Source organism: Haliotis rufescens, unplaced genomic scaffold (assembly GCF_023055435.1).
Source record: "Haliotis rufescens isolate VD_foot unplaced genomic scaffold, xgHalRufe1.0.p SCAF_14, whole genome shotgun sequence".
Taxonomy (NCBI): domain Eukaryota; kingdom Metazoa; phylum Mollusca; class Gastropoda; order Lepetellida; family Haliotidae; genus Haliotis; species Haliotis rufescens.
The window spans coordinates 14,252,010-14,396,188 of NW_025963824.1; the positions used below are offsets into that span (position 1 = coordinate 14,252,010).

A 144,179-nucleotide genomic window follows, 5' to 3' on the forward strand; every position below is an offset into this window, starting at 1 on the left:
GCCGTGATATAACTGGACTGCTGTTAAAAGCGGCGTTAAAATTCCGTCAAAGTGTTTTGTTCACTGCAGTGAAATATCAAGTGTTATGTTCACTGCAATGCAAATATCAATTTTCCCAACTTCAGAAAGCTCCGTCTTTCACACTGAAGTATATAATAAACAGTTTTATCATATACTTCAGTGTGAAAGGCTGCCCGCGATACGCTACATTTTATACATGGGGGAAAATATAGATCATTTAAGAAACGTCATAAAAGAAAACATTAAAAATTCGGCATAAGTCCGGACTAGAACAAGCACACACACACACACACACACACACACACACACACACACATGAACGTTGCTGTATAAGTGCAATAATGAAACGGATAATTAACAGATTGACTAAAAATTATTAAGACTGTCAAAAACACCACAATAGATTAATTATGCTAGGATTAGGACCCACACAATATACAAATGTACTTTTAATCCTAACATTTTCAGTCATTTGGTGATGATATTAAACATAAAAAATGTTTGGAATTCGTTATCATAATAATACAGATGGACATATTTTTCAGTCAATTTGAAAAACAACTGAATGTTTTGGCGTTTCATAAATTTTGCACATTTTGACTGTAAAAATATTGCAAGTCAAATTTTTGTAAAGGAAAATCGCACAATTACCAAGCAAGTGACTTATTAATACTTCCTCACAATCACCGATGCTACCCACAAAGATACTACATTTCCTTGTTATTTCCAAAAACTGTATTTTCATTTTGTTGATCAATGTGACCATACGCCCTTATACTATCAATTGCTAGACAATTGCTAAAAGCGGCGTAAAACCAAAGTCACTCACTCACTCATTTAAAGTGACACATGCGCTTACGAATTGCGCAGCACAGGTCGCGAACTAGTCGAGAATTATGTTTTTTCGTCCGGGGACTCACGGGAGAGCATTTTTTATATCCTCGCCACCTTACTCGCTTTTACCTGTTCGAGTATTTTGTTACTGTAACAGTGAACAAAGTGATTAGATAAGATCAATGTCTGTGTTGCAGTTTATTTATCTAAACGAAAATAACTAGGTTTGCTGGCAACAAATCCTGGTTCGGAAAAATATATTCTAGTTTTTGGTTGCATCTATCACTGTTGGAATTTAACGTGTAAGACGAAAAACATAATGTGAACAAAAATAAATACAGTTTCAAGTTTAATATAGTATTATTTACAAATCGGTTGAAACAGTTTTGTTTTGTTTATCGAATAATTGAAAATACTTTCCCGTAGTAGTAATTTCATCTTTTGGATCAATAAACCGGAAGTTGACAATTCAACATGGCTGCCCCATCTGTCGCACCGACTGCTCGTCCATGGAATCCCGACTACAAACATACAGACAGGGAGAGGTAAGCGTAATTTTTTTAGGTATAGACTTAGTATGCCCATGAATCCATGTCCAAAGTTTGGTTAATATATTTGGACCAAATAAACTGTAAATTCAACATGTTTCCAGAACTTGTGGCCATATGGTAGATGGGAAGGCAGATGTTTCATTCCACATTGTGTATTCTTACGCTCATTTGGTCGGTGTTGACAGGGGTTATACTATTTTACGCAAAACCTAAAAGACTCTCACTTCTAAATGAGGTTTACCCGGAGCAGCTTATGTTGCTCAATTGGCACAGACTGAAGGCAGTGGGTCTGGCTTCACAGTCACAGATCTCGCTTGCTTCTTCGACCCTTAGGGTAAGGCTAGGTTAACCACATCTCTTTCCTTAGCCCTTGGATCAACTTTCTGATCAAGCGTCCTTTAACGATCATTAGGATTGCGTAGCCCTTTCTGTTCTGACACCTCTTCTCAATAGGGTTGGGCACCACTTCCCAATCAAACACCCCTTTTCTACCCTAAGGTTAGTTGTCGGGAAAGATATGGGGAGCACCTTTAGAATACAGTACCACAATTTCTTGTGAGAACGATCTCTGTGTGTCACATGTCCTAAAGGCCAGTTGTTGTGAGAATCCGTCGGACGCGAACTCACAACCTTTGGATTTTGGATTGTTAGTCTGACAGCTAACTGACTGAGCTACCTCCACACTGTAAAACTAAGTGCAAATTTACCTAGTCATGCCTACACCCTTACAGAACTGAACGAAAATGGTGGAATAGGTGGCGGACACTTACGAAGATTACAGATAGGCATGGTGTCTCGCGATTGAGTCTTCTGACACTTACAAGTGATCCCGATGCCTTAAAGTAGTATTATCTTGATTGAAAATATAGTACTTGTTGTTACCCTGTCTGGTCGGCTCAGAGTCAGTAACCGGAATGGGGCATGGTATCTCGGTAGGCCAGCACAATTAAAACGGCATCAGTCCAGACTAGTACAAGCAGCCTAACACACACACATGAATGCATATACAATCATTATATATATGCAATAATCGTGAACGCCACGTTAAACTCCATTTCATATCACCTCCAATCAATTTGGCTTGGAGTCACAGGTTAACCGAAGTTACTGTCTTTCGCTCAGTATTATCCCATAAAGGCTGGCTAAAACGATCAATAATCAAAAGGATTGTCAATTGGAAGCAATAGATATCGATATGAAATTGTTGTCATCGATGATAACTCACATCAACTATTGTGATGAAAAAGTTTAGATTTACGGAAAGGGGCTTGTTATTGTCAATCATGTCCGTTGTCGAATATGAAAAGCAATTGTTATATTTCACATGTCCACAAAGTAATCCCGGCATAAACGTGTCACTGCTCACCAGTAGTGTGATTTATGTTAAATTCTTTCGTGATTTACTTGCACATTTGCTTAAAGTTACTTCTCCAATATTTATCAATAATTGATCAATATTTTGTTAGCGATTATCGATCTCTATGATCTATAAGATAACCAGCCCTAATACCCATCCTGAAACACTGTTAAATTAAACTCCCTCTTTGCAGGTGGATATGTGTGTACCCAGCCTACATCAACAGCCGGAAGTCTCTCAAGGAGGGACGCAGAATACCCAAGGATCAGGTTTGTGAGACACACCTTGTTTTTCTTTGGATCCCCAAGAAAGCCATCTTCTCAAGGCAAGGACCGCCTCCGTGGTCTTGTGGTAGAGCGTCCGCCCGGAGAGCGGAAGGTCCAGGGTTCGTCCCCGGGCCGCGTCATACAAAAAGACGTTAAAAGATTGTACTTGTTGTAACCCTGTCTGGCGCTCGGCATTAAGGGGCTAAAACAAGGACTGGTCGGCTCGGAGTCAGTATACTGTGTCTGAGTGGGGTATTCATGTTAAACTGCGGCATGGTATCTCAGTGAGCTAGCACTATAAATTGGCATCAGTCCGGACTAGTACAAGCAGCCACACATACACGTGCATGCACGTCGCTATATAAGTGCAATAATGTTGGCCGCGACGTTAAACCCAATTTCACCTCACCTCAAGGCAAGGGAGTTAACTGACTGTAAAAATCCAGCTTCCACACTTGCCGAACTAGACTGGAATTTCTGGGCTTTATCTTAGGGCCACCAGTGGCTATTTTGAGTTATGTCCTTCTATGTCCCTCCTTTCTTCATGAAGAGCATTAAATCCGTGAGCACCTTAATTGAAAACATGAAACGATTTGGAATACAGTAAACTGCGGTTGTAACGAACTCAAAGGGACTACTAATTTTAGTTTGTTATAACCGTAGTTCATTATAAGTACATATACAGCATGACTTCAGCAAGTAGTCGGGACCAAAAAGAATATTCGTCAGTTCGTTATAAGCGTGTTCGCTATAACCGCAGTTTACTGTATATATGTTGATGCTAAATTGACAGCACACATGCTTTGTAAATCCTGCGGTTGACTGAAATCTGTATGACAGTTTACGAACCGGATGTTGATTTCGTTACACGATTTTGATTGGGCTATGCATAGACTGTTTAGTCCGGCCAAAATATAACGCCATAATTCCACCCAAGTTCAGCAAGGAGGGAAACTGGACTTTATGTCAGTTAACTCCCTTGTCTTTGGAAGATGAAGAAAGCATCATTTATTAGGGTTTCAAATTCAGTGAACTAGAGTACTGATGGCATTGTCAAAATCCTATTGAATCATTAAAATTAATTCCCAGTTCTTAAACAATGCTAGTTGGCAGAGTTACATACTTAGAAAAAATATTTTTAGGTCACCTTGGCATTGCGAAATGCGCTTGTGTTCATCGGTTGTCATCCGTCTGTAAGCGCTGCACCCGTGAAGATCCGGGGTAGAATCGGTCTTCAGCAACCCATGCTTGTCGTAAAAGGAGACTAACAGGATCGGGTGGACAGGCTCGCTGACTTGGTTGATGCATGTCATCGATCCCATATTGCGTGGATCCATGTCATAATACCAATCACTGGATTGTCTGGTCCAGACTTGATTATTTACAGACTGCTGTCATATAGCTGAAATATTGCTGAGTGCGGCGTTAAATAACGAACCAACCAACCAACTGTAAGCACTGAACTTTAAGAAAACACTTTTTCTACTAAATGTAATTATTTATTTCCCATGGTATACATTTGATATGATTGTATGTTATTTCCTTGCAGGCTGTAGACAACCCTAGTTATGCTGAGATCCGGGATGTGTGCGCAGCAGCCGGTTTGACACTTGGTGTAGAGGTTTGTGCTGTTACTGTGCAGTGCACACATTTTTCAAATAAGTGACCAAGTTGAGTTTATGCCATTTTGAACAGGTATCCTGAAGTGATGCAATCCTAGCTGTTTGCCACTATAATGCTAATATTTCAAGATACATTATCAGGGCAAATCTGGGTTTCAAACCCATGATCATAGGATTCTGGTAAGTCAAAGGGAGGCAACTCTTCACAACAACTGTGATGCCCATGCTCCCATCCTTCAATCTGATGTAAAGGCGTGACCAAAGAAGCTTAGTCTGTACCAACACTAGAATCAAGGGCGGCGGGATATCATGGTGTATAATGTATTGAAAGATATTCTAAAGGTGGTTGAATCTCACCTGGATTATGTTTTTTGTTCGTCAGCACAAAACCTATGCTCGTGGTTTCTCGTAAGTGTTAAATGTCAAGGGCATGCATCACTTTGGGCTTTCCTCCCACATTAAGCTGACACACATTAATATATATATATATAAGAAGACAAATTCAAACTGGATTCTTCAGAAGGTCACGATCAGGAAGTGAGTTTGGTTCAATTCGGCGTTGAACAGTATTCAGAAGGTCACGATCAGGAAGTGAGTTTGGTTCAATTTGGCGTTAAACAGTATATATACTGTATATATACCAAGTCGGCCATCTGATGCATGTCATTGTATCCCAATTTCACAGATCATTGCTTAAGATGTCAATCCTCTAGTCCAGCCTGATTATTGACAGACAGCCATCATAGAGCTGGAATATTGCTGATTGTGTCATTACGAAACAGACAAAACTAACATTACCTCATACTGACATTGTTATTGAGTTTTAGTGTTAAGTTTCCCAGAGAAATGTCCACTGATTTTTGAACGAGTGTGTTATTGAGTCATTTGAATGCTTCAGAATAAAGTTTATCCCCGGGAGTTGGATCACAGAGATCAGAAGTTCCGAGGTCGAATCCGTGTCCAACTGAGGAACGAGGAGGGACAGCCAATGTCCGAACAATTTCCTTCTCGTAAGTCATCACAATCTGGTCATTTGTTGAACTGTGCCTTAGTAACAGGGGGTCACGGGTGGCCCAGTCGTCTAAGGCGCCGCGATTCGCTGTGCAGAGTTGCGTCCCCTAGGCACGCCAGAAACCTATGATTGTGGGTTCGAATCCCGGTTCGCCCCAATTATGTTTCTAGGTTCGTCAGCACCATACCTGTGCTCGTGTGTTTCACCGAAGTTGTAAACGTCTGAGACCTGCATCACTTCGGGCTTTGCTCCCACATTGAGCTGACACGCCGTGATATAACTGGAATAACGTTAAAAGCGGTGTAAAACCCAACTCGCTCACTCACTCTTATTAACAGATAGAAGCTAGAATTTGAATGGTTTCTACAGATGATCGAGACAACAATTTTTATAAATATTTATGGAATTGCATCCGATGTAGAAATATTTTAAAATGTACTACCGGCTACTCAACATTTCATAGAGGTATTCTGAATATCCAGGTGGGGATAAATCTGAGATGTTGTTTGGAGTTGTTGTCATACGAATAGGATGTCATTTGGACATGGAACTGACACATGTTAAGCTTCAGTTCAAATGTTTTTATATGTTGTTGTCCAGTGACTTTGTAAAAATGTGAATTAGCACAGTATCCCTGTCTGAAGTTGAGTGGTATTGTTTATACCAAGACTCATTTTGTTGTTGTTTTGTGAGAGAAGTCAAACTTGTATGCAACACATTTTAACTTCGACCCATTCAGTGTTAACACAAACACTTGCTGTTTAAACTATGCAATACCTACAGTGATATTGCAGAAATCGTCTAAAATTTTGCACATGCGTATCTAGGGGGCATGGGTGGCCCAGTCGTCTAAGGCGCCGCGATTCGCTGTGCAGAGTTGCGTCCCTTAGGCACGCCAGAAACCTATGATTGTGGGTTTGAATCCCGGTTTGCCCCAATTATGTTTCTAGGTTTGTCAGCACCATACCCATGCTCGTGGGTTTCACCGAAGTGGTAAACGTCTGAAACCTTCATCACTTCGGGCTTTCCTCCCACATTAAGCTGACACGCCGTGATATAACTGGAATACTGTTAAAAGCGGCGTTAAACCCAAATCACTCACTCACTCACTCACTCACTCACTCACTCACTCACTCACATGCATATCTTACGCTTACCTTTGCTTCAGCTTATTATTATGATAAACATGGATCACCTTATATCCCAGTGATAACTTTTATGCATGGATATTATTGATGGAATTATGAACTTCAGACAAAAAAGTAATCAATAAACATCTTTTGTGTCTAGTTTAGTCAAAATTCAGCTACCATTTGTCAGTATTAAGGGGGTCTCAAGCCACACACGTTCCCATGGTGGGTACATATATTATACAACTCTTTGCCAGGCAGGGATTTATCTAGGTCTGTGCAGCGAACTCTCTGACACATTTAGGGTCTTAGCAATAAGGGTCCAGACTGGCAACACGTGGCACGCTACACTTGATTTCCAAGAATTCTCAGTCTTACAGATGTCATATCAGTTGAAGATCCAGGGTAGAAGATGTCTTCAGCAACCCATGCTTGCACTAAAAAGCGACTATGCTTGTCGTAAGAGGCAGAAACAGGATCGGGTGGTCAGGCTCGCTGACTTGGTTGATGCATGTCATCGTATCCCAATTGTGTGGATCGATGCTCATGGTGTCAATCACTGGATTGTCTGGTCCAGACTCGATTATTTACAGACCACCATGATATTGTTGGAATATTGCTGAGTGCGTCGTTAAAGAACAAACAAACAAAAAGCATATGATACGACAGGGGACACCATGCAGGGAATTGAGCCCGGGTCTTCAGAGTGACGAGTGAATGCTTTAAACATTAGGCTGTGTATATTCTGAAAAAAATCTGATTTTTTTAATGTTTTTATTTTTTTTACTGCAACATTTGCGCGATCTATAACTTTAAAACTACTTTGTGGATTCTTTTCCTATTGGGGGTAGAGTTTCTATGCCAATAGGAGAGGTGCAGTGCACAGTTTAATTTTGATGAACAGATTTTCAGAGAAATATTCTTATTTCATGTTTTGAACGTAGAAATAAGTCAGGGGTATTAGTGAGCTCTGCTCACTTTTTGTCTTGTCATTATTAAAAAAAAATGTGTTTCTATATATTTTATTTCATTTCAAATGGTTCTAATTTGGTATGTGTAATAGCTTTGGCTTAAGAGCAAAATAACGCTTGTGCTCACTATGGACAGACTCCATCTCTGGTTGATCATGGGCGGGGGGCACGGGTGGCCCAGTCATCTAAGGCCCAGCGATTCGCTGTGCAGAGTCGCGTCCCTAGGACACGCCAGAAACCTATGATTGTGGGTTCGAATCCCGGTTCGCCCCGATTATGTTTCTAGGTTTGTCAGCACCATACCGTGCTCGTGGGTTTCACCGAAGTGGTAAACGTCTGAGACCTGCATCACTTCGGGCTTTCCTCCCACATTAAGCTTACATGCCGCGGTATAACTGAAATACTGTTAAAAGCGGCGTTAAACCCAACTCACTCACTCACTCACTTGATCGGGGGCACAAGTGACTCTGACAGGTCACACCAATCCAGTTGCTGCAGTTTGATGTGCAGGGTTGCGTCCCATAGAAATCCTTGGGTTTGAATCCAAGATTTACTCTTATTATGTTGCTAGGTTGTAGGACCTTCATGTGGTTTTTGGGTGGTGGGGTGGCACTGGTACCTGAATTGTCTAAGGCGCCACAATTTGCTTTGCACAGTTGCATCCCTTGGGCGTTCGAATCCTGGTTCGCCCTAATTATGTTTGAATGTTTGTCAGACTATACCCGTGCTCGTGGGTTTCACCAAAGTGGTAAATGTCTAAGACCTGCATCACTTAGGGCTGATGTAAATGGAATACTGTAATAATAATGGCGTTAAACCCAACTCATTCACTATGGGTTTTTCTCCCAGACAGTCTTTGAAATATACAATATTGCCAGGCTGCCATCACAACCCACAGACTTCAGAAGTTCAGGGTTAGAACTAAACACAAAAGCTTCTCTAGTCCGGGTAAAGATAAAATGCCCTTGTAACGTTATAACAATGGGAAAATTTGTACTTGCCCGCAGGAATTGTTACTAGCCCCTGGCTAGCAGGCTAGTGTTAAGTTCTAATCCTGTAAACTCTTCAGGCGTCATTTTAGAAGCTGCAGCTTATTGTGACAAATAAACCTACACATAAATTTTCTATGACCCATACAAATTTGGAAGAGTTGGCCCAACATGAGACCTGTCACAGGCCTATGGGCCGACTTATTTCAGACACTGCTCTCCCACATCAAGCCACCATACTGTTCAAAGTGACATTTAGCCCAAATCACAACTCATTCTCTTTACTCTGTTCTGGGGGCATGGGTGGCCCAGTCACCTAAGGCGCCGCGATTCGCTGTGCAGAGTCGCGTCCCTAGGACACGCCAGAAACCTATGATTGTGGGTTCGAATCCCGGTTCGCCCCGATTATGTTTCTAGGTTTGTCAGCACCATACCCGTGCTCGTTGGTTTCACCGAAGTGGTAAACGTCTGAGACCTGCATCACTTCGGGCTTTCCTCCCACATTAAGCTGACACGCCGCGATATAACTGGAATATTGTTAAAAGCGGCGTTAAACCCAACTCACTCACTCACTCATTCACTTTACTCTGTTTCAGGGAACTCACTCCTGCTGTACCTCGGACAGACCATTCCCAAGTTGAAAGCTCGTACACAGTCACAGTCTCAGTCAGGGGGCCATCAACAACAGTCTTCAAAACAGCAGAAGAAGAAAGGTCGCAAGGGAAAATAAAATATACTCCCTGGATTGTCTGTATGATGCTATTGTGTCACATTATAATATAACTCAATTCTTTAATGTCAAACATGTCAAAAAAGGATTACTACAAATATTTGTATGACAAACGTGTTGTGACAATATCATTCAATCTGTTTGGAAGGATACATGGCCTGTTAACTTTTTCCTAATGTAGTTCTTGTCACTATTTATTTTGAATAATACATTTGTGACTCATAATTGTAAATATGTTTGAGAGAGTATATACAAGTCTAACTGTCAAGATGGAGTACGTTGATGATGGTAATTTAGAACAGTAAAAGTTGTGTCTTAGACTAAAAAAAATAATAGTCTTGGTTCTCAGGCACCGCCCGCATCATCATAAAGTTCGCTGCACGTTTAATTTTTATTTCCATTTAAAATAATACCGTATTCGACGTAATAAGCGCCCCGCTCTAATAAGCGCCCACGGCGATATTTGCTAATATATTGGCTAGTGAACAATCTAAATTAGCACCCCTTCCGATTGATCAATGTACACAAGACTTATTTATTCGTGTATAATATGCACCCGTGTCTTATATGTACCCTTAATTATGGGCATTTAAGTCCTGGAAAAATATATCAGGCAGTCAGCATAAACCACGAAATCTGCAATCTTTTAACACCAAAATAATATTCTGATAAGAGCCCCCTATTTCTAATTTTGAGAGCGCCCTGGGCGCTTATTACGTCGAATACGGTAATTAAAAAATCCTTAAATATTCCCACAACTGTTTATTGGGTTACACACCTTTTTATTTCGTTACATATTAGTTTGTAACGCCCCCCCCCCCCCCCCCACAAAAAACGCCGCCTGTCCTCACTATATTTTCAAAAGCCAATACCTGAGAACCAATTATTTTATTTTTCTTAGTCTTAAGGATTGTGTATGGCAGCGTTCATTCATCGAATGTGTATAATGTTGGTCATGGTTGCTTGTTTCAGTTTAAAATATCCGAAGCCTTGTTGTTGCAGAGTATGACATCCGTGACCTGTTATCTTGGGATAAGGGGTGGGAAGCAGAATAGGCGTAGTGGTGGGTTAGGGCTAGGTCAGCGATCTAAGGTGCTGCAACTCGTACAGAGTTGGCTCCCTTTGCTGGCAAGCAATTTCTGATCATGAGTTTGTTTAGCCTCATCAATCAGCATCTGTGCCATGATAAGGCTTGATACTCTTCAAAGCGGTTTTGGGGCGGTCGGGTAGCCTAGTCGTTAAAGCGTTCACTCGTCACGCCGAAGACCCGGGTTCGATTCCAGACATGGGTACAATGTGTGAAGCCCATTTCTGGTGTCCCCCGGCATGATATTGCTGGAATATTGCTAAAAGCCGCGTAAAACCATACTCACTCACTCACTCAAAGCGGTTTTGGACCCGTGAAGATTCCGGGGTAGAATAGGTCTTCAGCAAACCATGCTTGATGAAAAGGTGACTATGCTTGTCGTAAAAGGCAACTAACGGGATCGGGTGGTCAGGCTCGCTGACTTGGTTGATGCATGTCATCGATCCCAATTGCGTGGATCAATACTCATGATATCAATCACTGGATTGTCTGGTCCAGACTCGATTATTTACAGACCGCCGTCTATATAATTGCTGAGTGCGGTGTTAAACAACAAACAAACAAACAAACAAAAACAAAGCCGTTTTGAACCCAACTCTCTCTTGTGTTTGGGTTAAAACAAGCACTGACCGTGTCATCTCAAAGTATACTTTATCTGAGTGGGGTATTCATGTTAAAACTTGTTTCTCGGGGCTAGCACTATAGAACTGGCATTAGTCAGACAATACAAGTACCACGCACATGCATGTACATCGCAATATAAGTGCAATAATCTTGGACGCGATGTCAGACCCCATTTCACGTCACCACTTCTGTGTGGTCGGGTAGAATAAACTTGTTTGTACTGAATGGATGTGTTGTTTGGCTAACATGGTTACCAAAACAGCTCAGAGCTTGGATTGGGCACAAAACATATATCATCATCTCAGAGTGGAAAGTTGGCAACATTAAGGCTAAAAAAATAATAATATTGGTTCTCAGGCACCGCCTGCATCATCATTAAGTCGTTATGATTTCCATTTTCCCCAAAAAATCTTTAAATATTCCGCATCTCAAGCACGACCCCAGTATTGAAATGCTACTATACTTAAGAACAACATGATTTCGCCGAAATTATTGTAACCCAAATTTGGTTACATACTAGCTTGAACAACAACGAAAAAACAACCACCCGCCGCTCTATATTTTTAAAAGCCATTGCCTGAGAACCAATTCTATTATTTTTTTAAGCCAAATACTGATTGCTTACATGTTCTGATAATCTTGAAATAAATTGTTTCTGTAAAGACAAAACATGTGTTTTTGTGTTATGTTGACAAACAACGTGAGACACACACACCATCTCCTTAACCAGGGCTAGTTTAGTTAGGACGAGGCAAATGCTGTAGGATGCTGTCCGGATTATCTGGTAACAGTTTTGTATCACTTACCATTCATTTTATCATATCCTTCAATTTTCATCAATTTTACCACAAAACCACCATTTCACAAATAGTCGACCCTGATGTTTCGAACTCAGATGTGTTGAATTCCCAGTTGCGGTAAATTCACAGTCTGGTCATAGAGAACTCTCACTATTCAAGACAACAGTGTTCGACATAAATATTTTGAGACAGTTTGCACCCCTTGTTTCACCCCTCGGCATAAAGGGGCTAAAACAAGGACTGGTCGGCTCGGAGTCAGTATACTGTGTCTGAGTGGGGTATTCGTGTTAAACTGCGGCATGGTATCTCAGTGAACTAGCACTATAAATCGGCATTAGTCCGGACTAGTACAAGCAGCCACACACAAACACACATGTGCATGCACGTCGCTATATAAGTGCAATAATCTTGGATGCGACGTTAAACCCAATTTCACCTCACCTCACCTTGAAATAGTCCTCTTTCACCAGTAACAGCTGCTGCTGTTGGGAAGAATAGTGGATGAGGTGTTCGCTAATCACACTGAAGGCTTGGGTTTGATCCCCCTACAATGGGTGAAGCTCGTTTCCGGTGTCATCTTCTGCTTTGTTGGTGAAATGTTGCAAAAACCGGCATACCCCATCTCACTGGGGCTGCTTCTCAGTATAATGTTTTCCTTGTGTTCCCCTTGAGAATTCAGTGCGGTGTATCTCACCTTGTGAAGTGGGACCAAAAGGGAATTAAGTGAGTTGGGTTTTAACGCCACTTTTAACAGTATTCCAGTTATATCGCAGCTTGTTAAAGTGAAAGTTACCAGCCATTGGCAGGGGGGCAGGAAGTTATTCTGGACACTGAGTGCACTACACTGGTAAAGAATCTGATCACAAAATATTTAAGGCATTAATTCTGCTGAAACTTCTTCAATGAGTTATGTTTGGTCCATTTTGCAACACATATAACAATATTTTCAGTATGATCATTTCCTATTGTAAGTTGTGAGTTGGTCTTACGCTGCTTTTTGCCGTATTCCATTTATATCACGGTGTGTCAGTTTAATGTGGGAGGAAAGCCCGAAGTGATGCAAGTCTCAGATGTTTACCACTTTGGTGAAACCCACATGGGTATGGTGCTAACAAACCTAGAAACATAATCGTGGTGAACTGGGATTCGAACCCACAATCAGATGTTTCTGGCGTGCCCAAGGGAGGCAACTCTGCACAGTGAATCACGGCGCTTTAGACAACTGCGCCACCCGACCATGGAGGCAGCAGTAAACCATAAAGAATAGTGCCTCCTTCATTCCAAGGTCCTATCAAAACAAACTTAACATCCTTGAGGTGAGGTGAGGTGAAATGGGGTTTAACGTCGCGTCCAAGATTATTGCACTTATATAGCGACGTGCATGCTCGTGTGTGTGTGTGGGGCTGCTTGTACTAGTCGGGACTGATGCTGATTTATAGTGCTAGCTCACTGAGATACCATGCCGCAGTTTAACATGAATATCCCACTCAGACACAGCATACTGACTCCGAGCCGACCAGTCCTTATTTTAGCCCCTTAATGCCGAGCGCCAGACAGGGTAACAACAAGTACCATCTTTTAACATCTTTTGGTATGATGCGGCCGGGGATCGAACCCCGGACCTTCCGCTCTCCGGGCGGACGCTCTACCACTGGACCACGGAGGCGGTTAGTCAGACGAGAGAGTGTCAGGGGTGTAGACACGTGGATACATTTTTCTAAACATCCTTGAACAAAACAACACTTACGACTAACTGTGAGAATAGTATGTTATTTATTTGTGAAAAAGTGTATATCACTTGCCCACACAGATGATTTCAATGTAACATGACTTCATTCATAAACACACTGACCCCACAACCCATACTGAAATATACATCGGTCCTCGCAGATCATCCTCAACAATCCAGGGTCTTATATCTCCAGTGTGGTCATATGTACCCTGGGTCCATTTACAAGCCTAGTTTTGAGATGGAATCAAAAGATACAACTCTCAAACAAAACACACTCATGTGCGAGAGAAATACTCATCAGATGAAAATTAGCCAGGCTTGTTGATGAAACAGACCAAGGGTATTTATGATAATAATTAGAGAATAACCAACAAGCTACGAGGAATTATGGATTATTTGCCCGGAGTGAATGAATGGTGTTAATCCCAAGCCTTTGGCGAGGGACTTCGGTATTCATTCACGAGGAACAGGAAATCTGTAATTCAGTGTCAAGTGGGTTATTCTATATTTTCCATTTGACATTTTAAGAGAAAAAATTAAGATAAAACATATGAAATGTCACACCAACAGAGAACTTCACAGAAGGCAGCCTAATGTTCAGAAGACATAAATGATGAATTTATGACATCACGAACAATGGATGATGTCATTGATTTTTCTTAACAACGAAGCACATACTCTGATGTCACATTGCTTCAAAAGCCCAATCAGCATTGAGAATTGCTAAGCTGCACATGTGTAAATATTAGAAGGTTATTACAGACAATCATTCTAGCCTTATGGCAATACAATGTAGATATTACACCCTAGATCAGTGAAAATGCCTGCATGTATGACAGCTGTCCCTTAAACACTCACAGGCCTTGGAAGGTAACCATGGTAACAGACAACAATGAGGTCACATGGTAGAAACTGAACAAATATTACAAAATAAATCCTACACTAAACAGCTGAGGTATTACACTTCTTAGAACAAACTGACATGCTGAACTAAATAGAATTATGACTGAAAGTTACACGAGATAAATATTCATCAATTTGTATTTATTATGCCTCTGAATCTTAACAGTGAAAGCTTTAAAAGTTTGTCCCTGAAACGCTGTGTTCCACATAATAAAGAAGTGGACATCTATAAATTCTCTCTCTTATGTGTACCACTTCTAAACGCCATTCAAGGACTTGATTTTCATACATGTACGTCTCTATTCTAATGATTTTCTAATAGAACAAGATAAACGGTTGTTTACTCTTTACATCATGTTGATTTACTTGTTACAAACAGATAGTTTATCATACAGCCTTACGTTACATTTTGCTAGGTTTACAGTTCCGACAAACTTAGAAATTAAAAATTCAGAAAAATAACAAAAAAGTTTTTTATAATATCAGTAGATATCGTATATCATAATTATTTACGTAACTATCGCTTTGCCAATAAACATAATCCAAGGGAATATTAGTAAAACAGAATGTTTCCAACAATAAATCATCATTTTTTTATTACCCTACCGATCAAAATCAAACTTCACCATGTTTAAGATGAATAGAAATAACCCGTAAAATGCAATTTGTATATTTTGGGGGAGCTACTGAATAAAAGATGTCTAGTCTAAATGTTTCTACAAGAGTACCAGTATACTCCCACTCATCTTCCCAAGGCAAGAGAGTTAACTGACTTTAAAAGTCCAGTTTCCACCCTTGCTGAACTAGGCTGGAATTCCTGGGCTCGATCGTAGCGCCACCAGTGGCTATTATGAGTTATGTCCTTTCTATGCCTCTCCTATTGACCAATCAGATTCCACATCTCGTATCACTTGCATTTGCTTCAAACAAAACGGTGGCGCCCAGTCAAGACGATCTGATTGATAATCAAGATCTATCTTGTGATAAAACGAGTCTTACATCGCGAAGTGCATCAAATCACATGAGCACCTTGATTAAAAGCATGAAAAGATTTAGAAAATATCTGTTGACAACGAGTTAGCGGTGCACATGCTTTGCAAATCTTGCACCCAAATGAAATCTGCATGACACTTTACGAACCGGATTTCGATTTCGGTGCGCGATTTTGATTGGACTATGCATAGACTCGTTAGTCCAGCCAAAATGTAACTCCATAATACCAGCCTAGTTCGGCAAGGGTGGAAACTGGACTTTTATAGTCAGTTAACTCGCTTGCCTCGGGAAGATGCATCCCACTGTCAATAAAAAGCTTTAAAACTCAGTGTTTCATTCTTACACATGTTTGTAATGAAACATAATTCTGCTTTATTATCTTGATCTAATGTTAAATGTTTGTTTCGAAACTGGACATCAATTGTTAATAATTACTTAATTACATGCATAAACGTGTATGTTTATGGACAGATCACCATGACAACAGTACTGATGGTGATGAAATCATTACAGCTGGTAGCTATAGAAACTGGTTGTTATGCTAACTGTAGCCCTAACTTAACTCTTATAGATACATCTTCAGTTTGGAATGTGGAGAAGACTCGTAAGCAGTTTGTTAAATCAAAAAGTTTTCCAATTTTTAAGCTGAAAAGGAAAACCCAAAGTTTGGGAATCTGGGATTTTTTTATTTTCAGACATACAATTTTGGGGGTCACCCTCAACACAATTAATTTCTGACTCATGAGCAGCTAACCCTTAAAGCAAACAGTTCTATATTTTTTTATGATTTATATTACCACATCTCTTGAAGAAAACAATCATTTTACTCAGATATGCAACAGTTGCCTCCCTTTGCCTGATCCCATTCCTTATGAGTGAGTGAGTGAGTGAGTGAGTTGGGTTTAACGCCGCTTTTAGCAATATTCCAGCAATATCACGGCGGGGGACACCAGAAATGGGCTTCACACATTGTACCCATGTCGGGAATCGAACCCGGGTCTTCGGCGTGACAAGCGAACGCTTTAACCACTAGGCTACCCGACCGCCCCTCATTCCTTATGAGGTGAATTAATGATCGAAATAGTGTTGACTTAAATGATGTTTTGATTGAGTATGGTTTTACGCCGCTGTAAGCAATATCCCAGCAATATCACGGTGGGGGACACCAGAAATGGGCTTCACACATTGTACCCATGTCAGGAATCGAACCCAGGTCTTTGTCATGATGAGCGAACGCTTTAACCACTAGGCTACCCGACCGCCCCGTTGACTTAAAAGAAACATATAGAAAGTTAAAACGGTCACAAAGTTGTATATAAATACTTTTTATTTATATTTTGATTGAGAACTCTTACAAAACATAAAACTAGAACAATATTTGTATTTTAAATCCTGGCTTGTTTGGGGTTATGAGAGGGTGTCATGGACATCTTGTTAGAGACATATTTTCAGTTATTTTGTTGTTTCAGGACTTGACATGAACAAGTAATTCTTTAGAATATTTAGACAAAATAATTTTTTCAAGCATTTTCTTGGATTTTAAAACAAAAACAAAAAATAAAATGTATAGATGAAACACTTTTTGCAGTTCAAAGAAAGAAATGTTCAGACAAAATATTTTTTTCAAGTATTTTCTAGGATTCTAAAACAAAAACATAAAATTCAAATATAAATATGAAACAATTTTTGCAGTTCAAAAAAAAAGATGTCTCTTGATCCTATCTGCCATTGCCAGATTACTTATTACATGTAGGTCATATTTTCACGAATACAGATCATTTCTCCGTACAATAGTTAGTGTATAGTCTTGGATTTAAATTGTTTGATTTCATATAGGTTTGTTGGAGAAAAAAATAATATATAAAAAAAAAAGACAACTCAGATATATTTTGTTCTCCAAAATCTTATCTGAATATGCATGTGCTATCATTTTAATCAGGTATGTGATATTCAGGCTAAAGTCGAAACTCCGTCTTCTTGATTATGATGTTTCAATGTTTGATTACGATGTTCAATGTTTGATTATATTTTGATGTTGAACATATGTCTTCAAATTTTCTATTTATAGCTCTACAGGTGATCATATTTCTTTTGCTCAAATATAGGTTTCGTTTAAGTAGATTTGATAACATTTTCTGAATATATTTTTATTGGGTAACAATAGTCATAATATTAAGTCAATAATGAATAAATGAGCAGAGAGGTTTGAGACAATATGCAATACTGAGATAAGGGAGCTAATCATGGGAAGACTGAAAATCTAGAATTACCTCCCCTGACAGTGTCACAGACAAGCTCCTCACAGCGATAGTCTGTTCGGAGAGCTCTCTATACTATCCCTGTAGCAATAGTCATAACATTTATGCCTTCTTCAGCAATGAAGACAAATCGTTTCAGTCTTGCAAACTTAAGACTAATGAATAAATTAAACGATGAGTTTGATAGAAAACATTGAAATGTTATATCTTTTTAGTCGAAAAATGTTTTGTTAAAATTAACCACAACATGCGACATCATGTGACACATGATAATTTTAGGTAGCCAGGAGACAGCTGATCACAAGTGAGAACGAAATAACCAAACCACAATATATTAAGCTGATTTTAATCAATTATTTTAGCCAGTTATTTGTTGGCTTCCCTTGTTACGTTTCCTCCTTTGTCATCTTATTACCTTTGTTGTTCTTACAGGTATATATGTTCTCAGCCTCATAGCATTTATTCACCTGATGAAGGAGTAAGTATATACTCCAAAACGTTGTGTTCCTTATAATAAAGAAGTTGACATCCATATATTCTCTTCCTTATGTGCATCACTTCTATATGCCTTTCAAAGACTTGATTTCCATACATGTACATTCTAATGATATTGTAAAGGACAAGATAAACAGTTGTTTACGTTCTACATCATGTTGATTTACTTGTTACAAATAGATTGTTTATGATACTGCCTAAAATTATTTTTTCCTGGGTTAACAGTTCCACCAACCTTAAAATTAGAAAATCAGAAAAATAACTTCAAAAGACAAGTTTTTTCTAATACCAGTAATATTGTATACCGTAAATATAGACGTAACTATCGCTTTGCCAATAAACATGACAGGGAATACCGTATTCGTCGTAGTAAGCGCCCAGGGCGCTCTCAAAATTAGAAATAGGGGGCTCTTATTAGAATATTATTTTGGTGGTAAAAACAGATTTGAAAGATAAATTTCATGGTTTATGCTGACAGCCTGAAATGTTTATATACGACATATATAGTTTTCCAGAATTTAATTGCCCATAATTAAGGGTGCATATATCACACGAGTGCGTATAATACGCAAATAAATAAGACTTGTGTACATTGATCAATCCGAAGGGGTGCTAATTGGGATTGTTCACTAGGCAATATATTAGCAAATATCACCGTGGGCGCTTATTAGAGCGGGGCGCTAATTACGTCGAATGCGGTATTAGTAAAAGAGAATGTTTCCAACAATAAATCATCATTTTTTTATTACCCTACCGATCCAAGTCCTGATCATAGTTAATTAATGAAACAGAGGCTTAAGACCTCTTGCACATACCAGCAGAAAAGAGGGTTTCACAGTTACATTTTATACAAGCTTATTATTCTCATTACCGGTATACATGTATGGTGTTATGTGCTAGATGACCTACTGACACAATATGCATTGCACATTGTATCTTATGTTCCTTATGCACCTTATGTTCGGCAACTTGTTACAGCCCTCATGTACATCACGACTACATTCAATGACTAGAAACTACACAGACGGAAATATGCATTTAAATTACACCATTGTGATACATTAAATGTATATAGTGAGAGAGTAAGTTTGATTTTACGCCGCTTTTAGCAATATTCCAGCAATATCACGGCGGGGGACACCAGAAATGGGCTTCACACATTGTACCCATGTCGGGAATCGAACCCGGGTCTTCGGCGTGACGAGCGAACGCTTTAACCACTAGGCTACCCAACCGCCCCTTAAATGTTAATAAGATTACATATCATTTTTAGACCATGCAGTCATTTTCTGGAAAGTCACGCTTTGGACTGATAATCCATACTGCAATAATCTCATCTGTGTGAAGATCCGAAATTGAAAACAAGATGGCATTAATCCATATATACATGTTGTATGTTGTACAATGTATTTTGGTAGCTACTCAAATGTTACAATAGCTTGAAGAAATAAGCTTACTGTTTGAATATTAATAAAATACTGAAAATTTCCTTTTAAAAAAATTGTTAAAGGTGATTAAATACAAGGAAATTATTGAATGTCTCTCACAGAAACAACTTGAAGCCTCAAACATGTCACATTACCCAAAAAGTCGTGGAAATTCACATTCTAAGAAGGAAAAAACAAAATAGGTTACAGTATTAGCATAGATATTACATGTTGACTGTGTCAATATTAATAGAATAATCTCATAACACTCCAATTTGGACCACTGAGTGAGTTTATTACAACTGAGGTTTTGTTTGTTTGTTGAGTAACGCAGCACACAAAAATACTCCAGCTATATGATGGCAGTCTGTAAGTAATCAAGTCTGGACCAGACAATCCAGTGATTGACATATGAGCATCTATCAACGCTATTGGGATACGATGACATGCATCAACCAAGTCAATGAGTCGGATCACTTGATACATGAAGTCACCACTTACAACCTATAGCGGCGAATACCTACAACTACCAGAAATAACAAGCCTAAATTGAGGCAATTCTGGGATAATTAGCATCTAAAATTAATAAATTATAAGCATGACTGACTGCTTGCTCTTCAATAAAATAAATAAACTTTTGCATGTATTTTATCATCACAAATAAGTGATTATTAATTATTCTTGATAATGTCAGTTGCGATGTCAATACTCAGGCTGAATTAGGTAATGTTTTTAGGACAAAATTCCCAATAGATTTCACTTGATGTAGTGGCAAAACTTGGTGATGATTCTGCCAAAATCTGCATCAGTACCATTTCTGCATTACTTGAGTTCGTCGTCTTTTCAGTAACTTAGTTTCCAGATTTGATTTTTATGTGGTTGAAATTAAAAAAAACTGAAACTAGACTAGGCAGTAATGGGCTGTGAAAGTGGTTTTGTATACTGAGAATAAATAACTAAGGTCAGAAAACTAAAACTATATGGTCTTAGCTGTAAACACACCAATGAAGCAAAACATTTTCACCAAAGTAACATAACTTTCATGACTAAGCCAGATTTTCACTCAAGTATTATTATTAACCATTCAAATCCATTCAAGCTCTTACCATGTTTATATAGTGAAATATTCCAACATGAAACAGCACATATAATCATGATAGCTCAACAGGTATTCATATTTCTTTTGCTCATATATAGGTTTCATTTAAGTAGATTTGATAACATTTTCTGAATATATTTTTATTGGGTAACAATAGTCATAACATTAAGCCAATACTGAATCAATGAACAGAGAGATTTGAGACAATATGCAATGCTGAGATAAGGGAGCTAATCATGGGAAGACTGAAAATCTAGAATTACCTCCCCTGACAGTGTCACAGACAAGCTCCTCACAGCGATAGTCCGTTCGCAGAGCTCTCTATACTATGGCTGCCATCAGTCAAAACTCCCCACAGTGATAGATAACCACAACCATGCTTGGAGCTGAACTCACAACCGAATGACCGTTATGTTTACAAACAAGTGAAGACTGTCGTGACGCGGAATACACTTACCGCTGCTAAATTACTTTCTTTGTCAATTTGAATTTCTATTTCATTAAAACTATCATGTTATTGATATAGTGAGAATGTAAGGGAGAAGTTGGTTGATATTCCGTTAGTCTGCAATCTCGAACCAATCTGATTATTATAACAACAAAGTAAATTCATCTGGAAAACATGGTCAGTCGTAAACCTTTTCAAATTGAAATATGATGGCATTCCTAAAGACACAAACAAAAGTATAAACATTACTACATTTGGGGTTAGAGGGCAAATTTCAAGATTCTTGTAATGGCCGCGCCCACACTGGTGGCAGCGATGTTACCGAGCGTGTAACGTAGGTGTCACGCGCTGGAAGGAGCTTGTGTCACAGCACTGGAAACTTTATTGTGATATCTATATAGCAAAACTAACATTCACAAGCCATCAAATAAACCATTTTCATGCAACATCATTCATTGGTAGACAAAACTGAAATGAGGCATGTTTACTGAGATCCACTGGTCAAATGAAAATGTCCTGACTTCCAAGTTCACAATGCCAAGTGAGTAACAGGTTACACAACCGATACTGGGTCTTTGTGAAACACCTCTTCACAACCATATAGCTGAACTTGGGGAATTTCTAATTGGTATCTGTTGATTATATCTCCTACATTCACCAATCATATCGAGAAAATAATTAATATAATAATTAATAAATAAATAAAACATATTGTTTGTAGTAATCTGTGTTTTCTGGTTAAAAGTTCACCAGTTTCTTTGTATTTTATTGATAAATCCTGCATCCAATAGAATTCTTGAACATCAATCATTTCCTTTTTTCAGAAATAGAAATATATATGAAACGTGCTGCGAACTTTATGATGATGCGGGCGGTGCCTGAGAACCAAGACTATTATTTTTTTAGCCTAATGATAAAAGTGGTCAATCACATCTAAATGACACTAGCCTTTTCTGAATTTAACTGGTCTTGGACAAGCCAACTTTGTTAATTGTGAGCCCTGGTTTGGAATCATTTCAGCAGAAATACACTTGGGAATATTCATAGAAATATTCTAATGGTTTTCAATTCCAAGAAATTACACGAATCAGCAAATTCCAGGGATTAACAGAATTCCGTATACTGGAAGGTTACCATCCCTGCATTTCATCTTCCACAGAAGGCTCCCTGCCAGTGGCTGTGAATGATGATTTATTAAAGTCAACACAGAATGGTCCCTTATTGTTCAAATAACACAAGAAATGAGGCTGAATAGAGAATCTCACCCGAGCATCTTTTAATGCCAAATATATCAACGTAAGTCCATACAAGTTTACTACTCTGAGGCTTGCAGGAGTTTTAAATATTTATCGACAAGTTTTCTATTTATCATGAAAATCATTCTTCCAACTTTTCAGTTTGTAATTAGTAGTAAGCAGTGTTTTGTGTGTAAAAAGTACAGCCTTTTTTTTGAGGCACAGAGAGAGAGAAGTACCGGTAACCGATGATGTCAAAATGGCCTGCAAAGCATTGTGAGGAAGTTCCATTGCAGCAATATCTCATAGGTGATAACTAGCTTCATCTCACCCAAGCGATATCACCTGTCAGTTTAGGATGATAAACCTATTTTTCTGTATGAACCTATTTCAAGATAGTATTTTAATACCCTGTCCTACAATACTGTCGTCTCAAATATAGTCTGCACTGGACAACTTTGACAATTGCTTTTATTATGTACACCAATGATTGGTGAAAGAGCTGTATGAAGTATCATATCAAATGACCTATGAATATAATTTTAGACAAAATACATTAACCTTCATCCTCTTGATAAAAACATACCTATTCATAAATACCATGTCCTTCCACAAATGTGGATTAAAATTAGATTCAAGAGGGCAGTCATCTTTTTCCCTGTTGAGTCTGTTAATATACTGTATTCAACATAATAAGCAGGGTGCTCTCAAAACTAGAAATAGGGGCTCTTTTTAGAATATTATTTTGGTGAAAAAAAAAAGTGTTGAAAGATAAATTTTGTGGTTTATGCTGACAGCCTGAAGTGTTTATTATACGATAGATATATTTTTCCAGAATTTAATTGCCATTATTAAGGATGCATATAACACACGAGTGCATATTATACACGAATAAATAAGTCTTGTGTACATTGATCAATCGGAAAGGGTGCTAACTGGGATTGTTCACTAGCCAATATAATAGCGCTTATTAGAGCAGGCGCTTATTACGTCAAATACGGTAACCTTCATCCCCTTAATAAAAACTTCCCTTTTCATAAATACCTTGTCCTTTCACAAATATAGATTAAAATAAATCTCAGGGCAGTCATTTTTTTCCCTGTTGAGTCTGTTAATATATTTCAATTTCATTAAAATAAAAAATAATCGTGTCATGTGATAAGCCCATTTTCGGGGCCTGTAATGTTAGGGTACAAAAAAGAGAATCAATGTCTAAAACTGTCACCATTGTTTTTTTGGTTCTAATAGTTGTAAAACTGGTCATGAATTTCTTCACCCTACCAACTGTACTATATAGTGACCATTTAAAAAAAACTACCATACTGCAACTTTTATTTTATTTGAACCACTGACCCTAATGATTGCACTAACCACGTCCATTTAAAACTAAAATCCTTTACAAACTGTAAGAAACATTTCACTTAGAGAACTCTAAGGAATGAAGCCTCACAAATAAAGAGTATATTTAACACAATCATTATGACAGCTAATTTTATACAACATTTAAATACACAGGGATGCAAGATTTAAGGGCATCCTCGATTATTGGGAGAACGGTATCTCCATTCTGTTATGGTAAAATTATCCAATCAAATTGCACTTTTCTTTCATAACTGAAACGAGAAGCATGAATCTCCTTGTTGCAACTCTCAAATATAGCTTTCCCAGCTAAATGCTTTCTAATTTTATTAAATATACTGAACATAAAAAGTTGGGGGTCATAACTATTTTTAGGGATATTTTTATGAAATTGTGTGCCCAGTGTTCACTACAAAAAAAATATACCCCCTCCCAAATCATGATTCTAACTTTTTTTGCTCAGTATGCCTGCATATCAAGACTTCGCCTGTTTGAGGGGGCAGTTGTTGATCTGTGCTGAATTTGCATAACAAGCATTTTGATTGGTTGTTGATTTCAATTCTATGAGTAATTCTTAATGAGACTGAGGTGGTGCATCACTTGTATGGCGGCAAATGTGTCCTGAGTATTTCATAATAAAATGGAGATGTTATTCACTGGACAAACGAGGATGTGACAGAAACATTGCCCTGAAAGTATTCCCTTTGACAAACTGTGACAAATAGTTGAAAATTTTGTCATACATTGCTCATGATGTCAGTCAATGGCTTGACTCTAGTATTGTCTACTTACGTTACTGGAAAAACATGTTTCACACATTTTATAAAAAAAGATAATTGACAGAATTTATAATAACAAACATTCCAGCTAGCACTCAGACGTCTGGCGATCAAGTGAATGACTGGTGTAAGCGGAATGTTTGAAATTAATCACACATTTCTAGAGGTCCTTGTCATAGGCCAATTGCTTAAAATAAAAGGGGGACACTTAATTCGATACTATAGGAACACACCTCCCTGACACTAACAGGAAGGACTCACAGCATTCATTCCCAAACAGTAACATTGTTTGCCGTCTTGGATTATGCGAGTGCATTCAGTGTGTAAAATATTTTTAAAACCCAACAAGTCAGTCAGGCAGGTGACCCACAAGAGTTACCTGCCCATCTTCAAAGTTACCTGCACACATTCAGACATTGTTAATATTGAAATATCGCATAAAAATAAGAGACAATTCGTGTCCTGATTCAATTCAGTTGAAATAATGCATACAGTTACTTGAGAATCTACAAGGAGTAAGCAAAAATAAAACTGAATACGTAATATTATAAAAGCAGTCTTATAATTTTCTGGTGGAGGAAAATTTCATGCAGCCCAACAGAAAAGTTACCAGCCATGGGCAGGGGGGCAGGAAGTTATTTCAGACACTAAGTGCACTACACTGGTAAAAAATCTGATCACAAAATATTTATGGCATTAATTCTGCTAAAACTTCTTCAATGAGTTATGTTTGGTCCATTTTGCAGCACATATAACAATATTTTCAATATGACACTTTCCTATGTTGCAAGTTGTGAGTGAGTTGGTCTAATGCTGCTTTTAACAGTATTCCAGTTATACCACGGTGTGTCAACTTAATGTGGGAGGAAAGCCCGAAGTGATGCAGGTCTCGGACGTTTACCACTTTGGTGAAATCCATGAGCACGGGTATGGTGCTGACAAACCTAGAAACATATTTGGGTGAAGTGGGATTCGAACCATGATCATAGTATCTAGTCACACTTAAAGGTCGCAACTCTGCACAGTGAATTGTAAAGATGACGACAGGGCCACTAATTCACATAAAAAGGAAAGAACAAAATGGAAAATATAATCACATAAAGGTGTGAAGACAGGCTCCAAAAATTTGCAGTTGGGTGTCTGACTAATTTTACTGCAATCATCAAATCAGATCTCTTACTCAGAAAGGATACCATTGAGGACTGAGGTCTGAAGACATCTTCACAGGAGGTCGCATTACGTGAATATTCTAATCAGCCAATTCGCTTCGACGATAAATTCTCGGTAGGAGTGAGCGAAGAATTCAAACAAGCATGTCTGATTTCTGCGACTTGAAAACAAACGAAAACGTTAAGTTTCAAAAGTAGGAAGTACATTATATATATTTCATGACCCTGTTGTTCTGAGCATCGTGTCATCTACACACGAAAGGGAGTATTATCAAAGGAGTTGTGGCAGTTTTTGTACAAAATCAAAATTTTTGAATTGATGCAGTAATAAAAATAAAGCATTTAGAAAGCTAACAGTACCCAGGCAACCTTCATTTGGATTGGGGGGTCAAAGTTCAGGCAAGGATCCCCTGACAGAGGTGTCGTCAAATTTCAACACAGAGAAGTATCATATCGGTGTAACAGATCTGATTTCGAGGAAATTGATTCCACTGGAGCAAGTGATTATTGTGCAGCCCTGCCCTAACAAATAACAATCTGGAGACCCTGTTAAATAACATAACAAGTGTCATCATATTACAATGTTTGCCAATGATTGATAATATCTACTGTTACTTAAAGAAAGTATTTCTGTATGAAGCTTAATTAACAAACAAGAACAGGCCAAGTGGAAAAAAATAAGCATTGAACATCAACTGTAACAAGAACAAACTGACATGAAATGAACGTTGCTTTGGTCACATATGGTCAGGTACACTGCATGCTGACATGTGAAATGTACATGACATAGACGCATTCACTCTGATGAAGAAACACAAGCCATTCCTTGATTACCTCTCAATCAAAATCAGGGGCACCTGCAAGAAGCGACCTTAGCACTACGTAACTTCCACACTTTGACAAAAACTTATGATAGTAGTAGCGCTAAGATAGCTTTGAGCAAATGCAGATCTTTTACTCTTATAGTAGGGTCCTCAGATCTTCATGGAGTGAGGTATCGTATCAGAGCAAAACATTTCATTTGAATCATATAGACTGACTTGTCAATCATCCAGTTGCTTGTCCTTGGACAAATTCTGTGTACAGTGAAAACCAGTTACTCCTACACATTTCTGAAATAATTTAACAAGTTCATCCTTTTGTATTTACATAGACGCATCTTCTTGTTGACTGGACCGAAACTGTCTCTTGGTATCATCTTCAGTAGATCTTTGTAGGATAGAGAAACACTTTGAGTCCAAATGAAATCATTGAATTACACATTTTCTAATTAATGAAACCAGGTATGGAGACAATCCGTTTGTGTATGCAGTTTGTGCTAAAACGTCGTACTTTCCTAGCCCGAACTTGTCTCCTCACATCATATTCTGTAGGCTTTTGTGTTAATATATGGACTATTATTAGCTGAGTGTACTTGACCAAATAAAATGTTACTAGACTCGAGCCAGTGGCTTAAGTAGCAGACTGGAGATGTTCTTAATAATTGACGACGTAATTCCTAATCAGTATAGGAAACAAAGCATGAGAGATAAGGGCTCCTTGTCATAACCCTATTGTTAAAAGTTAAAGGATGGAATTAAATTTAAAGGATGGAATTAAAGTTAAAGGATGGAATTTAAGTGTTCTAACAAGTACAACACTTTGATCCATGTTCCCCCTCAGTAAATGACTTTCTACCAAGAGCTGGTTTTCCCCCTTCCTGAGATTGACATTAATAATACCCTCATCAGTTTCTGAATCCCTGGATTATCACCGGAATGGTACTGTCTATCAAGTATGTCAATTTTCCATCTGTTTGTCCAGTTTAGTTTTGTTGAAGTACATTTTTTATGATAAACATTTTCCTAAAACATATATGATTTCTAAGAATGCCTTTAGGCACCAGAAACTTATTAACCTGCCATTACAGTCTTAGCGACGCCATTGGAACTGCAATACAAGGAATTACAAAGCCTGAAGACTCTCCCTTCATTGTCTCACAGACTATGAGGACAAATGGGTTTCACAGTACATTACTAATGATGACTTTCCCAAGAACCAATTCCATTCCATCTAAAATTAACAATGATATGTACAATTCAAATTCTCACAAACAGATTTGATTTTGAGGAGTGAAATCAACACTTATGTTCATTTCATATATCTGAATAATCAATGTCACTACAATCTGTGATGAAATGGATGAAATGCTGTCAATCAAGGCATGAACCCTGCTGAAACTTGTCTGTTTCTGTGCTCCTTCGTATCATCGTTGATGCCAATGAAATTGACGATGCAGGTGAAATTGACAATGACAGTATACACATGTATTTCAGGCATCTATTTCGTGACGGTTCATTTCTTCTTCTGTTTTTTCGACATTTCCTTTTCTTTTCTTTGTTGTTTCATTTTCTTCTTTTCTTCTTTGGCTCTTTCTTTCTGCCTCAGACTTGAGACCAGCTTGTATGTGAAGAAAACTGGAACCAAAATAGAATCAACATGTGAGCAGGATGCAGGACTGTAAGTGTCCATGGCAAGAAAACTGGAATAACTTCATCTCCTTATTATTGGGATTTTTGTTAAAGTTATTTTCTTGAGGTGAGGTGAAATTGGGTTTAACGTCACATGCAAGATTATTGCACTTATATAGCAGTGTCCATGCAAGTGTGTGTGTGTGTGGCTGCTTGTACTAGTCCAGACTAATGCCGATTTATAGTGCTAGCTCACCGAGATACCATGCCGCAGTTTAACATGAATACCCCACTCAGACACAGTATACTGACTCCGAGCCGACCAGTCCTTGTTTTACCCCCTTATGCCAAGCGCCAGACAGGGTAACAACAAGTACCATCTTTTATCGTCTTTTGGTATGACGGGGCCGGGGATGGAACACCGGACCTTCCGCTCTAAGGCCGGACGCTCTACCACTAGACCACGGAGGCGGTCTATTTTCTTGAATTAGGAGGTATTTTATGTTTGTTTGTGTGTTTGTGACAGAGTAATCACTGCCCATAGTAATAAAAATATGTTTGTTTGTGTTAGTTGCTTAATGCCGCACTCAGCAACTATTCAAGCTATATTCCACAGTCTGTAAATAATCAAGTCTGGACCAGACAATCCAGTGATTGACATAATGAGCGTTTATCCACACAATTAGGATACAATGACATTCATCAACCCAAGTCGATCCCCAGCCGCGTCATACCAAAAGACGTCAAGGACTGGTCGGCTCGGAGTCAGTATACTGTGTCTGAGTGGGGTATTCATGTTAAACTGCGGCATGGTATCTCAGTGTGCTAGCACTATAAATCGGCATCAGTCCGGTCTAGTACAAGCAGCCACACGTGCATGCAAGTGGCTATATAAGTGCAATAATCTTGGACGCGACGTTAAACCCAATTTCACCTCACATCATCAACCCAAGATCAAGCCTCTTATGACATGCTTAGTCGCCTCTTACCCAAGCATGGGTTGCTGAAGACCTATTCTAACCCGGGTCTTCATTGGTCCCCAAAATGATGTATGAGTTAAGATGTTTACCACTGGAGATTTTGTTACCCGCGAGAACGGGTTTGGTGCTGACTAAGCTAGAGAAACAACCTGGACAAAATTGGGGGAGTAGTGCACTTTACCGGGCGCACTTTTTCAGATCCAATTAGCGCTGTGGGGGCTCGAACGCGCTTCGCCGGCTCACCGGCTCTGCTAATTAAATGCGTTAATTAGCCGACGCTCTACCACTGGACCACAGGCGCTATCTCATGTAATCAGTGCTCGTTTAACAGGTCATTAGAATCACCATTGACATGCATGCGTAATTCAGTAAACAATGAATTGCGCATGCGTGTGACGTCACTGCCCGCTCTCCTGTTCATCTTTTCTTGAAACCACACCCGCAATTGTTTATGTCAACATGACCGACCAATGGGATTAACTGGATTAACGCTTGAAAAGGTAAGAATTTATGGCTAACCCTTGCCCAAAGCCAGCTGACCCTAATGACCGAAAAGGGGTTTTGGATCGTAAAGACGTGTAAGTTTCCCTAAGACCGAAAACGGGTGTTGGATCGTAAAGACGTGTAAGTTTCCCTAAGACCGAAAAACGGGTGTTTGATCGTAAAGACGTGTAAGTTTCCCTAAGACCGAAAAACGGGTGTTTGATCGTAAAGACGTGTAAGTTTCCCTAAGACCGAAAAAGGGTGTTTGATCGTAAAGACGTGTAAGTTTCCCTAAGACCGAGAACGGGTGTTTGATTGTAAAGATGTGTAAGTTTCCCTAAGACCGAAAACAGGTGTTGGATCGTGAAGCGAGAGTCACCAGAGCGTGAGGCACGGTAACGGTATAACGAGACAGCGGTGGCACTATAGCGCGGTAATTGAGCGGATGGTAGAGCTCGGGCTGCGCCCGGTAAACTGCATTGTTGCCAAAATTGGATTCAAACCAGGGGTCCGGAAACCGTCATATGCGCCGGACATGTCAGATTGGGAATCTCAAATGTCCATTTTAAAATATTGCTTACCGGACATTTTAAAAAGTATTGTCCGGACATTCTTAAATTTTGACCGGACATGATCAACAGTTAGGACTGAGCAGTTTCTGTCTGCAGTTGCAACACAATGAAGATTAACTACATTGACAAGCTTTGTTTGTTTTGATTGCTGTAAATACATCGTACCTACATGATAGTCCAATCGGTCAATCACTGTAATAGGCAATAAACTGAGTTGACACTGATTAATCGAGGATTAATTACTGAGAACATCTTGTTAATTTGAGTGAAAGGTGTTTACAACTGTACATTAATACCTTGCATCATTGATGTACCTCATTATCCTCACAATGCTACGATACGTAACCTCAGACAAGAAGCGAAAGCGTGACGACAGCCAGTCGACCGATGCAGATCAGTCGAGCGGATCTGCCAAACCCTCAAAGTCTGGACGATCATTTTGTAAGTCGTGGCTAACGACTTTCACTTGGTTGACATACAATGAGGATTTGCAGATTTTATTGTTTTCAGTAGCTAGTCGTATATTGAATCTTGATTGACCGCCATTTTGCTTTCTCGGACGATCGATATCCAATTTTTTTATGGTCAATAATTAAGTACAGATGAAAAAAGTATTCAAATAACTATTGCTATCAACGATATTTTAGTATTTGTGATTAAATTATCTGTCTTGTTTTTAAAAAAAAAATTAGTTTAAAAAAAAACTTTTCCCGTGAGGTCACGTGATAACCAAATATGGGATAATAGTCTTGATCCAAATGTGACAACGGGTACACTTGAGCAGACTCATGAATATAACTCATGAATATTAATTAGACCGTTCACTACGTTAACAGATCGTTATTATAACAGAAACAAACGTATGTTTTCAATATAAATCTAAAATGATATTAGATATTATTTGTTATTAATTGTCCGGTGAATTAAACAATTTAAATTGAAACAATTCATAATTCATCATATTATGAATACGTAAACTTGTAATGTGTGTGAAAAGTCGTACTAAAATAAGCTATTTGAAGGGGGCGTGGCCTAAATGCAAATGTCAGATTGGGATTTTAAATTTTCCGGACCCCTGATTCAAACCCAAGACCATATGTTTCTACAAGTATATGGCACACCCCTATTCAAGTCCGCACTCAGCAATATTCCAGCTATATGTGGGGGTCGAGTCTTGACCAGACAATCCAGTGATGGATGTCATAAGCATTGATCCACTCAGCTGGGATACAATCACCGGACATGTATCAATCAAGCAGTCGAGTCTGACCACCTGATCCTGATTGTCACCTCCTGCTAAAGACCAATTCTAACCTGATCTTCTCAAGGGGTGAGGTGAGGTGAGGTGAAATTGGGTTTGACGTCGCATCCAAGATTATTGCACTTATATAGTTTGTGTGGCTGCTTGTACTAGTCCGGACTGATGCCGATTTAAAGTGCTAGCTCACTGAGATACCATGCCGCAGTTTAACATGAATACCCCACTCAGACACAGTATACTGACTCCGAGCCAACCAGTCCTTGTTTTAGCCCCTTAATGCCGAGCGCCAGACAGGGTAACAACAAGTACCATCTTTTATCGTCTTTTGGTATGACGCGGCCGGGGATCGAACGCCCGACCTTCCGCTCTCTGGGTGGACGCTCTACCACTAGACTACGGAGGCGGTCGATCTTCTCAGGGAAATCCTATTATCATTGAGGGAGGGAGATCGGTTTATATCATGGCAGGGACACCAAGAAAGGGCTTCGGATCACATAGCCGTGTGGGGCAAAGAACCCCCACAAGAGTGACCTCAGCATCATCGGTTAATATTATCAGCGGAGCTGACCAGACCCATTCCATTTACAAGACTCATTCTGTTTACTAAAACCCATTCCATTTACTTGGCCCATTCCGTTTACTAAAACCCACTCCATTTACTAGCCCCATTTCATTTACTTGGCCCATTCCGTTTACTAGATCCCATTCCACTTAGTAGACCCATTCCGTTTACTAGACCCATTCTGTTTACTAAAACCCATTCTGTTTACTAAAACCCATTCTGTTTACTAGACCCATTCCGCTTACTAAAACCCATTCTGTTTACTAGACCTATTCCGTTTACTAGACCCATTCCGTTTACTAAAACCCACTCCATTTACTAAAACCCACTCTGTTTACTAAAACCCATTCCGTTTACTAGACCCATTCTGTTTACTAAAACCCATTCCATTTACTAGACCCATTTCATTTACTTGGCCCATTCCGTTTACTAGATCCCATTCCGCTTAGTAGACCCATTCCGTTTACTAGACCCATTCTGTTTAATAAAACCAACTTCGTTTACAAGACCCATTTCATTTACTTGGCCCATTCCATTTACTAGACCCAATTCCATTTAGTAGACTCATTCTGTTTACTTAAACCTATTCCGTTAACTAGACCCATTCCGCTTAATAAAACCCATTCTGTTTACTAGACCCATTCCGTTTACTAGACCCATTCCGTTTACTAAAACCCACTCCATTTACTAAAACCCACTCTGTTTACTAAAACCCATTCCGTTTACGAGACCCATTTGTTTACATTCATTCCCTAACTTTGTTACGTTTGAAAAGAATCCATGCAGTAGTTTCAAGTTATAGGTGCACAAATGTTTAAATAAAAAAAATTCTAAGTAAACAAAAAAATAAAGCTGTATTTTTTCAGAAAAATACAAATATGGAAATCAAACTTTGCACTGCACCTCTCCTATTGCTATAGAAAGTGTTCTCAAAGTTTGAGAAGAATCTATACAGTTGTTTTCAAGTTATTGGTCGCACAACAAAATGTCCTCGGAAGGACAGAATACCTTGGATGGAAGGATGGACTGAAGGATGGAGGGAGGGAGGGAGGGAATTCCTTGGCATAACTAAACACACCCGGCCTTACAAGTCAGGGGTATAATAAACCATAGCAACTCCAAATCAACTCTCAAGATATGGAGACGTTAATCGACCTGGCATTTCAACACTGCCAAATAACAACAGAGCACTTGCTATCCATAGTAATAAAAGTATTATCATAGAACAATATCCAAAAAAGTAGCCCGGGGCTAAACAGATAAAACTACATGGACAAGGAAAAGAAACATGTATCAAGTTTAACTCATTTCACTATAAACTAGCAGCTCCAAATCAACACAAACAAACAACATAGCAACCACTAGCCATATTAATATACATTTTTTTCTCCTAACAATAATATCTAAAAATTAGACCAAAACAAAATATAACGACAATAATATAGCTTCTCACCAAGTTAAAGTTGTCTAACTCACTTTGAACAGTGTGAAGCAAGCAACTGCAAACCAACACAAATGTCACCATATGGAAGTTCATTCCATTCACCAGACATTTCAATATGCGTAGAATTAAAAACATATGTGACCATGATGGCAAACATACAAAAAAATTAATGAAAATGTTTCAACCCTTGTCTCTATGTCAACTCCTTTGCCATGAAAATTAGTTCATATGAAACAATCCAAACTTGTGTGACTCCAAATGGCACTGGTGGAGAACAGGTTTACCTATAACACCCCCCGGAATCACAGTCATGATGAGGTACAAGAATCCGATGAAGGTGTAGGGACTGCCATCACCAGGAGGTGGATCTGTCATGTTCTGGGCATCCATTCAAATGGACAGTGGTGGACAAACTGGCAGGTAGATTTCACGATACAGTCTCTGACATATGTTGCATGTCAGTCCGGGACTCAACACATGTTCAGTAGTAACGTGGAGCTTCAAGATATAACATGAGGCTCTGTATGAGAGAGAGGTACATGTGGTTTTACACATTGTTGTAACAGTGGTCTGAGTTAAGGGACTGTATTGGGTCCTTGACTGTCTCTGTGGTGTAGTGGATAGAGCAGGGTTAGAAACTAACAGTTTTTGTCCACTAGTCCTTATCATGGTAACGTATAGCAAAACCCTTAAAATGGGCCAGTTTCTACTCGTCCTTAGGATACCTTTACTATTGGGCAGTTTGGTAAGGACTGCAGGACTAGTGCCAATTTCTAAAGCTGTAGAGCGCTGCCCCAAGAACGGAAGGTCACTGGTTATACCAAAAGATGCTAAAAGATGGTACTTTTTGTGACGCTGCCTTATAAACCAGCCACTTTTGCCTCTTGTTATGTACCGGTAGGCTTCTTCCTCCTCCTAGCCCTCTGGCTTTTCCCTCAACCAAAACCTCAGTCCTGTTTTATCCTTAACATATTTTAACAGTGTTCAAAGATAACAGGGTTGATTGGTCGTGTTGCGCAGTGGAACTGAATATTTTTTAGCGTGGTTTAACTTAAATACAGGAAGCATATTAGGGCCTTTTTTTTTCTTCTTTTTATCGATACTATCTTGAAATTTCAAGATCCTAAGTTGAAATTTCAAGAAACTTAGTTGAAATTTCAAGATACAGAAGTTGAAATTTGAAGATACAGAAGTTGAAATTTGAAGATAGTATCTTGTATTCCAAGATAGTATCTTAAAATCCAACTTAGTATCTTGAAATTTCAACTTCTGTATCTTGAAATTTCAAGATAGTATCGAAAAAAATTAAAAAACACATGGACCTAAAATGAAAACTAATCTTAAATTTGTATGACTTACCTTTTTTAAATGAAACAAGGAACTAAACGTGATAACCTATTAAAAACTATGAAGATCTATAAGGAACTTAACGTGATTACCTGTTATTATGTGAAGGAGAGATGAATAAACCTCAAATGAAAGAAACTAAATATCTAGAACTAATGCTAATTCTAACAGTTACTGTATACTTATGTGTTGGTTACTCCTACGGGAGTCTTAACACTGTCTAACGCTGTCTAACACCATCTCTCTAACCAACCATCTAACTAACCATCTAACTAACCAGCTCTCTAACGAACTCTCTAACGAAATCTCACCAACTAACTTATTGATGCGCGCTACCGCCTTATATTTGCTCACAACCCTCACATTTCACGTGCAGTCACAGCCATACGTTGGTGTGTTCAAGCGATGCGATTGTTATGCATCGGGTGCGTTTTGGAGAACAGATTCTTTATTTAAAACTAACATGACTTCACGTGAAGCGTGATCTATAGGCTCCGGATGCGTTTTGGAGCACATTTTTAATGAACAAACATGTCTTCGGAACACCTTGACTGTTTCAGGTTGAAGTGGATAGAGCGCTTGCCCCAAGAACTGAAGGTTTGTGGTCAAATCCCTGGCCGTGTCACAGCAAAAGATGTTAAAAGAAGGTATTTGTTACCCTGCCCGGTGCTCTTCATTAGGGGCTTAAACAAGGACTGATCGGCTCGAAGACAGCATACTGTGTCTGAGTGGGGTATCCATGCTACACTGTTGCATGCTATCTCAGTGAGCTATAAAACTATTAAACCGGCAATAGTCCGGACTAGTACAAGCACGTATGTCACTGTGACGGCAACAATCTTGAATGTGACCCCACACCTCACCTCACCTTGGCTGCCTTAAGTTTTCTCTAACAGCCTATATATGTGTTTTAATCTACAGGATTTACGAACCCTTCAATCTCATATACCGTATTCGACGTAATAAGCGCCCACAGCGATATTTGCTGGTGAACAATCCCAATTGGCACCCCTTCCGATTGATCAATGTACGATCAATGTACACAAGACTTAATTTTTGCGTATAATACACACTCGTGTGTTATATGCACCCTTAATCATGGTCAATTAAACTCTGAAAAAACTAACTGTCGTACATAAACATTTCAGGCTGTCAGCATAACCACGAAATTTATCTTTCAACTCTGTTTTTTTTCACCAAAATAATATTCTAATAAGAGCCCCCTATTTCTAATTTTGAGAGGGCCCTGGGCCCTTATTACGTCGAATACGGTATTCAACATTCAGGTTCGGCTACCCCTTCAATTTTATGTTTAATTTCCAGCTTGTAATATCAGTTTGTGAAGTTAACGGTAACCTGGGATCACTGGGGTTTGTTTGTATATAGTATTTGTATCAAGGGCCCCTCAATCTCAACACTCAACAATAGGGTTACAACAGGACCCATCTTTCATGCTTGATTTCGAAACAATATTGTAACAGTCTGTGACTTAAGCCACTAGTCCGTAGCCCGAGACTAGTAAAATTCTGTTCGATCATAACACTAAAATTGACTGATAATTATGCTGAGAGCCAAGATTGGGCCATTCCGCAAACATTTTTGTATTATCATCTAAGTTTATCTTTTTAAAACTTACATATAGCCCCAAACGTGTTTCAAATTGGTGAATATAAATAATATTTACCTTATTTGACGTAATAAGCGCCCCGCTCTCATAAGTGCCCACAGCGATATTTGCTAATATATTGGCTAGGGAACAATACCAGTTAGCACCCCTTCTGATTGATCAATGGACACAAGACATTTATTCGTGTAAAATATGCACTCTTGTGTGATATGCACCCTTAATTATGGGCAATTAAATTCTAGAAAATATATCTATCGTGTATAATACGCACAGATTCTTCTTTTATATCATTTCAGGCTGTCAGCATAAACCACAAAATTTACAATCTTTCAACTGTGTTTTTTATCTCACCAAAATTATATTCTAATAAAAGCTCCCTATTTCTAATTTTGAGAGCGCCCTGGGTGCTTATTACGTCAAATACGGTATCTGAACAATTGTACTGCAAATTTTCAAATCACACTGAATAAAAACACAGTATACACGAACAATCAATAACATATCAAGATATCATTTTTTCTATTGACTCTCATCATAAAATAATACATGTAATAATTTATTGTCAAATAAGTAGTCACTGTTGTCTGTGTATAACAAGATAATATTTCCAGCTGACTTGGACCACCTTCTTGAGCCCCAAACATAGCCCAGTTCAATGGATTTGACCTACCACATTTGCATATTCAGATTAACAGTACTACTATAGAGCAGATGAACTGGATCTTATGGTAAGTGCTAATGGGTTTTTATCTTGATGTGTTTGACAGTCAGGTTATAAATTTGGCTTATGAACGTACTTGAGAAACAAAACTAGTTAAATTCATTTGTGTGACAATATGTTGTGTTTAAAACTGCTCCAACACATTCATATGAGAAAACTGCAAAGTTCTGCAGCTGGTCTGGTGTTATAATGTATGTCTGACACCTGTGCTCTCACACAAGGTAGACCGTTATTTCATCATGTGCAGATCTTCATGTGCGACCAGATTGATGTGAAGTAACCAGAACGACTGGATTAGAATGTTGCTTGTGATCGGTTTGTGGACTGCTGTTCAAAGGATAATATCATAACTTTTACTTGAAAAATATTTGCATGTTAAATTAAATATCATCTGTGCTCAATAGGGTTGCAGTGAAAACATCTACAGATTAGGGTTAGACAAATTATTACGTTTAAATCACAGCTTCAAATACCAGTGATGTGCAAACTCTCTATTAAGGGGGCACTTTAAGATGTGGATGTCAGTTAAAAGAAATAATTCTTTAATACAAAAGATGAGTATTGTTTTGAAATGAACAGAATTGTTGAACTGCTTTATGAATTGGCACTAGTCCTGTAGTTCTTGTCAAACTGCCCAATAGTTAAGGTATCATAAGGACTAGAAGAAATTAGACTTTTGATAAGTGTTGTCATTATGAGGACTAGAGGACTAAAACTGTTAGTTTCTAATGCTGTTGAATAGTCAAAAGTCTGAAAAGGTGATTTTGTTGGCTGACAAACCTGCAGAATTGCTACTTTTGAGTGAGAAAGAGTGAGTGAGAGAGAGAGAGAGAAAGAGAGAGAGAGAGAGAGAGAGGGAGAGAGAGAGAGAGAGAGAGAGAGAGAGAGAGAGAGATTGGGCTTCAGACCCTAATGTGCTTTTACCACTTAGGATAACATCACAAAACTAACAAGAATCATGTGCCTAGTAAAACATGTACTATCAACCATGGTTAATCAAATGAATAAGCTCATTTTGGTTCGCAGACAGCATGAACTTCAACGTGCAAATTTCGGTTGACTGCAGGGTTTACAAAGCATGTGTACCGCCAACCCAGCATCAACAGATATTTTGCAAATCTTTTCATGTTTTTAATCAAGGTACATTTTCAAGGTGATTAGATGCACTTCATAGGGTAAGACCCATTTCTTTACAATATAGATCTTGATTATTGATCCGATCCTGGGACATCCAAATTACAAAAGGAGCGCTTATGCTATATTGGCATTATGCACATTTGCATTATTTTCAATAAATTTTAGTCAAAGTGTTTGGAGTGAGTGAGTGAGTGAGTGAGTGAGTGAGTGAGTGAGTGAGTGGTTAAACGCCGCTTTTATTTTACAGTATTCCAGTTTTATCACGGCATGTCAGCTTAATGTGGGAGGAAAGCCATAAGTGATGCAGGTCTTCGGTGAAACCCACGAGCACAGGTATGGTGCTGACAAACCTAGAAACATAATCGGGACGAACCGGGATTCAAACCCACAATCATAGGTTTCTGGTGTGCCTAAGGGACTCAAACTCTGCACAGAGAATCGTGGCGACTTAGACGACTGGGCCACACCTGCCCCCTATGGGCTAGTATAAGCTGTACTGTTCCAAGACTAGAATAAATGTTGCTAGCCCCAGGCATCGGACTAGTAACTAAAGTCGCGGACTGTAAGGCTACTGCATTGACAAGGTACACTTTTGTATTGTAGTTACTAGGGTTAGAACAGGTCCCTAGCAACCTATCCTTGTCATTGCACCCTACAGTGCAGGGGTAGATTTAACAACAAAGTTGTAGGTTGCCATTAGAGATTGCTCCTTTTACAAGTTGCTGGCCTTTCTCCAAAACTGGCCCACTGGTGGAGGCTAGGAAGCGGCTGAACCTGAGGTCGCTAGCCACCTAACGGGGCTCTGAAAACTATAGAACTCCTCACCCCTAAAACTCCTTTTGATTCACATGATGAAATAATTAAACATAAATGGAGAAGGGGTGAAATTCTGACAAGCCAGATGGGCCATCTACTATACGTTTCAGCAAGCCTTTTGTAATTTCTACTGGCCATGGGCCAACGGGCCAACAGTTAAATAGACCCATGCAGTGTGGATTGTTGCTCACAATATCAATCACTGGATTGTCTGGTCCACATACAATTATTTACAAGCCCTCATCATTTAGGTGGAACATAGCTGAACATACAGCTGTCTGTAAATAATTGAGTCTGGACCAGACAATCCAGTAATTGACATCATGAGCATCGATCCACGCAATTGGGATCAATGACATGCATCAACCAAGTCAGCGAGCCTGACCACCCGATCCCGTTGGTCACCTCTTACGACAAGCATATTCGCTTTTTACGGCAAGCATGGGTTGCTGAAGACCTATTCTACCCCGGATGTTCACGGGTCCAGTCCAGTCATTCATCACTCAATCATATGTATGGAGCTAGAGTAATGTAACAAGTTAGCAAGTCACACAAATTCACAAAGTCTATGACATGTTGAATCATTTTGGTTGTACTATTTCAAGACTGCAACAGGATATTTGTGATTAAGAGAAAACACCAGAGACAATCTACTCATGTACATTCAGTAATCAGGTAATAAAATCAACAGCTGTCAAATCAAAGGAACACATGCTGGGAACTCACGTAATGGCAGATGTTATCCTCAAAGCACTGTGTTATTACTCCACACTGTCACAGGTGTAGGGCTTAATTAAACAGGCACAGACGAATTTTGCAGTAAAATTATCAAAATTCAGCGGAAAATTACCAAAATTCTGAGGCTAAAATAACACAATTTTGTGGTAAATTGTGTGGTAAAAGCATAACCATTTCCCCCTAAAAAATAAATTATTTTTTTTATTTTTTTTTAATTTAAAACTTTATACCTCTAACTTTTAGACATTTTAAGACATACAATTATGCAAATACATATGCATAGTGTCTGATATTTATTGATGGTTAGATGTAAATATAGTTTATATAGTCGTAATACCACAGGAACATTTTGAAGTGAGAATGATATATTTGTCTTGTTTGTTTGCAGGTTTCATATTTTGTATGTTTGAATTGCATGTTAAATGTTTGGGCGTAATTTGTTTGCAAAATCTCATAGAAAAGCTTGAAAATCATTAAATTAGTGCATTGATTGATAAAAAAGGCAAACTCTGTGATGCTTCTGCATATTCTGAGGAAGGTTACATTTCCTGCAAATATTTCCTGGACTGATGAAACTCCAAAAGACATTAACCACGAAAATCTACCTGTGAGACAGAGAACAATTAGTGAGTCTGGATATACGTGCATTATACCGGATAGTGTCGGCCATGTTTGTTTGTTGTTTCGACATGATCTGACAGGGGCACACAACAGCATTGCTATGTAAAAAATAAGGGGATAAAGCTCAAATTAAGCAGAAAAAAATTACCCTGCATGCATTTATACGGTTTAATATGATTTTAAAAAATGAAGCTAAATATCAAAGCAATTCATACACATGTACATAAACAAAATCATCAATTACTCGAAAATAGAAGTTCCATAATGGTGTCACAACCTCATCAGTTAGATGGATAAAGGCCACATTTCAACAAACATAAAGCATTTTTTATTAACTTTGGTGACTGAAAATGACATCTTTTCACGAAAGCTTTTATTACAATACAACGGCTTGAGGGAGGGGCAAGACCCCCAAAACCCCTGTCAATTTAGCATGAAGGTTAAAAAGGTCCCCCTTCCCCCTCAATCCATGTCGTAATAAAGTTACACATCAACTGATCTTTAAAGCCAGTTAGGGCTAATTAACAAAAACAGTATTTGTCTGACCTACACTCACTCTCATGTCACAACAACTGCAAGCACCTGCAGTAGATTTCAGTAGACTGACCACCCAATCCTGTTAGTCGCTGAGGCGGTGGGGTAGCCTAGTGGTTAAAGCGTTCTCTCGTCATGCTGAAGACAGGGTTCTATTCCCTACATGGGTACAATGTGTGAAGCCCATTTCTGGTGTCCCCCATGCCGTGATATTGCTGGAATATTGCTAAAAGCAGCTTACCATACTCACTCACTCACTCACTGTTAGTCACCTCTTATGAAAAGCATGGGTTGCTGAAGATCGACTAACCCCGCCCTCTTCACGGGGACTGGTACAAGGTAAAAAATGAAGACTTCCGAATGCTTGAACAATTAAACAACAGTAGACGTAGTGACCATCCCATCTAAATTTCCACAAGCCAAATTTCCACAAGTAACCTACGATTACATGTATTTATAGCTAAAATGGATAGAATTATCATAAAAACGCCTGCATGTTATCAGAAATGAGCGGGCCACTGTAACTTGATAATGCCCTCATATTGATTGACGACGGGCCATTATCAAGTCCGTTGTTAGGTGACGTCATAGGATAGGGAAAGGTGACGTCACGTTCAATAGTGACGTCATCTGGTTTGTTCTATGACGTTTCCATATTTGTAAAAGTGGGTCAGTGACATTCGTGTTGATTGCAGTAAATGTTTCAAAATCGACATTGTTGTTTCTTTTTATTTGATAACAAATTCCATCCATTTTAGCTATAATAACGGTAACGCTATTTTCCAGGGCATTATCATTTGCAGAAGCCCTCAGTCTTTTCAACTGCCCTCCTTCGTCGGGCAGTTAATGGAAGACCTCGGGCTTCTGCAAATGATAATGCCCTGAAAAATAGCGTTACCCTTATATTATCACAGATTACAACCCCACTGCACTCAAGGTTAGCTCTATGATCAAAAAGTCCTGGCACCTACTTCAAGGTACAGACATCTGCAAAGACACCTTCCGAGTCCCACATGTCACATATAGGAAGAACCGCACACTCAGAGATATCTTCATGAGAGCGACAATCACATATCCACCACCTAAACCACAAATCAGTGGCCGCACTGTACCAAACCTAGATGACAGCTGTCACAAACAATCATGCAAAATCTGCACAAATATGAAGCTGGTCAACGCCTTCGTCAGCCACACAACAGGCAAGACATATAATGCCATTCGCATTTCACTTGCAAAAGCAGAAACATAATCTACTTGCTAAGCTGCACTAAATGTGGTAAACAATACGTAGGCGAAACCAAACGCCACCTCGGCACCAGACTCAAAGAACACTCTGCGGACACAAACCATCAGAGGGACAAACCTGTCGCTTAACACTTCAACTCCGTAGTTCACTCAACCAGAGACCTACACTATCAAATCATACAACAGCTCAAAACAGACCCTGAGTCAGCTCAGAGCACGGCTAGACGCGGATCCATTGAAATCAAATGGATATTCGATCTGAAAACCATCCACCCGCAGGGCATGAATGACAACATCTAATCCTGGAATTCCCAACCCACCTTTTTTACGATTACATGTAATTTCAAACATGGTACATGGGACAGGTTATTTATTATAGGTGTGTGTGTGTGTGGGGGGGGGAGATTCTGAAAAGGGTGTTTGGACTATATCAAATTAGGCTCTACCTATAACAGGGTTCTCACTTTGACTCAAAAATTAATTTCAAGGATCGTTACAGGAAATATGACATTTAGGTAAAGTGAGTGAGTGAGTGAGTATTGTTTTACGCCGCTTTTAGCAATATTCAAGCAATATCACGGCTGGGGACATAGAAATGGGCTTCAAATATTGTACCCATTTCGGAAATCAAAACCCGGGTTTTCGGCATGACGAGCGAAAGCTTTAACCACTAGGCTACCCGACCGCCCTGGAAGATGTTAAAACCCTAAATAATCTTCCACTTTAAAACTTTTATATTTGAAAAAAATAGAACTGTCATTTTTTCAAGCCCTCCCTTGAATCAGCCACATATGCTAAAACCGATGCTCACGGGCTGACAACAGCTGTTTGTCTTATTTTCAATATCTGAGAAACACAATCGGAAACCCACCTGCAAAGATAGTCACACATATCCCCGGTACCACAAACACATAGTCCGACATCCCCTCCTCATACGGTCCAAATCCGTAGTCGACCATCTTCAGGTGATGGAGAAACAGATCCCTATTGTCCTGCTTGATGCTCTGGGTAATGTCCGTCTCCGACAATGCAGTGTAAGTACCAAACGATGCACCCGCCAGATATTGATTGATACAGGCAACACATTTCAGACCAGACGGAGAAAGTTCCTTGTTGAGGCCATAATGAATACATTATTAGATTGTCATCCCAACTTTGTTCACAATGTGACGCACTGCCTCCGGGGTCTAGCGGTAGAGCCTCCGCCCGGACAGCGAAAGGTTCGATCCCCGGCCGCGTCAAATCAAGAGACCTGGCGCTCGACATTTATATAGGACTAAAACACTAAAACAAGGACTGGTCAGCTCGGAGTCAGTATACTGTGTCTGAGTAGGGTATTCATGTTAAACTTCGGCATGGTATCTCAATGGGCTAGCACTATAAATCGGCATCAGTCTGGACCAGTACAAGCAGCCACACACACACACACACACACACACACACACTTACACGTAGCTATAGAAGTGCAATAACCTTGGACGCGACATTAAACCCCATTTCACCTCACCTCACCTCACAATGTGACATACACATATTGAAATACAGAAAACAAAAATGACCACTGACCTGTGACTGTACTAAATAAATGAGTAAATTTTTAATTACTTCCCCTTTTTAATATACTGTGTACCACTCTACTCGTTTCCATCTACAAGAACAGACGCCTCAAGAAGATTCAGGTTAGAATCGGTCTTTTAGCAGCATGTGCTTGTCAAGAGAGGCGATCAGATGTTCAGACTCTCTGACTTGGTTGATGTATGTCATCATCATATCTCAGTTGCACAGATCGATGCTCATGATGTCAATCACTGGATTGTATGGCCAGACTTGATAATACAATTCGGGCTAGCAAACGTTCTTGGTTAATTTCTTTCCCTGTGATGTACAAAGGAACTGGTGACCTCATTTGAGTTTCAGGGGCACTGGGGACCTTATATGACATACAGGATCACTGGGGACCTTATATGATGTACAGGGACACATGGGACCTTATATGACATACAGGGGCACTGGGGACCTTATATGACATACAGGGGCACTGGGGACCTTATATGACATACAGGGGCACTGGGGACCTTATCTGACATACAGGGAACTGGGGACCTTATATGACATACAGGGGCACTGGGGACCTTATATGACATACAGGGGCACTGAGGACCTTATATGACATACAGGGGCACTGGGGACCTTATATGACATACAGGGGCACATGGGACCTTATATGACATACAGGGGCACTGGGGACCTTATATGACATACAGGGGCACTGGGGACCTTATATGGCATACAGGGGCACTGGGGACCTTATATGACATACAGGGGCACTGGGGACCTTATATGACATACAGGGGCACTGAGGACCTTATATGACATACAGGGGCACTGGGGACCTTATATGACATACAGGGGCACATGGGACCTTATATGACATACAGGGGCACTGGGGACCTTATATGACATACGGGGGCACTGGGGACCTTATATGACATACAGGGGCACTGGGGACCTTATATGACATACAGGGAACTGGGGACCTTATCTGACATACAGGGGCACTGGGGGCCTTATATGACATACAGGGGCACATGGGACCTTATATGACATACAGGGGCACATGGGACCTTATATGACATACAGGGGCACTGGGGACCTTATATGACATACAGGGGCACATGGGACCTTATATGACATACAGGGGCACTGGGGACCTTATATGACATACAGGGGCACATGGGACCTTATATGACATACAGGGGCACTGGGGACCTTATATGACATACAGGGGCACATGGGACCTTATATGACATACAGGGGCACTGGGGACCTTATATGACATACAGGGGCACATGGGACCTTATATGACATACAGGGGCACTGGGGACCTTATATGACATATCATGCATACAGGGTCACTGAGGACCTTATATGACATACAGGGGCACTGGGGACCTTATATGACATACAGAGGCACTGGGGACCTTATATGACATACAGGGGCACTGAGGACCATATATGACATACAGGGACACTGGGGACCTTATATGACATACAGGGGCACTTGGGACCTTATATGACATACAGGGGCACTGGGGACCTTATATGGCATACTGGGGCACTGGGGACCTTATATGACCTACAGGAGCACTGGGGACCTTATATGACATACAGGGGCACTGGGGACCTTATATGACATACAGGAGCACTGGGGACCTTATATGACATACAGGAGCACTGGGGACCTTATATGACATACAGGGGCACTGGGGACCTTATATGACATACAGGGGCACAGGGGACCTTATATGATGTACAGGGGCACTGGGGACCTTATATGACATACAGGGGCACTAGAGACCTTATATGACATACAGGGGCACTGGGGACCTTATATGACATACAGGGGCACAGGGGACCTTATATGATGTACAGGGGCACTGGGTACCTTATGACATACAGGTGCACTGGGGACCTTATATGACATACAGGGGCACTGGGGACCTTATATGACATACAGGGGCACTGGAGACCTTATATGACGTACAGGTGCACATGGGACCTCATATGACATACAGGGGCACTGGGGACCTTATATGACATACAGGGGCACTGGGGACCTTATATGACATACAGGGGCACTGGGGACCTTATTTGACATACAGGGGCACTGGGGACCTTATATGACATACAGGGGCACTGGGGACCTTATATGACATACAGGGGCACATGGGACCTTATCTGACATACAGGGGCACTGGGGACCTTATATGACATACAGGCGAACTGGGGACCTTATATGACATACAGGGGCACATGGGACCTTATCTGACATACAGGGGCACTGGGGATTTTATATGACATACAGGGGCACTGGGGACCTTATATGCCCAGGGAGCCCCATAATGTGAACAGTTTCCTGGAAATCAAACCTGAATCTAAACATAAAATACGTTTGGCCTTACTCTACAACAGCAGCCTAGCTCACAGGTGTCAAGCCATCTGTTGCTCCTACAACTTACACCTACCGGTACATTGTGAAGCTGTCAGATCCTGTTTCTCATCAATCCCAGCAAAGGCAACAAAGCTATCAATTCCCCATTAGCCATCCCAGTCATGGATGTCTTCTTTGCACAAGCTAATTCATATACAATACTTATGCGCTTGTATCAATACTGTGTCACAAACATGTGCCAAACAATTCATCAAGGATTCAAAGGAGCCAAATATGTCAAAAAAAATTATTCAAAGGAGCCCCATTTAGGACAAAACAGCTAGTTCTTCTACAAGAAATTATTCAAAGGAGCCCAATTTAGGACAAAACAGCTAGTTCTTCAACAAGAAAATATTCAGGGGAGCCCCATTTGGAACAATACGGCTTGTCTTTCCACAGGAAAATAGTCAAAGGAGACACATTTAGGACAAAACGGCTGGTTCTTCTACAAGAAATTATTCAAAGGAGCCCAATTTAGGACAAAACAGATAGTTCTTCAACGAGAACATATTCAAAGAAGCCCAATTTAGGACAAAACAGCTAGTCCTTCCACAGGTAAATATTCAAAGGGACCGACATAAGCGAATCAAATAACTCAATTTAAAATGAAAAGGAGACCTGAACCTGAGTAAAATCTAGACTTGCTTCATTTAGGGCTTTTGCATTACAGAAAGAACTGGGCTGGAGGGAATATAGGTTCAGAGACTGTCAGACAGTCTAGGAGACAAACAAGTTCACAGGTATTAGATTAGAGGAGCCATTTTGACAAGCACAGAAGTACTTGATATGCAGTTTGAAACTAGGCATGAAAGTCAAAAGGTCCTTGTCATAACCCTAATACCTATCAAACTGCGGGGTATTCCCCAAACATATTCCAACCACTGTGTCCATGCTAATGCAGCAACCAGGGGGCGCGGGTGGCCCAGTCGTCTAAGGCGCCGCGATTCGCTGTGGAGAGTTGCGTCCCTTGGGCACGCTAGAAATCTATGATTGTGGGTTCGAATCCCGGTTCACCCCGATTATGTTTCTAGGTTTGTCAGCACCATACCCGTGCTTGTGGTTTTCACCAAAGTGGTAAACGTCTGAGACCTGCATCACTTCGGGCTTTCCTCACACATTAAGCTGACACGCTGCGATATAACTGTAATACTGTTAAAAGCAGCGTTAAACCCAACTCACTCACTCACTCTTAACCCTAATGTTGAAAGTTAAAGGTTAGAGGGTCCCTAGATTCCAATACTATAGGAAAAACCTTAAGGACCCCTGGCCATGAGCTGATTATTACCTGTAATCTCGCGATATGACCATCCATATCACTGTAGCAGGGCGTGGAGTCATCCCACAGATGACATCCTTACCTTGTCAGCTTGCTGACGGGGTTAACCTCTTTGGTCATGTGGACAAGGCGTCCGCCCTCGGTCAGAAGGTCCGTGGTTCGAATCCCATCACGGGACTCGAACATTGGCGCCCAATGTAGCGGCCATAAAATTTCAGAGTCCCATGATGGGATTCGAACCACGGACCTTCTGACCGAGGTCAGACACCTTGTCCACATGACCAAAGAGGTTAACCCCGTCAGCAAGCTGACAAGGTAAGGATGTCATCTGTGGGATGACTCCACGCCCTGCTACATCACTATACAAGCTGACGATACAACTGGAATCACGATATACACAACAAACAGTAAGAAATGATGAAAATTGAAATCAGTGAATAATCCTCTAAAACCCTCTTGCTCCATACAAGACTGCCCCCGTGGTCACACACACACACACACACACACACACACGCATGCACGTCGCTTTATGAGTGCAATAATCTTGGACGCGACGTTAAACCTAATTTCACCTCACCTCACCTTGCTTCATACATAACAGCTTGACACAATCTGCAAACAACTTTTGGGGGGCCAAACTGAAGACTCAGACACTAAATTCAAGGCTTTTTCAAGGCTGCCAACTGTAATTTTCAAGGCTTTTTAAGTTGGGTTTTTAGCCTTAGTCTGTGACTATTTTATTAACTCCAGCATACTATATAGTAGTCGTAAGACCTAAAAAGCAGCATAACTATCACACATTTTCCAACGAGATTTATTTTTCACTCAACCAAAAAATAAATTAAGCCTGTCATGAATTCTTCAGGGTCTTTGGCACACAAATCTATCACTTTGATAAATCTCACTTAAAAATGTTAAACATCTTTGGTACATACTGTGTGTGCTTTAATACTTTGATTAACAAGTATATGTCCTTTTATTCAAAATCAAGGCTTTTCAAGCTATTTTGATGATTTTCAAGACTTTTCAAGGTTGACATTAAAATTCAAGGCCTTTCAAGGGGGGAATTAAAATTCAAGGCTTTTCACTGGGGGGGGAATTAAAATTCAAGGCTTTTTTAAGCCTGTTCAAACCCTGTAGATACAAAAGGCTCATCCCTAGACTAACACCTAGTCTCTGAAATAAAAATATTTTACAGAAAAAACAGTTCTTAAATTATAGTCATAAAACATCTATAATTAGAAGCCCAGAGACTTTCTTCATTTTCAGATGCAGTAATCTAGAATTGCCAAACATTATAGACTTACATGGGCTGTATTGGATATATTTGTTTCTAGCTTATCCCCTAGAATAGCTATAAGGTTATAATTAAATGGAGCCATATGAACATGTACAAGCATGCATATGTTGAAAGGAGCCAGTGATAAGGAGCCATATGAACATGTACAAGCATGCATATGTTGAAAGGAGCCAGTGATAAGGAGCCATATGAACATGTACAAGCATGCATATGTTGAAAGGAACCAGTGATAAGGAGCCATATGAACATGTACAAGCATGCATATGTTGAAAGGAGCCAGTGATAAGGAGCCATATGAACATGTACAGGCATACATATGTTGAAAGGAGCCAGTGATAAGGAGCCATATGAACATGTACAAGCATGCATATGTTGAAAGGAACCAGTGATAAGGAGCCATATGAACATGTACAAGCATGCATATGTTGAAAGGAACCAGTGATAAGGAGCCATATGAACATGTACAAGCATGCATATGTTGAAAGGAGCCAGTGATAAGGAGCCATATGAACATGTACAAGCATGCATATGTTGAAAGGAACCAGTGATAAGGAGCCATATGAACATGTACAAGCATGCATATGTTGAAAGGAACCAGTGATAAGGAGCCATATGAACATGTACAGGCATGCATATGTTGAAAGGAACCAGTGATAAGGAGCCATATGAACATGTACAAGCATGCATATGTTGAAAGGAGCCAGTGATAAGGAGCCATATGAACATGTACAAGCATGCATATGTTGAAAGGAACCAGTGATAAGGAGCCATATGAACATGTACAAGCATGCATATGTTGAAAGGAACCAGTGATAAGGAGCCATATGAACATGTACAAGCATGCATATGTTGAAAGGAGCCAGTGATAAGGAGCCATATGAACATGTACAAGCATGCATATGTTGAAAGGAGCCAGTGATAAGGAGCCATATGAACATGTACAAGCATGCATGATATGTTGAAAGGAGCCAGTGATAAGGAGCCATATGAACATGTACAAGCATGCATATGTTGAAAGGAGCCAGTGATAAGGAGCCATATGAACATGTACAAGCATGCATATGTTGAAAGGAGCCAGTGATAAGGAGCCATATGAACATGTACAAGCATGCATATGTTGAAAGGAGCCAGTGATAAGGAGCCATATGAACATGTACAAGCATGCATGATATTATCATGGAACTGTTCTGGGTGAACAATACCTTCCAAATGACGTGCTGGTTTTCTTGGGGAATTAGTCAGCAAAGAGCCAGAGTCACAGGAGACTAATCACAATTTTATTTACAAGAACAATTAACAATATACTTAGATAATAACTGAGGGTGCCACAGAGAGTCGGTACAACACTCTGGGCTGTGGGAGAGAGGTCTGCTTGGTAAGTTGGTCAAACCCCTTCTCTGCTTAAAACCTGCCTACAGTATGTATTTAACAAAAATTTAAACAATAGAAAGGAATGTGATTGGATGATACACGCTTGGTTGTGTCCTAAGCTAAATGGATGGCTAGACAGAGGGGAATACTAAATCCTGTTTATCCTGTTGGACTGGCACTAATCTTGTTGACATATTTACTGGATGCTTTGAAAGAGATTAGGGTGTCACTATAGATGAGCTTGTGTGGGGGCTAATCCTTAATGCCCTATAGACGAGCTTGTATGGGGGCTAATCCTTAATGCACTATAGACGAGCTTGTATGGGGGCTAATCCTTAATGAGTCTTAATTGAAATAATGTTATTCTAATATACCCCGGTGGGTGATGACAGATATACTTAAATAAATATCCTTTGTCTGGGAGATGGGATCTTGATACCTTAGGCTAGCATTTATCTAAAAGCTTTAAATCAATTAAACTATGTAGACGTAACTCTTGTCTTATTGAATAGTATGTCTAGAAGACGCGCTCCCATTACCTTAGGCTAGCAACCATCTAAAAAGCTTTAACTGAAACTACTGATATTTTTATATATGCATTTTACCTAATGATAATTATTACTTGCTAAAACTACAATTATATGAAATGATGTATAAATATTACATCATGATAACTCATAAAAGCACTTGATGTAGATCTAATTATTATAAGATAACTTAGTATAAATGTTATCCCATGATAACTTCCCCTCCGTCTGAAAAAGTTTGGACCCCAAACGTGTAAAAATAAAAATAATTAAGGCTTAGATGGACAATGTATAAAGTTAAACTGGTAGTAGTGAATAATAATTATTATAGAGTCTCTTTGATATAATGAAACATAATATAAAAATGCTGTCATCAGGGGTTCTGGATGTGGAGCTGGCTTGTCTTGGCACTCTGTACTGGTGGCTTTATGGGTGATGTAGGAGGCCTTGAGTTCCACATCCTGGATTGGGGTTGTAAGGTAGTAGGCTGTGTCCATGGAGGTTTTACATGGAAACAAAGAAAAGAGAGTTAGCATGTTCAAATAATATGTCATATATAAATACTTCCTTAGTTTGTCTGTAATAACTAGAAAATAAAACAAATATGATAATTATGATGTAAAAGATCAGTACATAATTATTACTAAACGGTGTCATGACCAGGAAGAATGTATTGGCGGCAAATTACAAAAGTTTATCATGAAAAAAAAATAGTAATATCCTTCTACTTTTGGATACAATCATTAGACACATTATATGTGCATGTGCATATAACAAGTGCATTGATTTGTTACATTAATACGGTATACAAAAGGTGTATATCATTGTTAGTTTTTGTAACTATTTGGTTTGCCTTTTCTTTGTTTTGGTTCATTTCGGTTGTTAAGTTTACTTTATTTGAATTTGGTTTGTTTCGCTTTGATTTTCCTTCGGTTCAATGCGATAGCGTTTGGTTTATTTTGCTTCGGTACGGTTTGGGTTCGATTCCCAGTATGGTTTGGTTCGCTTCGGTACGGTTTGGGTTCGATTCCCAGTATGGTTTGGTTTGCTTCGGTACGGTTTGGGTTCAATTCCCAGTATGGTTTGGTTCGCTTCGGTACGGTTTGGGTTCGATTCCCAGTATGGTTTGGTTCGCTTCAGTACGGTTTGGGTTCGCTTCCCAGTATGGTTTGGTTCGCTTCGGTACGGTTTGGGTTCGATTCCCAGTATGGTTTGGTTCGCTTCAGTACGGTTTGGGTTCGCTTCCCAGTATGGTTTGGTTCGCTTCGGTACGGTTTGGGTTTCGATTCCCAGTATGGTTTGGTTCGCTTCGGTACGGTTTGGGTTCGATTCCCAGTATGGTTTGGTTCGCTTCGGTACGGTTTGGGTTGTGTCATTTCACTTCGCTTTTGAGATTGGTTGATCAGGTCAATGCTCAAAATTTGTTGTGATACAAATAACTCAGATAATCAGGCTGATGCCATTTGTTCTCAACTGGCGACCCATAGTGAAAAGACTGGACACAAGAAAACATAACAAGATACAGCTAATAGCTGTTTCGTGATTTGCACCGTTTATTCAGGAGATTTTGTATTTTTATCAAGAATATGTGCAATTGGCATTGTTCGGTATGTATGGTGCGTTGATCCTGGTATGGATGAATACTGTCTGTGAGTGAAATACGGTAGGAAAAGGTGTTGATGTTTTCATGGTCTATATCTTGAAAAATAACCCTTTTGGATTTATAAATTGGTGGTTCCTCTGGATCATATCGAGGATTATCTTCTAGACCCAGCCACTCATGGAGATCGTTCCAGCTATCATCAAGGTAGCGCTGTATGAGGTGGGGAGGAACACTTTCGAAATAGCATGTGAATTGACCAGGATATTCTTTATATGAGACCTTGACATAGCAGTCTCCTTGAATAATTTCAATGCCCATAACTCTTTCCATTTTATGATCTACTTTTCGTAGGTGTTTTGGAAAAAACGGATATGGTTTGACATCTAATTCTATGCATGGTTTGGTGTTGTCTTGCTTGACATTTCCGGACATTGTATTCCCTGACAGAACATTGATTGATTTATTGTCTTGTGCTGATTCCTTTTGGTCGAAAAACTTATGATTCTTCAGTGGACGTTTTCGTCGTTTTCCTGACATACTTCTTTTGAGGTGAAATTCTCTCCGAATGGAGTCTGGAATGCTGCTGCCATACTCCCATGTGTTTCCTCTTTCTGGGTCCTTCCATTTTACTCTGTAGTAGATTTTGCCATTTGCTCTCTTGGAACTAACAATTGAGTGGATGCCCTCTGGATTGAAGACCTGAGGGATATCCTTGGTTTGATTACCTGATGTTGGACTTGGAGGTTGTACCTGGCTGTCGTCAGGTTGTTTTCTGGATTTGGGCTGGTGATGCTTACTATTCACTCCTCTTTCCCCTTTGTTTACCTTTTCATTTACCTTGGTTGGAGCACTAGGACCTGGTGTGGCATGATTTTCCTTCATTGTTGCCGTGGGACTGGTAGGTTTTTCTGTTGTACTTGAAGCAGGGATTTTCTTCTTTGTTGGGGTCTTTTGCTTTGGACTCTTGTTGCTGGAAGTACCTGCCTTTGTTTTGGAATTGACCTTCTTACCTTTCTGTTGTGGAGGTGATTGATCAGTAGCCTGGTAAGTTGAACTTGTTGGTGGGGAATTGTTGCTGTCAAGATGAGTATCATTGACTGGTTCCTCGTTGTCATCCATGACTCCTGAATCTATGTCACTGGGGTTATTGAGGTATGGTTCTGGAGGATACTGTGGACGATCAGCAGGATCAAAATATGGCTTCAGACGGTTGGCATGGACCAGTGGTTTGTGTATTTTGTCGTCAGAACATCGGCGCAGTTTGTAGGTATAATTTGGACCTGTATGGATGATATAATAGCTACCATACCACTTTTTGGTTAATTTGTTGGAAAGGCCTTTTTCAACTTTTTGACAGTAAAGCCAAACTCTTTGACCTGGGGCGAATTCTGGTTCTTTAGCCTTTCTATTATATTGTTCTGAATACACCTCCTTAGCCCGAGCAGTGTTTTCAGCTGCGATTGTTCTAGTGATTTCAAGCTCCTCAAGCAAATTGGAAAGATAACTTTTGTTATTGTGGCCTAAATTTTCTTTTGGAATTAATGCTACATCTTGTGGAGCTCTCATTTCCCGGCCGAAAAGCATAACATATGGGGATTTTTGAGTTGATGAATTTGGAGCCATCCGATAGGCCATCATGATGCCAGGAATAAAACGGGGCCAATCATTTTGAGACTTGTTACAATAGGCTCTTAGTGATTGATTGATGTAAGAGTTGAGCCTTTCTACACAGCTGTTTGTTTGAGGATGGTATGGGCTGGTATGGGTAAATTTAATTGCCAAAAGTTCACAAATTGCTTTGATAAGTTTGGACATGAAATTCTGACCTCTGTCTGAAATTAAGGTCCTTGGAGCGCCATAACGACAAATTATTTCTCTGACGAAAACATCTGCTACCTCTTTGGCTTCTTGGGTCCGAAGTGGAAAGGCTTCACACCATCTAGATGATGCATCTGTGATGACCAAAATGTACTTGTACTTATCTGGTGTTGTTGGCAGGGGACCGAGAATGTCAATGTGCCATCGGGTGAAGACCTCTTCTACAGGTAGTGGACGAAGTGGTGCCTTCTTGCCATGGTAGTGCCTCTTGGTCTGTTGACATACCTCACATGTCTGGACATAAGTAGCAATATCGCTGTACATTTTGGGCCAGTAGTACTTAGGTCTCATGGTGTTGTGCATCCTTTCTTTCCCATGGTGGCAACCGCCAAACTCTGAGTCATGATAGGATTGCAGGACTTGATTTCTGAGGGTTCTTGGGACTGCCAGCTGTTTAATGAACTTGTCTGCGTGGCCTTTCTGTCTTTGTGGAACAAATCGGTATAGGATGCCTTCATCAATTTCAAAAGTATTGGCTTCAATAAGAATCTTTTGACGATCCTTTTCATTTTGTGGAAGGACTTCATCCTCTTTGTAGTCAAAGATTTGGATGAAATCTGGACAAATCCTTTGTAGGTGACGTAAATTTGGATGTTCTTTTATACTTACTTCAACCAATGTGTCTTGGGTAACATCAGCATTTGAAGCATGTAATGCTGCGACAACATTAACTGGTACTGACTGATAATCCTCTTCATATTCAAAGGTGGCTGACCAATGTGTTGTCTGTGTGTCTGATTCTAAGTGATTGACAATAGGTGTGCAAATATCCTCAGTCTGAGTTGTCTGTGTGACCTGTGTGGATGAATGGGTGTTTGGCAAGATTGTATTGCTAGTTGATTTGCTTTGCTGAGTTGAAGTTACTGAGAAGACTGTTTTCTCAGCATCTTCTTCTGTCTGATCATTACAGTTAATATTTTCCTCATATTCCCTACGTGACAGAGCATCAGCATTCCCATTGGCTTTGCCGCTGCGGTGAACAATGTCAAAAGTGTAGGTAGAAAGTTCCAAAGACCATCGTCCTAACCTACCTGTGGCATCCTTGATGGATTTCAGCCACTTCAATGCTATATGATCAGTGTAGACTGTGAATTTGGAATTTGCAAGGTATGGACGAAAGGATCTAATGGCTTCAACTAGAGCTAAGCCTTCCTTTTCTGTAATGCTCCAGTTCTTTTCGCTGCCATGAAGAGCTCTACCACCAAAAGCTATTGGATGTTCATTATTTTTCTCGTCTTTTTGACTCAAAACAAAACCTATGCTCATATCACTGGCATCAGTTGCAAGAAGAAATTCTTTGTCAAAATTTGGATACGCCAGAACAGGTGTATTACTCATAGCATGTTTGAGTGTGTTGAATGCCTGATCACACTCAAGTGACCATTGGAACTTTGGTTTCTTTCCTAGTTCTGCCTCCGAATGCTTCTTTAGCAAGGCATTCAGTGGAAGCGCTATGTGAGCGTAATTTTTCACATACTTCCTGTAGAAGTTCGTGAGACCTAAGAAGGAGCGAATCTGCTTTTGTGACTTGGGCACTGGAAAGGTTCTAATTGCTTCAATCTTTTTGTCATCAACTTGAACACCTCCACATGATAAAACATGACCCAGAAAAGAAACTTTGTCCGTTGCAAAATTGCATTTGGATGGCTTTAGTGTTAATTTTGCCTGTTTCAGATAGTAAAATACTTGCTCCAAATGTTGGAGATGCTCTTCAAAGTTTTTGCTGTAAATTATCAAATCATCAATGTATATCAGCGCAACCTTAAAAAGCAATTTTCGTAGCACTTTGCTCATGAGCTGTTGAAAACAAAGTGGAGAATTAGTCAAACCTTGGGGCAATCGTTTGAATTGATAAAGGCCTTGATGGGTGACGAAAGCAGTTTTATGCTTTGAATCTTCATGTAATGGCACTTGGAAGAAGCCATTAGCAAGGTCTAAAGTTGAGAAGATCTTAGCATGTGCATTGGCGATGTTATCAATAACATCATCAAAAACAGGAAGAGGCCAAGACAGTGACAGAATTCAACTTTCTGTAGTCACAAACAAATCTATATGAGCCATCACGTTTTTTGACTAGGATAATTGGAGCTGAATACATAGAAGTAGATTCCTCGATCAAATCATACTTTAGAAAATCATCTATAAGTTCTTCAGTGACTTTTTGGAGATGAGGAGATTGACGATATGGTCTACTCTTAACGGGTTGGTGGTTGCCAGTGTCAATGATATGTTGGTGCATGTCAGTCTTACCTAAATCTGCAAGACTCGTTGAAAACATGTTTCTATTTTGTCCCAAAAATCTAAGTAGTCTGTGTCGTTGGTCTGGAGTCAGTTGTGTATTGGTCAAATCAAATCCTAATTCTTGTGCAATTTTAACATAATCCCTGGTGTCATTGGCTCTCTTCTCAGTGGTGTGAACGGTACTGATGAATGGTTGGTCAGAGTCGATTTCATAAACAGAGCCCTGTTCAATGTAACTAAATTTGCCTACAACTGTACCCTTGTCAAGAACCTTTTCTTCTTGGGAGGGATTCATAAGCCTAAATGTAGCAGTTTTGCTTTTCACTTTGGAAAGAGTTCTACCACCTGCTACTTCAGAATGAGCAGTGAGGGAAGCAATGGGTTCAATGAGGATGAGGGAGTCCTCTTTGGTCTCTGATAGTCTAACCTTGAAATGAATTTCACTCTGAGGGGGGATGTAAATCTGATCTATTGTTTTTGCTAATCCACTAATCTCTTGTACTGAATTGGCTATGAAATTGATATATTGCCTGTCTGAGGTGCTGTTGTTAAGTATCAAGGAATGACAGCTATAATCTAAGACTGCATCATTGTCATCAAGGAAGTTTTCACCTAGTATCACTGCCTCTGGAAGTGTAGGCAGAATGTGGAATCTTTGAGAAAATTCCTGATCCTCAATGACAAAATCTAACACAACTGAACCTAACACTTTATGCAATTCGCCGCCAACACCTTTAACCTGTGGAAAGGGTGAGTTTCCAAGAGTAAGGTTTTCAAAAGCTGTGCTAAGAAAAGCAGACGAAATACAAGAAATGGATGCCCCTGTGTCTACTAAACAATTTGTTGTTGTTGTGCCAAATTTTGCCTGAATTACACTTTTGGCAAGGGGCGTAACTAAAGACACTGTTGGAATTTCACTTTCAAAGTTACTTTCCATACCAGACTCCATATTTGCCATGACACCTATTAGTATGTACCGTACTAAATTAAAGGATGACAAGAAATCAACAATGTATTACTTACAATATTTGAAGACTTTTTCTTCCTTTGTTGGTGTCTTTGGAGGAGTTGGTTGTCTTTAATCCAGTGTTGAGGTCAGAGGTTGATGCAGCTTGCTTGTTATTCCATCAGATGATCACAGTTGGACATGTCCTCCAATGGGTTCTTGTAGCTGGTCGTAGTTAGTTCCTGGACTCTGTGGTTCCGAAAACGATGATTCTCCGCCAAATTATCATGGAACTGTTCTGGGTGAACAATACCTTCCAAATGACGTGCTGGTTTTCTTGGGGAATTAGTCAGCAAAGAGCCAGAGTCACAGGAGACTAATCACAATTTTATTTACAAGAACAATTAACAATATACTTAGATAATAACTGAGGGTGCCACAGAGAGTCGGTACAACACTCTGGGCTGTGGGAGAGAGGTCTGCTTGGTAAGTTGGTCAAACCCCTTCTCTGCTTAAAACCTGCCTACAGTATGTATTTAACAAAAATTTAAACAATAGAAAGGAATGTGATTGGATGATACACGCTTGGTTGTGTCCTAAGCTAAATGGATGGCTAGACAGAGGGGAATACTAAATCCTGTTTATCCTGTTGGACTGGCACTAATCTTGTTGACATATTTACTGGATGCTTTGAAAGAGATTAGGGTGTCACTATAGATGAGCTTGTGTGGGGGCTAATCCTTAATGCCCTGTAGACGAGCTTGTATGGGGGCTAATCCTTAATGCACTATAGACAAGCTTGTATGGGGGCTAATCCTTAATGAGTCTTAATTGAAATAATGTTATTCTAATATACCCCGGTGGGTGATGACAGATATACTTAAATAAATATCCTTTGTCTGGGAGATGGGATCTTGATACCTTAGGCTAGCATTTATCTAAAAGCTTTAAATCAATTAAACTATGTAGACGTAACTCTTGTCTTATTGAATAGTATGTCTAGAAGACGCGCTCCCATTACCTTAGGCTAGCAACCATCTAAAAAGCTTTAACTGAAACTACTGATATTTTTATATATGCATTTTACCTAATGATAATTATTACTTGCTAAAACTACAATTATATGAAATGATGTATAAATATTACATCATGATAACTCATAAAAGCACTTGATGTAGATCTAATTATTATAAGATAACTTAGTATAAATGTTATCCCATGATAATATGTTGAAAGGAGCCAGTGATAAGGAGCCATATGAACATGTACAAGCATGCATATGTTGAAAGGAGCCAGTGATAAGGAGCTTCATGGTCATGTGTACAGATGTACATTAATATATGATGAAAGGAGCCACACACATACACAGGTATTGATATAAAGGATAATAATACATAAGGATCGAAACTTGTCCACCAGTAATAAAGAACCACATCTGACAGGTGTACAATAATTTAAACGGGACATATTCAAGAAATAAAGCATCCTCAAGCTCTAACTATATTAGTTCATGGCAAAACTATACTTTATTACACTACACATGGGGGTAGAACAAACGTAACACTTTTCTAAGATGCTGAGTTATTTAATGTTTTATTGAAGATGGGCTTAATATCAATTATTTTATAAGTGGTGCCTTAAATTGAAAATCCTGGAACAGGGCTAACTATGGAACTGTTCCACCAAATTGTCTGCACTCTGACGTTAAAAGACAAAGTATGTTATTGTACATATACATAAAAAAACACCATTAAAAAGGGTAGTTTATGGCTAAGTCACATTTTGTTATCCCTTCAGTGTGTAATTATCCATAACCCAATGCAGCCCCGAGAAAGATAGAAATTTATCTTTATATAATTTGCTTCAGGCTAATCACATGACTTGAAACATTCCACAAGTGCATTGTGGGGCAGAGCTAACAAATGTTTGAACGTCGCTGGTTATTGTTGAGGTGTCTTCTGTTGTACAAGTTGCAAGTTTGTGTCCACCACTAATGTTAGGAGAGGGCAGTAACTGCAAGCCGTGAAATAGTGTGCTTCCCGAGCTATTGTACTACGTGGTACCGTAATATTTGTGAATCGACATCCTGGAGCGTGATATGTTGTCGCCATTGGACGAACATGGTGAAGGAAGAGCAACATCCCCAGCAACGGCAGTTGTTCGTTTGACTGCAGTATGTTGCTTAATGCCGTACGCTGAGCAACAGGTGTACATGTGGTTAAGAAACTCAAGGATTGCGCCTGACTGTGTCCAGAGGAAGCCATAATTCTTGATCAAACGCCCGCTTTGGACAACTTGGTGGCTGCTGTGAGTGAGTGAGTGAGGTTTAACGCCGCTTTTAACAGCATTCCAGTTATATCGCGGCGTGTCAGCTTAATGTGGGAGGAAAGCCCGAAGTGATGCAGGTCTCAGACGTTTACCACTTCGGTGAAACCCACGAGCACGGGTATGGTGCTGACAAACCTAGAAACTTAATCGGGCGAACAGGGATTCGAACCCACAATCACAGGTTTCTGGCATGCCCAAGGGAGGCAAATCTGCACAGCGAATTGCGGCGCCTTAGACGACTGGGCCACCCGTGCCCCCTACAGCTGCTGTGGCATGGACACAGTGGTTGGAATATGTTTGGGGAAAAACCCGCAGTTTGAGAGGTGGTTGACATCATCTTGCCACTTTTTCCCTCACGTTATAACATTTAATTATTCGACAAGTTTAAAGAAACTGTTTAACCGACTGTTATCGATGCAGATGGCCATCTTGCCTGACAGTAATGAAAGAATGATGTTGCCAAGGATACATTAGTGAGTGAGTATAGTTTTAAGCCGCTTTTAGAAATACTCAAACAATATCACGTCAGGGGACACCGGAAAATGGGCTTCACACATTGTAACCTGTGTGGGGAATCAAACCCGGGTCTTTGGTGTGATGAGTCAACCTTTAACCACTAGGCTACCCCAAGGCCCCCAAGGATACATAAGATCACGGGGAAGGTAATTTGAACAGCGTCATTACGTCAGCCCATTAGTTCCAGTTTTGGGTACCGTATTCTACATAACAAGCACCCAGGATGCTCTCAAAATTAGAAATAGGGGGCTCTTATTAGAAAATTATTTTGGTGAAAAAAACTGAGTTGAAAGGGCGTTAATTTCGTGGTATATGCTGACAGCCTGAAATGTTTATTATACGACAGATATATTTTTCCAGAATATAATTGCCCATTATCAAGGTTGCATATAACACATGATCGAGTGCGTATTAAACACGAATGAATTTAAGTCTTGTGTACATTGATCAATCGGAAGGGTTGCTAATTGGGATTGTTCACTTGCCAATATATTAGCAAATATCGCCTTGGGCGCTTATTACGTTGAATACGGTATTTGTTTTGAATACTTCTACTAAAATGTAACAAAATGGAATTATTGAGAACTGGTTCAAACTTATAGACCTCACATGCTACTGGTCAATAAGTACTAAAATTATTGAAGTTTTTAGTTGTGCCCTAGCACAATTTAGTAGTCTTGGGCCAGCAGTCTAGCCTGAATTTCGATTGATGTATGGTTACTGTAGCATAAGCTGATCCAGAAAATGGCGCGTCCAGCAGCGAGTCACGGCAACTGGTCTGTCAGTCCGAGACAAGTTAAAGTCCATAAGCACTAGTAGTCTTCTACTAAAATATAGCTATTATAAATAAACACCTATCTCAAAATGCTGGCTAGCTGCATTTGACTAATCAGAGCTCCAGGTACGCTTTCGGTGTTTTGGGTATTTTACCCATGCATTTTAAAATCATTGGGTATCAGTAATTCTATCTGGGTATTCAAATTTCTGTTACCCACTAGTTTTTACACATGTGGGTATTTAAGTTAAATATTTAAAAACACTATTCATCTAGTCCCTGCAAACTGGTGTCGTGTGGGTTCGAGAGCTTTATAGGACTCAAAAATACCATGATACTTCCACAAGAAAGTGTGATGGCAAATGATCATGATGTAACCGTCATCGTGGAGTTTGGCAAGGTTGACGGAATGCCCGTTTATAATTTCAAAATAAGTTGCTGATTTGCTCATCGAATACACAGGGTTACTTCACAATATTTTGATGATACGCACAAGTTTTATTTTTGTAGCGTATCTGTAATGTTCAGTGCGTATTTGATATGCTGGATTTTATTTTACTGCGTATTAATGCATTTCTGATGCGTATTTTACACAGATACGCAGCTTATCTGGAGCTCTGACTAATGGTGTTGGCAACGTCCACTCCACCATTCTAAAGAAACATTTATACATTTATACGTTTTATATGTAATCAGGAACACTAAAGGTAAACGTATAACAAGGCTATTTGATGATGAATATATTCCACAGAATTACATGTGCAGGACCAGTGTGAATTTCGCAGGCTGTATAGTTACTGTAAACAGAGTTAGAAACTAACAGTTTTCGACCACTAGTCCTTATGATACCTTTACCATTGGGCAATTTGGCAAGGACTATAGGACTAGTGCCAATTTCTAACGCTGCTGTAAATAATCCAATCTAGATGAGACAATCCAGTGATTGATATTGTAAGCAATGGCACAATATGGGCACAGTGACACACTATGAACCAAGTTGACAAGCCTACAAAAATCCATTAAGTTGACTTTTATCACAAACATAGGTTGTTGGAAACAATTCTAAGACCAAAATTCCCATGTGCCTGATATATATATACTCCCCCTATTATTACACAACACTTAATTGTCTAATGAAAATATTCCTCTGTTACATTTTCTTGCTAATTACAAACAAAATTAGAATAAATATAAGTTTTGGCCCGAACGAGAAAAATTATCGAAGAAAATGGCAAAAGTTATTTTAGTGATTTCTATCATGAGTCTGAAGTTATCCTCCCACAATGGGCTATCACATTATCTTGATAATGAGACCCGACTTTGTCTCGTCACGGTTGCGTGTGATCTAACCAGGGAGTCAGTTTTATTTATCCCCCACACTTCAGGGGCAAGGGTGTTTCCCCATCATTCAAAATTATGTTCAGATCTGATAATAAATTATCAATATTCTACAGCCCCGATTGCATGTGCCAACCCACATACATCGCGGCGTGACGTTGTCGGCAGTGATTCTACCAGATGCCGGTCCACTTACTGACTAAAGCTGCAATTACGATCCCGGGGACGATGAAGACTGTATTGTCTATTGTTTCTTTCACTGGACCTGATCCAAATTCCACCATTTTCGGTTTACTTTTGACAATAAACCACCAAAATTGAAGTTTTTGACAGCCGCTCGTCGCAGACGCTCTTTTTGGCCGGAAGCGGAAGTGTGTGGCCAAGGGAGGTCTTATTGTCCTCATATTTACGAGGGAGAACTTATTCCGATCGAAAAAGATCAGTGCGCGTGCAACGGGTATTTAATAATCTTGGACTAGACTACGAAGTAATGTATATTTTATGAGTGCGTCAATAGACTGAAAATATGTTAAACTTGTTTGGTCAACTTTTCATTTGTCATTCATGACTCGATGATTTATAGTGAGACTCTTTAACTATAGTTACTGTGAAAATATTCCCGTAAAGTGTGATGACTGTTCTTGTTAGCATAATATATGGCATTATGTCATAAAATATTCATGATTCGCCAGAAAATGTATCGATCGAATTGATGGGACAAATATTTCACCATTCCGTTCTGTTTTTTAGATTACTGCAACGTAAAAGCCACCGTTTTAGTCATCCTGTAGATCAATAAACCACTCGGACGTAGGTGTACACAAATCAGATTTCCCTTCCATGCCATATCGGGATGTATTTTTCGAGTTATAAACAAACGGTAATTTTTACTGGAAGGAATTCTTTATCTGAAATTTAAGATCGTATGTGGCCTAGCTAGTTATATAGCCATAGTTATACATGGTTATCTGATAGACACTGTAACCTACATCTTGCTTCAATTAATTATCTGTGTGCTACTTGTTATCTATTTCCTGTTGTTGTTGTTGTTGTTGTTGTTGTTGTTGTTGTTGTTGATCTACATCGAAATGCAATAAACCAGAAGTTGATCCATAAATTTGTATGTTTTCTTCTGGTAGATACTTGTACCAGTCACAAATATTTCTCTGGCATGACGATATTACAAAGTATCACATGCAGGGAAATACTACAGCTGTATCACATGCCGGGAAATACTACAGCTGTATCACATGCAGGGAAATACTGCAGCTGTATCACATGCAGGGAAATACTACAGCTGTATCACATGCAGGGAAATACCACAGCTGTGTCACATGTAGGGAAATACTACAGCTGTATCACATGTAGGGAAATACTGCAGCTGTATCACATGCAGGGAAATATTACAGCTGTATCACATGCAGGAAAATACTACAGCTGTATCACATGTAGGGAAATACTACAGCTGTATCACATGCAGGGAAGTACTGCAGCTGTATCACATGCTTAGAAATACTACAGCTGTATCACATGCAGGGAAAAACTACACCTTATCACATGCAGGGAAATATTGCATATGTATCACATGCAGGGAAATACTACATCTGTATCACATGCAGCGAAATACTGCAGCTGTATCACATGCAGGGAAATATTGCAGCTGTATCACATGCAGGGAAATACTGCAGCTGTATCACATGCAGGGAAATACTGCAGCTGTATCACATGCAGGGAAATATTGCATCTGTATCACATGCAGAGAAATACTACAGCTGTATAACATGCAGGGAAAAAACTACAGCTGTATCACATGCAGGAAATACTACAGCTGTATCACATGTAGGGAAATGCTACAGCTGTATCACATGCAGGGAAATACTACAGCTCTATCACATGCAGGGAAATACTACAGCTGTATCACATGCACGGAAATACTACAGCTGTATCACATGCAAGGAAATACTACAGCTGTATCACATGCAGAGAAATAAACAGCTGTATATCAGGCTGGGAAATACTGCAGTTGTATATAATGCAGTGAAATACTACAGCTGTGTCACATGCAGGGAAATACTACAGCTGTATAGCAGGTAGGGAAATAGACAGCTGTATCACATGCAACTGTGTCAGCTGTTATGGATAGTATAAGCCCAACAGCTATTCTACAATGAATTTGGAATTTACTTGATTCTGATTCAATCAGAGGCTATTAAATCACAACAAACCCCCTCTGATTGACAGCTGGTTTGACGACTTCATCACCGCGGAAGCTAATATTCATAGAATAGTACTATTTTCAGTCATTGTCGGTAGGCATGTTTAAATAATTATATCTACAATTACAGGTTACGAAATGCACAGATGCGGTTACTACAATATTCAAAGGATGTGTGGCAATACATTTCATGCAGAAAACACGATAGAAATCTACAAAGGGAATGTATTTACGTTTTGGAGGCAACAGAGAGCTTGGAATTTTGGCGCTTTTCAATATACGACTGTGACGTCATATCTTTTGGGACACAATGAGCGATATGACGTCGTAATGGTGACGCGCGATGTAGAGCGACAGCCTTGCAAAGCTTGCTTTGTTTTCTTTAGGGATGCCCACCCCATGTTAGCTTACCAAGTTGCCGTGCTTATATGCTTTCAATGCCTGTCATATGTTCGATTAAAATATTACGGTGTTAACAAACTGCTTGAGTATAAACAGCGCCATATTTTGTTCGGTGATTCCGTAATTCAGATCGATAACCCACTCAAAACACTGGACTCAACCCATGCCGTTTCACTCAGTATATTTGCTAACACCAAAGAGTTCGCGTTTTATTTAGTCAAGGTAGAATGGAGATAAACATACTGTGTTTTCAATGTAGAGCTAGGTTACCTGTAGATTTAACAGTTCCAGTTCGGTCCCAAATTCAATTTAGCGCGGTTAAATCTACAGGTAACCTAGCTCTACATTGAAAACACAGCATGTTTATCTCCTAATTATATATTTTATGAACGCATCACTGTCGGCTGTCAATCTGATACATTGTTGATTGAAACAGTCTGCCAATCTCCACATCTAACTAAAAAACCTCTCGAAAACAACCGTTACCCCTCGTTAGATATTGCACCGTTAATTATTATGTCCCAATGACCACATCAATATAAGCCGCATCACTGCACATTTGTTTTGCGCGACATTGCTCAGTTGTCATATTTTCGGTGTCCGCTGTCGACAGGCCATGCCCCATGCTCCCTCCGAGACAATGCTTGCTCCCTCGTATACAGGTCAGCGACCACGTCACCTAACCCTTGACATTTGACCTAACCTGTCAGCTGGTCCTCATTGCGCTTGTGAGATAAATATTGTGACAGAAATATTAACCACGCGTATGAGAATAGGTCAAATCCCACACACCTGGGTGTGACAGAATGAGAATCGTATTCAAAGGAATTGACCTTTTGGTTGGAGGGTGTGCTAGTTGTTGGCCGACATTGCACAACATAGACTTTATTAGATGTAACATATATTGGTCACTATAAGGGTAACGCTATTTTTTAGGGCAGAAGCCCAATGTCTTCCATTAACTGCCTGACGAAGTATGGCAGTTGAAAAGAAACATTTACTGCAATCAAGACGAATGTCACTGACCCACTTTTACAAATATGGAAACGTCATAGAACAAACCAGTTGACGTCAGTATTCAACGTGACGTCACCTATCTCTATCCCTATGACGTCACCTAACAACGGGCGTGATAAAGGCCCGTCGTCAATCAATATGAGGGCATTATCAAGTTACAGTGGCCCGCTCATTTTTGATAACATGCGGGCGGTTTAATGATAATTCTATCCATTTCAGCCATAATAACTTTTATTCCGAATTGCCGAACTTTATCCGAAGGCATTTATGCTTTTGATTTTATATTCGGGTAAACATTGCTAATTTAGATGTAGTGGGTGAGTTTGGTTTTACGCCGCTTTTAGCAATATTCCAGGAATATCACCAGAAATGGGCTTCACACATAAATCTAGATGTAAAAGTAACGACTCTATATATATATCACTTATTATAAAGCTGGTAAACTTACGCGAAAATCGATTTCAAGGCTCGATAAATATAGTGTTTATTCCCAATACAGGATATTTGCCACCCCCAAACACACTCGCGTGATAACCTCTTTTGACGTAACGTGATGACATAATAATTGTTGTGACGTCACGCTATACCATTGTGATGTCATGTCGACCCGAATTACATAGCGTGGATAATAATACGATAATCACATTCGTGATTAGCCACGTGATCTTAGTTTTAGTTTCATCAACTCGCTTATCTTAAGCTATATTGGTAAAGACACTGTTATAATCATACTTAACAGGTGTTGGACACAGAAGACAAAAGTAATGTCTGCTGCGTCTCAATCACGTGCTGCACGTGCACAAAGTGCACCCTGTCGGATCCTGCCCTGCGCAGGCGCCAAGGTCAACTAATTGCACATTCTTCGAATTATTGGACACTGACACTTTATTATAATGGATTGTATTGTCAGGCTTGGTGACATGTAGGATTCGTGTCACCGGACCCCCAAGGCTTGGATTGATGCTCATGAAATCAATCACTGGATTGTCTAGTCAACATTCGATTATTCACAGACCGCCGTTGACGTCCTGTGGCTGCTGTGTTGTTGATTGCGGCGTTAAACAACACACAAACAAAACAAGCGAACCTAAAACACTAGCTTGAATACGACCCGTGAAGATCCGGGGTTGAAAATGTCATACTAGCCGTAAAAGGCGACTATGCTTGTCGTAAGAGGCGACTAACGGGATCGGGTGGTCGCTCGCTGACTTGGTTGATGCATGTCACCGATCCCAATTGCGTGGATCGATGCTCATGATATCAATCACTGGACTGTCTGGTCCAGATTCGATTATTTACAGACCGCCGTCATATAGCTGGAATATTGCTGAGTGCGGCGTTAAACAACAAACAAACATATGGAATATTGCTGAATTCGGTGTAAACACTCACGTCCACCAAATAATATTAATAATAATAATAAGAAGAAGAATGATGATGATGATGATGATGATGATGATGATGATGATGACTATTGATACGTACTATGTTGGAAGCCCACGCCTGTAATATAAGGAAAAGAATGATCATTCATTGGATTTCATTTGCGGTGGTTTAGTGGCCTCCCTAATGCCTATGAACCACCCCCACATCTCCCCATGAGAAGCTGAAGCTCAATTCTACCCCGGATCAAGTTCACACTGATCCATCGACCGGGGTTACAATATTGTAGGATGCTTTAGGATGTGGATTTTGGCCTATCATGATCATCATCATCATCATCATCATCATCATCATCATCATCACCACCATCATCATCATCATCATCAATAAACAATCATCATCATCATCAATAATAAAAAATAATTATCATCATCATCCATCATCTATTATCATCATCATCATAACTTTAATTACGATACATCGCCATTACCCCTATGTAAGCATGTACACGATTTACAACACAAAAGAGTGAGTATGGTTTTACGCCGCTTTTAGCAATATTCCAGCAATATCACGGCACCAGTTTTCACACATTGTTCCCATTAGGGGAATCGGACCCAGGTCTTCAGACTGACCGAGCGAAGGCTTTAACCACTAGGTACCCCTTTTCCACAGGGACTACATAGATACACGTATATAAAATATTAGACATGAAAAATAGCAAATGATATTTCTATTAACAAACATCATATAATGAACCTCTTTATAGAGAAAGTTCCCCGGGAGCGTAGGTAATTACATTGATGCTATCAACTCAAGCAGCGTAAAAACGTCACTTGGCGGTCGCATAACAGAATGTCAAGGGTTGAGGTGTGTACACATGCTATTTTGTAGGACACGAGGGTCGAGAAGGACACCTTAGCAAGACGATCAGATATTATAAATACTTTCGCTGGCGAGGGAAACATGTATATCTATTTGTTTCAGGTCGTATGTTGGTTTGATAAGTCATAATAGGAAAATCATATTATATTTTATAAAAAAAATATTTGTTCAAGTTTTCCCATTGTGAATTCTATCTATCACAAATCATGTCTTTGCCTGGAGGAGGGCACGGGTGGCTCAGTCGTCTAAGACGCCGCGATTCGCTGGGCAGTGTTGCGTCCCTTGGGCACGCCAGAAACCTACGATTGTGGGTTCGAATCCCGGTTCACCCCGATTATGTTTCTAGGTTTGTCAGCACCATACCCGTGCTCGTGGGTTTCACCGAAGTGGTAAACGTCTGAGACCTGCATCACTTCGAGCTTTCCTCCAACATAAAGCTGACACGCCGCGATATAACTGGAATACTGTTAAAAGCGGCGTTAAACCAAACTCACTCACTCACTTTGCCTGGATCTCATTAAGTCTTGTGTATAGATCGGTTGAATTAAACTTGATCGATCTATTTTGTTGGATATTTTGAGAACGATACCTAATAATACAATTTTCGATCAACATTGCACGAAGATTTCAGTTATTATTGTGTTGAATTGGAAAAAGGAATTATCGGTGAATGATGTTTCCTCAAGATATGTGCCAGAAATTAAAAATTAGGACGAGTAAATTCACGTGTTAAAAGAATATGAAGTACTTACTTCAAATAAATATCTGAATACATAGATTTTTTGTAAAATATGTTAACGATTTGCAGACTTTGCTCTCAGCGGCACGGGAGGAGTGGTAGTTTGGGTGGGATGAGTGAGTGAGTGAGTTGGGTTTAACGCCGCTTTTAACAGTATTCCAGTTATATCGCGGCGTGTCAGCTTAATGTGGGAGGAAAGCCCGAAGTGATGCAGGTCTCAGACGTTAACCACTTCGGTGAAACCCACGAGCACGGGTATGGTGCTGACAAACCTAGAAACATAATTTGGGCGAACCGGGATTCGAACCCACAAGACGCAACTCTACACAGCGAATCGCGGCGCCTTAGACGACTGGGCCACCCGTGCCCCCTTGGGTGGGATGAGGTGAGGTGACATCTGGTTTCGGGATATTCAAGATTATTGCACTTATATTATTAGTTATGGTGTCTTTAGTTGCTGTATACAATGTCATATTAGGTTAGCTGAAAAATATTAACGCCAATATTTTTCGGCTAACCTAATATGACACCGTATACGACAACTAAAGACACCATAACGGATTTATTATGCCGAAATGTTTACACTATTTGGTATCTTTGTCGCACACGTCATGTCAAAACTTAAAACTCAAAACGTAACACTTAAACCTCGGGCGTTAAGGGTCAAAGGGAGACTACTCTTCAAACCTCAGAGGCCAAACCTTGTTGATAATTTTAAGTTTATATAATCTTTATTAAAGTCACGAATGTGATCACCTAAAAATCATTAACGTTCTGCACATCAAAATTAATTATATTAAAACACAAAACAGTGTCGAATAACGAATTTCTGTACCGGAAATATGTGAGGTGGGTGTTGGAAAATCCAAGATGGCTGTTACTGACGGTATACGGTCTCATATTAGGTCAGTGACAAGCATCTTGGATTTTTACTGACGGAATACGGATTCATGTGGGGTTAGTAGTTCTGCTCTCTGATTGGTCAATCTCACTTTGAGGCATAATAAACGCATTTGTGTGTTTGTGTGGCTGTTTGTACAAGTACGGACTATTGTTGGTTTTAAACTGGTCTCCAACTGAGATACCACTCTGCACTTTGTACATGAATACCCCACTTAGACACACTATACCGAGTCCTTGTTTAATCCTCTTAATGACGAGCTTCAGGCAGGGAAACAACAAGAACCATATTTTAACGTATTTGGGTATTACGCTGCCGGGGATCGAACCACCAACCTGTCACTCCGGGTAGACGCTCTATCCACTTTGTTTGTTAGGTTGTTGTTTAACGCTGCACTCAGCAATATTGCAGCTATATGACGGCGGTCTGTAAATAATCGAGTCTGGACCAGACAATCCAGTGATTGACATCATGAGCATTGATCTACGCAATTGGGATACGATGACATGCATGAACCAAGTCAGGGACGCTGACCACCCGATCCCGTTAGTCGCCTCCTGCGATAAGCATAGTCACCTTTTACGGCAAGCAAGCTGAAGAATGGCGCTAGGCATTAAGGGGGACTGGTCGGCTCTGAGACAGTTTAATGTGTCTGAGTAAGGTATTCTTGTTAAAACTGCGGAATGGTATCTCAGTGGGCAAGCATAATAAAACCAGCATCAGTCCGGACTAGTACAAGCAGCCACACACATACGCGCATGCACGTCGCTATATAAGTGCAATTGTCTTGGACGTTAAACTTCATTTCATCTCACCTTGGACCGCCTCCGTGGTCTAGTGGTTAGAGCGTCCGCCAGGAGAGCGCCGGGAAGGTCAGCGGTTCCATCCCCGGTCGCGTCATACCATACCCTGTCTGGCGCTCGGCATTAAGGGGCTAAAACAAGGAAAGGTCGGCTCGGAGTCAGTATACTGTGTCTGAGTGGGGTATTCATGTTAAACTGCGGCATGGTATCTCAGTGAGCTAGCACTATAATATCGGCATTGTCCGGACTAGCACAATCAGCCAAACACACACACACACGTGCATGCACGCTGCTATATACGTGCAATAATCTTGGACGCGACATTGATCCCATCACCCCACCATCCCAACTCTTGTGTGGTCAGTTACTGTTTTCGCAGTTTTGTTCTGCACGAACCCAATCTAGAATTACCTTTACTCTTCTAAACTGCTGGACAAAAGAAAGTGTCACTCCCGAGTTTAGTTCAAAGTGTGGCTAAAAATGAAAAAAACAAGAATTGGTTATTCGATGGTGATGTATTTCATACGGGTATCATAGTTGTGTTTTGCAATGTTTCGGCGACAGTTTCAGCCTAGTAACGTTTTGATAACGTTTATCTTTTGGTCAAATCCAATTTTCAAGTGTCTACTTTCTTTTGCCCGGTAGTATATTTGGAAATCACCCCGCAACAGGACTTAATACACACCCTATCGTAGACCGAGTGGACAATCGAAGCTGTCAGATGCGCTGTTGTTAAAAATCTATTTCAAACTTGATTTGAAGTCTGAGACTTTATAGAATTTCATAATCTATTTTGGACTCCTCTGTTTCTGTGAGTATTCCAATTCTAAGTTTGTTCCACAAAATTATGGAACTGAGACTTCGTTATTATTTTTCCATACATTTATATCAGATATTTTCAGATGAGGTAAAAGTAGGTCGTTAAGTTGTTTTATTAACCTGAGCATGGATTGTGTAAAATATGACGATACTGAGAGGAATGTTATTCAACTTTATGCGATCTTTTACTTCAATGACTCAATGACTCAATGATTATGTATCATAAACAAATAATATACTGAAAGCTTAAATCTTAATTGTTCAGATCAAAATAGAGTGAGTGTGTTGGGTTTAACGCCGCTTTGAACAGAATTCCAGTTTTATCACGGCGTGTCAGCTTGATGTAAGATGCAGACCTTAAACGTTTCCACTTTTGGAGAAACCCATGAGCAGGGCTATGATGCTGACAAACCTAGAAATATTAATCGGAGCGAACCGGGAATCGAACTCACAATCATAAATTTTCTGGCGTGCCAAAGGGACGCAACTATTCAAATCGAATGGGCTTTTGGTGATAAAACAAGGACTGGTCGCCTCGGAGTGAGTATGATGTGCAATAATCCCGTCACCCCTCCCCTCCCTTCACCACGAAACTGTCACCCCTCCCCTCCTTTCTCCACGAAACCGTCACCCCTCCCCTCCCTTCTCCACGAAACCGTCACCCCCTCCCCCCTTCACCAACCCGACACCCCCTCTCCATCCCTCCTTCACTAACCCATCGCCCCCTCCCTCCTCCACTAACACGACTTCCCTTCCCACTCCCTCCTCCACTTGCCCGACAACCCTCCCCCTCCCAACTCCACTAACACGCCACCCCCTTCCTACCTCATTCACTAACCCATCAACACTCCCTCTCCCTCCTTCACAACCTGTCACCCCCTCCATCCTTCAAAACCCGTCACCACTCCCCCTCTCTCCTTCACAACCTGTCACCCCCTCCCCCTCCCTCCTTCACCAATCCGTCACCCCCCTTCATCCTCCTTCATTCACAACCCGTCACCCCTCCTCCTCTCTCCTTCACTAAGACACCACCTCTCCCTCCTTCACAACATTTCACCCCCTCACCCCCCTTCCTTCACAACCCGTCACCCCTCACCCTCCCTCCTTCACAACCCGTCACCCCCTCACCCCTCCCTCCTTCACAACCCGTCACCCCTTTCCCCCTCCCTCCTTCACAACCCGTCACCCCCTTCCCCTCCCTCCTTCACAACCCGTCAACCCCTTCCCCTCCCTCCTTCACAACCCGTCACCCCCTCCCCCTCCCTCCTTCACCAACCCGACACCCTCCCCTCCCCTCCCTCCTTCACAACCCGTCACCCCCTTCCCCCTCCCTCCTTCACAACCCGTCACCCCCTCCCCCTCCCTCCTTCACAACCCGTCACCCCCTTCCCCTCCCTCCTTCACAACCCGTCACCCCCTTCCCCTCCCTCCTTCACAACCCGTCACCCCTCACCCTCCCTCCTTCACAACCCGTCACCCCCTTCCCCTCCCTCCTTCACAACCCGTCCCCCCCTTCCCCTCCCTCCTTCACAACCCGTCAACCCCTGCCCCTCCCTCCTTCACAACCCGTCACCCCTCACCCTCCCTCCTTCACCAACCCGACACCCTCCCCTCCCTCCTTCACAACCCGTCACCCCCTCACCCCTCCCTCCTTCACAACCCGTCACCCCCTTCCCCTCCCTCCTTCACAACCCGTCAACCCCTTCCCCTCCCTCCTTCACAACCCGTCACCCCTCACCCTCCCTCCTTCACCAACCCGACACCCTCCCCTCCCTCCTTCACAACCCGACACCCTCCCCTCCCCTCCCTCCTTCACAACCCGTCACCCCCTTCCCCCTCCCTCCTTCACAACCCGTCACCCCCTCCCCCTCCCTCCTTCACAACCAGTCACCCCTCCCCTACCTCCTTCACAACCCGTCACCCCCTCCCCCTCCCTCCTTCACCAACCCGACACCCTCCCCTCCCTCCTTCACAACACTTCACCCCTTCCCCTCCCTCCTTCACCAACCCGACACCCTCCCCTCCCTCCTTCACAACAGGTCACCCCCTTCCCCCTCCCTCCTTCACAACCCGTCACCCCCTCCCCCTCCCTCCTTCACAACACTTCACCCCTCCCCTCCCTCCTTCACAACCAGTCAACCCTCCCCTCCCCTCCCTCCTTCACAACACTTCACCCCTCCCCCTCCCTCCTTCACAACCAGTCACCCCCTCACCCCTCCCTCCTTCCCCTCCCTCCTTCACAACACTTCACCCCTCCCCTCCCTCCTTCACAACACTTCACCCCTCCCCTCCCTCCTTCACAACCAGTCACCCCCTCACCCCTCCCTCCTTCCCCTCCCTCCTTCACAACACTTCACCCCTCCCCTACCTCCTTCACAACCAGTCACGCCCTCTCCTCCCCTCCTTCACAACCAGTCACCCCTCCCCTACCTCCTTCACAACCCGTCACCCCCTCACCCCTCCCTCCTTCCCCTCCCTCCTTCACAACACTTCACCCCTCCCCTCCCTCCTTCACAACCCGTCACCCCCTCACCCCTCCCTCCTTCCCCTCCCTCCTTCACAACACTTCACCCCTCCCCTCCCTCCTTCACAACACTTCACCCCTCCCCTCCCTCCTTCACAACCAGTCAACCCTCCCCTCCCCTCCCTCCTTCACAACACTTCACCCCTCCCCCTCCCTCCTTCACAACCAGTCACCCCCTCACCCCTCCCTCCTTCCCCTCCCTCCTTCACAACACTTCACCCCTCCCCTCCCTCCTTCACAACACTTCACCCCTCCCCTCCCTCCTTCACAACCAGTCACCCCCTCACCCCTCCCTCCTTCCCCTCCCTCCTTCACAACACTTCACCCCTCCCCTCCCTCCTTCACAACCCGTCACCCCCTCACCCCTCCCTCCTTCCCCTCCCTCCTTCACAACACTTCACCCCTCCCCTCCCTCCTTCACAACCCGTCACCCCCTCACCCCTCCCTCCTTCCCCTCCCTCCTTCACAACACTTCACCCCTCCCCTCCCTCCTTCAGAAACTGTCACCCCTCCCCTACCTCCTTCACAACACTTCACCCCTCCCCCTCCCTCCTTCACAACCAGTCACCCCCTCACCCCTCCCTCCTTCCCCTCCCTCCTTCACAACACTTCACCCCTCCCCTCCCTCCTTCACAACACTTCACCCCTCCCCTCCCTCCTTCAGAAACTGTCACCCCTCCCCTCCCTCCTTCACAACACTTCACCCCTCCCCTCCCTCCTTCACAACACTTCACCCCTCCCCTCCCTCCTTCACAACCAGTCACCCCCTCACCCCTCCCTCCTTCCCCTCCCTCCTTCACAACACTTCACCCCTCCCCTCCCTCCTTCACAACCAGTCACGCCCTCTCCTCCCCTCCTTCACAACCAGTCACCCCTCCCCTACCTCCTTCACAACCCGTCACCCCCTCACCCCTCCCTCCTTCCCCTCCCTCCTTCACAACACTTCACCCCTCCCCTCCCTCCTTCACAACCAGTCACGCCCTCTCCTCCCCTCCTTCACAACCAGTCACCCCTCCCCTACCTCCTTCACAACCCGTCACCCCCTCACCCCTCCCTCCTTCCCCTCCCTCCTTCACAACACTTCACCCCTCCCCTCCCTCCTTCAGAAACTGTCACCCCTCCCCTACCTCCTTCACAACACTTCACCCCTCCCCCTCCCTCCTTCACAACCAGTCACCCCCTCACCCCTCCCTCCTTCCCCTCCCTCCTTCACAACACTTCACCCTTCCCCCTCCCTCCTTCACAACACTTCACCCCTCCCCTCCCTCCTTCACAACCAGTCAACCCTCCCCTCCCCTCCCTCCTTCACAACACTTCACCCCTCCCCTCCCTCCTTCACAACCAGTCAACCCTCCCCTCCCCTCCCTCCTTCACAACACTTCACCCCTCCCCCTCCCTCCTTCACAACCAGTCACGCCCTCTCCTCCCCTCCTTCACAACCAGTCACCCCCTCCCCCCTCCCTCCTTCCCCTCCCTCCTTCACAACACTTCACCCCTCCCCTCCCTCCTTCAGAAACTGTCACCCCTCCCCTACCTCCTTCAGAAACTGTCACCCCTCCCCTACCTCCTTCACAACACTTCACCCCTCCCCTCCCTCCTTCAGAAACTGTCACCCCTCCCCTACCTCCTTCACAACACTTCACCCCTCCCCCTCCCTCCTTCACAACCAGTCACCCCCTCACCCCTCCCTCCTTCCCCTCCCTCCTTCACAACACTTCACCCCTCCCCTCCCTCCTTCACAACACTTCACCCCTCCCCTCCCTCCTTCACAACCAGTCAACCCTCCCCTCCCCTCCCTCCTTCACAACACTTCACCCCTCCCCCTCCCTCCTTCACAACCCGTCAACCCTCCCCTCCCCTCCCTCCTTCACAACACTTCACCCCTCCCCCTCCCTCCTTCACAACCAGTCAACCCTCCCCTCCCCTCCCTCCTTCACAACACTTCACCCCTCCCCCTCCCTCCTTCACAACCCGTCACGCCCTCACCTCCCACCCTTCACTAACCCATCCGCCCCTCCCTCCTTCACAACCAGTCATCCCTCTCCCTCCCTCCTTCACTAACCCGTCTCCCCTCCCCTCCCTCCCCCAACCGTCCCCTCGTCCTGGTCCATCTATAACATGGCATTCCCACGGGATATATTGTGTAAGTTATCTTGCTGATTTGGTGATAACACTCAAAGCATCTCAAGTGCTAATTCGTAAACGAGGGGTAATCTCCAAACTGACATTACCATTCATTTTACATGAAATAAGTGGGTAGAGGGATAGAATACACTTCTCTCAGACCCGACCCGTCGCGACACAGTAGGGTGTCCCACGCAGACATCGATACTTTAGAAACTCCCTCGTCATTGCGGCTTCAAGTTTCACCCAATTCAAAATTTATAACCATAACTAGCAGCGTCGTGAATATTTCAAAACAAAGATCTCAACTAACGTCAAAAAAACGATGGCAAATGATTCTATCGTGCTTAATCACAGAATGTTTTGACATGGGCCAGTTAAACAATGAAAAGGATGTTGTAATATATACTCGACGACCAAACACCAGATGGTATATACAGATACGACTATAACTTAAGGACCGCATCCGTGGTCTAGTGGGTTCTAGATGGTTCGACTCCCGGCCGCGTCATACCAGACGCAGAAAGATGCTAATTGTTGTTACCCTGCCTGGCCCTCTGGATTAAGGGGATAAAACAAGGACTGGTCGTCAAGGTAAGCGCAATGAATTTGCGCATCTACAAAACAGCGAGCCTGACCACCCGATCCCGTTAGTCGTTTATTTCGACAAGCATGGGTTGCTGGAGACCTATTCTAACCCGGATCTTCACGGGTCCAGTGAGTGAATGGGTTACGAGGCATAACGCCGCTTGGGTGGTGGTGATGGTGAGTTGGGTTTTAACGCCGCTTTTCAACAGTATTCCAGTTATATCGCGGCGTGTGAGCTAAATATGGGAGGAAAGCCCGAAGTGATGCAGGTCTCAGACGTTTACCACTTCGGTGAAACCCACGATCACGGGTATGGTGCTGACAAACCTAGAAACATAATCGGGGCGAACCGGGATTCGAACCCACAATCATAGGTTTCTGGCGTGCCCAAGGGACGCAACTCTGCACAGTGAATCGCGGCGCCTTAGACGACTGGGCCACCCGTGCCCCCACCGCCGCTTGGGAAATATCACAACACCCAGGGTAGGGTTGAGCTTAGGTCATGGATCATGTGACGTATGCCACCCAGGTGACGCTAAAACGCATGGGTATAGTGATGACAAATCGAGGGTCATAATCAGGGCGAACATTGGTTCGAACTTAAGATCAACGGATCCATTCACAATAAAGGGACGCAACTCTTCACAGGGAATTTTCACAACTGGGCCAGCTGTGCTACCACAGTGAGGCCATCGTTGGTCATAAGAGGCGACTAACGGGATCGGGCGGTCAGGCTCGCTGACTTGGTTGATGCTCGCATCGATCCCAATTGCGTGGATCGATGCTCATGATGTCAATCACTGGATTGTCTGGTCCAGACTCGAATATTTACAGACCGCCGTCATATAGCTGGAATATTGCTGAGTGCGACGTTAAACAACAAACAAACAAACAAACAAACCTAACTAGCTTAATTAGTATATGTATGCCTAGAAATAATATACAAACAGCCTAATTATTTTCAATGTGCAAAACACGGTTATACCGTACATTTAAGGGGTATGAATTTCTGCTGTCAGTGATTAAAACGTATTGTTGCGTGACTTGTGACCATCAGTATATCAAAAATTTGCCGCTATCAATACGTCCGTATATTAAATTACCACAATTATTTCATGCAAGTACACAATGGCAGCGCTAGACCACGCCCACGCGGCAATATGTCGTTGAAGTGGATGGCAAACATACCTGACAAGGTCACAAATGAAAGACAGTCATGTGAAATACCGCAGTGGCCACCTGTTGCGACACCCCATATGGAGCCTCACGTAAGCTTCCGAATACACCTGTGAACTTACGCTCGGCTTTTTTCGCTGTTCGGACCACAGTGAAATCGCATTTTTTTGTCTAAAATGGCGATGAACGGGACTGTTCGAACTGGGAATTCTTTAACAGAGTTTCAGAGCCGCAAACAGGAGTATATATTTGACACACTTTACGGTAGGTGCTTAGCGACGGGGATATGAAAGTGATATCAGATTGATATGTACAACGTTTTATTTCATTGTCGTCTATAGCCCATAGGGAAGGCGACAGCTATAAACATGATATCGACATGGTTGTGTAACTGTCTGACTTCCTGGTGGGTAATATATGTATTATACACCTGAGTTTTTTAAAATCGCCTTTATGTATGTACATTCATAGCAAACGCATATTGAAATGTTATAATTGTAAATATTTCAAGTTGAGAATTGGAAATACCTGTGACAGTATGACATTTCCAAACCAATCATGATCATTTGCCTGTTGTCAATTACATATATGAACACTATTTATTTCATTTCATTTTTAATTATGTTTCGGTGGAATTTGCTCCGCTTTCAAAATTCACTTGCGTTGCAGATAATCAGTGGGTTAGGTTAGGTGATTTTTTAAAGTTTGTATGTAATTATACCATAGGGCATACGTGCCGAGATATGACACTTGTGTAGACCTAGCGATAACCTCTTGTACCAGAATTCATTCACGAGTAAATGTTAACTGATTACATTAGAAAACTAACTTTGCGAAATGTGAGTTTATTTATTGGTTTGAGACAAATGATTCAATGTTAGAGTGAATAAATTACATTAGATGTACTCAACTGTCGGGCAAAATTGAAAGAAAGTATACACATTAAAATTTTCGCTTCACTCTGCTCATAACTGTAGACTGTGAAATGTACATGTGCACGTGACCTGTCGTGAGATACTCATTGATATGATGAATGTAATATCGCCTATGACACCTGTCTCAAATACATCGCCATTCCTTGTTTGTTTCGACCCGTGAAGATTTGGGGTGAAAAAGATCTTAAGCATGCTTGCCCTAAAAGGCGACTATGCTGGTCGTAAGAGGCGACTAACGGGATCGGATGGTCAGGCTCGCTGACTTGGTTGATGCATGTCATCGATCCCAATTGTGTGGATCGATGCCCATGATGTCAATCACTGGATTGTCTGGTCCAGACTCGATTATATACAGACCGCCGTCATATAGCTGGAATATTGCTGAGTGCAGCGTTAAACAACAAACTAAGAAACAAAGTGAATAGAGCGTCTACCCGGAGAGTGAAAGGTTGGTGATTCGATCCCCGGTAGCGTAATACAAAAATACGTTAAAAGATGGTTCTTGTTGTTTCCCTGCCTGAAGCTCGTCATTAAGACGAATAATATTCTGAGTGCGGCAAACAACAAACCAACCAACCGACCAGCCGTGTTTGTTTCATTTAGCCACCATCAAACATGGATGTATAAATAATTTTGCGCGGTGTAGCTTTAGAAATATTTTTGAAGCAATAGATCGCCTTGTGCATAATGACGTTAGTATGAAGAGATAGTTACTCGTTATTGGCTCATGTTCACAAAGCCCTCTTAGCGCTGCGTCGATCGTAAGTCCATGTTAAATGTACTTGAGTTAAGAGCGGCATAGCGTAACATCGCTTTACGGAACAGCCCTAAGGCGCGCGGAGCACACGGTTTGGCCAATTTTATAAACAGGGATGGGGAGGTGGGAAAATGCTGAAAAACAGTACTAGCAAGTATTTACTTTAAAATATATGTTCGGTTTCTCATTTCGCATTGATCTATTGACCTAAGAATATTCTTTATCTACCCCCACGCCAATATCTAATGGTCGACCTTTTAGCTATATCTGTCCATATTTCCATTTAGAAAAGCCCATAACTGATCGGCCGCGTTTCAGTCGATTTGACCTCCCTTCACCCGAAAAAGAAATTAACACATATATGTATTTACTTGGAATATACATACTGAGAGTGGCGGTGTGGTAGCCTAGTGGTTAACGCGTTCTCTCGTCACGCCGAAAACCCGGGTTCGATTCCCCACATGTGTACAATGTGTGAAGCCCATTTCTGGTGTCCCCCGCCGTGATATTGCTGGAATATTGCTAAAAGCGGCGTAAAACAATACTCACTCGTTATTTATATTGAGAAAGTATTTGTCCCACTTTGATGGTATACTTTGCCCCAACTGGAGGCTTACGATGTCGCTAAGCAACTCAGTTTTGAACAAAGCCAATACGTCACCTGTAACATCAACACGCTCTAGTTACTCGTGTGGAGATTTTTCCTTATTTCAAACAAAACTATTTCCTTGTAGAAAACAAAGCGAACCTCGTTCTTTTGCAGCCCATGTCCTTGACTGTAGGGTGTGAGTTACGTGATACGTTCAGCGTGCTACAAGTGTGACCCTCACAGCACGGGCTGCTCGCCTCCGTGTATAAATTACTTTTTTCTTTTCTTTTTATCTTATAATTGTAACGGTATAGTCAGGAGGGGATGACTTTCACCGAGGAAGATTTATGTCCACAGTCGACAGGTCACTCCATATCAGGATTATTCAAACAGACGCTGTATTTTCGACTAAATAAGGTCCATGTACCCGGTTACATGTAGGTAAAACTATTAATGTTTGTTCCCCGTGAATATTTTATTATATGGATATTGATGAAAAATAATCGCGTTTCGACATGGGTTTTTGTAAAGGCTAAATAAACAAACAGCTTGTTTCTCATAACTGTTCAAACAAGACAAGCATGGGTTGGTCAGCACACCAGCACACCAACCTGGATCAACCTTCAGCGTACAAAACGTCCAGGCAAGGCTTTAATCCACACTTAAGAAAGATTCACGAAAGCTATACCGCTTTAACTTTAAATATTCATTAACTCATATTGCGGAACAGGAACTGAATGTTTAAGTGAAAAAAAACCATAAAAAACATTAGGGATATTTAGATACCATTTCGGTCACATTTTCAAAACCTACATGTGTATTCTCTGAAAGGTCAGGTAGAATAGGTCTTCAGCAACCCATACTTGCCGTAAAAGGCGACCATGCTTGTCGTAAAATAAAAGGCGACTAACGGGATAGGGTGGTCAGGCGCGCTGACTTGGTTGGTGCATGTCATCGTATCCCAATTACGTAGATCGATGCTCATGATATCATTCACTGGATTGTCTGGCCCAGACTCGCTTATTTATACACCGCCGTCATATAGCTGGAATATTGCTGAGAGCGGCGTTAAACAACAAACAAACAAAAGTTGCATGCTTACAATTTACCAAAGGAAATGTAATAAGGTCATTTGGAACTTTCTCTGCTTCTTGAAATTTATCACGGATGTAAATCTAACAGTCAATGATATGATTAAACAGGCGCGATGAATCAGTATCGTATATGATTTATAACGCCAATGCCAAGACGTGACCATTTTCAGCTACTCGCCCTTAAAGGGGAAGTGTACACGTAAAAATCACTTTCTTTCTTTTTCTAAACAAAACGCAATTTTAGAATTAATTAGTATCTGTGTTTGAAAATATACACTCATTTTTTTCACAGTGAAAGTAGGAAGCTCACAATAGTGTGAAAATGATATGCCGTTATGAGGCCTTCGTTTTTCGAGCTAAACAGGCCTGAGTTATCCCCCTTAGATTATGACGTAATTGGTGCCAATTCAACTGGGTCCCTGTCTATTCTCAACGCAAAAGATATCAAGTACCAGTTTGCGGTAAAACAACATGGCCTACGACACACTCCGGCGCAGTGGTGACTCAGCATAACACTATGCTGGCTGGCATCTGAGACGCTAGAATCACACACCTAGACCTACACCACGTGAAGCGGCTCTAACAAAGCATGATGACGTCATAATGTTTATCAATTGGCACCAATGACGTCATATTGCAAGGGGCATAAGCCATGGTGTTTTTGTTGTGGAAATAGAACACTTGGTAAATGTGAAAAATATAAATCGTTTTAACGCGAAAAATATGTTAATTAATTGTGATATTTTTATATTTTTGTCTATGACACTTCTAGGTTAACACTTTTAATGTGGAAAAAGTACAAGAAAAATAGGTTAATTTCCGTGTGAATTGCCCTTTAAACACCTGCGCAGATCGGGACACGGCCTTAACTAATGTATTGTTCCCTTACAACGTGTCCTAGCATGCAAAACCAAAAGATGGCTGAGAACTGACACCTCTTTCACTAAATCAAGATTTATTGAGAAACTATACTGTATTGGTTTTTCACCGACAATAATATTACTATTCATACATTAACTGAAAGCTGAACTATTGTAAATAGAAATGAAACATTTTCTGCTATTTATAGACAATAATATTACAATTAATATATTTGCTGGACATTTAAACGTGATTTATTTAGACATGAAGCAGTATCTATTGTTGACAGACAACAAAAGACGTATTTACGGAGAACTGAAACATTAGTTAGCGAGACATGAAGCAGTATCTGTTGTTTGTTGACAGACAACTGACGTATTTACGGAGAACTGAAACATTAGTTAGCGAGACATGAAGCAGTATCTGTTGTTGACAGACAAACAACTGACGTATTTACGGAGAACTGAAACATTAGTTAGCGAGACATGAAGCAGTATCTGTTGTAGACAGACAACAACTGACGTATTTACGGAGAACTGAAACATTAGTTAATGAGACATAAAGCAATATGTGTGATGTTAAAATTTTACAGTAACAATTACTTTTATCTAAGTTAGATATTAAATCACAGGATAGCCCTTGCGAGGGTGCACCTTTAAACCCCACCCAACACACACCTACGTTTAAGCGAACTTATCACAATGACATATAAAAAACATTACAACTAAATCATTTAGTAACTTTTTGTCTGACAAATGCAAATTATTTTCCGAATAATTAGCATACTTATGATGCATTTCTAAATAGATGTGCACCTCTAAACCCCCCCCCCCCCCCCACACACACACACACACACACCCCTAAAAGAGGAGCTGATCCCCACCCCATCCCTTTTTCAATACGCTGTATCCGCGTTGTTGTTTTTTGTTTTGTTTTTTAAGTAATCATATGCATTGTACAACTCAAAAGAGGTTATAATAAATCGGGTCTCATAGCAGATTAACTATTGTCACATGAAAAATAATCTTTTGAGCAGTATATAACGATAAAAAAACATTCCGAACAAAACATCAGATGCGTTCAGACTCACGTTTTTGCTGTTACGAAATTTAGTTTGAGTTTGAGGGCAACTGTGTTGTAAAATATTAACAATTTGGGGACAAAACACCAACTGAGGAGAGATTTCTTGAATCATTCTATGTCCTTTTCAAGCCGTAGAGATGAAAGACGGTGTAGGGTACTGGAAAGGTTAACGAGAACCGCCTCAGAACATGAGGAATTCTGCAATGCCACACCGTATAGCAGGGGTCAGCCCATGCGCTGACCACAGTCCAGCTCCACAAAGCGGCCCCAGCACAACTTAATTGGTAGGTGTGGTGAAATGGGGTTTAGATTCTCGTTTAAGTTGTTCACTTGAAGTTGCGGGTAAATGGAAATGTACGCATGAATATTGGATTTGACCAAAATATTTTAAACGTTATCAAAACGTTATTATCCTGAAAACGCTGCAAATGTGAGGTGAGGTGAGGTGAGGTGAAATGGGGTTTAACTTCGCGTCCAAGATTATTGCACTTATATAGCGACGTGCATGCACGTGTGTGTGTTTGTTTGGCTGCTTGTACTAGTCTGATGCCGATTTATAGAGCTAGCTCACTGAGATACCATGCCGCAGTTTAACATGAATACCCCACTCAGACACAGCATATACTGACTCCGAGCCGACCAGTCCTTGTTTTAGGCCCTTAATGCCGAGCGCCAGACAGGGTAACAACAAGTACCATCTTTTAACGTCTTTTGGTATAACGCGGCTTGGGATCGAACCCCGGGCCTTCCGCTCTCCGGGCGGACGCTCTACCACTAGACCACGGAGGCGGTCCCGCTGCAAATGCAAGGTCCAAAACATAACTATGATGGCTGCACTAAGTTGATCACCATCGAATAGGATTTTTTGTTTTTTTATGTATAGCCACCATCAAACATGGTTGTATGCTTTCTTTTGCGTGGCAGTTTATATAGCGACGCACATGCACGTGTGTGTGTGGCTGCTTGTTCTAGTCCGGACTGATGCTGGTTTTATAGTGCCTGGCCACTGAGATACCATGCCACAGCTTAACATGGATACCCCACTCAGACACAGAACATTGTCTCTAAGCCGAAGAGTCCTTGTTTTATCCAGGCAGGGTAACAACAAGTGCCATAATATAATTGAAACACCTATGAAATAAAAGAGCATTGCATGTCATCGATCCCAGTTGCGTGGATCGGTGCTCATGATATCAGTCACAGACTCGATTATTTACAGACCGCCGTCAAATAGCTTGAATATTGCTGAGTGCGGCGTTAAACAAGAAACAAACAAACCAATTAACGTGGTGAGATGTCGAAATTTCTTAATGGTATAAACGTCGAAGAAAATTTGTGTTCACTCACTTTCATGAAATACCAGTGGGTCTGCATAATTACTATAAATATATGGGGGCACGAATTCGTTGTGCACAGCAACCGTGAAGATCCGGGTTAGAATAAGTCTTCAGCAACCCATGCTCGTCATGAGGAGCGACTAACGGGATCGGGTGGTCAGGCTCGCTGACTTGGTTGATGCATGTCATCGTATCCCATCTGCTTGGATCGATGCTCATGATATCAATCACTGGATTGTCTGGTCCAGATTCGAATTTTTACCGACTTTTTAAACGTTTAGCTGGAATATTACTGTGTGCGGCGTTAAACAACAAATTAAACAAACAGACGACCTAACGCTGTGCATAGTTGCGTCGTTTAAGTGTGTCAGAAAACATATGATGTTTGGCTCGAATCCCGTTTCGGCCCGATTATGTATCTAGGTTTGTCAGCACCATGCCCGTGCTCGTGGGTTAACGTCTGAGACCTGCATCACTTCGGGTTTTCCTCCCACATCAAGTTGACACGCCGTGATATACTGAAATACTGTTCAACCAAAGTCACTCACTCACATTGACATATATATATATATATACAGTAAACTACGGTTATAACGAACACGCTTATAACGAACTGGCGGATATAACGAACTTACTTTTTAGTCCCGACTATTTGCTGTAGTAATGCTGTATATATGCTTATAACGAACTACGGTTATAACGAACTAAAAATAGTAGTCCCTTTCAGTTTGTTATAGCCGTAGTTTACTGTATTATTGAAAGCGATCCGTGCACAGAACAGTCCATTAAATGGTGGGGATGTCACGTAACGAGCGGGCTGCAGTGCAATGTCAGAATTTTACTTAACATCCAATGTTTAGTGTTTAGGGGTCAAAGGTTGTACCAATGTCAATATATGCAAAATCATTGAAACTGACGGAAATTATTCCACTCGTGCAGTACGAATTCGAAACATGTATCGCTGTCAGTATTCGCAAAATTAAAACTGTTTGCTTCAAATTACGTATGCTAATCTCGTTCGTTTGCAAAATTCCTAGAAACAGCAAGGGACGAATTCCGATCACACTTTGGAGCTTAGTGTCTGCACAGGGCGCTCTCCTGGCCGAGTGTGGAATCTCCGTTAACACTGGCCTGACACCCAGGTCACGGGACAGTCAGGGTGTTTGCTTAGATCCGGGTAGTGCGGTGTCGCATGCTGCGGTGATGTCTTCTTAATTAGGACGAGGTCACATTTGTATAAAAGCTTTTCCTTTGGTGGCGTGTTTGGCTTGGGTTTAACTGTATTTCCTGAATATTCTTAAAAGATTTTTTTTTTTTTAAATTTTGGAGAGAAAGTGAGAAAAGATTATGTGGGAGAAAGAAATGCGAAATAGTGCAAGGAAAGAGTGAGTATGGTTTTACGCCGCTTTTAGCTATATTCAGCATTAGGCAGAGGACCACAGAAATGGGCTTCACTCATCGTACCCATTTTGGGAATTGAACCCGGGTCTGTGGCGTGACGAGCGAACGCTTAAATCACTAGGCTAGCTCACTGTCCCGGAAGAGAGTGAGTGAGTGAGTTTGGTTTTACGCCGCTTTTAGCTATATTCAGCATTAGGCAGAGGACCACAGAAATGGGCTTCACTCATCGTACCCATTTTGGGAATTGAACCCGGGTCTGTGGCGTGACGAGCGAACGCTTAAATCACTAGGCTAGCTCACTGCCCCGGAAGAGAGTGAGTGAGTGAGTTTGGTTTTACGCCGCTTTTAGCAATATTCAAGCAATATCACGGCAGGGGACACCAGAAATGGGCTTCACACATTGTACCCGTTTTGGGAATCGAACCCGGGTCTGTGGCGTGACGAGCGAACGCTTTAACCACTAGGCTAGCTCACGGCCCGGAAAGAGAATGGAGAGTATGAGAGAACGTGTGGCAGAGAAAGAAAAAGATAGAAAGTTTTAGAGGGAGTGTAAGGGAAAGTTAGTGAGTGAGTTTGGTTTAAAGACGCTTTGAACAGGTTGTCAATATTATTCCAGCAATATCACGGCGGGGGACACCAGAAATGGGCTTCACACATTGTACCCACGTCGGGAATCGAACCCTGGTCCTCGGTGTGACGAGCGAAAGCTTTAACCACTAGGCTACCCGACCGCCCCATAGAGCTTAGAAGTTTAGGGAGCAACCATTTGATTTTCGGGGCGGCGGTTCGTTCGATATCAGCATTATATTCATTGTTTAGCAGCTCAGCGGGGTTTTTTTTCAACATAAACAGGTGCTCAAATATTTCTTTTAAAATAAATAAAAATAACGGACTTTAATCTTTAGACACTAAAATTTAGTATGCAAAAGAGCGCATATTATTTGGTCCTACAATGCGACGCATGTGTAAAAATCTTTTAGTAAAACAGGGGCTTGATAATTATTTTTTAACTATGTTTTCTACCGCCGATGGTAAAGATCGCTTTGACAATAAATGTAACGAGAGGGATTTTTATATGTCTAAAACAGATTTTTCTAAACGATGAATAGTCATTGTTTTATCACCTTACAGATCCAAAGCAAATTGTAAGATGTATAAACAAATCCCGTATAATGCATTTTATTAAATATTTTATTTCGACCTACCAAGCAAATATTTCACCGTTAAAATTCGTGAACAAAAGTAAGAGTCTGATCTTAGGTTTAGTATTAACGCCCTTTTCAGAGCTCACATTCTATAGTCTTGTAATGACCTCCGATGACTTCAGCAGTCTGTAAATAATCGAGTCTGGCCGAGAGAAACTAGTGATTGACATCATGAGCATCGACGTCCGATGACGTAGTCTTGGATGTCATTTAAAGTAAACTCAAATGCGTTTTCATGTTTCATGGTCATATATGTATGGCCAATAAATCTCCGCCTGTGCTTATTTATTGGTTATATTACTAAAAAATGAAATAACTGCACAGCTGTATGCTTATTTTAACACAAAACTAATTCTACGTTTGACCCAACGCCATTGTCACCAAACAGGAAAGAAGATCGCTTCTCAGTTTGTTTTGACAAGGCTGTCAACGTCTTTGTAAACAGTGTCGATTTCAAGTCTCCGGGCTGCCTAAATGAGCACGCGCTGCAGCTTTTGTCCGTGCGCTGGGGTGACGTGACCCGCGATAGGTTCAAATTGATATTTACATGATGGCGTATATTTTGATTAGCCTACACAGAGGTTTTACGTCAGCTGATGTTAATAAACGATATTAATTCATAAAACCTCTCAAGTGTAAAATGTGCATAGAAATAGTGAGTGTTATTATCGTAATAATATGTCCCATACCAATTAAGACGTTTTTCGTTATGTATGATAGTAAATAAACACAAGAAAGTGAATACATTATTTTCATATTTGGTTAAAAAATAATATTATTGTTATAGGAAATTGTATGTTTTTTAGATATGTGTAAAATAACGACATGTATAGCATCCATGTTCACAGTGCGGAGGATAAAAATTATTACTCTTAATACCTTTTTTAAAAAAAGTAAATACAACCAAAAATGTATTTTTTTAATATTTCATTTTAATTTATATACATCAAGTTCTAACAATATCCTTGAACGTTTTCAAATATCTTTTTCGCTTTTCATCGTTTAATGAAAGCAAGCGCATTGAATATTTATGATTGTTAAAGATTAAACGCTCCTATCAACCTAGATACATACCGACAAACGGTACTTCAAAAGTCGAGTGTTTATTCGTCTCGCTATAACTTCAGACGGCACTTGATATCCATTTCCAAACACACGCCCCTTCCGCCGCTCTCTGATTTTCCCCGTCCCTCGTAAATCCCCACGACACTGTGTACATTTGACGAATCCACCCGCTACACCCGAGCTATTTCAAACATCTAACGTTCTGCGGATGCTGTGCCGGGTGAGCGTATTTACATTTCGTATTTCGTCAGCCATTTTGTAAGGCTGTTCTGTTCGTCTCCCTCGGTCGAGACATTATGTTAATCTCCCCTGGTATTCTCGGATCAGATATCAGGGTTTGGGTTGCTTGCTAATCTCGCGTATGTTTGATTGACAGGTAGAAGATGATACGTGTACATTTCTGTTGATAAAGGGCGAGGTGACACGCTTACATCGAGTGACCCAACATTAACTGTAGGGCACGTTTTGGGACGCGCGTTGGAGAGAGGGGGCACGTTTCATAGTTGGTTGTTTATATGGTGTTCAGTGCCACTCAGCAATATTCGAAGGCTGCTTGTAAATAATCCAGTTCTGACCAGACAATCCAATGATTGATATTATGAACAGCATTTTGAGATATAGTCGGGTTTAAGTTTAAGGCTCGTTTTTAGACACGATTTTTGAGAGACGGGCACGTTTCCGTTTAGATAAGGTGGAGTGTAGGTAACTTTGTTCGATATACGTTGGAGGTGTAGGGCACGTTTTGTGATAAACGTTGGGGGTCTAGGGCACGTTTTTGGTATACGGTAGAGTGTGGGGCACGTTTTGAGATTTACCTTAGAGAGTAGGGCACGCTCTGTGATATACGTTGGAGAGTGGGGCACTTCTTGTGATATACGTTGGAAAGTAGGGCACGTTTTGTGATATACGTCAGTGTGTCGGGCACGTTTTGTGATATACGTCAGAGTGTTGGGCACGTTTTGTGATATACGTTAGAGAGTAGGACACGTTTTGTGATATACGTTAGAGAGTAGGACACGTTTTGTGATATACGTCAGAGTGTTGGGCACGTTTTGTGATATACGTTAGAGAGTAGGGCACGTTTTGTGATATACGTTAGAGAGTAGGACACGTTTTGTGATATACGTTAGAGAGTAGGACACGTTTTGTGATATATGTTAGAGAGTAGGACACGTTTTTGTGATATATGTTAGAGAGTAGGACACGTTTTGTGATATACGTCAGAGAATAGGGCACGTTTTGTGGTATACGTTAGAGAGTAGGACCCGTTTTGTGATATATGTTAGAGAGTAGGACACATTTTGTGATATACGTCAGAGAATAGGGCACGTTTTGTGGTATACGTTAGAGAGTAGGGCACGTTTTGTGGTATACGTTAGAGAGTAGGGCACGTTTTGTGATATACGTTAGAGAGTAGGACACGTTTTGTGATATACGTTAGAGAGTAGGACACGTTTTGTGATATATGTTAGAGAGCAGGACACGTTTTGTGATATACGTTAGAGAGTAGGACACATTTTGTGATATACGTCAGAGAATAGGGCACGTTTTGTGATATATGTAAGAGAGTAGGGCACGTTTTGTGATATGCGTTAGAGAGTAGGACACATTTTGTGATATACGTTGGAGAATAGGGCACGTTTTGTGATATACGTTAGAGAGTAGTGCACTTCTCGTGATATACGTTGGATAGTAGGGCATTTCTCGTGATATATGTTGGAGAGTGGGGCTCCTATCCTGATATATGTTGGAGAGTAGGGCATTTCTCGTGATATACGTTGGAGAGTAGTGCACCTCTTGTGATATATGTTGGAGAGTAGGGCATTTCTCGTGATATATGTTGGAGAGTGGGGCTCCTATCCTGATATATGTTGAAGAGTAGGGCATTTCTCGTGATATATTTTGGAGAGTAGGGCATTTCTCGTGATATACGTTGGAGAGTAGGGCACTTCTCGTGATATACGTTGGAGAGTAGGGCATTTCTCGTGATATATGTTGGAGAGTGGGGCTCCTATCCTGATATATGTTGGAGAGTAGGGCATTTCTCGTGATATACGTTGGAGAGTAGTGCACTTCTTGTGATATATGTTGGAGAGTAGGGCATTTCTCGTGATATATGTTGGAGAGTGGGGCTCCTATCCTGATATATGTTGGAGAGTAGGGCATTTCTCGTGATATACGTTGGAGAGTAGTGCACTTCTTGTGATATACGTTGGAGAGTAGGGCTCTTCTTGTGATATACGTTGGAGATTAAGGCACTTCTCGTGATATACGTTCGAGAGTAGTGCACTTCTCGTGATACACGTTGGAGAGTAGGGCATTGTGGGTTCGAATCCCGGTTCGCCCCGATTATGTTTCTAGCTTTGTCAGCACCATACCCGTGCTCGTGGGTTTCACCGAAGTGGTAAACGTTTTGTGATATGCGTTAGAGAGTAGGACACGTTTTGTGATATATGTTAGAGAGTAGGACACGTTTTTGTGATATATGTTAGAGAGTAGGACACGTTTTGTGATATACGTCAGAGAATAGGGCACGTTTTGTGGTATACGTTAGAGAGTAGGACCCGTTTTGTGATATATGTTAGAGAGTAGGACACATTTTGTGATATACGTCAGAGAATAGGGCACGTTTTGTGGTATACGTTAGAGAGTAGGGCACGTTTTGTGGTATACGTTAGAGAGTAGGGCACGTTTTGTGATATACGTTAGAGAGTAGGACACGTTTTGTGATATACGTTAGAGAGTAGGACACGTTTTGTGATATATGTTAGAGAGTAGGACACGTTTTGTGATATACGTTAGAGAGTAGGACACATTTTGTGATATACGTCAGAGAATAGGTCACGTTTTGTGATATATGTAAGAGAGTAGGGCACGTTTTGTGATATGCGTTAGAGAGTAGGACACATTTTGTGATATACGTTAGAGAATAGGGCACGTTTTGTGATATACGTTAGAGAGTAGTGCACTTCTCGTGATATACGTTGGATAGTAGGGCATTTCTCGTGATATATGTTGGAGAGTGGGGCTCCTATCCTGATATATGTTGGAGAGTAGGGCATTTCTCGTGATATACGTTGGAGAGTAGTGCACTTCTTGTGATATATGTTGGAGAGTAGGGCATTTCTCGTGATATATGTTGGAGAGTGGGGCTCCTATCCTGATATATGTTGGAGAGTAGGGCATTTCTCGTGATATATTTTGGAGAGTAGGGCATTTCTCGTGATATACGTTGGAGAGTAGGGCACTTCTCGTGATATACGTTGGAGAGTAGGGCATTTCTCGTGATATATGTTGGAGAGTGGGGCTCCTATCCTGATATATGTTGGAGAGTAGGGCATTTCTCGTGATATATGTTGGAGAGTGGGGCTCCTATCCTGATATATGTTGGAGAGTAGGGCATTTCTCGTGATATACGTTGGAGAGTAGTGCACTTCTTGTGATATATGTTGGAGAGTAGGGCACTTCTCGTGATATATGTTGGAGAGTGGGGCTCCTATCCTGATATATGTTGGAGAGTAGGGCATTTCTCGTGATATACGTTGGAGAGTAGTGCACTTCTTGTGATATACGTTGGAGAGTAGGGCTCTTCTTGTGATATACGTTGGAGATTAAGGCACTTCTCGTGATATACGTTCGAGAGTAGTGCACTTCTCGTGATACACGTTGGAGAGTAGGGCATTGTGGGTTCGAATCCCGGTTCGCCCCGATTATGTTTCTAGCTTTGTCAGCACCATACCCGTGCTCGTGGGTTTCACCGAAGTGGTAAACGTCTGAGACCTGCATCACTTTGGGCTTTCCTCCCACATTAAGCTGACACGCCGTGATATAATTGCAATACTGTTAAAAGCGGTGTTAAACCCAACTCACTCACTTATAGCGTTAACACACATAATATTTATACAGTTTCATGCATAGTTTAACATGAAAGAAATTTCAACGTTTGATCTACAGCCATTGTCACCAGAGGGGTATCTTTTTTCAGTCTGACAAATCTGTCAGCGTCTTTGTAAACAGTGCCAATGTCACTTTCCTAGTAATTCCATTTTTCCTTCATTTTCCTATCATATGTTCACATACAGGGCCACCCCTGAAGATCCGGGGTAGAATAGGTCTTCAGCAACCCATGCTTGCCGTAAAAGGCGACTATGCGTGTCGTAAGAGGCGACGAACGGGATCGGGTGATCCCAATTGTGTGGATCGATGCTCATGATATTAATCACTGGATTGCCTGGCCCAGACTCGATTTAAATACCGCCGTCATATAGCTGGAATATTACTGAGCGCGGCGTTCAACAACAAACAAACAAACAAATAAAGTCACATTCATGGTCAACTTTTCTTTCTTGCAGATATTACACACGATAGAAACCTGTCGAGGCAAGATTTCACCAAATTGCAAAAAGTAAGTATCGTTCATCTGCACGTTTTGAAGTCAATACCAGAGGTAGACAAGTGATGACGTCAATCACATGTTAAGGGACGGACCATTTGGTATTCTGGGTGCGGGGGAGAGACGTGCCGAGGATTAAAAAAGGGTTTTACGTACAACTGTACAAACGTATGCTGGGCATGCATGAGGTTGTGACACAAGTGGTTGGTCTCTAAACTATCTCAAATTGCACACACAGTAGTCATGGGGTCATGTGTAGTCAGTTAGTACCTATGAGTAGAACGCTTACTGTAAATTAGGTTATGAAAATTAATGTAAAATAAAGGTTAGAGGATCTGTTAAAATTCCCGAGAATAAATTTCAGATGCGTAGCCTGAGGCGTGACGCGGGCTTATGTGAGGAGAGTGGGCTTATTTTTGGATAATTGGCTTATGTTTGTAGAGTGGGCTTATTTTTGGATAGTGGGCTTATGTAAGGAGATAAGGCTTATGTTGGGAGAGTAGGCTTATGTGAGGAGATAAGGCTTATGTTGGGAAAGTGGGCGTATGTGAGGACATCGGGCTTATGTTGCGATATAGGGCTCAGTTGGGACAGTGGGCTTATTTTGGGATAATAGGCTTATTTGGGGATAATGGGCTTATGTTGGGAGAGTGGCTTATGTGAGGAGAGTGGGCTTATGTTAGGACAGTGGGCTTATGTTAGGATCCTGGGCGTATGTTGGGAGAGTGGGCTGATGTGAGGAGAGTGGGCTTATGTTAGTACTGTGGGCTTATGTTAGGAGAGTGGGCTTATGATAGTACTGTGGGCTTATGTTAGGAGAGTGGGCTTATGTTAGGAGAGAGGGCTTATGTTAGGAGAGTAGGCTTATGTCAGGAGAGTGGGCTTATGTCAGGATAGTAGGCTTATGTTAGGAGAGTGGGCGTATGTTAGGAGAGTGGGCTTATGTCAGGAGTGTAGGCTTATGTTAGGAGAGTGGGCTTATGTTAGGAGTGTAGGCTTATGTTAGGAGAGTGGACTTATGTTAGGAGAGTGGGCTTATGTCAGGAGAGTGGGCTTATGTCAGGAGAGTGGGCTTATGTCAGGAGAGTGGGCTTATGTCAGGAGGGTAGGCTTATGTTAGGAGAGTGGGCTTATGTCAGGAGAGTGGGCTTATGTTAGGAGACAGTGGGCTTATGTTAGGAGAGTGGGCTTATGTTAGGAGAGTGGGCTTATGTTAGGAGAGTGGGCTTATGTTAGGAGACAGTGGGCTTATGTTAGGAGTGTGGGCGTATGTTAGGAGAGTGGGCTTATGTCAGGAGTGTAGGCTTATGTTAGGAGAGTGGGCTTATGTTAGGAGTGTAGGCTTATGTTAGGAGAGTGGACTTATGTTAGGAGAGTGGGCTTATGTCAGGAGAGTGGGCTTATGTCAGGAGAGTGGGCTTATGTCAGGAGAGTGGGCTTATGTCAGGAGAGTAGGCTTATGTTAGGAGAGTGGGCTTATGTCAGGAGAGTGGGCTTATGTTAGGAGACAGTGGGCTTATGTTAGGAGAGTGGGCTTATGTTAGGAGAGTGGGCTTATGTTAGGAGTGTAGGCTTATGTCAGGAGAGTGGGCTCATGTCAGGAGAGTAGGCTTATGTTAGGAGAGTGGGCTTATGTCAGGAGAGTGGGCTTATGTTAGGAGACAGTGGGCTTATGTTAGGAGAGTGGGCTTATGTTAGGAGAGTGGGCTTATGTTAGGACATGGGGCTTATGTTGCGAGAGTGGGCTATGTTAGGAGAGTGGGCTATGTCTGGAGAGTGGGCTTATGTTAGGAGACAGTGGGCTTATGTTAGGAGAGTGGGCTTATGTTAGGAGAGTGGGCTTATGTTAGGACATGGGGCTTATGTTGCGAGAGTGGGCTATGTTAGGAGAGTGGGCTATGTCTGGAGAGTGGGCTTATGTTAGGAGACAGTGGGCTTATGTTAGGAGAGTGGGCTTATGTTAGAAGAGTAGGCTTATGTCGGGAGAGTGGGCTTATGTCAGGAGAGTGGGCTTATGTTAGGTGGGTAGGCTTATGTTAGGAGACTAGGACAGTGGGCTTATGTTAGGAGAGTTGGTTGATGTTAGGAGAGTAGGCTTATGTTAGGAGAGTGAGTGAGTGTGGTTTTACGACGCTTTTAGCAATATTCCAGCAATATCACAACAGAAATGATCTATACACATTGTACCAATGTTGGGGATCGAACCAGAACATAAATCTTTGAAGGAACAAGTCGACAACCGGAACCAACACTCTCAGATGCAGGCTAAAAGATCGGGATAAGTTAGACATTTTACTCGTTCCAACTTACAAGACATTTTTCAACCTTAAAACAATATTTTCCACACTTAATGTAAATAGTTGCATTCGGCATGTGTCGGGATGCTACGAGAGGGGACGAACACGCTGGTGGCATGTAGCGGAAACAGAGATCCACAAGGCTGACATGGAGGTGACAGGCCATGTCGCGGTGTGGGGCTGGCCTCACACATAACCTCGGTGAATCTCCCACAGATAATGTGACCAGAGACCTGGAAGCCCCCGACGACTTGCATATTGTTCATGTCACGTAAACGATATCAGAAAAATAGGTTATCTCATTTGGAAAAAAACTACAATCCCATATATATGTTATAACATTGTAAAAATGTCGTGGTTTAGATACAGGTAACAGTTTGTCTGATCTTTTGCACGTCATTTAGGTTGCAGTTCGAATGATTCATGTTGGACAAAACCTTAATGCCTTTGACAATCTACTTATTAAATAATGCAAGTCACCACTAGAGTTTTTTTAGTCAATTTTACAGCTGTAATTACATCTGGTTACATGTATACACTATGTTACAGCCGTCTAACGTTTGATGTAGTTTGTAACAGCTGGTTACATGTAGGCATTGTATTATACAGCTAGTTACAGGCAGATGTTTGTCGTCGATGTTACATGAAGACGTGTTACAGTTGGTTACAGGGAGATGTTTGTCACCGATGTTACATGTAGACGTGTGTTACAGTTGGTCACATGCAGATGTTTGTCGCCGATGTTACATGAAGACGTGTGTTGTAGTTGGTTACAGGCAGATGTTTGTCGCCGATGTTACATGTAGACGTGTGTTACAGTTGGTTACAGGCAGATGTTTGTCACAGCTGGTTACATGTAGACGTGTGTTACAGTTGGTTATAGGCAGATGTTTGTCGCCGATGTTACATGTAGACGTGTGTTACAGTTGGTTACACGTAGATGTTTGTCACAGCTGGTTACATGAAGACGTGTGTTGTAGTTGGTTACAGGCAGATGTTTGTCGCCGATGTTACATGTAGACGTGTGTTACTGTTGGTTACAGGCAGATGTTTGTCACAGCTGGTTACATGTAGACGTGTGTTACAGTTAGTTACAGGCAGATGTTTGTCAAAGCTGGTACCATGTAACGTGTGTTACAGTTGGTTACAGGCAGATGTTTGTCGCCGATGTTACATGTAGACGTGTGTTACAGTTGGTTACAGGCAGATGTTTGTCGCCGATGTTACATATAGACGTGTGTTACAGTTGGTTACAGACAGATGTTTGTCGCCGATGTTACATGTAGACGTGTGTTACAGTTGGTTACAGGGAGATGTTTGTCGCCAATGTTACATGTAGACGTGTGTTAGAGTTTGTTACAGGAAGATGTTTGTCACAGCTGGTTACATATAGACGTGTGTTACAGTTGGTTACAGGCAGATGTTTGTCGCCAATGTTACATGTGGACGTGTGTTACAGTTGGTTACAGACAGATGTTTGTCACAGCTGGTTACATGTAGACGTGTGTTACAGTTGCTTACAGACAGATGTTTGTCACAGCTGGTTACATGTAGATGTGTGTTACAGTTGGTTCCAGGCAGATGTTTGTCACAGCTGGTTACATGTAGACGTGTGTTACAGTTGATTACAGACAGATGTTTGTCACAGCTGGTTACATGTAGACGTGTGTTACAGTTGATTACAGACAGATGTTTGTCACAACTGGTTACATGTAGACGTGTGTTACAGTTGATTACAGACAGATGTTTGTCACAGCTGGTTACATGTAGACGTGTAGACGTGTGTTACAGTTGATTACAGGCAGATGTTTGTCACAGCTGGTTACATGTGGACGTGTGTTACAGTTGGTTACAGGCAGATGTTTGTCACAGCTGGTTACATGTAGACGTGTGTTACAGTTGGTTACAGGCAGATGTTTGTCATAGCTGGTTACATGTGGACGTGTGTTACAGTTGGTTACAGGCAGATGTTTGTCATAGCTGGTTACATGTAGACGTGTAGACGTGTGTTACAGTTGATTACAGGCAGATGTTTGTCACAGCTGGTTACATGTGGACGTGTGTTACAGTTGGTTACAGGCAGATGTTTGCCATAGCTGGTTACATGTACGCGTTGTATGTTGCACTCGGTTACATGTACACATTGTAAGTTACATACACTTTTTTACACCTCGTTTCGTGTCGATATTGTTACAGCTGTTTACGAGTACACCTTGTGTTACAGGTAAACGTTGTCTTGTTACCGGTAAATTTCTGTTACAGATAGTTACGGGTAAACGACTGTTACAGTTGGTTACAGGTAAATTCTGGTTAAGATAGTTACAGGTACACGTTGTCTGTTACAGCTGGTTACAGGCACAGGTCTGTTACAGCTAGATACAGGTAAACATTGTCTGTTACAGCTGGTTACAGGTATCAAAGGGCTGTCGGGACGATGTGAACAGAGCCGGGCGCTGCAGACGCGGATGGCCAGCATCTGGTCGGGACTGATGAAGAGCTCCAAGCACTACCGGAAGAACCCACTACAAATGCACGTACGTCCTTTCTGTCAGTTGCGCGGACAGATTGCTGTTTTATGACTTATCGCTATAGTTTGGAAGTAACGACAACCTTAGCCCTAAGATCGCTTTGGTAAACTGGTCCCATGGCCTCATTGGAGAAGCAATAGTAACGCTACATATGTCGTAACTTTCACATAGGAACAGACTTACGGTTGTCGTAACGTCCACAACATTTAAGTGATAGAATAGTGCAACCTTACGCAATCAGGGATCCCTCGTTTCTCACAATTTATATTTCTATCTAAGGCTGTAATTTTGTCTTCTCTTCGGGTCCTGGCCGTATATATCTTTTAAGGTCAAAATAAGTAAGAAGATCGGTCACTCACTGATTGTACCGTTTGTTTGTTTGTTTGTTTGTTTGTCGTTTAACGCCACACTTCACAATGTTCCAGCTATATGACGGCGGTCTCTGAATAATAGAGTTTGGACCAGACAATCCAGTAATTGATATCATGAGCATCGGTATATTCCTAACTAATACTAACGGGATCGGGTGGTCAGGCTCGCAGACTTGGTTCATGCATGTCATCGATCCCAATTGCGTGGATCGATGCTCATGATGCCAATCACTGGATTGTCTGGTTGGGGTCATGGGGAAACAGGAAAAGTTGTCAATGTCAGCGTTGAAAATCGATTTTAGTGATTGAAATGCCTTTTTTTTGTTTCTGTTTGTTGGTTTGTTGTTTAACGCCGCTCTCAGCAATATTCCAGCTATATGACGGCGGTCGGTAAATAATCGGATCTGGATGAGACAATCCATTGATTAACATCATAAGCATCATAATTGGGATACGATGACATACATCAACCAAGTCAGCGAGCTTGACCACCCGATCCCGTTAGTCGGCTCTTACGAGAAGCATTCGAAATATTTGTAACTAAACTGATGCAGAATTACCATGATGTCACGCGAAGAGCCACATGGCGGGGATTCTTTAAGCGCCTCTGTTAGAATGTTTTAGGAAATGTGTAGTATATTAAATAAATAGGGTATGTCTTATTTACATATTTACCAAGAAATAACTAAGTCGCCTCTTACGAATTTGTGTGATATATTTCGGTGTTTCATTTCTATGCAAATGATAAGTCTATTGTTTTGGAAAAGCAGTGTTTTGCTATTGATATAATTTTGACTTCGATCCGCAATTTTCATACATGTCCTGACTATATTAATGTGCACAATAGACTCTTGCATTTAGCTGTTTTCTTTTGTTTCTGCGTAAGTCATGAACAAATCAACATTGTGAGCTTTACACGATTTGGTACACATGCTATTTGAAGAAAGCTGATATCCCCTCTTCGTGTTTTCGAGATATTTATTCTATGATTGTTCTTTGAGACACAAATGGTCCAGTCGTCATATGTTTCAATGTCAGCACCTCGGGCCTGCCACAAACCGGTGGCCGTAGATTCGTCCTAAATGTGTTCATATGTTTAATGTCACGATATCTTTGCCTGTGTTCATGGGTAAAACGTCTAGGAACTGTGTCATATCAATTTTTCTATCAAATCAATCTTACACACCGTGATATCACTGAAGTACTGTTAAACCGACCCGTGAAGATCCAGATTAGAATAGATCTTCAGCGACCATTTGTTTGCCGTAAAAGGCGACTATGTTTGTCGTAAGAGGCGACTAACAGGATTGGGTGTTCGGTCTGGCTTAGTAGATGCACGTCATCGTATCCCAATTGGGTAGATCGATGTTCATGATGTTAATCACCGTATGTTTCTGGTCCAGACTCGATTATTTACAGACCGCCGTCATATAGCTGGAATATTGCTGAGTGCGGCGTTAAACAACAAACCAACCAACAGCACATGACATTGTATTTTGTTGTTTCTCTTTAAGCTGAGTTTGCCTGAGTGGTTGTCGTATTGGAGCGACTTTGTGAAGGCGGCGTCAAAGTCACGTGACTGGCCGGCATCTTCCATTGACGATCACGCAGTGTACGACTGGCACGTGGAGTTCGTGGACTTCGTGTTTGACGTCATGGACATCAACAGTAAGTTTCACCATCTGGCCGATTGGCTTAAAATCATGATACAGCCTTAATCACTAAATCTCCAAATACGTACACTTTCATTTGTTGAAAATGAAATCTGAAAGAGGATTCCACTGTTACTACTACAATACTACTACTACTACTACTACTACTACTACTACTACTACTACTTCTGCTACTACTACTACTACTACTAATAATAATAATAATAATTATTATTATTATTATTATTATTATTATTATTATTATTATTGGAGTTGTTGAAAACATCCTACCAAATGATTACGTTGTATAATTTGTTGTATACGCAAGCTTGATTAGTATGCTTCAATAAAGGGGTGCGCAGGACTGCCCCACTACTCAACCTAATAAAGAGAGACCTCGATACAACGAACACCTGTGAATGTGTATTTCAGGCGACAGCGTTATCGACAAGGAAGAATACATCAGCAGCTTGACACAGTTCAGCGTCCCGGCAGACAACTGCAATCAGTCTTACAACAAACTCTCCCAAGCGGTACGTTCAACTTCCAATTTCATACTATACTGCTGAAAAAAAGTTAAGCATCCCCTTCTTTAGTTTCGTGAATCCCGAACTCCCATGTATCTGTTTGTTTGTTTGTTTGTTGTTTAACGCCGCACTCGGCAATATTCCAGCTATATGACGGCGGTCTGTAAATAATCGAGTCTGTAACAGAAATCTAGTGATTAATATCATGAGCATCGATCCACGCAATTGGGATTCGATGACATGCATCAGCCAAATCAGCGAGCCTGACCACCCGATCCCGTTAGTCGCCTCTTACGATAAGCATAGTCGCCTTTTACGGCAAGCATGGGTTGCTGAAGACCTATTCTACCCCGGATCTTCACGACCACCGATACGTCCTCACAAGAACACTGTTTGTTCCTCCGGACGGTCGCAAATATTTTATTTGTCTGTAAATAATCGAGTCTGAACCAGACAATAGCAGTGATTGAAATCATGAGCATCGATCCGCGCAATTGGGATCGATGAAATGCATCAACCAAGTCATCGAGCCTGACCACCCGATCCCGTTTGTCGCCTCTTACGACAAGCATGCTAAAAAAACACGTACTCAAGCTCTGATTTTAATGAAGGAAATATGTTTACCGTGGTTCCTATATTACGGATATAAATCTTAATTGGGGCAGACTTTTATTTCTGTATAGGAAGTATCAATAGATCACGGCTTGGTTTAGTAAACTCGATCGCACTGAAATATATTTGGCACAATTTTTTATCCGTCAGCTGTGTGTTATCACAATCCCGGCTTTTATTTCAAACCCCACTCACAGATCCAGCCTTTGGTGAGCACATAGTAGAGAAAACACGGCATTTACGGATAAAATGTTGTGACATTTTCAATGTAATGGATATTCTGATATTTTAAGGGCGCTTCAAAATATAGATATTAGGGCGTCCATACTTATGTGTGTGTTGCTCATCTCAAAGGTTTTCCGAGAGGGGCCGGAGGGAGGGAATATGAAAAAAAGTGTTTAAAAAGGCTCGTGATTGCAGGACTCTTCAAATTTACATTGTGAAAACAAAAGGCTATCGTACAGATTCAAGGCCTTGACGAGACCCGTGAAGATCCGGGGTAGAATAGGTCTTCAGCAACCCATGCTTGCCGTAAAAGGCGACTATGCTTGTCGTAAGAGGCGACTAATGGGATCGGGTGGTCAGGCTCGCTGACTTGGTTGATGCATGCCATCGTATCCCAACTGCGTGGATCGATGCTTATGATATTAATTACTGGATTGTCTGGTCCAGACTCGATGATTTACAGACCGCCGTTATAGCTGGAATATTGCTGAGTGCGGCGTTAAACAACAAACCAACAACAAACCAACCTTAACGATCTCAACCAAATATTTGACAATTTAAACATATGTCTGGTCGACAATTGAGAGCAAGTTGAACCAATGAAATAATCGTAACGTGATCTTAAATACCAATTCACATCACCTCCTCAATTCTTTCCACCCCCTTCGGAAAAGTCGACTGAGCCTCACTTCCGGGAACAGATGCCCTGCACGTGCAAATCGTAGCCCGTGCAACACGTGTCAAAGGTCGAGCTGTGAGATATTTGCGCAGAACCGCCTTCAGTGAAAGGTCTATCGTGCCACTGGATTGTCTGGGCAAGATTCGATTGTTCACAAGCCGCCGTTATGACAGCAATTTTGTTGTGAAGCGTTAGGCAACAAAGAAACATTTACTTTTATATGCAAATTATATTAGGGGCGAATTGCCCATTTACACGAACAGTGGGTATCCTTTCCAAAACTTTTCACCACTATTTAGCCGTTTACGCTCATTGGAATCTATTTCGGCAGATGACCGCCTCTGTGGTCTAGTGGTAGAGCGGAAGGCTCGGGGTTCGATCCAAAAGGCGTTAAAAGATGGTACTTGTTGTTACCCTGTCTGTCGCTCGGCATTAAGGGGCTGGTCGGCTCGGAGTCAGTTTACTGTATCTGAGTATCTGTACCCCCCCCCCCCCCCCCCCCCCCCCCCCCCCCCCAACCATACACACACACACACACACACGCGTGTATACACTATATAAGTGCAATAATCGTGGACGCGACGTTAAACCCCATTTCACCTCACCTCACCTATTTCGGCAGATAATCGAAACTGGTTAATCTATGGCGTTGCTGTTTTACATTATATTTGATATTAACGATGTTGTTTACGTGACGTAATTTCACAACAATGAATTGTTTTCAGTTGAATGGGGAACAGTTGACCAGGGACCATTTCAGGCAGTTTTGGTTTCGTTTCTTGGTCAGCGACGACCCAGCGGAAGTCGGCAACTTTCTGTTCGGAGACCCAACTCAGTCAACCAAAGCATCATCCGGGGAGTCGTAGATGACGTCATCAACATGGCGTCGTCAACATAGTCAGCCGACATTCGTGACCAACTCGTGTTATTCCGGGACAAGCCGAATAGCGACTCGTGCCCCTCTCATGGCCATTTTTGCGACCTGGCTCCGTCTTAGCGCAAACGAGCATACCTAAAACATTTGTCAACTCGTTGCGTAATGGTTCACACATCTTTCCCCATATATTATATATATTTCAGACACAATTTAAAGCACATCGGGACATGCGAAATAATACAGTATGATTGAACACATTTAACTGTGTCTTGGGTATATTTTTAGATGCAAGACATATGTAAAATCAAAAATTATTTCTGAGGGATTCTTTGACGAAGAACTTGAATTCATACGCGCATTCTGATTGATTTGTCGTATTTTCGCATATAACATTCATTGATAGGGGGACGAGTCTTCTTGCAGGTTACGGAAAGAGGCGAGTAGTGACGAATGAGGCAACCGACATAAAAAACAAATGCGAAATTGGCAATCTGTTTAGAATGTACTTGAAGGCGGATTTCATTATATCATTTTACAATCATGTTTACAATGTATGTCTGTCCGTCCCGCATTGTCCAGTTTGTTTGCTTCCAGAGATGTCATGTGATTTGTATTTCTTTGGCGCTGTGCCATTTGTCAACCAGCTGATGGTCAGCCGGTAAAAAAAATAAATATTTTCGATTGGCTAACTGACGTTCATTCTGAACAAACTTCCTTTTGATGAGATTATATTCCTTATGGCTATTGGTTTATCCTGAACCTCTTTAATCCGAAGCAAGCTTATACAAAATTTTTACTTCATTGTGATCTATTTTTTGTGCACGACGTGGCTTTTCGTGATGGATAACGGACCACTGAAGTTCAAAATCTAAGAATACAGCAACACCCATTTCATTTTCAGGGGGCGGGGATTTTGGTATGAGATCAGCATGTTTTAAATGTTTAGGAGCTCAATTATTTTTTCCCAAAAATACACAGGCTCATTTTTTAAGTAAATATAAACAACGAACTATATTCTTTGGGCACTTGACTTTAAGAAAACGACATTTTTTATATTCCTACGGTGCGAGGAATATATAATGTTTTAGAAATAAAACAGGGGTTTGATATATATATTTTCTCCGCCCCTTCCCCCCTTAAATGAAATGGTTGCTCCCAACAGTGTTTGTCGTTTTCATAATCGTATTTATTTACAGATCGTAGGATCTGTGCATTGGTGCTAAGATTGTTAGGATTACTGTTAGAATTGCACTAGAGGTGGTGTCGCTTCCCGTTATACGTATAACACATATCAACGTCCTTGCATGTCCTATTCCTTAACCACCCTATATGAACGTCACATAAGCATGTATACATATCGTCAATCGTCACTGTAAATCAGATGGTGTATGTAATAAATATACAGGAGATTTGTTTTTTTAATGATGTTTTTTACTTCAAGCTATTTCATCATTTTATAAGGGGCACGGGTGGCCAAGTCGTCTAAGGTCCCGCGATTCGCTGTGCAGAGTTGCGTCCCTTGGGCACACCATAAATCTATGATTGTGGGTTCGAATCCCGGTTCGCCCCGGTTATGTTTCTAGGTTTGTTTGCACCATACCCGTGCTTGTTGGTTTCACTGAAGTGGTAAACGTCTGAGACCTGCATCACTTCGGGCTTTCCTCCCACATTAAGCTGACACGCCGCGATATGACTGGAATACTGTTAAAAGCGGCGTTAAACCCAACTCACTCACTCATAATTTTATAAGGGCTACGGGAGGCCCAGGCGCCACTATTGGCTGTGCAGAGTTGTGTCCCTCAACCCTCAGAGTGCGAATGCTGATTGTGTTTGTTTCGAGGCCGTGTGATATCTTAAGCTGAAATACTGTTGAAAGTGGCGAAATCAAACCTCACCCACCCAACATATTCCAAATATTCTTCTAAAAAGGTCGTCTATGGCGAAGGGAGCACGGCAAAGGGTCGATCGAGGTAAATAAATGTACGTAAACTCATAATACCACCAAAATGAATGTTTTTGTTGGTTGATTCGTTGTTTTACGCCGCACTCAGCAATATTCCAGCCATATGACGGCGGTCTGTAAATAATCGAGTCTGGACCAGACAATCCAGTGATTGATATCATGAGCATCGATCCACGCAATTGGGATCGATAACATGCTTCAACCAAGTCAGCGAGCCTGACCAACCGATCCCGTTAGTCGCCTCTTACGACAAGCATGGTCGCCTTTTACGGCAAGCATGGGTTGCTGAAGACCTATTCTACCCCGGATCTTCACGCGTCTAGAATGAATGGCGATGGGCGTGACGACAGGTGCTATCGATTCGAAGTGTTTTGTCACCTGAAGTTGGTGAACACGATCCACTAAACAAAGAAATTGGACGAAAATAAGTTGTAATCAAACGGTTTATTATAACGGCACATATTATCATGGGTTGTTGAACAACGTACCATTCACCGCCGCTGGCGATACTCGTTTCCTTCCGAACTCATCAGCCAAGAGATGTTACAATGTACTTTAAAAGTGAAATGCATAACGACAAGGACCGTTGGTCATTTCCAAACAAAACCGAGAAGCTGTTTCTTTGGCCTGATTAGACATCACGTACTTGTGCTCCGTACTGGCTGAAGATTTATCCGAAATCTGAAAATAGCAAGATATATTTACTTTGGATAATGTGTGAGTGAGTTGGGTTTAACGCCGCTTTTAACAGTATTCCAGTTATATCACGGCGTGTCAGCTTAATGAGGGGGAAAAGCCTGAAATGATGCAGGTCTCAGACGTTTACCACTTCGGTGAAACCCACGAGCACGGGTATGGTGCTGACAAACCTAGAAACGTAACCGGGGCGAACCGGGATTCGAACCCACAATCATAGGTTTCTGGCGTGCCCAAGGGACGCAACCCTGCACAGCGAATCGTGGCGACTTTGACGACGAGGCCACCCGAAAATAGTAAGATGTATTTACTTTAGATAATGAAAGATTACAATTAACTGTGGACAGTTATGTGTACATATACTTCTCAAAAGAAGTTATAGAACACCAGGTTCTTTAAAAAGAACATAGTTAATCTGTCTCCCGTGAAGATCCGAATAGCTCTTCAGCAACCCATGCTTGCCGTAAAAAGCGACTTTGCTTGTCGTAAGAGGCGACTGATGGGATCGGGTGGTCAGGCTTGCTGACTTGGTTGATGGATGTCATCGTATCCCAATTGCGTGAATCGATGCTCGTGATGTCAATCACTGGATTGTTTGGTCGAGACTTGATTATTATCGGCTGCCGTCATATAGCTGAAATATTGCTGAGTGCGGGGTTAAACAACAAACAAACAAAGTTAATTTTCTTTATTGCCATGTTTCTTTTTGTTTCACGCTGCACTATTCCATCCGTATTCCAGCTATAATACAGCGGTCTGTAAATATCATTCCAGTGATTAATATTATCAGCAACGATATCCGGGGTATGATTATAAGCTCGTGTAACCGCTCGATCCATTGTGTTGTCTCTTACTACAAACAGGGGGCACGGGTCTAAGGCGCCGCGATTCGCTGTGCAGAGTTGCGTCCCTTGGGCACGCCAGAAACCTATGATTGTGGGTTCGAATCCAGGTTCGCCCCGATTATGTTTCTAGGTTTGTCAGCACCATACCCATGCTTGTGGGTTTCACCAAAGTGGTAAACGTCTGAGACCTGCATCACTTCGGGCTTTCCTCCCACATTAAGCTGACACGCCGCGATATAACTGGAATACTGTTAAAAGCGGCGTTAAACCCAACTCACTCACACACACTCACTACAAACATTGCCATATCAACACATTCACCCCTTACCTTGTTGTCCTCGGTTTAGGTGTAGTTAGTGATACAGTGCCGATTGTTGACGATCTCCCGCCGACCTGTCGACCGACCGTCCCTTCCTCCTCCCCACCCAGGGGTTTCGCATGTCTTGGAAATACCGCATCAGAGCCTGGAAGCGAGAGGTGTACCCTCGGGACGACCCGGTGGGGGTAGGGGTGGGGCGTATCGTCAAGGTGGGGCGCCTCGTTGTGGGACGTTGTGTAACTGGCCGGCGTGTGTTTTCTTCACAGTTACCTACAAAAGTACATCGCTTGAAGGAGATACACATACGTCACTCTGTAGAAAGTGAGTGAGTGAGTGAGTATGGTTTTACGCCGCTTTTAGCAATATTCCAGCAATATCACGGCGGGGGACACCAGAAATGGGCTTCACACATTGTACCCATGTCGGGAATCGAACCCGGGTCTTCGGCGTGACGAGCGAACGCTTTAACCACTAGGCTACCCGACCGCCCCTCTCTGTAGAAAGGGAATTAAGCTGTGATGAAATTTGGTCACGTGCTACCTTAGATCTTCTGGCCTTTGGATATCGGTCAATGACTTCCTTTAAAGCACGTTTTGCCCACAGAGTCTGTGGGGCACGGAGTGACAATGATTGTTTTAATTACATGATCTTATATTGCCATACACGGATTCAAGATAAATTATAAATGGCGATATAAGCAGATGAATGAAAGTGAGTGAGTTTTATGCCGCTTTTTGCAACATTCCAGCAGTATCATGGCAAGGGACATCAGAAATAGGCTTCGAACATTGTTCCCATTTGGGTGATTTGGGTTCCCCGACGAGTGATTTTAAGTGACTGAGGTGACGGATGATAGATTAAACAGACACCTTGAGGAGATCAATGCTTGTCCAGAAATGATAATAATAATAATAATAATAATAATAATAATAATAATAATAATAATAATAATGATGATGATGATGATGATGATGATGATGATGATGATGATGTTGATGATGATGTTGATGATGATGATGATGATAACATTTTCATAATCAATTACACGAGATGAATGATGTAACGGTGTATGGATCAGTGAATGAATTGTATCTCATCCCAAGATGAGTAAGTCAACAAACAGCAGCATAATTTTAGTGGCTGTATCAACGGAAGCCATACTCTCCTACCAAGGGATCCATGCAGACAGAATATCACCCCTGCCACAGACCAGCGCCATGTAACGATTCGTCAAACCTTATACAACCGATTCAATATCCGAGCTATATGACGGCGGTCTGTACATAATCGAGTCTGGACCAGACAATCCAGTGATGGGCACCATGAGCATCGCAATCGGGACACGATGACATGCATCAACCTGACCACCCGATCCCGTTAGTCGCCTCTTAGGACAAGCATATTCGCTTCTCACGGCAAGCATGGGTTGATGTTTAAAGACCTATTCTCACCCGGTAACAACAAATACTATCTTTTAATGCTTTTGGTATGGCGCAGCCGGGGATCGAACCCCGGACCTTCCGCTCTCCGGGCGAACGCTCTACCCACTACACCACTGGTGCTGTCCTCACTTTAGTGAAACACGAACACATGTGTTGTGCTGACAAACCAAGATACCCACGATCATAGGTTTCTGGTGCTCCTAAGGGACGCAACTGTGCACAGCGAATTGCAGCGCCTGAGAGACAGGGTGCCGTTGGACAAATCACACTTTGATAAGGTACGTGAGTCACCCTCTGCGCTTTGGAGGGGGCACGGGTGGCCCAGTCGTCCAAGGCGCCGCGATTCGCTGTGCAGACCCGTGCTCGTGGGTTTCACCGAAGTGGTGAACGTCTGAGACATGCATCACTTCGGGCTTTGCTCCCACATTAAGCTGACACGCCGTGATATAACTGGAATACTGTTAAAAGCGGCGTTAAACTTAACTGACTCACTCACTCTGCGCTTTCATCAGTTAGTGCAACGGCACTCTGGGTCACCTTTGCTCCCTTATCATCCCCCCGGACCGCCACCCCCCCCCCCCCCCCCCCCCCCCCCCCGATTATTCAGGGTGCCCCATCTGCAGTACGTACCCGAATGGTAGAGGCTGATGCCTGGCAAGCCCCTGTACATCTGTGTTCGCTTGGCCTGACAGAACACGCAGTCGTTCGGGTATGTCCGGGAGTCTGATCCACATACGGGGAAGTAGCTCCGGGGACAGGGGTGGTAGGGGTCATATTTAATGTCGACGTCACATCCGTCCCTGTCTGCTGACGTCACAACCCCCAGCAGAGCAGCAAACACTGAAAGCAGAATGTCCACATTACGTCACTGCCGACGGAACTGTAAATGCTTGAGATTTGTAAATTTGTATGACACTGTTTAATATTTGATCCTGTAAAAGAAAAACGCCTAATTGTTCCTTTTCATCAACTGACTGGTCCATTCATTCAATCGGCCATTCATTCACTGGTCCATTCATTCAATCTTCCTTCATTCACTGGACCATTCATTCACTCGCCTATTCATTCACTCGTCCATTCACTCGCCCATTCATTCACTGGTCAATTCATTCAATCTTCCTTCATTCACTGGTCCATTCATTCACTCGCCTATTCATTCACTCGTCCATTCACTCGCCCATTCATTCACTCGCCCCTTCATTCAATCTTCCTTCATTCACTCGCCCATTCATTCAGGAGTCCATTCATTCACTGATCCATTCATTCACTGGTCCATTCATTCAATCTTCCTTCATTAACTGGTCCATCTAATCACTCGCCCATTCATTCACTCGCTAATTCATTCACTCGCCCCTTCATTCAATCTTCCTTCATTCACTCGCCCATTCATTCAGTGGTCCATTCATTTACTGGTTCATTCACCCACTGAACATTTCTATTCTTTGGAATTTTCTATTGAGACCAGATATATTTTCAGTTACAGCTGAAATACCAGATTTTGTGGCAGACAATTTCTTATTTTTCCAAAAATATGAAGCATAAATTATTTTCCACGAATTTTCGGGAACAATTCTTTTCTGCCAATACAACCCCAGGCCCCTGAACGTGGAGTGGATGAGGAGATACGGTATCAGCAGCTATGACAAAGTGTGAGTGAGTGAGTTGGGTTTAACGCCGCTTTTAACAGTATTCCAATTATATCACGGCGTGTCAGCTTAATGTGGGAGGAAAGCCCGAAGTGATGCAGGTCTCAGACGTTTACCACTTCGGTGAAACCCAAGAGCACGGGTATGGTGCTGACAAACCTAGAAACATAATCGGGGCGAACCGGGATTCGAACCCACAATCATAGGTTTCTGGCGTGCCCAAGGGACGCAACTCTGCAAGGCGAATCGCGGCGCCTTAGACGACTGGGCCACCCGTGCCCCCAGCTATGACAAAGACACTCCCTTGTGCTGCTTATCTGCTCGATCTGCCCGACGGTACACGGCGATTACTAAGCTGCAATTAGCACCAAACAATACACGCTTCACCAAAGGCCGGGAGGAAATGCATCTGAATGTCAGAGCAATTGACAATTGTTCATTTGTATTTGCAAACAGAGAACGGGCGTTTTTCCGCATGGCTATATCAGATGTAATTAAAACAATCATTGTCACTCCGTGCCACACAAACTCTGTTTAAAGAAGTCATTGACCGATATCCAAAGGCCGGAAGACTTAAAGTAGCACGTGACCAAATTACATCACCGCTGAATTCCCTTTCTACAGTTTGACGTAAGTGTCCTACGCTAGAAATAGCACGATAATGTTAACTTCGTACTGGGAATAGTCTTGAGCGCTGTGTTTGTTTGTTTGTTTGTTGTTTAACTGCACTTACCAATAATCCAGCTATATGACGGCGGTCTGTGAATGATCCAGTCTGGACCAGTCAAATCCACGCAATTGGGATACGATGACATGCATCAACCAAGTCAGCGAGTCTGACCACGGCTCTGGGTGAGGTGAGGTGAGGTGAGGTGAGGTGAGGTGAGGTGAGGACACCATTTGCGCACAGGTGTTCACGGAAAGCACGTGCAAATCGTGCGTGTAAAATGACTCCGTGACAGGTGACTGAAATAGTTATTTACTTGCACGACTTAAACGAGATTGTAACATACGAAAGCTGTAATGCACCGAAATTAACGCGGCGAATAATCACATGTATACATGTTTTCACGGGGCTCATGTTATTGAAAGACGAAGACTGATTGACTCTTTCTCTGCGCAAATATGTTTTAGTTATATTTAAGAATATATCGTTTAACAACTAATTTATTTATTTCCAAATTAATGTCACATAACAACAATATCATAATTGTATATTTTTGTTTGTTTGTTTGTTGTTTAACGCCGCACTCAGCAATATTCCAGCTATATGACAGCGGTCTGTAAATAATTGAGTCTGGACCAAACAAACCAGTGATTGATATCATGAGCATTGATCCACGTAATTGGGATCGATGACATGCATCAACCAAGTCAGCGAGCCTGACCACCCGATCACGTTAGTCGCCTCTTACGACAAGCATAGTCGCCTTTTACGGCAAGCATGGTTTGCTGAAGACCTATTCTATCCCGGATCTTCACGGGTCTCATAATTGTAACAGCTGAAATAAAATATTCATGATACTGACTGGAGCACTCAATTTTGTTTCGAGATTAAACATGTTTTTCAGCTTCAGCTGCAAAACCAGATGTTATTTTATTTTATAGCGTGACGATAAATACCAAAGGGGGACACACGAAAGGGGGGGGGGCTTCACACCCGGTTTGTCGGGTCGGGGGGAACTTTAGATATAGAAACTGCTGGAAGAATGCAGTGTAACTATTAAGTTATATTCATCTTATACATTAATATGAATAGTATGGTTCAAAAGTCGGGTGATACGGATTTGTAGGGTGCAGTGCGCTGAAGTGCACGCCCGCTCTAGATCGGCGTTTGCTTGAGAATCGAACCAGGCCTTCACCGTGACTAGTCAACGCTTTAACCACTTGGCTACCCTACCTCCCCTTATATTTCGAGAAATAATGAAGGCACCTAAGTCTAAAAAGAAATTCAATTATCAAACAAACGTGTTTTTTACGACAAAGACCTGACTTGTCTACAAGTTTCCGTGTTGACTGGTTTGTCGGTCGCGTCTGTCAATATCTTCAAACACGCAAATGTCAGCGTGGATTGTCACGCTACCCAGAATGTCATGTCACTGGAACTCAACTCGCTTATCAGACTTAATCTTGCCTTGAAAACTGAAGTTTGTCGATTGATGTTTACAAACATATTTGTGTTTGTGAACATTGCGAAAACAGTTTGCAAGCTAGTACATGAAGTTTGCGAAAAATATCCGTTTTTATTCTCAACAATATTTTGGCCAACAGATTAGTGTTTCAAACTCGATTTTGGCGGTGAATGTTTGTCAAACAGGCGTGGCCATTTACAACCATTCCGATACTGCTGAGAAGTCACGTGATTTGTGATACGTACGACTGCTCAAAATGGTGTCGGCATTTGAGAGACGCGAAGAGGAATTAAGTATTAACACACATCTGACGTCGGAAAATATAACTTGGCAACCTAAATTAGTCGGATGGGGATTTTTAACAGTATTCCAGTTATATCACGGCGTGTCAGCTTAATGTGGGAGGAAAGCCCGAAGTGATGCAGGTCTCAGACGTTTACCACTTCGGCGAAACCCACGAGCACGGGTATGGTGCTGACAAACCTAGAAACATAATCGGGGCGAACCGGGATTCGAACCCACAATCATAGGTTTCTTACGTGCCCAAGGGACGCAACTCTGCACAGCGAATCGCGGCGCCTTAGACGACTGCCCCTGCTGAGTGCGGCGTTAAACAAACAAACTTATAAGGTCATGAATAATATTTGATACCCTTGCCCCTACAAACGTCTTGCAAGAGTACGACCGAAGCTAACTGGGTAACAAATAGTTCAAAACCATAAAATAAAAAACATGTCACCTAATTATGGTGACCTAAGTTAGGGTATGTTGAAGTCATCAGGAAGCTGACGAGTTCACTGAATCAACGTAAGTGTGATTGATGCGAGAATGCGAGGTCAATTGCGAGTACGGACTGGTTGACTGCTGAATTTGACATAGTGTCAAGAAGGTCATGTCATTGACCTTTCCCATAACGCACCTGCGCATAACCCAAAACTAACTGCCATAATTGTTGACAGTGGTGAGGTGAGGTGAAATGGGGTTTAACGTCGCGTCCAAGATTATTGCACTTATATAGCGACGTGCATGCACGTGTGTGTGTGTGTGTGTGTGGCTGCTTGTACTAGTCCGGACTGATGCCGATTTATAGTGCTAGCTCACTGAGATACCATGCCGCAGTTTAACATGAATACCCCATCCAGACACAGTATACTGACTCCGAGCCGACCAGTCCTTGTTTTAGCCCCTTAATGCCGAGCGCCAGACAGGGTAACAACAAGTACCATCTTTTAACGTCTTTTGGTATGACGCGGTCGGGGATCGAACCCCGGACCTTCCGCTCTCCGGGCGGACGCTCTACCACTAGACCACGGAGGCGGTCTTGTTGACAGTGAGAAGAGCATGTTCTCCTTTCGCGGCGTGAAAGGTCATCGGTTTTGAATTGCACTATGAACAAATCTCTTGACCCGTGATGTTACTTTCTTGTTTAACATCGCATTCAGCAATTGTCCGACTATATGACTGCGACCTGAAATGGTGGAGTCCGAACCAGGCAAACCAGTGATTGATATTATGAGCACGCCGTCATCAAGTTAAGCAAATGAATTTCAAACATACTTAAGAGAGGTACAACTTGGCTTTAGGAACCCTGTCTACATGGAGTGAGTGAATATGGTTTTACGCCGCTTTTAGCAATATTCAAGCAATATCACGGCGGGGGACACCAGAAAAATGGGCTTCACACATTGTACCCATGTCGGGAATCGAACCCGGGTCTTCGGCGTGACGAGCGAACGCTTTAACCACTAGGCTACCCGCCCGCCCCCTACAAGAAATAAGTATATGTCTATGTCTATGTGGGGTGGCGAGGTGGCCTGGTGGTTAGGGACCGACCATTACGTTCAGGGTGGGGGTGGGGTAGGGCGTGGGGGTGTTGGGGGTATCAAGATAAGATAGTTTTCTGCCACAGCTACACAACCTAAATAATTTTGTATTTATAACTAAATTATAAGCCTGAATTTTCTTGAAAACACCTCGCAACATTGTAATTTTTGTGGGACAATTCGGTTTTTCGATAAAATCCCAGCAACAAGACGGTCTGTAAATAATCGAGTCTGGACCAGACAATCCAGTGATTGACATCATGAGCATCGATCCACGCAATTAGAACACGATAACATACATCAACTAAGTCAGCGAGCTTGACTACCCGATCTCCGTTAGATGCCTCTTACGACAAGCATAGGTCGCTGAAGACCAATTCTAACCCGGTATAATTCTATAAATAGAACATTGGGGAAATGTTGCTTTATCATAAAATAGGTAGGTTTCTAGGTATCTCCTAAATTAACCAAAACTTGTAAAATGCCTCAGGTAAGTCACAGTAACACGGGATCTTTGTTTAGCGGTAGCTAGAAATTAGATCTGATTTTAATGAGATTGACATTAGACTATTCTTTTGATAATGATAGCAAATATTCCAGTACTATCTCGAGACTCCCGATGGATAATTCTGACTCGATCGCCGAATATCAAGGGCGGCGCCATGTTTGTTTATAAACACTGAAAGTAGTCCCGACTTGACCTTTGATATTTGCATCTCTATCCGCAAATGACCCCAACGGATATCGTTGGCTTTATCCTGCCGAGAAACCTACCCATTACATGGTAATGGTGTATATTACTCTCTAAAGCCTGAGACTTACAAAGTTAATTCCCCTAAACAGACTGTTCGCAATTCATCGAAGGCCGTAGGTTATTCTAAGAATATATGCGCCAATAGAACAATTGACCCCCTTAACATTTACTATCTCAATTTTTATAAACATTTTAAAAATATCTGAATAAATACCATGTTGTATGATGTGATAATTTTGTGCTAATTGTTGTAATTCTGTGATTTTGTTTGTGTTCTTTGTGAAGACAACTCTTTCAGGGGTCGGGGATTAAAAGATTGTGATGAATTACGTAACGTAAACATATGTGTCACAATTATTTTTTGAATAATTATCAAAATACTCACCAGGAGGTAGAGAAAATGTTTTTGTGGAATTTAACCTGTAGACATAGACAATGTATTTTACAACAGAATAGATAATGGGCTAGTTAACGTTGTCATATGCGTTGTTTAATTGTTATGTATGTATTCTGTGTTATCCTGTTGTCATATTTTTTTTAACAATTATCACTTTTGACATTTCTCTTTTCTCTGTAAAGCAAAAAAAATTGTAATTTAGTCGAAAAACTAATTGCCGTATTAAACATCAAACAATAAAACAATCAATTAAAACAATATAATGGTGGAGGGAGACTGCCAACAGTTCCCGTATAACTTGTTATATCACTTGGTTGAAATATCGAGTTAATTTTTTCAAATGAAAAAAATAATACATCTCCAAAAACATAATAATAAAAAAAACAAAAAAACTGAAAAGTTCATAAGTACTAATTATCAAAAAGCCCTTGTTTTATACTACACCCATGAACATATCGACAAAACACGTTGCTTCTTCACCAATTTTAAAGGATAATTGTGTTAATGGCTGCTATCAATGTTGAAGAATTCGTATTTGTCTCTCCCATTCGTCTAATTATAAAACAGTGAATGCATTAAAACACAGATATACCCTAAACACTGACACCAGAATTGGTTATTTGTATTTACACAATCCTTTTTCGTTTTAAAGATGAACAATTAAACAGCCATGTTCATTCCATAATTTATATGCAGCTATTGTTCGTTCAATCGTTTGTGAAATTTACCCAGGGGTTAACTTTGACCAAAGGCTGAACTCACTGTCAATGTTACCAGTACAAGTGATCACAAAACGAACAAATCAAGAGTACTTAAAACGATCGTGGATTGAAATTTAAAAACGCCAGTTTCGTTTTATTCAGGTTCCAAGAGATCCAATTATTTTTCAATGGTTAATCGGCGCTTTTACGCATAACATCATTGAAGCTACGTAGAAATAATCTAATTGCAACTCTGAGAACATAGGTTTAAAGTATACAGATACTCAGATGTTGACAAAGGTCGTATTGACAAACTGCTAGCATCATTATCCGAGATTGTGTGTGTATATTTCAGCCGTAATGAACACCTACTGTCAACTGTCAACACCACGATATTGACACAGGTCGCCGTTCAAGGTCAAGCGGAATGTAGTGAGCTACTTTCGTTTTTCCATAAAAAAAATAGCATCTACCTCCCTCCACACTTTTCAGAAGAAAGTACCTGAGAAATGTTTGTTTTGCATGCAGTTTTAGCTAGAAAGCGTAACGTCAAATATTTGACGAACTAAAGAGAGCACTCCTAAAATGACGTCAAATGAAGCGTTTAACATTTCACCATGAATTAGCTTAACACATTGATTGTAAGCTGGTATTCTTGCGACGAGACAAGACTACAACCCGCTGACGCGTGGAGAAAACAAAAATACAATTAGTTGAAATTAAAAGTATTTTTACAACAGTAAAGTATATCTAACGAAGATGTATATTAACAAATGAATTAAGATATAAGAAAAAGAATTTATGGATGTCAACTTCTTTATTTTGAGGAACACAACGTTTCGGAGTATACACATTCCTTCACATGATGAACGGGTAAGCACATACAGTAAACTACGGTTATAACGAACACGCTTATAACGAACTAACGGATATAACGAACTTACTCTTTTGGTCCCGACTATTAGCTGTATATATGCTTATAACGAACTATGTTGATATATATATATACAGTAAACTACGTTTATAACGAACACGCTTATAACGAACTGACGGATATAACGAACTTACTCTTTTGGTCCCGACTATTTGCTGTAGTTGTGCTGTATATATGCTTATAACGAACTACGGTTATAACGAACTAAAATTAGTAGTCCCTTTGAGTTCGTTATAACCGTAGTTTACTGTACTCCGAAACGTTGTGTTCCTCATTATAAAAAAGTTGACATCCATAAATTCTGTTCCTTGTTTGTATCGCTTCTAAATGCCTTTCAAAGACTTAAATATATGTACCTAAAATTAAGTACACTTTTGGAATCAGAGCATGACATTGATGGAAAAAAATTGTAATATGCTACTCGAAACATGTTAAGGAACACCAACAGTTAGAAAGCTGTGCAATACCCACCAGCAATTAGAGATTAACTGTAGTCATGCTTAACTTCTTTTGAGTAGTATAATTTGAGAGCTATATTTTCTTCTTCGCTTTCTAAAAATGCTCACATTTGTGATCAATTGCATTCATTCTCGACCCGTGAAGATCCGGGGTAGAATAGGTCTTCAGCAACCAATACATGTCGTAAGAGGCGACTAACGGGATCCGGGGGTCAGGCTCGCGGACTTGGTTGATGCATGTCATCGTATCCCAATTGCTGTGATCGATGTTCATGATGTCAAACACTGGATTGTCTGGTCCAGACTCGATTATTTACAGACCACCGTCATAAAGCTGGAGTGAGTGAGTGAGTGAGTTTGGTTTTACGCCGCTTTTAGCAATATTTCAGCAATATCACGGCGGGTGACACCAGAAATGGGCTTCACAAATTGTACCCATGTCGGGATTCGAACCCGGGTCTTCGGCGTGACGAGCGAACGCTTTAACCACTAGGCTACCCGACCTCCCCCTTAAAGCTGGAATATTGCTGAGTGCGGCATTAAACAACTAACAAACAAACTATCACTTAAGGGTCAATCACAAACACACAACAAGGCAAAAGCAAATATACACATGAAAACTGGATTTGACCCAAAAATTACAAACGTTATCAAAACGTTACAGGAGTGAGTGAGTATGTTTTACGCCGCTTTTCGAAGCAATATTTCAGCAATATCACGGCGGGGGACACCAAAAATTGGCTTCACACATTGTATCCATGTCGGGAATCCAACCCGGGTCTTCGGCGTTACGAGCTAACGCTTTAACCACTTGGCTACCCGACCGCCCCACAAAACACAAGGAGATACTCTTATCAAATACATCGCCATCGAAAAAACCCTTTACTTGTTTGTTTTATTTTGCCTCATCAAACATGGGTGAAAACTTTCTTTTGTCCAGCAATTTATTACGAAATAATTTACGGAAACACCATATATAACAAAAAGCAAATGGAACGACACCGTAAATGTCCGATTTTGTTAAAATAACTTTATATTAGCTCCGGGTATGACGAACGCAATTGAACCTTTAATACCACTTCGACATATCCGAATGGCCACTCATTAATTGTCGGCTTAAAAACAACTACCATATTTGGTAGTTTCATTTTTCATCACTTGGTTTAGAATTCCGCAGACCACAAACAGTGTCGAATTTGTGTAGAATGAAATCAAAATCTAGTTCAAGTCATACCGATCGTTTCAAATTAAAAGGGTCCAGTTTTATTTTGACTTCGACCACCGACCTAAAGTATGGTGAACAAGTATCCGATAACCATCTAGTAGAACAAAAGATTTTGAGCAATACTACAGCAATGTAACGGCTGGGGCCCCAGAAATAGGCTTCGCGAATTGTGATTGAGAGAGTGAGTTTGATTTTACGCCGCTTTTAGCAATATTCCAGCAATATCACAATGAGAGACACCAGATACAGGCTTACCAGATTGTACCCATGTGGGGAATCGAACCCGGGTCTTTGGAGTGACGAGCGAACGCTTTAACCACTAGGCTACCCCACCATCCCATATTACGAGTGAGTGAGTCGACTTGGCACAGATAGACCAGCATATGGTAGCGGGGGACATGAGCAAAGGATTCCACGCTTTGGGTGAATCAAACCCGTATCTTCAGTGTAGCAAACGAACACCTTAACCACTAGACTAACCCACTTTCAAATATCACTGTAGTTTGTGTCATGACTGAAATTAAGGTAAGGATACATACATCTTAACTGTATTTGAAGATGTCCGAATCACAACATGGACAGTGGTCAATCTACATTGAAATGGCGGCAACCCGAGAGGCGACTCTGTATATAATTTCAATGGATTTCTATACATTTATATGCCCCGTGAATATCCGTGTTAGAATACACCTCAACAACCCATGCTTGCCGTAAGAGACGACTAACGGGATCAGGTGGTCAGGCTCGCTGACTTGGTTGATTTATGTCATCGTATCCCAAATGCGTGGATCGATGTACGTGATTTCAATCACTGGATTGTCTTGTCCAGATTACTTACAGACCGTATACAGCTGGAATATTAATTGTTAAGTGCGGCGTAAAACAACAAACAAACAAACCAAAAGTGATAAAATTACCTGTAAAAAATTACCACAGCTTGATACAGTTTGCTCAATTAAAAAAACATTTGCAAAACGTTAAGTGATAAAGTTTACCTGCAGTAAGTATCACTATTTGTTGCGTGCTGTTCATGGTCAAAATGCGACCAGCTGTCCGTGCGAACGTCGCGCTAAAACCTGCTACCCCAAACGTTGTTCAGCTGTTTAAAACGTGTACGCGAGTCCCCCCCTGGATTTATAAAGGGGCGATAGAGTCAACATTCACGGCCATAAACCGCCTACAGTAGCAAGCGGTGGATCACGTAAGTAAATAGGTAAGGCAGCATCTGGGAATGATTTGAGCGACGAGTTTTGGGGATTTAAAAACACGACTTGTCTGTTGGTCTCGTTTGTGTTTACCACTGATTTCCTAATTGGCATGGTTTGGTGGTTTGATGACATGGCAAATATGTTATATGGGTTGGTGTTGTTACATGTGTGTGTGAACGTGGTCGTTGGGAATGACGCAGACAGCGGCATCGTCGATATTTGAGGTGATTTCGGTCGGCGCTTCGTGGCTGGGCATGGTGACTTTGTGCTAATCGGAGAGGGGGTGACGTGAATACTAAACTGCTCCCGAGCCGACACCATTGACCACTTCCGGGTCAAACCAGCGGTACATATTGAGTGTAGTCTGGTTTAAACAAATGTACGCATAGTGAGCGAGTGTTGTTTTATGCCGCCTTTAGCCATTTTCCAATCCGAGAGGGAGTGGCGTGAATACTAAACTAGTCCCGCTCCGACGCCATTGACCACTTCCGGGTCTAACTTTGAGTTGGTGAATCTCAAGTGAAAATATTGAATAAGTAAATGTGGTTTATGCCACAACTTTATCGCCTGTTGAGTCTGACCAGTGGACCCGACTTACATTAGTCGAGACCCGTGAAGATCCGGAATGGAATAGGTCTTCAGCAACCCATGCTTGTCGTAAAAGGCGACCATGCTTGTCGTAAGAGGCGACTAACGGGATCGGGTGATCAGGCTCGCTGACTTGGTTGATGCATGTCATCGATCCCAATTGCGTGGATCGATGCTCATAATGTAAATCACTGGATTGTCTGGTCCAGACTCGATTATTGTCTTACCGCCGTCATATAGCTGGAATAGTGCTGAGTGCGGCTTTAAACAACAAACCAAACCAAACCAAACCGCCACCAATGTGCTTAACGATTGTGATCCATGCAATGTGCACAGGGCCACGAACCACCACCTTGTTATTAATTTCCACTCATCAAAACAAAACATTTACTGAATAAAAAAGTGAGGGATCATGAATATTGTTGGTGATGTTGTTTGGAGTGATGACCAAACACACAATTTCATTAAAATATTCCAGAACACATCGATGATCCCTAACTTATTTTGTTCAGTATATTTTGATATCTTCCAGTAAAATATTGACAATACCATGAATAAAATGTTGTCAAGTGAGATTTTAATTAGATGAAAAGCAATATAAATTAGAACATACAAAATACATAGAGATATGTACACACGCACACTCTTTAAACCAAAGCATACGATATTTTTCAAATTGTTGGCATTATTAATAATAATAGTTCCCACAGTCGACAATTTCCCCTTCGTAGCGCCACACCGTGGAACATGGGTTGTCTTTGCAGTAGTAGTTTCTGAAAGGAAAGAACGTTTTAACAAATTGTATGTGTATGTGAAATTACTTCAGCTTAATGATACATTTATCATGACACCCTGATCAATGAATCCTTTTCGTAGACGACTGTGCTTGTCGTAAGAGGCGACTAACGGAATCGGGTGGTCAGACTCACTGACTTAGTTGAAGCATGTCATCGTATCCCAATTGCGTGGATCGATGCTCATGATGTCAACCACTGGATTGTTTGGTCCAGACTCGAGTATTTACAGAGTCTGATACTAATCGTCCAACCTAATCGTTCTGGTTTTCCCAAGCTAACTTATGAATAAGATTTGTATGTTTGTTTGTTTGTTTGTTTGTTTGTTTGTTTGCACTCATCAATATTCCAGCTATATGACCACGGTCGGTTAATTATAGAGTCGACAATAATCGACAATCCAATGCTTGATATCATGAGTATCGATCCACGCAATAGGGATACGAGGACATGCATCAACCAAGTCATCGAGTCTGACCACCCGATCCCGTTAGTCGCCTCTTACGACCAGCATAGTCGCCTTTTATGACAAGTATGGGTGGCTGAAGACCTATTCTACCCCGGATCTTCACGGGTGCACTGAATAAAAACTGGAGGAGGTTGAGGTTGTGTGAGGTTGTGATGCAAACATCACATACCAAGATGTGTATAAAATAAACATTTCAGAAATATTTAGTTTGTTTGTACGTTTGTTTGTTGCAAATTGCACTCAGCAATATTCCAGCTATATGACGGAGGTCTGTAACTGGACGAGTCTGGACCTGACAATTTAGTGATTGATATCATGAGCATCAATCCACGCAAATGGGATACAATGACAAACTTCAACCAAGTCAGCGAACCTGACCGCCTGATCCCGTTAGTCGCCTCTTATGAAAATGAAGAAAAAACTGTTTCTGGATAAAATGAAGTATGAAATATCTTGCGGACTTTATAATTGCATAGATTCGACCTAAAATGTCCTTTTGTATTTTCATAACTATTTTCATGTTTATCATTATTTATATTACTATACAAGACCACTCAATGCTCTTCTCGGCGACAGTCTTCAGCAACCCATGCTTGTCGTAAAAAGACGAGTAACGGGAGAGTAATATGACTGTAGGTTTTCCATCCGACTAAGTTAACTTATAATAAAGATAAATAATGTTATTTTTATTCTAAAAATCAATTATATCAGCATAGTAGGTAAAACGAGATGAAGTGTCAGTCTTAGGATTGCATTTTTTTATCCGAAACCCAAGTTTTAAAGAATGAATGATTGTCACTTTCTCACCCACTCAAAACTCACCCTCCCATTGTAACTCACCCATTCACACCTCAACACACTCACCCACATTTCTACATATTCATCCAGTCATTGTCTAAAACAAATCACTTACTAACCTTCACTCACTCATCCACCCACTCAAAACTCATTCACTAACCCTCACTTACTGATTCATATCCCAACACACTCACTCACTCAAAACTCATTCACTAACCCTCACTCACTGATTCATATCCCAACACACTCACTCACTCAAAACTCATTCACTAACCCTCACTCACTGATTCATATCCCAACACACTCACTCACTCAAAACTCATTCACTAACCCTCACTCACTGATTCATATCCCAGCACACTCACTCACTCACTCACCAAAAATAACCCCTCTAACACTCCCTCATTCACATCCCGACATACTCTCTCACTCACTCACTCACACACTGACTCATATCAAAACATACCCATTCACATCCCAATTCACTCACTCACTCACATCCCGACACACCCACTGATTCACATCCCGACACTCACTCACTCACTCACTCACATCCCGACACTCACTCACTCACTCACATCCCGACACACCCACTGATTCACATCCCGACACTCACTCACTCACTCACTCACATCCCGACACTCACTCACTCACTCACTCACATCCCGACACACCCACTGATTCACATCCCGACACTCACTCACTCACTTCTACCCCGTGTAGACAACTGACCCTCCCTCACCCACTCACATCCCGACACACCCATTGATTCACATCCCGACACTCACTCACTCACTCACTTCTACCCCGTGTAGACAACTGACCCTCCCTCACCCACTCACATTCCAAAACCACCAACTCAAAACTCACTTACTAACCCTAACACACTGACTCACATCCAAACACGCTCACCCAGTCATTAACTCACTCACATCCCGATACACTCACTCACTCACATCCCGATACACTCACTCACTCACATCCCGATACACTCACTCACTCACATCCCGATACACTCACTCACTCACATCCCGATACAATCACTCACTCACATCCCGAGACACTCACTCACTCACATCCCGATACACTCACTCACTCACATCCCGAGACACTCACTCACTCACATCCCGAGACACTCACTCACTCACATCCCGATACACTCACTCACTCACATCCCGATACACTCACTCACTCACATCCCGAGACACACACTGATTCACTAACCCCCACCCCGTGCAGACAACTGACCGGCAGGTGGCTGTAGGGTAGTTATTGCAAAACTCCTCCATCTGACAGGGGGTCACGAAGCACATGGGTATCGTCATCCCCATGCCCGGCTCGCACTCCTCCGTGTCGTGGATGTACTCGTTGTAGGCACACAGGGCCGCAGCTGCAACACCAACATCAACGTCAACGTCGTACACGATTTGGGCGGTCGGGTAGCCTAGTGGTTAAAGCGTTCGCTCGTCATGCCGAAGACCCGGGTTCGATTCCCGACATGGGTACAATGTGTGGAGCCCATTTCTGGTGTCCCCCGCCGTGATATTGCTGGAATATTGCTAAAAGCGGCGTAAAATAACATACTCACTCGTACTCGATTTACAAACTGATAAGTTTCTCGGGAACTGGTATTTTTTTTAATAATTTTTTTTTTTTTTTAAATCCACACGTTTAAATACAAAAGTCTTGTTAACTTGACATGTTTTGTAAAATACACACAAATTCGACTTTACTTCGGGCTTTCCTCCCACATCAATCTCACACGCCGTGATATAACTGAAATACTTTTAAAAGCGGCAGTAAACCCAACTCACTCACTCACAACAGTAGTCGTCCGGAATGAGAGGTTTCCGGATTACACGGGTCCGGAATAGTGTGGGTGAGTGAGTTTGATTTTACGACGCTTTTAGCAATATTCCAGCAATATCACGGAGGGGGACACCAGAAATGGGCTTCACACATTGTACCCATGTCGGGAATCGAACCCGGGTCCGGAATAACGGGGTGTCTTTGTATACGACCAAACCCAACCCGAGAACACCAGCGCATCACGATAATCTACAACGCTGCTACATTAACCTAGTGAAGACACGTGACATTTCGGTTGACCCAGATTCTTGGCGACGAATATAATAGCACGTATTTGTGTGTCATTCGAGATGTATCCATGTAACTTAAACACTGGCGGCGATGGTTATGAGGAAAAACTGGAAAACAAACATACCCCAACATAAAAAAGCCGACAGCAATTTCGGTAAGTATCTAGTTTGGCATTAATATTTTCACAAGACGACTAGATCAAAAGAGAATGTATTATTATCTTGAAAACTATTTTTGTGTCTGCAAAACAGATTAATAATATACTGATTGAAATAAATAAGGGAACATTTAGTTTGAGATCTAGACCCAGTAAAATGAGATGCTGTCATAGGTCCCCAGCCCTGTCTACGCGTTGGAAACAATTCCCACAATCTCAACATTTGATTCTGGCATGAGTTGAATTTGTATTCGCGTTATTTCAAATGTAATGACGGTAAAGATTATTTCCCTTTAGTTTTCGTTGTTCCTTATCCGTTACCATCAGTATATAAGAACTCAGCTTGACCAGTTGGACTGTGGTCAGTTGTGGGGATTTACAGAAGTCGCTCAATCACAACAGTCTCGTGAATCCGACATACATTCCAATCAGTATGACCTTTACACATTGTTTGAAGGCTAAGTGGTCTTTTGTTCCGTACTCTGGTACGCAATTTATTGAAACGACGCCAGACAACAGTATTCTAACCAAACAGAAAACAGAAATTCGTTGATAAAATAATTTATTGGATAATGACGCTGATGGGATAAGTGCAGCTTTTTCTCAGTTTAACAAACAGGGTTACTGAAAGTACACACTTGAAAAAAGGATTTGACCAAAAAATTGCGAACTTTGTCAAACGTTACTATGCTGAAAACACTGCGAGTAAGGGTCCAAAACATAACTATGATACACGTATCAAAGACAATAACCATTTCATGTTTGTCTCATTTTTAGCCATAATCAAACATGGTTGTATGTGTATGATTCTCGCAATATTTAAACAAATTGATTAGCAATATCGTTGTAAGTTAATTGACAACTATTCTGAATGGAGACAAAAATATTGTTTGTCCTTTTGACTTTGTCAATAAAGTATGTTTAAATCAAGAGAAATCAAGAACGATCGCAAAAAACACTCACATTCGATACATAAGAAAAGCTTTTGTGAGATTTTGTTAAATTAATTATAAATACATTTTGTTTTTTAAATATTGCTTCTAAAACGAAGGCTGATTTGTGGTATAAATATGCATGGCCGACTTCGCTTATAACCGATACACGGAAAAGACCCTTGTGAGATTTGTTTGAATTTGTTGTTTTTTTAAATAGTGGTTCTTAACAGTAAGTCTGATTAATGCTCTAAATGTGCCTGGCCGACTTCTGTGATTACCAATGCATGGGAAACATCTTAATGAGATTTGTTAAATGTGTGTTTTTACAATTCGTTCAAAAAAAGACTGAGTAAGTATGGTTTTACGTCGCTTTTAGCAATGTTCCAGCAATATCATAGCGGGGGACACCAGAAATGGGCTTCACACATTGTACCCATGTGGGGAATCGAACCCGGGTCTTCGGCGTGACGAGAGAACGCTTTAACCACTAGGCTACCCGACCGCCCCTCCAAAAATGAAGGATGATTAATGGTCTTAAAGTGCCTGGATGACTTCTTTGATAACCGATACATGGGAAGCATCCTCGTGAGACTTGTTAAATTTATTTTATAAATATTTGATTTAAAATCGAAGGCTGGTTTATGGTATAAATATGCATGAATGGCTTCTTTGATAACCAATACATGGGAGAGATAATTGTGAATTTATATATATTTTTTTCTTAAATATTGGTTCTATATGCGAAGGATGGTTAATACCCTAAATAAGCAAGGGCGGCTTCTTTGATGAGGAGTTAAGTTTGAACAGAGGAACTTTAACGGTTCTCAGGCCTGACGTCGTTTATTGGACCCACGCTACTTCGTATCAAAAGAATGAGTCTGGCTGTGCAATATTCAAACCATACCGCGATTTAAGAACACCAGAAATAGACTCCACACAATTTATTCTAAGACGAATATACATTTAATGTATTCCACGTATTGATTTTTATCTTTGACTTTCAGTGGAAGTCAGTTCAATTCAATATCGACTTGCTGAGTTCGTTGATTATTATCATAAAACAAGTTATTGAAATATTATTTTAAAAAATATTTTAAAGAATAATTTAAGGATTCGTGATGATATGTCCAAAGTTGAATTAACGCTTACTGTCCGATCCTTTTATATAAAATTGGTGTCACATATAATTTATACATCGTTTTAACAGTTTCCTATGTCAGTATATACATACAGAAATGAAATAATAATTGTTAATGCCCCAATATAGATTAATCCCAGCCAAACTCTATTCAGTACATTTAATTTTTTCCGACGTGATTTTACCAATAAATTGTAAATATGTAAAAATACTTACCGAAACATGCGGACATTACAAGAAGAGTCTTCATTGTGTTGCTGTGTTGAAGCTAGGGACGCCGTCTCCCCGTTGTCCCACGGCGAGTTATATAGTACCCCCGGGCCTCGTCCCCACCCCCAGCCATCATCCCTCGCGTCCAGAGAGCGTCAGTGACAAGGGGGCGGTCTGCGTTGTGTCTGTGTGACATTTCCAAGCCAATCGTTACCGATAAGTACTTAATAAACGTTAATGGCGCTTGTTGCGACTCGCATACGACTGATTAGAATTCAGATTAAACATAGACACACGCCATTGTTTCTGAAGTCCTAAAATAGCGTTGCGACGAAGCACGTATTTCATTTACTATTTGGACAATGATATTCTGCCGAGCAAAATAAAGTGTACATCCATGTTTGATGGGGGCTTAAAATGAAACGCTTATTCGATGGAGATGTATTTGATGCGGGTATTCAGAGCTCCAGATAAGCTTTTGGTGTTGTGGGTATTTTACCCATGCATTTTAAAATTATTGGGTATCAGAAATTCTATCTGCGTATTAAAAATTCTGTTACCCACTAGTTTTTACACATGTGGGTATTTAAGTTAAATATTTAAAAACACTATTCATCTAGTCCCTGCAAACTGGTGTCGTGTGGGTTTGAGAGCTTTATAGGACTCAAAAATACCAAGATACTTCCACAAGAAAGTGTGATGGCAAATGATCATGATGTAACCGTCATCGTGGAGTTTGGCAAGGTTGACGGAATGCCCGTTTATAATTTCAAAATAAGTTGCTGATTTGCTAATCGAATACGCAGGGTTACTTCACAATATTTTGATGATACGCACAAGTTTTATTTTTGTAGCGTAACTGTAATGTTCGTTGCGTATTTAATACGCTTGGATTATAATTTACTGTGTATTTCTGCATTTCTGATGCGTATTTCACGCAGATACGCAGCTTATCTGGAGCTCTGTAATTATATGTTTATTGAACAAACAGGGCGTTGTATTGTTAATTACATGTTTATTGAACAAACAGGGCGTTGTATTGTTAATTACATGTTTATTGAACAAACAGGGCGTTATATTGTTATTTACATGTTTATTGAACAAACAGGGCGTTGTATTGTTAATTACATGTTTGTTGAACAAACAGGGCGTTATATTGTTAATTACATGTTTATTGAACAAACAGGGCGTTGTATTGTTAATTACATGTTTATTGAACAAACAGGGCGTTGTATTGTTAATTACATGTTTATTGAACAAACAGGGCGTTATATTGTTAATTACATGTTTATTGAGCAAACAGGGCGTTATATTGTTAATTACATGTTTGTTGAACAAGCAGGGCGTTATATTGTTAATTCAGGATTATGCTGGATTGTTTTTATCATAGTTGTGTTTTGGAGTGTAAGTTAGCAGTGTAACGATGACTGTTTTCAGCCTAGTAACGTTTTGATAACGTTTGTAATTGTTTGGTTTTATTCCGTTTTCGTGTTTATTCTTTGTTTTGTAGAGTTGTTCAGATATCGTAGATATAAAGTTTGGTTATACTTCATGGACGAGGCACACCGACAGTATTTCGGGCATAAAGTGGTTCTTCATTGGAGTGAGATATTGATTATATAGTTTCAGTTAGATGTCGTATTTCAGCACTAACTAATGATATAAAAATAAATAGATTGTCGGGTCTATTCTAACTTTGACATTATCTGCGTTAACAGTAAATCACGATGTGTCAACTTCGTGTGGGAGGAAAGCCCGGTGTGGTCAATCACTGGATTTTCTGGTCCAGACTCGATTATTTACAGACCGCCGCCGTCATATAGCTGGAGTATTGCTGAGTGCGTCGTTAAACAACAAACAAACAAGCAAACAAGAATAAATTGTTGGGGACTTTTTCTGACCTGGAATTAGTGTATCGTCAATGAATGAACAGATACACTCTGACTAGAAATTATCTGTTTCGGCTCTTTTCCTTTTCCTGAATCTTTGCAGAAAACATTAATTTTCCTTTAGAATATAAATTTCTTAAACGTTTTTCTCTACTTAAAAACAGCAGAACCTCTGCTCTTGTAGACAGCAGACGTAATTCAAATTTAACAAGAAGAAGAAAATTAGCTTGTTTATGTGTCGCACAATGTACAAGGGGCGGTCGGGTAGCCTAGTGGTTAAAGCGTTCGCTCGTCACGCCGAAGACCCGGGTTCGATTCCCGACATGGTAACAATGTGTGAAGCCCATTTCTGGTGTCCCCCACCGTGATATTGCTCGAATATTGCTAAAAGCGGCGTAAAACCAAACTTACTCACTCACAGTGTACAATCACGAGTGAGTGAATTGGGTTTAACACCACTTTTAACAGTGTTCCAGTTATATCGCGGCGTGGCAGCTTAATGTGAGAGGAAAGCCCGAAGTGGTGCAGGTCTCAGACGTTTACGACTTTGGTGAAACCCACGAGCACGGGTATGGTGCTGACAAACCTAGAAACATAATCGGGGCGAACCGGGATTCAAACCCACAATCATAGGTTTCTGGCGTGCCCAAGGGAATCTGCACAGCGAATTGCAGCGCCTTAGACGACTGGGCCACCCGTGTCCCCGTACAATCACGAAGACGCAGGAGTGAATACAATACTGTACACTGTCGGGCCAACAAGGCCTGTGGGACACAAATTATAACACAAAAAGTATACATTAGAAGCACATGGTGCTAAAATGACGTAACACAAAACATAACACTACATTGCTTAAAATTATGGCAGGTTCATCCGTGACTACATTCATCTTCCCAAAACCATACCCTTTAACCATACCTCCGCCCAGCCACGCCCACTCCACGCCGCATCAGCCGTCCACACACTCGCCCGACCCACACTCCCGCCCATCTACCCACCCTCACATCAATCGACCCATCCAACATATCGTTTTTATTCAGTAAATGCACTGGATATTCTGGGGCGGGTGAACCGGACCCCTAGACCCCCCCCCCCCCCCCCCCACCACACACACACACACACACACACACACACACACACACACACACACACACACACACACACACACACACATATACACACACACACTCACACACTGCTCCATTTAATTCGTATAGTCCTGATTATCGCAGCAACGGTAGTATTTGAATGAGTAAGGTTTTACGCCGCTTTAAGCAACAAGCCTTATCAGAGCGGGGGACACACGAAATAGGCTTCACACATTGTACTTTTGTCAGGTATCGAACCATGGCTTCAGCGTGGCGAGCGAACGCTTTAACCACTGGGTTAATCAATAACTTACATGTAGCACAGAATTTCTCTTGCTCATGTATGCATGACTAGTCACTCAAATCGGGCTCAAAAGCAATGATAGCGAAAGGGACAAGTGTATTTATCATAACTTAATGGGGATATGATTTGAAACAAATATTCTTCTTTGATTTCATTTTCGTTTGTGTGTTTATCGCCGCACTCAGCATTATTCCAGCTATATGACGGCGGTCTGTAAATAATCAAGTCTGGACCAGACAAGCCAGTGATTGAAGTGATGAGCATCGATCTACGCAACTGGGATACGATGACATGCATCAACCAAGTCAGTGAGCCTGACCACCCGATCCCGTTAGTCGCCTCTTACGACAAGCATAGTCACCTTTTACGGCAGGCATGGGTAGTGAAGACCTATTCTACCCCGGATTTTCACGGGTCTATTCTTCTTTGAATAAGGAGGTACATTTCAAATGATATTTCATATATTGATATACTCCAAATCAAAAGTATTGACATGAGTGAGCGAATATTGTTTAAAGCCGAAATATTCAATCGATATTTATGACTTGAGGATTTGGTTATATTCGACACGTCGATAATAATCCTCTTAACAACAAAACGTCCCCATATTTTCGATTATTGAAAAACAAACCGGATAAATACATCATTTTGTTTGTTTGTTGTTTAACACCACACGCAACACTATTCCAGCCACATGACGGCGGGTTTAAAAAAAAACAGTGATTGACATCATGAGCATTGATCCACGCAATTGGGATACGATGACGTGCAATTAACCAAGTCAGCGAGTCCCACTACCCGATCCATTTAGTTGGTTTTAAGCCCCTAGCAATATTTAGCAATATCAGGGGGGCACGGGGGGCCCAGTCGTCTAAGGCGCCGTGATTCGCTGTGCAGAGTTACGTCCCTTAGGCACGCCAGAAACCTATGATTGTGGGTTCGAATCCCAGTTCGCCCCGATTATGTTTCTAGGTTTGTCAGCACCATACCCGTGCTCGTGGGTTTCACCGAAGTGGTAAACGTCTGAGACATGTATCACTTCGGGCTTTCCTCCCACATTAAGCTGACACGCCGTGATATGACTGGAATACTGTTAAAAGTGGCGTTAAACCCAACTCACACACACACACACACACATGGAGGGGAACACTAGATAACGGGCTTCACCCCATGTAATCATGCGGTGAATCGAACCCGGGATTTCGGCGTAACGAGCGAACGCTTTAACCACAAGGCTACCCACCGCCTTTCTTTAAGGTCATAACAGATTAGTACAACAGACAACACTATTAATATGTACTTCATCAATATGGAAGTATACGGTAAATGCATGCCTTAATTCATGTGCGCAATGGAGAATGCACGACCAGCGAGTGGAAGTTCTCGTAATTGTCCTTGTCGGTATGCAAGTGGACTCTTCCGCAAATACCACGTGACACGGGACTTGGACAACAGTTACTGTACACCGTGACTTTATTACGTAGTTGCAAAGTCTACAGTGACACAATTAATTATAAAGTCCTTATGGACCACAGTCTATCTGTGTGACTTTGACAGAGGATGAAGACAAATTTTGGAGAAGAAGCGGAAACGATGTGTTTGAAATGCATCAGATAACTTCCGCTGTCTCAGACGGGATTGTCGCGAGAAATGTATGGTTTGCACGTGCGTTCCGTGATTTATATTATCGATGGGAAAAACGTGTATATTTCTGAATGCATTCATGAAAATGTTGTTTATTTGTTTGTAGTCTAACGCAGCACTGAGAAATAATCCAGATATATGACGAAGGTCTGTAAATAATCGACTCTGGACCAGACAATCCACTGATTCAAATCATGAGCATCAATCTACGTAATTGGGATACGATGACATGTATCAACCAAGTCAGCGAGCCTGACCACCCGATCCCGTTAGTCGCCTCTTACGACAAGCATAGTCGCCCCTTAAGACACGCATGGGTTGCTGAAGACCTATTCTACCCCGGATCTTCACGGGTAGTATCCAAACGTATATAGCAAAAGGTATAGGAAAGCTCCTGTTTTATAACAAAACCTTTCATACCAATCGTAGAAAAACTAAATTGATGCCTTTTGGAAATAAACGATATTTTTTCTCATTTCCGTGTCACCAAGTTCAAAGGATAGGGTTTATTTCAAGAGCATAACTCAAGTCGGTACAATATTTCCTTAGCTATGAGTCTAACCCTGAATCGGTTTACCTGTGATATAAAGGAATAATTTTAGAACGAAATGGTTTCCATGACAACAACTTGGTTTTCCATGTAGATTCAAATGAAGGTTTGTTTCCGGAGAATAACTCAAAGACCGTACAATATTTCTTGATCAAACTTTGCCTGGACATCCGTCTGGGCATGAACTCTTAAATTTATATTTTTCTGATTTTCCTTACACGTTGTACTGAAGTTCAAACCAATGAGGTGTATATTCCACATTTATCAATCAAGTTTTATGTTTTTAGATTTGTATTATTTGTGGGAATTTGTACTGCTTTTAGCAATATTCCAGCTATAATACAATGAATAACACCAAGCAAAAGCAATCACATACTGTACCATACTGAAACGAACCAGAGCGTTTGCAAACTGTTACCACTAGAACCTGTCGGCCTTCACTATAGACAGGACCATTTAACTACTCTCAGATTATTTATTTGAAACAAATCTAAATATACTGTGGGGCTAGTGAAAGTATACACTTAAATTTGGATTTGACCCAAAAAATACAAACGTTATCAAAACGTCAAATTGTTGAAAACAGTCGTCGAAACACTGACCACTGATAACAAAAACACAACTGTAATCTCTTTTGCCAGGACCGCCTCCGTGGTCTAGTGGTAGAGCGTCCGCCCGGAGAGCGGAAGGTCCGGGGTTCGATCCCCGGCCGCGTCATACCAAAAGACGTTAAAAGATGGTACTTGTTGTTACCCTGTCTGGCACTCGGCATTAAGGGGCTAAAACAAGGACTGGTCGGCTCGGAGTCAGTATACTGTGTCTGAGTGGGGTATTCATGTTAAACTGCGGCATGGTATCTCAATTAGCTAGCTCAGTGGACTATAAATCGGCATCAGTCCGGACTAGTACAAGCAGCCACACACACACACACACACACACACACACACACGTGCATGCACGTCGCTATATAAGTGCAATAATCTTGGACGCGACGTTAAACCCAATTTCACCTCACCTCACCTCACCTCTTTTGCCAGGCTGTTTATATCAAATGATCCCTCCCTTACTGCATATACCAAAACCCTGGGACAGATATGGATGCGTGCGCCTGGATCAAAATGATATACAGTAAAGTACGGTTATAACGACCTCAAGGGGACTACTAAATATAGTTCGTTATAACCGTAGTTCGTTATAAGCATTTATACAGCATAACTACAGCAAATAGTCGGGACCAAAAAAGTAAGTTCGTTATATCCGTCAGTTCGTTATAAGCGTGTTCGTTATAACCGTAGTTTACTGTATCTCTTTTTAAATAAACATGAACATAATTGGATACGGGAGACGAATTCCGATGATGTCGCCTGACTGTGTCTAACTGAGACATGGTATATAGCATGTGTGGTTTGCGCAACACCCGTGGTGAAAATTACATTATTGACTGGACCTTCAGTCAAGTCACGTAAATAGCACACGCGTAATATCATACATCTGATAATTATACATTGGTAATACGTGCTTAGATATGTTTGATAGCTTAAAGTTTACAGGACGACATTACATGTTTGTATCTACACAGAGGAGAGTTGTTAAATATTGGATTACATTATTAAGAGTGAGTGTGTGAATATTGTTTTGCGCCGCTTTTAGCAAACTTTTCAGCAATATCACGGCGGGGGACACCAGAAATGGGCTTCACACATTGTACCCGTGTGGGAATCGAACCCGGGTCTTCGGCGTGACGAGCGAACGCTTTAACCACTAGGCTACCCCACCGCTCCAGATTATTAAGAATGAATGAGTACAGTGTCTTATTATGCTTAGAAAATTGGATGAAAATAGAAAACGAATTGGACATCAGAAATACACTATTTTCTAGTCTCTTGCGGATTTTCTCATGTGAGGATTATACAAAACGTCGGTAAACAATTCTTATATATATATTAAGACAACGATTACCAGATATGTACATCCAGACTAGGTATGATGCAATTATATATTCCATTTTTTTTTATCTTATTACAGTGTAATGAAAGTATCGCTCTTTGAACCAGAATCTTGCACCAATAACCTGGAGGACCGGGGTAGAATAGGTCTTCAGCAACCCATGCTTGCCGTAAAAGGCGACTATGCTTGTCGTAAAAGGCGACTAACGGGATCGGGTGGTCAGGCTCGCTGACTTGGTTGATGCATGTGATCGTATCCCAATTGCGCGGATCGATGCTGATGATATTAATCACTGGTCCAGACTCGATTATTTACTGACCGCCGTCATATAGCTGGAATATTGCTGTGTGCGGCGTTAAACAACAAACAAACAAACAAACAAACAAACCTAGAGGATCGAAACCTACGAAGCGTTTTCTGTAAATTTAGAATATCTTTACATAACTGTAAGGTAAACAGATCAAGAAAAGGTAAAAATGTAGATACGTCCTATACTCTATGTATACATTGTAATTTAGCTTCTGTTGAAGAGGAGTATCATATTATGTTTATATGCCAAAAGTATTAGCATAAGGTTTTACCTTATTATCGCTTGACCAGCACTCAATGCTAAATTTGCTAAATACTAGAAATGTGATCTCCTTGGTGGCCGTACCACTGAATAAACTACTACTACCACTACTACTACTACTACTACTACTACTACTACTACTACTACATACCTGTTTTGTAAATGTGTATACTAACTCATGTATCTTATATTAATCGAAATACATCTAAATAACACCCAATACAGTGGCTGTCTCTCTGCCCCCCCCCCCCTTCATTCTTCCTCTCCATCCCTCTCTCCCTCCCTCCCTCTCCCTCCTTCTCTCACCCTGTCTGTCTCTCTCCCTCTCCCTCCCTCTGTTTGTCTATCTATCTCTCTCTCTCCCTGTCTGTCTGTCTCTCTTCTTCTCCCTCCTGTGTTTTTCTCTCTCTCTCCCTCCCTCTGTCTGTCTCTCCCTCTACCTCCTTCTTCCCCCTCTCCATCCCTCTGTCTGTCTCTCCCTCTACCTCCTTCTCCCCCCTCTCCATCCCTCTGTCTGTCTGTCTCTCTCCTTCCTTCTCTCTCCCTCTCTATCTCCCTCCCTCTCTCTGTCTGTCTCTCCCCTCTCTCTACATCTCCCTCTCTCCCTCTGTCTGTCTGTCTCTCCCCTCTCTCTACATCTCCCTCTCTCCCTCTGTCTGTCTGTCTCTCTCCCTCCTTCTCTCTCCCTCTCTATCTCCCTCCCTCTCTCTGTCTGTCTCTCCCCTCTCTCTACATCTCCCTCTCTCCCTCTGTCTGTCTGTCTCTCTCCCTCCTTCTCTCTCCCTCTCTATCTCCTTCCCTCTCTCTGTCTGTCTCTCCCCTCTCTCTACATCTCCCTCTCTCCCTCTGTCTGTCTGTCTCTCTCCCTCCTTCTCTCTCCCTCTCTATCTCCCTCCCTCTCTCTGTCTGTCTCTCCCCTCTCTCTACATCTCCCTCTCTCCCTCTGTCTGTCTGTCTTCCCCTCATCATCCCTCTCTCTCTCTCCCCCGCTCTATCCCTCTCTCTCTCCCCCTCTCCCTCCCTCTCCCTCCTTATCTGTCTGTCTCTCCTCTCTCCCTCCCTCTCTCTTCCTCTCTCTCTGTCTGTCTGTCTGCCTCTCTCTCCCTCTCCCTCCGTCCCTGTCTGTCTGTCTCTCCCCTCTCCCTCTGTCTGTCTGTCTCTCTCACCCCCTCTCCATATACAAAGACATGCGGAAGAACGATGTAAAATTTGTATATTCATAAATCTATCCCCGTAACAATCGCGACTTACATAGTAATATTCCTAATTTGAACGGGAGGTGTTTTACATGATAATAGGTGGTATTAGAATAGAATGTTGCAAGGAAGATGCCTACATGTTCGTTACGCTACCACACATGTCAACTAGAGAACACGTGGAGTTTTACAGAGGGATAATCACGCAATGCGGGGATTATTTTCGCCCCACGTTGCCAGTTGGATATCGTTATCAACTCAATCAAATATGCAAATATGATATAGGCGTCACGGGGAACACCAGAGCATGGGAAATGGACAGACATATTTATAGCTGATGTAACCATCTGTTTTGGTAAATGTTAACTGAAGCTCGCGTAAGAGCGCAGAAGTATGGAATCCTAGAAGGGATATTGTCGCATTGTCGCAATTACAGCAACAAGCAAAAAGTGTCAAATTAACTTAAGCGCGACGATGCGACAACGCGTCTATACAGGAATGTATCGATTTAAACAAATGCGGTTCACTCCAATCATGGTCACTGGAACGAGAAGGGCACTGTCCGCGTATACGTAAATACTAAAATGAAATGCCTACACTGCAACCTTATGTATGCAAATACTCCATTATCCGATCTCTATAGGCTAGAATGCTTGCTAAGATGTAGCTGTCGTAGTACGTAGTCGTAGGGTCAATAAGTTTCAAGGCAATCCGAGTTTCAAAGCATACAGTTGCCAACAGGTTTTTTTATATTTATTCGCCGTCAAATAGCTGGACTATTGCTGAGTGCGGCATAAAACAATGAGCAATAAAACGAGTGCTTAATAAGATTGGTCAGGATATACACCTAAAAACATTTACATTTTTATTTATTTATTCAGTGAAATTTTGTTAACCCGGACTAAACTGTACTGTGGAAAAATCGTCCGGATTAAGAAGGGTCCGGATCTCCCTCACTCTCCCTCCCTGTCTGTCTGTCTGTCTGTCTGTCTGTCTGTCTCTCTCCCCCTCCCTCCCTCTCTCTGTGTGTGTCTGTCTCTCTCCCCCTCCCTCCCTGTTTGTCTATATCTCTCCCTCTACCTCTCTGTCTGTCTGTCTCTCTCTCCCCTCCCTCCCTCTCTCTCCCCCTCCCTCCCTGTTTGTCTATATCTCTCCCTCTACCTCTCTGTCTGTCTGTCTCTCTCTCCCCTCCCTCCCTCTCTCTCCCCCTCCCTCCCTGTTTGTCTATATCTCTCCCTCTACCTCTCTGTCTGTCTGTCTCTCTCTCCCCTCCCTCCCTCTCTCTCCCCCTCCCTCCCTGTTTGTCTATATCTCTCCCTCTACCTCTCTGTCTCTCTGTCTCTCTCTCCCCTCCCTCCCTCTCTCTCCCCCTCCCTCCCTGTTTGTCTATATCTCTCCCTCTACCTCTCTGTCTGTCTGTCTCTCTCTCCCCTCCCTCCCTCTCTCTCCCCCTCCCTCCCTGTTTGTCTATATCTCTCCCTCTACCTCTCTGTCTGTCTGTCTCTCTCTCCCCTCCCTCCCTCTCTCTCCCCCTCCCTCCCTGTTTGTCTATATCTCTCCCTCTACCTCTCTGTCTGTCTGTCTCTCTCTCCCCTCCCTCCCTCTCTCTCCTCTCCCTCTGTCTGTCTCTCCATCCCTCTCCCTCCCTGTCTGTCTGTCTCTCTCTCTCTCTCTCTCTCTCCCCGTTCTCTCTGTGTCTGTCTCTCTCCCTCTCCCTCCCTCTGTTTGTCTATCTCTCTCCCTTCCCATCCCTCTGTCTGTGTTTCTTTCTCTCCCTCTCCCTCTCTCTCTCCCTCCCTCTGTCTGTCTCTCCCTCTCCCTCCTTCTCTCACTCTCCTCTCTCTCCTCTCTCTCCCCTCCCCCTGTTTGCCTGTCTGTCTGTCTCTCCCTCTCCCACCTTCTCTCCCTACCTCTCTCTCTCCCCCTGTCTGTCTGTCTCTCTCTCCCCCTCCCTCCCCCTCTCTCCCTCTGTCTGTCTCTCCCTCTCCCTCCTTCTCTCCCTACCTCTCTCTCTCCCTCTCTGCTTGTCTGTCTCTCTCTCCCCCTCCCTCCCTCTCTCTCCCCCTCTGTCTGTCTCTCATTCTCTCCCTCCCTCTGTCTGTCTCTCCCTCCCTCTCTCCCTCTCTCTCCCTCCCTCTGTCTGTCTCTCCCTCTCTCTCCCTCTCCCACCTTCTCTCCCTACCTCTCTCTCTCCCTCTGTCTGTCTGTCTCTCTCTCCCCCTCCCTCCCTCTCTCTCCCTCTGTCTGTCTCTCATTCTCTCCCTCCCTCTGTCTGTCTCTCCCTCCCTCTCTCCCTCTCTCTCCCTCCCTCTACCTTTTTGTTAACCCGGACTAAACTGTACTACGTGAAATCGTCCGGATTAAGAAGTGTCCGGATAAACAAATCATAGGTACAGGGTTATATTTTTGAAGATATAAGGTCAAAATTGAAGTTGACATGATCAATGGTTACTTTTCTTAAATCGATTAAATATATTTCCAATTACGTATTTTTAATTAAATTATATTTTCTATGTGTCTCTCTCCTTCTCCCATTATTAACCGTATATTAAAGTGGTCCTTCTAGTTGAACAATTGATTTGCCTTTGTATGTGTTTGTGACGCGAATATGTACACCTGTTATCATAACTATTTGATAGTGATTTATGAACACATGCTTATGACATAGTCGGAACCATACAATGAACTCTGGTTTTGGAATATATACTCAACAACAAAGGTTCCTGTGACACCAATATTTTAGTGTATTTTTCAAACAAGTAAAGTTTGGTTTTCAATATTGTAGTACATGTATGGAATCAAGTCACAAAAACGCAAGCATCCATGGCCTTCGACGAATATCTTCACAAACCGTACGTCGTCGCCTCAGATGTGCAGGGATTGTCGCCAGAAGACCCGCCAGACGTCCCATTTTGACAGGAAACCACCGTCAAGCACGTCTACAGTGGTGCAGACAGCGTCTACGCTGGACGGCCATGCAGTGGGGACAAGTTCTATTCACTGACGAGTCTCGTTTTCACCTCAGCTACAGCGATGGACGGATTCGAGTGAACCGACGTTGATTTGTAAATTGACATTTTGGTATGTTCATGTTTTTTTTTATATGAAATACCGCATTTTTTTAAGTCAGTATGGCAAATTAAACCATTTGAACACTTACAGGAGTCTTTTATCTGTTGCAAAACGAAATTGTTTCAGATTTGGTAAAAAAACATAACTTTGCATTAAATCTTATTCAATGTCACAGGAACTTTGGTTGTTCAGTATATTTCTAATAAATATGCAAAGGGATTTTTTGCTTTTAATATTAATTATAATTTTTCAAGGTACTTTTTAAAAAATTCTCAAGAAATAAATTCTTGTCTTATTCCTCCCAACTGACGCCTATTTTAAATGACTAACTAAACCGACGCTGAAGCTTTGGAAGATCTATTCGTAAATCTAATTTCAATCTCCTGTAATGATATCAATGTCATTATCTAAACAACAGATACGACAGCGAATTCATTCATTCATTCATTTGGCTTTCTTTATTTCTACATATGACACATTAATATACATTTTCTAACTATTACTAAATATGGTTCATTGGAAACCCGGAGAGCGGAAGGTCCTGGGTTCGATCCACAGCCGCGTCATGCCAAAAGACGTTAAAAGATGGTACTTGTTGTTACCCTGTCTGGCGCTCGGCATTAAGGGGCTAAAACAAGGACTGGTCGGCTCGGAGTCAGTATACTGTGTCTGAGTGGGGTATTCATGTTAAACTGCGGCATGGTATCTCATTGAGCTAGCACTATAAATCGGCATCAGTCCGGACTAGAACAAGCAGCCACACACACACACATACACGTGCATGCACGTCGCATAAGTGCAATAATCTTGGACGCGACGTTAAACCCCATTTCACCTCATTGGAAACTGGGAAAGATTAACAAGATGATCATTATCATAAACATGTGAACCACGGATAATCCATCTCTGTATTTAACCACATACAGAATATCCAAGTGAAATACTTCCCACAATGAATTATTCACGACATGGCTTATAGTATTATGATTGTTTTTATGAAGCCATTATTTCTATTATTAATGAGCAAAGTGTGAATCAGAATAATGGGGGAGGTTTGCCAAATGTGTTAATGATTGAGGTAATTGATACGGTGAGGGAATGACGGAGTAGAGATGAATTAATCTGAAGTGCCCCCCGTCTCCCCCCTCCCCCAACCCCACATCTCACACCCACGTCCCTGTATCGCCACGGCACGCAATTGTATGAGTACAGGCGCAATAAATTACTTAATTACCCACATACACATTCAACATCAAAATATATATAGCACTCACGAAACAGTTTCACTTAGCGGCTAGCTGTGCTTGAACCCTGGCCTCGTCATACCAAAAGACGTTAAGGGACCCGTGGAGATTCCGGGGTAGAATAGGCCTTCAGCAACCCATACTTGCCGTAAAAGGCGACTATGTTTGTCGTAAAAGGCGATTAACGGTGGTCAGGCTCGCTGACTTGGTTAATACATGTCATCGTATCCAAATTGCGTGGATCGATGCTCATGATGTCAATCACTGGATTGTCTGGTCCAGACTCGATTATTTTACAGACCTCCGTCATATAGCCTGACTATTGTTGATTGCGGCGTTACACAACAAACAAACAAACAAACAAAAGACGTTAAAAGATAAACTAGCGGGCACAAACGCCACCAAATATATAATGGTCGTCAGTTTTCAACAAACTTTCAAAACAGCACGAAAAACAACTGAAAAAAACACACAGCTGAAATGCAACTCACCTATTCCCTGTGAACATGTGCACGTGCTTCACGTGATTTGCGAGAAAAGTGAATTTAATCACTAACAAATGTGCACAAAGTTACCCGTATGAAATTCTGGCATAGAACATGAGCAGGATTGTACTCTCTCATCACATGAAACCGTTTAAAACAACGAACATGCCTCGACTCACCGCAGAGCAGAGGGAGAGAGCCATCGGTATGTTGCAAATGGGCCCGTTGCCAGGATCATGGGCTGCTTCAAGTGCACCATCGCCAGACTTGTCACCGTCACAGGCAAACTGGCAGTGCTGCAGACAGGCCGTGGGGTGGAGGACCCAAGGTCACGACCCCACAGGAAGACCGGTATTTACGGGTGCTTCACCTGAGGTCCAGATTCCTAACTGGGACGTCATCATCCGCAAACAGCCTTGGACATCCAGAAGGACCGTTGTTCGACGACTCCGCCTGTATGGTCTCCGTGCCTATAGAACTTTCAAGGGCATGACGTTAACGTTTCTACACCTACGTCAGAGTGAGATTGGCCAGGACTGTACGGCAGAGAAATTGGTGAAAAGTGCCCTTCAGCGACGAGAGTAGATGCCAGCTCTTCAAGTCTGATGGGCGGGTTCGAATCTACCGACGACGTGGTGAACGGACGGCACGTTGTTGCGTCCAAGGAGTGGAGCCTCGTGAGTGGCATGGTCTGGGGTGGCATCTGCGGGGACCAGAAGACAGATCTGGTCCCATCGACGGTAATCTCACTGCACGTCGTTACATTGATGAGGTTTTGCGGCCTGTGGGTATTGCCTTTACCTGTAACGACACCCACGGACGCTGTTTCAGCAGGACAACGCCACCCCTCACACAGCTCGAGTCACTAGCGACTTTCTGGACGCCAACAACGTGACCCTATTGCAGTGGCCAGCCAGATCACCGGACCTGTCGCCTCTAGAGCACCTCTGGGACCAACTTGGACGTAGGTTTCGGAAACATCAACAGCCGCCATTGACGTCGGATGCCTTGGCAATTCCCCTGCAGGAAGAATGGCGTAGGATCCCTCATCAGGATGTCATGAGACTCGTTTACTCAGTTCGACGTCGTGTTACGGCCTGCATCGTTGCTGGAGGGGGTCATCCGATACTGAGCCTTGTGGGTAGCACGGGACTTTAAAAAAGATCGACGTCGATTCTGCGGGTGTGATCGAATACTGGACAGTGCACCCAGCATGACAAACGTGTCTGCAGAACTTTAATTACATGGTTCTTTATCTTATCATTTTCAAATACCGTTTTTGAATAATTGTTCATAATAACAAAGTTTTTATAATAACAAATCTACTGTTACAAAATTTTGCGTCTGTTTTGTTTTATACCAGACAATTGTTTGGTGGCGTTTCTTTTTCCCGTTCGTTTAGTACTTGCCTGGCTAAAACATGAACTAGTCAGCTCTGAGTCAGTTAACTGTGTTTGTGTGGGGTAGTCATTCTAAACTGCAGCATGGTATCTCGGTGGACTAGTACTATAAAACTGGCATTAGTCCGTACTAATACAAGCAGACCCATACACGTGCATGCACGTATATCTATATAAATGCAAACTGTTTGAATGGCATCCAGAGTGAGTAATTAAAAAACGTACAACTTTATGTACAACATATAGCGACGATTTGATGTAGATTCTACACCGTTATCAAGCTGGAGTGACTACAATCAAGTGATGAGAGCTAATTATGCGACCCGTGAAGATCCGGGGTAGAATAGGTCTTCAGCAACCCATACTTACCATAAAAGGCGACTATGCTTGCCGTAAGAGGCGACTAACGGGATCGGGTGGTCAGGCTCGCTGACTTGCTTCATGCATGTCATCGATCCAATTGCGTGGGTCGATGCTCATGATGTCAAACACTGGATTGTCTGGTCCAGACTAGATTATTTACCGACCGCCGTCATATAGATGGAATAGTGCTGAGTGCGGCGTTAAACAACAAACAAAGAAAAAAAAAGGTTTATATGCATGACATGCTGTGATTAACAATCTATGCTGAGTGTATAGGCAATTAACCACAGGAAATTAGAAGGATCGGTGCAATTGGTCCATCTACAGGATATAGTGGTTGTCACCTAGTGATAAGCATCACGATGACTTGACTGCTAATCATAAACGTTTGATTATAAACAAAATTCGTCTCAACACGTTCACGATTTTGAGACCAGTCGTGGTCTCCTTTGCGCGTAGGCTTAGTCGTCATTTCCAACAGGATAACACCCCCTCACATAAAGTTCGTTGCTGGGGAAGGATACGCTCACCTTTTCACGAAAACCTGGTACCATCACTATCTGATAGTGATTCATGAACACATGGTCATGATATAGTCGGAATCATACTATGGACTCATGGGTAATGTTTTGTTACTTGTATTAATATCGGAGTATTACAACATATGAAAACAAATAAATCTTGTCAGCAAGCCACATGAATGCATAGCGTTTCCAACAGACATAGTACAGCTGTAAGCAAGGATTATATCCTACCTAAATATTATCCCGGGGGAAGTTTTACTCTAGAGTAAAGTATCCTACCTTAGTGTGGGAAACCTGGGATAGGTTATGTCCAAACATTAAGGGAAATTCATCCAAGTGAAACATACCTAAGTGGAAATAGGAAAATGTATCCTGGGATAGTTTACACTAACTTGAATCAGTGTATATTATCTCATGACAGACTTCCTTTGCACGTGCATTGCATGCTGTCATGACATTCATGCTGTCAGCTGATCACATGACTTCATGACTTTGAGGTTTGACATTGACATTGTCAGTTGATTTGATCAACCATGGATGGAATCCGATCCTAGGATAAATAAAACTAGCAATACTAGGGGGAATCATCCTGACACTAGAGAATATCATCCCCGGGATAAGAGTGAGTGAGTGATTATGGTTTTACGCCGCTTTTAGCAATATTCAAGCAATATCACGGCGGGGGACACCAGAAATGGGCTTCACACATTGTACCCATGTCGGGAATCGAACCCGGGTCTTCGGCGTGACGACTGAATGCTTTAACCACTAGGCTACCCGACCGCCCCACCCGGGATAAGAAATAGTTTAGGATAATATTCACTCTTACACATCAACTCTAAAATGACATGATTATTTGAAAATGTTTCATTTTTCAAACCAAAAAAACAAAGACAGAATCAAAAGAATGTAAATGATCTACAGCCAATAAACTGCCAGTGAAAAGAACATGAAAATTGGATTTGACCCCAAAATAACAAACGTTACCAAAATGTTACAAGGCTGAAATCAATCGCAGAATATCCGCAAACCTCAGGTTCAAACACAACTACACACATCCATATATATATATATATATGTGTGTGTGTGTGTGTGTGTGTGTGTGTGTGTGTGTGTGTGTGTGTGTGTGTGTGTGTGTGTGTGTGTGTGTGTGTGTGTGTGTGTGTGTGTAAATACGCCCCCACCGAATAACCATTTCTCGTTTCTTTAAGCCTTCATCAAACGTATGTATTTTTTTTGCCCGTCAGTTAAGTAATTCCTTGTGCTTGAGGGGGCGGTCGGGTAGCCTTGTGGTTAAAGCGTTCGCTCGTCACGCCGAAGACCCGGGTTCGATTCCCGACATGGGTACAATGTGTGAAGCTCATTTCTGGTGTCCCCCGCCGTGATATAGCTGGAATATTGCTAAAAGCGGCTTAAAACCATACTCACTCATTCACTCACTCACTCACTCACTCTTGTGCTTGAGTGAACAGCGTTATGTGATTCAAGGGAGACACCTCTTCACGGGACGTTCATCTTACACTGAACATAGGAGCATTGCCAGATTATTATACTGTCACCAGAGCGGCGGTGACCATATCATCAACA

The 144,179-nt window shown here is 41.7% G+C and overlaps 4 protein-coding genes across 5 annotated transcripts; 3 read left to right on the forward strand and 1 right to left on the reverse strand.

Moving 5' to 3' along the window:
- Window positions 1-1,304: 1,304 nt before the first annotated feature.
- LOC124124419 (signal recognition particle 19 kDa protein-like) lies at window positions 1,305-9,561 on the forward strand. Its single transcript, XM_046487585.2, has 5 exons — window positions 1,305-1,400; window positions 2,957-3,032; window positions 4,579-4,650; window positions 5,550-5,661; window positions 9,350-9,561. The coding sequence occupies exons 1-5, from the start codon at window positions 1,330-1,332 to the stop codon at window positions 9,481-9,483; spliced, it is 465 nt and encodes a 154-aa protein (XP_046343541.1). The 5' UTR covers window positions 1,305-1,329; the 3' UTR covers window positions 9,484-9,561.
- Window positions 9,562-68,289: 58,728 nt separating this feature from the next.
- LOC125379198 (proline-rich extensin-like protein EPR1) lies at window positions 68,290-76,268 on the forward strand. The gene is made up of 2 exons (XM_048395423.1): window positions 68,290-68,323; window positions 72,709-76,268. Exons 1-2 carry the CDS (start codon window positions 68,290-68,292, stop codon window positions 76,266-76,268), a joined length of 3,594 nt encoding a protein of 1,197 aa, XP_048251380.1.
- A 1,840-nt stretch (window positions 76,269-78,108) lies between these two features.
- On the forward strand, window positions 78,109-102,712 carry LOC124124415. Its single transcript, XM_048395762.1, has 6 exons — window positions 78,109-78,359; window positions 92,775-92,827; window positions 97,515-97,646; window positions 99,526-99,679; window positions 100,096-100,196; window positions 102,432-102,712. The coding sequence occupies exons 1-6, from the start codon at window positions 78,272-78,274 to the stop codon at window positions 102,570-102,572; spliced, it is 669 nt and encodes a 222-aa protein (XP_048251719.1). The 5' UTR covers window positions 78,109-78,271; the 3' UTR covers window positions 102,573-102,712.
- A 2,272-nt stretch (window positions 102,713-104,984) lies between these two features.
- On the reverse strand, window positions 104,985-119,038 carry LOC124124421. 2 transcript variants are annotated; one of them, XM_046487588.2, is made up of 4 exons: window positions 118,914-119,038; window positions 108,479-108,688; window positions 106,416-106,676; window positions 104,985-105,208 (listed from the first exon to the last, which is right to left on the reverse strand). In XM_046487588.2, exons 1-3 carry the CDS (start codon window positions 118,948-118,950, stop codon window positions 106,441-106,443), a joined length of 483 nt encoding a protein of 160 aa, XP_046343544.2. In that variant the 5' UTR covers window positions 118,951-119,038; the 3' UTR covers window positions 104,985-105,208; window positions 106,416-106,440. The 2 variants fall into 2 exon arrangements, with proteins under 2 accessions (XP_046343544.2, XP_046343543.2); XM_046487587.2 differs by having other exon boundaries at window positions 104,985-105,227.
- Window positions 119,039-144,179: the final 25,141 nt, after the last annotated feature.

What these genes read in the sequence shown, in the direction of transcription:
- LOC124124419 (XM_046487585.2), top strand. Translation starts at nt 1,330, where the DNA reads ATGGCTGCCCCATCTGTCGCACCGACTGCTCGTCCATGGAATCCCGAC. An exon ending in AAACATACAGACAGGGAGAG is followed by an intron (nt 1,401 to 2,956) that starts GTAAGCGTAATT and finishes CCCTCTTTGCAG; the next exon opens with GTGGATATGTGTGTACCCAG. An exon ending in GCAGAATACCCAAGGATCAG is followed by an intron (nt 3,033 to 4,578) that starts GTTTGTGAGACA and finishes ATTTCCTTGCAG; the next exon opens with GCTGTAGACAACCCTAGTTA.
- LOC125379198 (XM_048395423.1), top strand. Translation starts at nt 68,290, where the DNA reads ATGAACCTCTTTATAGAGAAAGTTCCCCGGGAGC. An exon ending in AGAGAAAGTTCCCCGGGAGC is followed by an intron (nt 68,324 to 72,708) that starts GTAGGTAATTAC and finishes TCCTTCACTAAG; the next exon opens with ACACCACCTCTCCCTCCTTC.
- LOC124124415 (XM_048395762.1), top strand. Translation starts at nt 78,272, where the DNA reads ATGGCGATGAACGGGACTGTTCGAACTGGGAATTCTTTAACAGAGTTT. An exon ending in TGACGTCATGGACATCAACA is followed by an intron (nt 99,680 to 100,095) that starts GTAAGTTTCACC and finishes TGTGTATTTCAG; the next exon opens with GCGACAGCGTTATCGACAAG. An exon ending in ACAACAAACTCTCCCAAGCG is followed by an intron (nt 100,197 to 102,431) that starts GTACGTTCAACT and finishes AATTGTTTTCAG; the next exon opens with TTGAATGGGGAACAGTTGAC.
- LOC124124421 (XM_046487588.2), bottom strand. Translation starts at nt 118,950, where the DNA reads ATGAACAGCACGCAACAAATAGTGATACTTACTGCAG. An exon ending in AATAGTGATACTTACTGCAG is followed by an intron (nt 108,689 to 118,913) that starts GTAAACTTTATC and finishes TTCTGCTTTCAG; the next exon opens with TGTTTGCTGCTCTGCTGGGG. An exon ending in CATCAGCCTCTACCATTCGG is followed by an intron (nt 106,677 to 108,478) that starts GTACGTACTGCA and finishes GTACTTTTGTAG; the next exon opens with GTAACTGTGAAGAAAACACA.